Source organism: Lepus europaeus, chromosome 9, assembly GCF_033115175.1.
Source record: "Lepus europaeus isolate LE1 chromosome 9, mLepTim1.pri, whole genome shotgun sequence".
Taxonomy (NCBI): Eukaryota; Metazoa; Chordata; class Mammalia; order Lagomorpha; family Leporidae; genus Lepus; species Lepus europaeus.
In genome coordinates this window covers 21,161,753-21,302,164 of record NC_084835.1, presented here as the reverse complement: position 1 = coordinate 21,302,164, position 140,412 = coordinate 21,161,753, and the positions used below count along the sequence as shown (strand labels likewise).

Below are 140,412 nucleotides of genomic sequence, written 5' to 3'. Positions count from 1 at the left end.
TCTGGCCTTTGTGGCCACTTGGGGAGTAAACATTTCTCTCTGTCGCTCCTTCTTTCTGTGACTCTGCCTCTCAAATAAATAAATAAATCTTAAAAAAAAAAAAAAAGGGAGATATCTGTAGGCCCTCTGTCACTGGGTTGTTGTGAATGTTAAAGATATACAGAGTGCTTCCACGTGCATCAGCTCCTCTTCACAGTGCCCTGCCGTTCTCATGTGACCTTCCATGCCTTCCGCCGTGCTGGCTGCACCTGTTGTGTCTGTATGGGGAAGTGGCTGGAAGGTCGTGGGAAGTGATCAAACATCAGGCAGAACAGGAAAGGAAAGCTCAGCACAGGACAGGGGATAGCAGCAATTTCTGAATGAATAAACCGGAAGCGTGCTTTCTTCCTTGATGAATTCTCAGGCCAGGCCCCTGACGGGGACATCGGGATCTTCTTACTGAAGAAAAGCCCTGACCAGTAGAGCTCCCTCTGTCGTTTTCCTGTCCATTGTGCCCTGCCCAGAGTAGGCAGTCAATAAAGGAAGAGCAAGCTGAATTGACAAAACACTCTTAGTGTCTTGAAAAGAAACAGACTTAGTCCTTTTAATACAAAAAAAAAAGTCTTTGTGGGAGATCTAGATCGGATGAGTTGTAAAGAAATTTCTAGGGGCAGCCGTATGGCACAGTGGGTTAATCAGCTGCTTGAGATGCCGGCGTCTTATGTGAGCACCAGTTCAAGTCCCGGCTATTCCACTTCTGATGCAGCTCCCTGCTAATGCACCTGTGAAGGCAGTGAAAAACGGCCCAAGTGCTTGGGCCTCAGCACCCACATGGGAGACCTGGATGGAATTTCAGGCTCCTGACTCCATCCGGGCCCAGCCCCAGCCCTTGTGACCAAATGGGGAGTGAAATAGCAAGTGGAAGATATCTCTCCGTCTCTATCCCTGTAACTCTGACTTGCAAACAAATAAATAGATCTTTAAAAAAAAAAAAAAATGACATTTCGGCCGGCGCCGCGGCTCACTAGGCTAATCCTCCACCTTGCGGCGCCGGCACACCGGGTTCTAGTCCGGGTCGGGGTACCAATCCTGTTCTGGTTGCCCCTCTTCCAGGCCAGCTCTCTGCTGTGGCCAGGGAGTGCAGTGGAGGATGGCCCAAGTCCTTGGGCCCTGCACCCCAGGGAAGACCAGGATAGGCACCTGGCTCCTGCCATTGGATCAGCGCGGTGCGCCAGCCGCGGCGGCCATTGGAGGGTGAACCAACGGCAAAAGGAAGACCTTTATCTCTGTCTCTTGCTCACTGTCCACTCTGCCTGTCCAAAAGTAAAAAAAAAAAAAAAAGACATTTCTCCTCTGTCATTAAGCTTTATCCGAGTTACAAACCTCTGTCCAGTTGATCCCTTGAATCCAGCCTCATGCTGCCAGTGTGGGGAAGTGTCTCCCTTTACACTGGAAAAGGTGTCCTGGAGGAGTGACTACAATCCATCCCGTCAGCTGTAGTCCAGCCACGTGGCAGGAAAGCCAAGTTCTCGGCCCAGCAAGAAGAGCCCAGACACTAGCTGACCTAGTGAGAACCCTGGCGCTAACGATGGTTCCAACCCAAAACAGACAGAGCTTCCCAGAGGGTGGATATTTAGACTGGGATTCTCCAGGTCTGCCTCCTAGCGTGCAGAGGAGGCAAGAAACAGGATTGCGGGTCTCCCTCTTGCTTTGTAGATCACGATGCAGTTACAAGGTCCATTCACATCACAACTCCTCATTACAGGTATGGCTGGGTGGGATGGAGAAGGCCAGTTCTTAGTGCAGTTTAGACAACATCATGCCATCCATCACTTCCTTTGATGCTCATCCTCCAACTATTTTAGTTCTCCCTGAACTAGACTGTAGACGTATGAATGAAGGATCCTGTAGAACAACCCCAAACCAGCACCTGTCTTTCTTTTTTATATATATTTTTATATATTTTTTATTTTATATATATAAAGTTGGAGTTACACAGAGAGAGAAGGAGAGGCAGAGAGAGAAAGGTCTTCCATCCACTGATTCACTCCCCAATTGGCTGCAACAGCCAGAGCTGCGTCAATCAGGAGCCAGGAGCTTCTTCCAGGTCTCCCACGTGGGTGTAGGGGCCCCAGGACTTCGGCCATCTTCTGTTGCCTTCCCAGGCGATAGCAGAGAGCTAGATTGGAAGTAGAGCAGCTGGGACTCGAACTGGCGCCCACATGGGATGCCTGCACTGCAGGTGGCGGCTTTACCCGCTATGCCACAGCGCCATCCCCAGCAGCACCTGTCTTTCACAGCTGCCGGGCAGACCAAGAAAGAGCCACCTGGCTGAGCACTTCAACCCCAGATTGTTCCTACTTTAAGCCATTCTGGGGGTGGTTTGTCACACAGCAGCAACTAACCAGATTATACCTTATCCATGTATATAACAGGAGTTTGTTATTCCTAGAGAAGTCCTAATAGTATCGTGGAATAGGGAGTCCCTTGTCCATGTTTCTGGCTTGAGCTCCCTGTCCATGTTGCAGGCTGGAGTATTATTCCCACGGGGGCACTGATTCTGAGGGTAGATATGGATTCTGGAAGAGAGATGTTAAGGGGTTCTCGTCAAAGAATGACTATTTACAGCGTCAGGGAAACCACACTAAACAAATTCGAGCATTCAAATTCTTCCCTTTCACACTCTGTCCTGCTGTATGCCTGCCCTCTCGCTTGCCCTCTTGATGAGAAACCTTACAGTTTTAGAAATTGAAAGGAACCCAGAGAGTGTCAGGGCCAACCCTCTCATTTCACAGGTGAGGACCCTGAGGCTGGAGAGAGGCTCCCCCCAGCCCGAGGTTGTGTAAGTGAGAAGTAGATGATCACCATGGGACCAGAACGCAGGTGTCCAGGCCACAGGTCCATGTCCCTGTAACTCCCCTTTCTTGCTTCCTGCCCTGGACTGAAAGTGGACCATGCAGTTTTCATACCTAGAGCAGGGACCACCCGGAGGAAAAGCTGGATGCTCGCGGCTGACCCAGCAGGTGCCATTTCTGTCCACTTTTTACTATTGTAGGTCAACTCAAGATTCTGTTCAGGCTAACTCTGGTGGAAACAGAATGGGAGGCCGGTATTGTGACATAGTGGGTTAACCCACCCCCTCTGCAACGCTGTATCCCACATGGGCGCCAGTTTGAATCCTGGCTGCTTCACTTCTGATAAGCTCCCCGGTGAGGCTTCCAGGAAAGAAGAAGAAAATGGCCCAAGTGCTCCCCTGTGGGAGACCCGGATGGAGTTCCAGGCTCTTGGCTTTCGCCTGGCCCATTGCATCCATCTGAGGAGTGAATCAACAGGTAGACTAACTAACTAACTAACTCTCTCTCTCTCTCTCTCTCTCTCTCTCTCATTGCCTTTCAAGTAAAATAAATATATCTTTTAAGAAAAAAAAAAGAAAGAAAATAGGAAGCTCTCAAAACAAAGCAGGAGCAAACATCATACCATCCACTGCTTTGCAACATCGTACCCAAAGCGGAACTAGAGAATTCTTAGCATCATCATGTGGCTTGGCTTCTTTCGGAAACAGCCTGAGGGGAACCGGGGTGTGGCAGGAGGATGTGGACTAGAAACTGAGTGGACAGATTCTGCAAAGCGTTTCTTAAATCTGCAGTTTTAAGGAAGTAGATCGGGGAGGGCAGATTCTAGAGCAGACATCCGGGCCACCCCTGTGTCAAGGCTGGAGGCTCATTCACAGCAGGGTCAAGAAGGAAACCGGGGTGCAAGCTCCTCCCCGGGGAGAACACTGAGCAGCACGTTTCATGCCACCAGGGTCGTGGGATGCGCACCATAGCGTATCCGCTTTCACTCTGCGTATTCTCTCAGTTGCTATATCGCTGAGACTTGTCATAAACATCACTTTTAAGACCTGTATAGGATTTGTTGACTGGATTATGATTTATTGCCAAATATTTGCCCCAAATGTCTCAGTAATATTAATAATACATCAAGAAACAGCTTCGTGTTCCAACTATTCTTTGCAGAGTTATACTTCCCTCTTTCTCTCTTTTTAAAAGAGTTGGTTGAAAGACACAGTAACAGAGAAAGAGAGATCCTTCATCTGCTGCTTCATCCCCCAAATGGCCACAACAGCCTAAGCTGGGTCAGGCCAAAGCTAGGAGCCAGGAACTCTTACAGGGTCTCCCACGTGGGTAACAGGAACCCAGGAACTTGGGCCATCATCCTCTGCCTTCAGCATTAGCAGGAAGCTGGATGGAGAACAGAGCCACGGAGATTCCGGCCAGCACTCTGATTTGGGACGTGGGCGCTCCAAGCGGCAGCTTGGCCCTCAGTGCCACAATGCCCACCACTACACTTCTTTCTTAGAAACACTCGGAAATAACTGGGCGGATGTTGATGGGAGAGAGAATAACTCATGTTGTCATGAAAGTAGGAGTTAATGAGCTGGTGAAATAAAATGCATTATACTACATATTATGATATATTACATAAAGGATAGTACGATGTAATGTGCTGTAACAAAATGCGTAATATAGCAGAACATACTTTCTATGATGAGCAATGTTAATATATTAATAAAATCTAACTTTTGCCCACAAACTTGGAAATTGGGAGGATATATGGATTATTTATCTTCTAGATGATGATGAATATATGGATTTTTTTAAAAGATTTATTTATTTATTTGAAAAACAGGTTACAGAGAGGCAGAGAGAGAGAGAGACTGAGAGAGAGATCTTCTATCCACTGGTTCACTTCCCAGATGGTCACAACGGCTGGCACTATGCCAATCCAAAGCTAGGAGGCAGGAGCATCTTCCAGGTCTCCCACATGGGTGCAGGGGCCTAAGCACTTGGGCCATCTTCCACTGTTTTCCCAGGCCATAGCAGAGAGCTGGATCGGAAGTGGAGCAGCCGGGACCTGAACTGGTGCCCGTTTGGGATGCCGGCACTGCAGGTGGCAGCTTTACCCGCTAAGCCACAGCGCCGGACCCTGGATATTCTTTATGACCAAGAAAATAATCTTCACTTAAGAAAAAACATTTTTTCATTTTTAAATTTTTTTATTTATAGAAAGAAAACAAACGTACACATTTAATGTCTACAGTTTTAAAAGCATAATAATAGAAAAAGTTTTATTCAATACTAAATGTTAAAAAGACAAACAGCGATGTTCACAAGCCTCGGTTGGAAACTTGTTGAAATAATAGTAAAGACAAAGATGAAAAAATACATACAAATCACTACCTGTAGAGAAGGGGGCACCGGACAGATGGACAGACGCTAATGTGAACTTTGTACAGGTGAAGAGTGGTTATCAAATCTAACTACGAGGTGGGTGCTCAGAGCCTTGTGGGGGCTGCAAGTGGAGTGGCTGGTCTGATCAGGACAGGGGGTGACATTCCCATTGGAACCTCCCAAGTGGGCTAGTGTGCAGATGGAGACGGGCATGCAAGGAAGTGACTGACAGCGTGACGTTGCCTTCCCTGCCCCACCTCCCTCAGTCCTGGGAGCTGGAAGTGACAGCTTTTACTCCTGGTAGAGTTGGAGAAATTCTCTTTCTAAGAGATCAATGACAGCTGCCTGGGAGGTGCTGGGGCTCACAACGTAGGGGTACCATCCCCAGGCAGGGCCCCCCGGCGGAGGCTTGACTTGCTCCCACTCTCTCAGCAGAGTGAAAGCCGCCTGTCCACTGGCTGTGCCCTCCGCTCACCCTGCAGCCTCCCACTCAGAGAACATCTCCCCACCTGCCTCACTTCCACCACCCAGCCTAGCAGGCGTCCGCCAGAAGTCACCGTCCATAAAGAAAAGGAAAAGACTGAGATAAGTCAGCAGAACAAATGAACCTGCAAGGGGCAGAGCTAAGGTAAGAGAACTGATTTAAAACCCTTGGGTGAACTAAAAAATAAAAATAAGAATAAAGACCTTTGGGGCCAGCGCCGTGGCTCAACAGGCTAATCCTCTGCCTTGTGGCGCCGGCACACCGGGTTCTAGTCCCGGTTGGGGCACCGGATTCTATCCCGGTTGCCCCTCTTCCAGTCCAGTTCTCTGCTGTGGCCCGGGAAGGCAGTGGAGGATGGCCCAAGTGCTTGGGCCCTGCACCCGCATGGGAGACCAGGAGAAGCACCTGGCTCCTGGCTTTGGATCAGCACGAATTGCCGGCCGCAGCGGCCATTGGAGGGTGAACCAACGGCAAAAAGGAAGACCTTTCTCTCTGTCTCTCTCTCTCACTGTCCACTCTGCCTGTCAAAAAAAAAAAGACCTTTGGAGGCATTCGGTTCAGCTTGGGACACCTGCACACCTGCGTCCCAGATTCTTAGGAGAAGAGAAATTATTTTTACCATTAGTGGCTAGGAGTGGCAAACCAAGGTGATTGTCTGAAATATGTGGGATGTTCCACAAGGCCTGTGAAGGCTATGTTACCTGGGGAAGTCACTTAACCTCTCTGGACTCGTTTCCTCCTCTGGAGCAAAGACAGTGGCTTTAAGAGTTAGGCCCTTTTCAACCCCAGTAGCTTATCGATCTGAATTTCTGGCAAGGTTGAGCACGGCCATCGAGAGCATGGGATCCAGGCAATGGTGGGATTCTCCTCTCTGACATCACTGAGGGGCTGAACAAGAGTTTTGCTTGAAACCTGAAGCCGTGGGGAGCTGCATTCCCTGTGCTGCTCTGACAGCACCGTGTGCATTTGCCACAACAGAAAGTAAGGTCCTCGTAGAGTAATCTCGATGTTCACGCAGACAACGGCCAAAGCCCTCACACACGATGTGCCCTTGACTCGGCTTCAGCCTCGAAGAAACCTGCAGTTAAGTGGGCTGTGGCCTCCCGCGTGGGGATGGGAGGCAGCCTCTATTTCACAAGAAAAGCAGGAAGCATGTTGCAAGTCACAACCACGAGAAAAACTGCCGTATCAGACTGGCCAGGAGCCTCAAAGCACCGGCATGTCGCTGACGGCCGGGAGTTGGGATGGAATCAACCCAGCAGCCCACGGGGTTAAAGATCTGTCCACGTCTTGGCCAGCATACAGGTCTTTCATCCAAAAGGACGTTCCACATGTGGTAGGTTAGTAGCAGACAGAAACCTGAACCCTCACTGCTCCAAAGGGTGAAACACTTGGAGTGAGTAACAAGAGGCAATTCACTTGGTTTTCTAAATTATAGTGTCTGGAGCTATGAATCTAATTTTGAGGATGGGCAGTAAGAACTACGTACAAGTGGTTAGTAGGGAATCTGCCATCTCGCCATAGCAAGTGTGGTTCTCAGGGCCGGTGCTGTGGTGTGGTGGGTAGAGCTGTTTGTGGTGCTGGCATCCCACATGGGTGCTGGTCCGAGTGCCAGCTGCTCCACTTCCTATCCAGCTCCCTGCTAGTGCACCTGGGAAAGTGCTTGGGCCCCTGCATACACATGAGAGATGCAGATGGAACTTCACATCTGATCCAGCTCCCTGCTAATGCGCCTGGGAAAGCAGCTGAAGATGGCCCAAGGGATTGGGCTCCTGCACCCACGTGGCAGACCCAGAATAGCTCCTGGCTCCAGATCCACCCAGCTCCAGCTGTTGCGGCCATTGAGGAGTGAACCAGCGGATGGAAGAGTCTCCCACTCTTTCAAATAAATAAATAAGTCTTTAAAAAAGAGAGAAATTATGTTTCTCAGGGCAGACACTTCAGATAAGATGCAACTTGGGATGCTTGCACCCCATACTGGAGCGCTTGGGTTCAAGTCTTGACTGTATTTCCATTCTGTTAATGCACACCCTGGGCTCAAGTATCTGGGCCCCCTGTGGGAGCCCTGGAGTGAGTTGCAGGCTCTTGGCTTCTGCCTGTGCCAGCTACACCTGTCGTGGGCATTTGCGAAGTGAACCAGAGGGTGAGATCTCTTTCCCTCAGCCCCCTAGTGTGTGTTTGATGTGTGTCTGCCTTTCAAAGAAAAAAAAAAGAAGAAGAAAATCTAAGTGCTTTGCACACTGCAGATGGAATAAAGAAAAAAATAGCTAAGACAAAGCGTGGTTCTCCCAGCAGCAGCAGTAGCACAGGAAAATCTTGGCTGCACAGAATCTTGGACTTGGGCCAGACCTGCCTCTCACTGAGATCCCCAGTGGATACGAGTGGACATTGACACTTGAGAAGCGTTGGTATGCAAGTCCAGGGAAGTCTGCTCACCCACTCACATCAAACCCGGAGGGGTGGACCGCAGGGCTGAACCCACAACACCCTCCCAGGAAGGCTCCGTTGTTACTGACCCCGTGTGTGTGCAGATGGCGAAACCCAGAGAACTTCTGCAGGACTGGGCTTTCTTGGGGTTTGGTAGCAGAGCCTGCGGGCCTCCTAGGCAGTCAGGTCTGAGTCACAGAGGGGCCAAATGTGACAGCCAAGGCCAAGGCTTCCAGGAAGAATGATCTATTGCTTACTTCTTAAGGTTTCTAAATGACTGCAGAGTCCCCTCCCTGCCTTCTCTAAGTGTCAGCGTGTCCCCCCAGCACTCTGAGCTCTGGGGACGGAGGGGCTAAGGCAAAGGCAGCTGCCTCAACAGAAAGCTTTGTGGGAAATCTGGCCCCAAGGTTTAGCATCTCCAGTGACCTCCTGCAGGCCACCCACTGGACCCAGGGGGCTTGTCCTCAGAGTGAACTCAGTAGTGAGGGCTTACCTTGCTCAAGCACGAGAAGCCTGGATCTGACCTCCAGGATATATGGGAACCCATTGCAGTATCAGAACCTTGAACTCTGACCTTTCTGCTCCTCCATCTTCATCACTGACTTCCGTCCTTACGGTCACCAAGAAGTCTCCTGGCTGCAGCCCACCCGTCCATGCCCCCAGTCAGCAGGAAGAGGAAGTGGGAGAGGGAAAACCAGTGCTTCCGCCAGCCCAGCTGGTGCCCCTAGAAGAATCTTTTTGTAGCCTCACACCTTCTGCTCCATCATTTGACCACCACGAGCTGCAAGGAGACTAAAACATGTCAAGTTGGTTCTGGAAGCAATGTGCCCAGCTAAAAAAAAAAGTGATTCTTTTCCTGAGGAAGAAGGGAAGAAGGGGCAGTGGATGGGCAATCAGGACGCGGCCCCAGCTCCTTGTCTTGCTTCTTTGTGTCTGTTACACCTGCTACAGAGAGCAGGACACTGGCAGCTCCTTCTCTCTAGTGACTATCTGAGAAGGAAGAAGCTGGACCCCACAAGACATTGTCTGGGTGACCAGTGAGCTGTGGTTAGGAGTCATGAAGATAAATGCAAACATTCTGACAGCACGCAGAGGGAGAATGAGTCAAACAAAGTGCTTTGGCCTTTTAGGCTGGAGTCAGGCAGAGAAGTGGAAACACCATAGACAGAGTTCATGCTTTGCTTTCCAAAAACTGGGCTTAGTCTTGTGACTGAGACTCAAGATCTGTCTTATATTCTAAGGACTTGGCTTTTCCCCTAGGTCTGAGAGCCTCCTTTGGTTCCTCTGAAACATGACCCTTTTCTCCAATGTTCTAGCTAGACTCTTTCCATCCTCACCCCCAGGAACTGGGTGCTGCCTGGTGGGTTCCCGCTGAAGCTTGGGACCCCTCTGGGGCCATGCTCATCACCCACTGTGGGTCCCTTGCCTTTCTTTGCGTTGATTCTCCTGTGCTCAGTCTTGCCAGCATCACCTGTGGTGTGTGCTGCGAATTCCTCGTACGGATGCTTTAGGGATTTTCCTTCTTTGCCCAATGTCCCTTTTAGTGGAAACTGTGGCCTACAGGCCCCTACACACCAACCAAGGAAAGCTGTTCAAGAATGACCTTTGGGCAGGGGTGACCACTGATGGGACCAGTGGTGAACACCTAACAGAAGCTGTCAGCTGCTTATAACACAGCCCAATGCAAAGAGAAGTGCTAAGACCAAGATGGAAACATGAACCAAGCCAAGCAGTCTCCCATCAAGGAACTGGACAAGAAGTTATAGGGAAGCATCTACTTTTCAGTAACAGGACAGAAAGAGGCAGACTTGTACATTGCCTCTGAGTCAGGTTAACAGTGCCACAAGCAGCTTTAGGTCACAACCCCAAGCTCTTAGCCGCGCTGGACCTGTACTTCTGGATACTGGACCTGATGACTTCTCAATCCGCATGCCGTCTGGATTAGCAGGCAAGCACAGGAGACGTCTTTTCTATTTTTTTTTTCTTTTTCTTTTTTTTTTTTTTTTTTTTTTACTTTTTGACAGGCAGAGTGGACAGTGAGAAAGAGACAGAGAGAAAGGTCTTCCTTTTGCCGTTGGTTCACCCTCCAATGGCCGCCGCGGTAGCGCGCTGCGGCCAGCGCACCGCGCTGATCCGATGGCAGGAGCCAGGTGCTTCTCCTGGTCTCCCATGGGGTGCAGGGCCCAAGCACTTGGGCCATCCTCCACTGCACTCCCTGGCCACAGCAGAGAGCTGGACTGGAAGAGGGGCAACCGGGACAGGATCGGTGCCCCGACCGGGACTAGAACGCGGTGTGCCGGCGCCGCAAGGCGGAGGATTAGCCTAGTGAGCCGCGGCGCCGGCCGTCTTTTCTATTTACTTAGTGAAAATGACTTGTGGTATTTCATGGTGTCTGACTAGTGCCGTGCAAGTTCTTGTTTTGACACCTGCTGCGCCGACCTCTTCCTGGGAACAGTCACTAAACTGTTCTCTCTGAACAGTGGCCACTGATTGGGTGGACATCCACCCAAGGCTTCCCATCCATGGGATTTCCAGCTAGGGCTGCCGGCTTGAAGTCCACAAGGATTTTCCAAGTGTGACAGTGGCTCAGCTGCCAAGATCATACTCCAAACATGGCTAAAACAAATAGATGCTAACTTTTTTCCTTGTGGAAGTCTAAGCTGGTGCAATAACTCAGTTCTACAAAGGGGTCAGGGGCCAAGGCTCCTTTCAACTTGTGGTGCTCTACCAACTGTAGTATTGTCTTCAGCTGCCTCAGCAGGGTATCCATATTCCAGCAGGGTGAGAGGAAAATGGGCAGGCGTCTTCACTTTAAAGTCCTAACCAAGAAGTTGCTCAGGTAACTGTCATTCATATCCCACTGGCCGAAACTGGATCACATGGCCACCCCCAGCTACAGGGAGCTGGAAGATGGTAGTCTTTTTCTACGTAGCTGTGTGAGTAGCTAAAAATCAGAAGTGATATTACAAGAGAACTTTAAATAGTCTCCATGCAAATGAAATTAAAAGAAGTTTACTTAGGCACAAAACAGTTTGAAATCCAGACCTACAAGGGGTTTCCAAAAAGCTCGTGGAAAATGCACATTACAGAAAATGGTGCATGGATTTCAAAATGCTTTTGCACCAAAATAAGCTTATCTTCTAATCCTACTTTTCTACTGCCTGGTGGAGGAACCCTCCTATATAAGCCCCTCTCCAGCCTCTGCTGGTCAGACCAGCTCCCTCTGGGACCTGGGGCTGGAGAAGCCACAGAGGAGTGGAAGGGACGCACAGAAAAATCACGGCTGTGGACCGTGGGAGAAGGCAAGAACACCCACAGGCCCTGACACCATTCGCCACTTCTGCTACCGTTCTTACTGTTGTGTGTTCTGTCCGGAAACTCCCTTCTTTCAAGGGCTCAGGGCCACCCACAAGTCTCTCTTGGCTGTGTGAGACCCTCGGTCCTGTTGGACATGAAGGACGGGCAGTGTTTCCATAGTGGTTCCATGCTACAGATGGGAACGCTGAACTCCAAATGCTTCATCACCTGTCCTCAGTTCTCCAGACCTACTCAAAGACAAAAAAAGGATTGAAATGTGTTCTTGATGAGTGACCTGGAAACAGACCACTGGGACGTGATGCTGTCTGGCTTCCTCAGTGTGGAAAGTGCACAGAGATCCCAAGGGTCCTATTTACCCAGACCACAGGCTCCGGATGGGTCATCAAGAAAGAAGTGATGCTAGCTAGCACTGGGGCACGGCAGGTTAGGATGCTGCGTGCCACTCCAGCAACCCATTTTGGAGTGCAGGTTCAAGTTCTGGTTGCTACACTTGCAAATTCAGCTACCTGTTAATGTGCCTGGGAAAGCAGTGGTGCTTGGGCCCCTGCACCCATGTGGGAGACCTGGATGGAGTGCCTGGCTCCTGACTTAGGCCTGGCCCAGCCCTGGCTATTACAGCCATTTGGGGAGTGAACCAGCAGATTTAAGATTCTCTCTCTCTCTCTCTCTCTCTCTCTCTCTCTCTTTGTCTTTCCTACCCTCTCTATATATATAAATTTGCCTTGCTTTTTTTTAAAAAGAGTTATTCATTTCTTTGAAAGTCAGTGACACAAAGAGAGGAGAGGCAGAGAGAAAGAGAGAGGTCTTCCATCCGATGGTTCACTCCCCAATTGGCCACAACGGCTGGAGCTGAGCTGATCCAAAGCCAGGAGCCAGGAGCTTCTTCCGGGTCCCCCACATGGGCCAAGGGCCCAAGGACTTGGGCCATCTTCTACTGCTTTCCCAGGCCATAGCAGAGAGCTGGATCGGAAGTGGAGCAGTCGGGTCTTGAACTAGGGCCCATATGGGATGCCAGCGCTTCAGGCCAGGGCTTTAACCCACTGTGACACAGTGCCAGCCCCAAATCTAGCATTCAAATAGATAAAATAAATCTGGAAAAGGTGCTAAATGTTTGATGTGATTCATATGCTGATTTTGTCAAGTTGATCATTGAATACGGAATATACACTGCTGTCAAAATATCACATTGTACTCTGTGAATATGTACATTTATTGTGTGTCATTACATTTTTTAAAAAAAATATGCAGGTATTTTGAAAAGTTTGGGAAATTTGAAAAGTTGGGAATTAAAAGATAAGTTCATTTTGGTACTAAAAAACTTTGAAATCTAGGTATAGTTTTTCATAATACACATTTTCCATGACTTTTGGAAGACTGTATGCAACAATTTCAACATTTTTGGTACCAAAATAAATTTATTTTTAATTGCATTTTGCCCAATTAAAAATATGGTTTTTTGTTTACTTAAAAGGCAGAGTGACAGTAAAGGACAGACAGAGAGATATAGCTCTTACATCTGCTGATTTACTCCAAAAATGCCCACCATAGCTGGAGCTGGCCCAGGCCAAAGCCAGAAGCCTGAAACTCTAGCCAGATTTCCCATGTGGTTGGCAGGGACCCAAACACCTGGACCATCCTCTGCTGCCTCTGCTGATGGAGTAGCAGGAAACTGGATCAGAAGTGGAGAAGCTGGTACTGGAGTCCGCACTGGAATATGGGGTGCAGGGGTTCCAAGTTGCAGTTTTTTGTTTTTTCTCACAGGCAGAGTGGATAGTGAGAGAGAGAGACAGAGAGAAAGGTCTTCCTTTGCCGTTGGTTCACCCTCCAATGGCCGCTGCGGCTGGCGCACTGCAACCGGCGCACCGCGCTGATCCAATGGCAGGAGCCAGGTGCTTCTCCTGGTCTCCCATGGGGTGCAGGGCCCAAGCACTTGGGCCATCCTCCACTGCCTTCCCGGGCCACAGCAGAGAGCTGGCCTGGAAGAGGGGCAACCGGGACAGGATCCGGCACCCCGACCAGGACTAGAACCCGGTGTGCCGGCGCTGCAAGGCGGAGGATTAGCCTAGTGAGCCGCGGCGCCGGCCCCAAGTTGCAGTTTAACCAGCTGTGTCACAGAGCCTGCCCCATGTCCCCCAACTCACTGAAGTACCCTTGTGTATCCATAGATGACAGGCGAGGTGGGTGTCTAAATGGGTGCAGGGCAGGCACCCCGCCCTCACCAAGATGCCACGTGTGTGAGGCCGCTTGGACATCATAGTCCAGTTAGCACAGTGTGCACAGAGAGGCAGCCTGCAGACAGGCAGGGCAAGGGAGTGGAGCCAGGACCTGGGAGAGGGTAGGATCAGCTTCAGGCCCTGGCCAGGACGTGCTTCCCAGAAGATAGAAATGATTCTTGAAGAGCCTGGCCGGTGTGACGATTCTGATTGGCAACATATTCGGTTGTCCAAATCAAGGACACTTGAGAATTAAAAAAGAAGAAGTAACTTAGCAGACTTTGCTGATCTACAATAAACCCAAGCACCGCAGACAAGCCTGAGGTATAGACCTCCTGCTTAGCCTAGGGCTGAACACTTGCGGTGTGCTGGTCACGGTAGACAGCCCTGGGACCCTAAGGGTCGCCGTTTTGGCCTAGCTGGATTTGGACATGTGGAGCAGTGTCTGGAGAGCTCGGTGGGGAATTGTGGTCTTGGACAGCAGGCATGAGGGGTCCCCAGCAGCACAGGGCTTCAGCAAGGAGTGAAAGTTCATTTCTTTAAAGCAGCTACTGACCACTGATGGTGAATTTATCGGAAACCCAAGTCAAAGCAGCTTAAGCAGAAAAGAGAACCTGCGGGCTGCAGAAGCAAACCACACAGAGTGCAGAGGGGCAGCTGGACCCAGGGCCAAGCGGATTTAGAGGCTCAAAGATGGGCAGGACTTCCGCTCTCTGCTGTATCTCTGCTTGGGCTGCTGTGGTGTGTTCCCAGGACCCAGTACTTTGAACAACAGGCCTTTATTTCTCACGACACTAGACATGGAGAAGGCCAAGATCAAGAATGGGCAGGTGGGCCTGGCGCTGTGGCATAGCAGGTAAAGCCACTGTTTGCAGTGCTGTCACCCCATACGGGCGCCGGTTCAAATCCCAGATGCTCCACTTCCAATCCAGCTCTCTGCTATGGCCTGGGAAAGCAGTGGCAGATGGCCCAAGTCTTGGGCCCCTGCACCCACTTGTGAGACCTGGAAGAAGTTCCTGGCTCCTGGCTTTGGATCAGCCCAGCTCTGACCATTGTGGCCATTTGGGGAGTGAACCAGTGGGTGGAAGATTTTCTCTCTCTCTCTCTCTCTCTCTCTCTCTCTGCTGTGCCTCTCTGTAACTCTGCCTTTCAAATGGCTTGGTTCCTGAGGTGAGCCCTGTTTCTGGCTTATAGACAGCATCATCTTGCCAATGTGCTCTTAAAGCCACCTCTTGGCGTGCACACTCAGGGACCCCAGGTACCTCTTCCTCTTCTTATAATCCCATCATGCAGGTATCACCTAAGCCTAATTCCATCCCAAGGGCTCCTGCCCTCCAAGTACCTTCCCCTTGGAGATTAAACATGAGTTTAGGGTGGGCACATGCTCAGTCCATAAGTCCCCGTGTGTGTCTCTGGCTCTCTCTACAGATTGAATCCCTTCTCTCGATCCCCACAGAGCCAAAGCCACACCTGCAGGCAGCTCTGGACTTGAATGCCAGCAAGGACAGAGAGCACCTCACCCACTGTGGGTGAAACGTATCTCAGAGAAGGCCCCTCATCAGCTTTGCGGGCCCACTTTTCTGTCCCTGGCCTGTTGCTGTGGCCAGAGGGTTAAAGCTACTGAGACTGGCCCAGGTGGGTCAGTGCTCATCCCCATGACCATGGGATGGTTGGAGTGGGAAGAACCAACTTGCCCCCCAACATAGAGAATGCTGCTGTAGCCAGGCGAAACAACCAGCGCCCATCGTGAGGGGAGCTGGAAGTGGAAAGGGAAGAAACAGGGGCAGTGCTGGGCTACAGCTGAGTCCTGTGAGACGCACCAGGGTGCCGAGAAGTAATTCTGGGAACTCACCGGGCAAGGGGCTATAAACCATGGAATAACGTCAGCTAAGCCACAGCAGAGACGTTTATTACTAAGATAGTGTGGAATGCCCAAGTCCAATGACATGCAATTTGCTTTCAAACGTTTCAACACTGTCGAGGTTCGGGTGCCGCTCGGGACATCTGCGTTCCACACGGGAGTGCCTGGTTTGAAGTCTCGGCTCTCCTCCCAACCCCAGCCTCCTGGTCAGGTGCTCTCTGGAGGCAGCAGATGATGGCTCACGTTGTTGGGCTCCTGCCCCCCACGTGGGAGATACGCTGAAACATCAGAGCATGCGCCGCCTGGCTTTTACCAAGGACTAGCATCTTTTCAGCCTTCTGGTGATCAGCACATCCAACATCATTGCCAAGACCATGCAGGAAAAGGTCTGTGAGGAGAAAGGTTCTTTGAGACGTTCGCTTCCTTTTTTTTTTTTTTTAATTTTATTTATTTATTTATTTTTTTGACAGGCAGAGTGGACAGAGAGAGAGAGACAGAAAGAAAGGTCTTCCTTTTTGCCGTTGGTTCACCCTCCAATGGCTGCCACAGCTGGCGCACTGCACTGATCCAAAGGCAGGAGCCAGGTGCTTTTCCTGGTCTCCCATGGGGTGCAGGGCACAAGGACTTGGCCATCCTCCACTGCCTTCCTGGGCCACAGCAAAGAGCTGGCCTGGAAGAGGGGCAAGCGGGATAGAATCCGGCGCCCCGACCGGGACTAGAACCCGGTGTGCCGGCACCACTAGGCGGAGGATTAGCCTATTGAGCCGTGGCACCAGCCGAGACGTTTGCTTCTTAAAGGGTTGATGGAAACTTCCAGCCTGGAAGCTTTGAGTCGCTCCCCGATTTTCTGCAAGAGGAAGGAGCTGTTCTGTAGCCCAGAGGAAGGAAGAGAAGCAGGGCAGGGGAGAAGAGAGACCTTGCCACAGTCCAGACAGAGTTCGAGGGGTCTGCAGGACACACAGGTGAGTTTCCCTGGGTCTCCCTGCTGGCATCCCTCGCAAATAACCACTGCTCATTCCTGCACATGCACCTCCCACTGCCCAGGTTTTGGAACTGAGCTAAGCCCTTTTGGCATGTTCAACCCTATGGTTCCTTTTGGTGGCTATCAGCAGCCACCATTAGTTAAAGGACTTGGAATTCACCTACTCTCCTGTATTCCCACTCCAGGTTCCCCAAGAGCAAGTCTCAGAATAAATTCTTCCCCAAACACAGATATTTACCAGCAAAGCAGATAATGTTGTCAAGTGCAAGGATAGTGTTTGGAATCACAAAGAGGTGGTGAGGATGAAAACAGGTACCCTAAGCAAAGAGGAGCACAAATCTTGTGAGAGCTGCTATGAGTATTTATACACACCTCATTTAAAAAAAAAAAAAAAAAAAAAAAGGCCGGCGCCACAGCTCACTAGGCTAATCCTCCGCCTTGCGGCACTGGCACACCGGGTTCTAGTCCCGGTCGGGGCACCGATCCTGTCCCGGTTGCCCCTCTTCCAGGCCAGCTCTCTGCTGTGGCCCGGGAGTGCAGTGGAGGATGGCCCAGGTGCTTGGGCCCTGCACCCCATGGGAGGCCAGGAGAAGCACCTGGCTCCTGCCATCGGAACAGCGCGGTGCGCCGGCCGCAGCGCGCCTACCGCGGCGGCCATTGGAGGGTGAACCAACGGCAGAAAGGAAGACCTTTCTCTCTGTCTCTCTCTCACTGTCCACTCTGCCTGTCAAAAATAAAAAAAAAAAAAAAGATTTATTTATTTGACAGGCAGAGTTACAGAGAGAGGTAGAGACAGAGAGAGAGGTCTTCCATCCTCTGGTTCACTCTCCAGATGGCCGCAATGGCCAGAGCTGCGCCGATCCAAAGCCACGAGCCTTCTTCTAGGTCTCACACGCAGGTGCAAGGGCCCAAGCACTTGGGCCATCTTCTACTGCTTTCCCAGGCCATAGCAGAGAGCGGGATTGGAAGTGGAGCAGCCGGGACTAGAACCCAGCACCCATATGGGATGCCAGCGCTTCAGGCCAGGGCGTTAACCCACTGAGCCCCAGCGCCAGCCCCTAACACACCTCTTGCTCCATTCAGATGCTTTGTGGAGGCAGGGCCTGCTTGTTTGGCTTTCAGACTCCCCATGCAACCTCACGCCACAACAGCAGGAACTGGGTGCAGGCACAGGACCCTTGCGCAGGCACCTTGTGCACAGGGTGAACACCTGAACCCAGCCATCCATCTGTTAGAGGAGGGAAGGGAACGACGCCGGCAAGGTGACCACCAGGGGTCACTGGGGTCAGACAGAGCCCTGGAGTCTCAGTGTGTGGTGTCCCTGGACAGCCAGGGCAGCCAAGGCAGGCCACCCAATGTCCCCAGTGACTCCCAGGCGCTCCTCGCGGGGTTTCCTGTGCCGTGTCAGGGCGCAGCTCCAGTAGCCCCGGCTGTTTTCCGCAGCTGCACCTGCTGCTTGCCTGTTTCCCTTGCAGCGGGCATGCACACAAATGCTCCCAGTGGCCCTGTGAGATGGGCAGGGGAGACGTGCCAGCTCCATCATGGCAGCCAGCCTTCACCAGGGCCCATGGAGGTTTGCACCTCTGCATCTTGGAGCAGGGTTGATTGGATAACAAGTGGGCAGCGCTTGACTCGAGGGGCCAGGTTGTGAAAGGCGTTGTGGTTGCCAGGATTGGTCACTCTGGGGCAGGTGTCAAATGACACTCAGCAGGCCTGGGACGCTGAGGCCTGGGGAGCGAGCCAGCTTGGACACAGACCCCCGCCCTCCCCAGTCCCAGCCAAGCCCTCAGAGGAGCAGCCCCAATTTGGACTTCATCTCCTGAAAGACTCGGAGCCCAAACCACTCAGCTGAGTCACTCCCACATTCCTCACCCATGGCGGTCATCAGAGATAACACATGCTTGTTGTTCAGGCCTCTGAGTCTTCAGGTTTCCGTAGAGCAGTATAATGATTTGTGCGTTTTACAAAGGAGGAGCCCCAGAGACGCACTGCAGCTAGCCCAAAGCGGCACAGCCACAGCCGTGGCAGAACCCTCCTCTGTGCCCAGAGCTGCCCGTGGGTGCTGTTCTCCCATGGTCTCAGCACGTCTCTGACCTGACTGCAGGGGAGAGGGGGGTGAGGCTGCAGGCACAGTGCAGCGACTGCCCAGGCAGCCCTGGGCCAGCAAGGCCCCTCGGATCCAGACTCCAGGGTAGAAGAGGAGGCAGAGACCCTCTGCTGCGCTCTGCCCAGGGCCTCTGGGAAGCCGAGAAGCAAGCCAGGCTCAGGACTTCCGCCCACCCAGGAAGACTCACGTGTGCACTTGTGCCCCGGGCCTCTGCTCAAAGCACAAATGCAACTACTGCAGACCCTGCTGGGTTGTGGGGGAGGCTGGCGGTGTAGACATAAGCTTAGGATCCCTGCCTGTAACTCAGAGTCTGGCCGCGCTCCCCAGCCCCTCCCACTGCTGATTCATGGGGCCATGTTACGTGAGTTGCCCAGCACCGGGAAACTGTGAGAGCCCCGTGAGTCAGTGGCCATATGAGTTCCAGTCAGCTCTGCACAGGCAGGGCCGGGGCGTCGTGAGCCTCCTCAGCGTGAGGGTCATGGGGTCAGCAGGTGACTGGCTCAGGTGCTGTTTTCTTTTTTAAAAAGATTTATTTATTTATTTGAAAGAGTTACACAAGAGGAGAGGCAGAGAGAGATAGAGAGAGGTCTTCCATCCGATGGTTCACTTCCCAACTGGCTGCAACAGCCGGAGCTGCGCCAATCCGAAGCCAGGAGCCACGAGCTTCTTCCAGGTCTCCCATGCAGGTGCAGGGGCCCAAGGACTCGGGCCATCTTCTACTGCTTTCCCAGGCCATAGCAGAGAGCTGGATTGGAAATGGAGCAGCCAAGTCTGGAGCCAGCGCCCATATGGGACGCCGGCGCTTCAGGCCAGGGCGTTAACCCGCTGCACCACAGTGCCGGCCCCAAAGGGGCTGTTCTCTTATCCTTTGGCTTGGATGGGACTGAACCCAGCAAGGGCTACTGTGGTGCCCAGAGCAGGACTGGGACTGAGCAAGTCAGAAGGGGAATTTAAGGCAAGAAGGCGAGAAGGGCTGTGCGGTCGCTGCTTGTCATCAGGGTTGTGGTACCTGGAAGGCCAGAGATTCTAAAACTTCCTCAGAGAGCATCTGAAGGCCCAGCGTAGGGGCTTGTACAGCATGCAAAGACCTCCGGGGTAGAAGACAAGCAGTCTGTGGGACAGCTGGGTTCTCAGAGCTCCAGATTCCGTCCCCGGGATCAGCGTGGGCAAATGGTTGGCCAGCCTCACCCCAGCGTCCTCAGGGGTAAAGTCAAGTTCGTTTGTGGTTGTCAAATGAGGTCCTTGGAAGTGTAGAGCTTTTTCAGAGCCACCGTGGGGTTTGCCCTTGGGAGGGAGCCTGTCTACCTGTGATGTCTCTCTCTGTAACTCTTTCAAATAAATAAATCTTTTTTTTTTAAAGCCTATTAGAGCCTTTTTAAGAAGATTTTCTTTATCTGAGAGGTAGAGTTACAGACAGTGAGAGGAACAGAGAGAAAGGTCTTCCTTCCGTTGGTTCACTCCCCAAATGGCTGCAATGGCCAGAGCTGTGCCGATCTGAAACCAGGAGCTTCTTCCCAGTCTCCCATGCGGATGCAGGGGCCCAAGCACTTGGGCCATCCTCCACTGCCTTCCAGGGCCAAGCAGAGAGCTGGACTGGAAGAGGAGCAACCGGGACTAGAACCGGTGCCTGTATGGGATGCCTGTGCTGCAGGCAGAGGATTAGCCTGCGCCATGGCACTGGCCCCCCTGGGGTGCTCTTTAAGGAGCTGCTGGCATGCTGGCATACATGATATCTCCCGAGGGGGATGTCACCTTCCTGCCCACCCTGATGACAGAGCGGCCCAGCCAGCGTAGTGACAGGTCATGCATGTGCCTATGGGATGCCCGTACATGCACTTGAGGGCCTCCCCAGTGGGTCTCGGGGACATTGTCCTGGAGCCCAGGGCCAAAGGCAAGGGGACTCCAGGGATCCAGGCCCTTTGTGCCTCCCCTGGCCGCACAGTGGTCTCGGCAACCTCTGAGTTCAGACATCCTTGTCCTCTCCTGGTCCCAGGGTCCTGACGAAAACAAAGTTGTGTCATAACTGAAGTGCCTGAAGAGCCGAAGCTGGCTCAGCCCAGGCATTCTGGCCCGGGATCAGGAGATGGCCCCAAGTACCTGGGCCTTAGTCTGTCTGTGACAATCTTGGGATGGCCAGAAGGGACAGTGTGGCCTTGAGGGCCTGGGCATTCAGAGTTGGCCTGAAACCCCCCAGCTCAGACATCCCTGGGAGGGCAGGGTGCCTGCCCAGCCACGATTTGCCTCCTGTGTGTTCTCCCTGCCTCCAGGACACCAGGATCCTGTAGGGGCCATGAAATTCTCAAGAGTCACCATCTGGCCCGAGCTCCATGGTAGCCAGCAGTGGACGGAGCCAGGGATCTGCAATGGATGAGCTTCCCCCAGGCCTGGCCTGGCCTTGTGCCAGGGCAGGCCCTGCAGACCAGTCCAGAATGTCTTTCCCACAGGCCCCAGCCTGCCAGGGTCCTGGCCCTGGTGGGTGACCTCAGGTCTGGGTGGCCCTGTGCACATGGTGCTGGGGTTCAGGGTGGTGGGTGGTAGTTTCTGCTGTCCTTCCCCAGGGCCACGGAGAGAGCACCCCACCACACATCAGTTCAGGAGGCTGTGTGCCCCTCACAAGCCCTGTCTGGGTGGGTGGGGCCCGGGCTCATGCCCCTGTTCCCTGTCTATTACATCGCAGTTCCCTTGGGGGCATTTCACACTTTCTCACAACCACATTTTAAAAAAAACCTAAAAGTTGGGGTTAGCACTGTGGCATAGATTAAGCCTCTGCCTGAGGCACTGGCATCCCATATCGCCCTGGTTCAAGTCCTGGCTGTTCTACTTCCAATCTAACTGCCTGCTAATGACCTGGGGAAGCAGCAGAGGATGGCCCAAGTGCTTAGGCCCCTGCATCCATGTGGGAGACCTGGAAGAAGCTCCTGGCTCCTGGCTTTGGACAGGTCCAGCTCTGCTCATTGTGGTGTGAACCAGTAGATTAAAGACCTCTCTATCTCTCTCTCTCTCTCTCTCTCTCTCTCTCTCTCTGTAACTGCCTCTTAAATAAATAAATCTTTTTTAAAAAATCTAAAAGTAAATGGGTGGGTTTAATTTTAATAATGCCTTTCATTTCACCTCATATATCTAAACTATTATTTCAGCATATAATGTTTGCTGCACATAGCAATAAGACATCTTGCCTTCTCTTCACTGTACCAGGTCTTCAATGCCTGGTGGGTGATTTGTACACAAGCCCCTTGCACATTTCCAGAGCTCAGTGGCCGCAAGTCAGGGTTGAGTGCTTAACCTGTGTGGGGAAAGAAGAAATTGAGTTTTGAAGAAGACCTCCTCCTGCTGGCCAACACAGGAAAATACATTAGAGACCCAAGGATCAGGACAAGGCTTGGGAAGCCAGAGAAGCCACGTCGGGGTGCAAGTGGCTCAGCCCAGCCACAGAGTGAGGGGAGGAGAGAGTGTGAAAGCAGAGGGCGTGGGATCATTTGGTTGCTCCCACACCGTGTGTTTTTTGTGACATTTTCTCTGAAAATCAGCATTTCTGGATTGTGAACTATCACACAAAGGAGAAGTTCTGTCTCTGAAACTTTAAAAAAAGGTTTTAATTTAGTTGCAAGAGCGAGAGAGAGATCTTCCACCTGCAGTTTCACTCCCCAAATGCTGGACCAGGTCAAAACCAAGAGCTGGGAACTCATCCGGGTCTCCCCTGTGGGAGGCAGGCACCCTAGTACTTGAGCTATCCTTTGCTGCCTCCCAGGGTATACATTACAGGAAGCTGGAATCAGAAGCGGAACTGGGGCCAGCGCCGTGGCTCAATAGGCTAATCCTCTGCCTGCGGCGCCGGCACACCGGGTTCTAGTCCCGGTCGGGGCGCCGGATTCTGTCCTGGTTGCCCCTCTTCCAGGCCAGCTCTCTGCTGTGGCCCGGGAGTGCAGTGGAGGATGGCCAAGTCCTTGGGCCCTGCACCCCATGGGAGACCAGGAGAAGCACCTGGCTCCTGCCTTTGGATCAGCACGATGCGCCGGCCGCAGCGGCCACTGGGGGGGGGTGAACCAACGGACAAGGAAGACCTTTCTCTCTGTCTCTCTCTCTCACTGTCCACTCTGCCTGTCAAAAAAAAAAAAAAAGCAGAACTGGGACTCGAACTCAGGCACTCTGTTACGGGATTCAGGTGTCCCAAGTGGCATCTCCAATCATTGTGCCCCGAACCACCCTAAGTTCTGTCTGCAGAGCTGAAGCTGTGTATGGCCCAGAGGATGAGACAGAAGCGGAGCATCACATGGCAGCTTAACGCTCAGGCTGATGAGCCCCGGGGCCTGGGCTATAGCCACAGAGTTCGGCCACTTGTCTGAGGACGGGTGGAGAGCTCGGCCTCTGTCAGACAGGAACATCGCGGTATGGCCGTCAGCTGTTCCCACTCTGCTGCGCATGCCTGCTGTTCTTCCCACAAGATCCGGGGTCCCTTTCCCTTCCTGCTGAGTTGGGGATGCTGTCATCTGCTTGAGCCGGCGGCGTGTGGAGGAAACATTGCTACTGCAGCTCCAGGCTTGGCTTTGGCTTCTGTGACCTGTGGGAAGCTGCCTGGGTATTCTGAAGAATCTTGGACGGGGCAGCCGAGTAGAGGGGAAAGGTCCCCTGGGGCAGCCTGAGGCCCTAGACACGACTGACTCCTTCCTGTGCCTGCTTAGCTGAGCCCAGCCAGCAAAGTCCCAGCTGGCACTGCAAAAACAGAACTGGCAGGCAGAGCCCAGAGGCTCCTTGGAACTAATACGCTGCTATTGTTTCAATCCATTGAGTTTGGAGGGGTTCTTTAGATAGCGACCAATTGACACACTAAAGGAACATCCACAGAATCTCTCTTGTGGGCTGTGTGAAGAGCAGATGAGATACAGTGTGCAAAGCACAGTGCTCGTGGTAAAGTGAACTGTAAATATTATTGTGGTGGTAGCCATAGGGGTAGGGTTCACGGCAGCTGTGGTCATTTTCATAATAGATAATGCTTAAATAATACAAGCCAGACTCACCTACAGTCCTTTAACCATGACAAACGGCGTCTTTGAGCGACCGTAGCTAGAAGAATTGGAAGATCACAGGTGGAGGAATTGGTGCTGAAAACGGGCAGCACATCTGACCCTCTAGACAACGGGAGTTGACAAATTGCCTTTCAAACGAAGACAGACAATTTCAAAGTCTCCCAGAGGAGCTGAGAACTGCGGAGAACATAATCGCCGTTTGAGAAACGCCTCTGTGCGTGATAGGGAGGCACTGGGGGCTTAAGGCAGGGGCACAGCCTGAGACATTGCACACGCCAGACCAGCGATGGAGGATGGAGCAGTGAGGGTGGGGGGATGAGTAGTAGACAGGGAGAGACCCCAGTCAGCAGCCCCGTGCCCTGGTCCAGGCTATGGATGTGTAAAATCTAAAGTACGGGAGAAGAGAGGACAGAGGGGCTTAAGGAAGCACAGCGTCAGCCCTTTGTAGCTTGGAGGATGGAGATGGGCTGGTTACAGGGGGAAGATACTGGGTTCAGTTAGGGACAAGATGGAGGGAGTGAAACTCTCCTTGTATCCTAGGGTGGTTCGCGGAGAAGTAGAAATAGAAACCCAGGGAGATTCTTGTGAGAGGGAGGAACTGAGAAGGGGCTCCCAGGAGAACTTGGTAAGGTGTGAGGGAAGCAGGATAAGGCAGAGACGGACTGAGCAGGGGAGAAGTCAGCCCGCAGCTGCCCCACGCCCCACGCCCCACACCGGAGCAGGACGGCAGCCAGAGGCGGGCCTCGCTGGGGCAGGATGTCCCAGCTTTCACAGCCCAGCTGCAGGCAGGGCCGAGTCCCGAGCAGCCAGAGGGGTCTGCTGAAACCTGCAGGCCTCCCTGAGCGGGGCAGCACCCGCTGGATGTGGGAGTGAGCCCCAAGCCCATCTGTTTAAGGACTCTCTTAGCCTTCGGAAATAGTGATGCCCGAACTCACCCTCGGGGGCTGTGATTCACTTGGTTTGAGGTGCAGCACGGCTTTGGAGCTTTAAAAAGATTCCCCAGAGGATGGGAATACACAGACAGGCTTGGGCAGGGTCCACCGTCTGGAGAGGGAGGCAGGTGCGAGCGGTGAGCTGGCAGCGCTATTGGCACCTGAGACGTGGGCACACCAGCACGTAGAGGTGTGGGCAGGCACTACAGCATGCTCCAGCACAGGCCATGGCACTGTTCAAACTCAACTGCACATCAGGACCTTCTTGGGGTGGGGGGGCAGGGGGGAAGAGTCCCACTAAAATGCAGATTCCGATGCAGAGGGCCCAAGTTTGCACTTCTGTCTGCCTGTTCACTCCCGCAATGGCTGGGGCTGAAGCTGGGAGCCGGGAGCTCTGTCCAGGTCTCCCACATGGGGGGTAGGCATGCTGCTTTGCTAGGTGCATTAGTGGGGAACTATTGGAAGCAGAGCAGCCAGGACTCCAGCCACATCCTGATATGTGGAATAACCATGTTGCAGGCTGCAGGCTGGCTCACTGTGCCTGGACAGTGGCACCCGAGACTGCAGTTCCAAAGAGCTGCCAGGTGGTGGCGATGCACTAAAGACCACACTTTCTGTAAGGAGCCTTCACCAAGGTTGACAGTTATCTGGACTGAATGAATGAGTCTCAGAGGTGTGGCTTTGTACGTGGGCATGATGAGTGAGCTTTAGAAACGCGGCTCTCTGGGGAGCTCACAGAGGCAGATCAGAGAAGTATGTCAAGGCCAGACTTCAAGGTGAAGCTAGACTCTCTGCTAGGAACAGAGTGTGGACTTTTTGATGGGATGGTGCTATGACTCATGGGAGGAAAAACACTCGGGCAACAGTACAGGCTGCAGAAGAACGGGAATCAGAGACGTTCAGGAAGGCAGGCTCTGGAGCCGGCTCTGCCGCTCCCTGGCTGTGGGCCTCTGGGGATGCGACCTGGCTCACCCTGTGTGTCTGAGCTTCCTCGTCCACATGCAGAGACCATCATAGCACCTGCGTCTCGTGCCTGCAGCGTGATGGGTTGTGCTTGTGGTGAGGATTACGTCTTTGTTTCAAAGTCACATTGGTGAAGTGCTTGGAAAAGACAAAGGGAGCTCGGGGCGCGCTGGCTATGGTGGTAACAGGACTTCCTTAGGAGGTGCAGCACTGTGAGTGCTCACAAGGGGGCAGCCTTTCCCCCAGTGAGTTGAAGCTCCAAGTGTGATTATATTACAAGTCTAAGTGTTCTCAAACAACAGTAGCATTTCAATAGAGGGCAGTGGCCAAGAGCACGTTTCTCTAGCATCTTTAAGTCAACACTGCCAAGAGGGCCAACTTGGTGGGGACAGTCTGGGACCACTGAGCTCCAGTCCCTTGTTTTTACCGATGTAGAAACTTTGCTTCCCGGGGAAATATGTGAGCTGATCAGAACTCACAGTTCTCTCTGAATCTTGCTGATGAATGAATAGTTTCCAAATGTTTGCTGTTGTTTTAAAAATGATGGCTACCATTTGTTAATACTGCTAAGTACTGTCTTTTTTCTTCTTCTTCTTCTTTTTTTTTTATATATAGGAAAAAAGCACCCTTCCATCTGCTGGTTTGCGCCTTAATTGTCTGCAAAAGCTGGAGCTCAGTCAGGCCAAAGCCAGCAGCCAGGAACTCCATCTGGACGTCCACATGGGTGGCAGGGACCCAAGCCCTTGAAGCATCACCTGCTGCCTCCCAGGGTGAGCGTTAGCAGGATGCTGGAGCTGGGAGAAGAACCAGGACTTGAATCCAGGCGCTGATTTGCAGTGTGGGTATCTTACCTGATGGCTCCACGGCTGAGCTAAGCAGCCTGCTCCCAAGCTGCAGCCTGTGACCACCTGGGAGCCCTGTCTGGGTATCGTAGTGAGGGATTTTGATTGAACTGGCTTGGCGAGCTGGCCTGCACCACCTGAATGTTTTCAGATGCCACTCTGCTCCATTCGATCTGGCAAGATGAGCGTCTTCATGCTTTACAGCTGAGAGCGGAGGCTCCACGGTCCTCCAAATTGGCCCCAATTATCGAATCACCTGGAGCACTTACTCTCTATTCAGAATCCGAGCCCCTGGGCAGTAGTTCTCAATCTTGGCTGTAATGGAATCGCTTGGCGGGGTTACTTTTTAAAAATCCTGGCAGTTGAGGCCAGCACCCCAAGCCAAGTAAAGCAAAATCTCTGGCTGTGAGATCCAGACAGAGCTACATGGGCGATTCCATGCGTGAGCCCGATAGACCGGCGATTCTGCAGGTGCGAGTCATTAGCATCACTCCTGCAATGCTCCTGCCAGCCATGGTGCACAGAGTTGAAGTGAGGATTCCGATCGCGCCAGGCTGAGATCACCAGTCTCCTCCAAGCCCTTCCGTCTCCATCTTTAAATCCGTTACTCTCTTCCCTCATCACTGCCCCCCTCTGTTCCCTTGAGCACACCACTCCCTCCAAGGGATTGAACTCACTTTCACCTCTTATATGTTTGTGTGGAGCTTGTGTTTATACTTAGATACTTGTGTGTGGAAGAATCCAGTACACATGTGTGTTTGGTTTACATACAAGGTGCTGTGCTGGAAGTACCATGCTGAATACTTTATTCAGTGTGATTATTTTTTGTTTTTGAGCTGTAGCCATGTGTCTGTATTTTTTAAAGATGTATTTATTATTTGAAAGGCAGAGTTACAGAGAGAGAAAGATCTTCGATCTGCTGATTCGCTCCCCAAAATGGCCACAATGACCAGGCACAACCAGAGCTGAGCCAGGCTGAAGCCAGGATCCAGGAGCTTCATCCAGGTCTCCCAGGTGAGTGCTGGGACCTAAGCACTTGGGCCATATTGCACTGCTTTTTCCAGGTGCATTAGCAGGGAACTGGATTGGAAATGGAGCAGGCAGGACTTGAACCAGTGCTCGTGTGGTATGCGGCACTGCAGGTAGCAGCTTAATCCACTATGCCACTGCGCCAGCCCCAGTGAGTGTGTCTCTGACTGCTGTTTTGTCTCATCTTGTGTGCATGTACCAAGTGTTTTTTCTTTCTAATTGCTGATTGCCTGTGACACTTGTACATTTGCACCACGGCAAACACATGGACGAGGGGTAACCTGATCAAAGCAGGCAGTGCACTTTTCACTTCCTTGTCTTTATGTTGGGAGCCTACCAGCTGCTCTCTTCCGGCTCCTTAGACAACGCAGGATGTGTTACCGTGACCTCCAGCCACCCCCACGGTGCCGGGTTCTGCTGCCCATTAGGACGGTCATTTCCCTGGCGACAGACACCTAGACTGTCCCCCATCTTTGCTAAGCAGCAGCTCTGCTGTGCGTGTGTCTCACCTGTCTCCGTGTGGCCTGTGCTCTGGGTGAGGAGCCCAGGAGTGGAACTGCTGGGCGGAGGAGGATTTGTGACCTCAACCTCAGCTTGTCCTCCAGCTGCGACTCCAGCAATGCTCCCACCAGCCTTGCCTTGAGGGGCCTCGCTTTCCCCATTCTCAGCCAGTTGACTTTATCTGACTTTGAGAATGGTGCCGAATGCATGGGCACACTGGTGTCAGGATGCTTGCGTTTGCCTGTACCTGATTGCTAGTGAACCCTCCTCAGATTCCTAGAACCATGGCAGACTGGAGTTCAAATGGCTGTGCACCTGTCATAATTCCTGACAGGTGTGCAGCTCTTCCCCAGCTGCTTTCTGGTACCGGGGTTATCTGCCATTGCCCAAAGCCCTGGAAACACTCACGGCAGAGGAGGAACCTGGGAGTCAGCAGGTGCAGAGGCTGACCCTAGGCTCATCCTGCCAGTTCTTAGAGCAAGAACCAGGATGAGAATTCCGGGGTCCTGGCCCTCATCTTGGCCCCTCCTGCTCAATTATGTTGTGCATGAGCCCTGCAAAAAGAGACGGCCTTACCCCACATTGCGGGATTCGGATATTTGTGGGAGAGCTGTGGGGTTTGTTTCTGTTTTTTGTTTCTTGAATTAGCTTCACTGAGATATCCCCACGAGATAAAATGCACCCGTTTTAAACAGGCTTCTCTGTGAGTCTAGAACAATTTAACCATCCACCACCATCATCCAGACACAAACAGGTCCCTTGTCACCCATATCCTCTGATGGTCACCTGCCCGAGGCAGTTACTGATCTGCTTCCTGTTGAAGTAGGCATGTCTTTTCCAGATTTTCCATCGTTCAGAACATGTACCTTTTGTGTGGTTCAGCGTGTCCACGAGATTGCTCTGTTGCATGTATTGGTGGTTTGTTCCTGTTCATTGCTGAGTATTCCATTTTAGGACCATACTGCAGCTACAGCTCCGTTCTTTAGGGATGGACATTTAATTGTTTCCAGTCTTGGGGTGTCATGAACAAGGTTGCTCTGAATCATTGTGTACAAATCTGTGGGGACGTGGGGGGGGGGGAGGGCCAGCAAGGCAGCTAAGGTGCACAATTTAAGAAACCACTCCCTCTTGAGCTCCGCACTTAGATGAACCAGAGACCAAGTGCCTCCTTAAATGTCAGGTCCTCGAGTCCTAGTGGGCCTGGTCCTCGTCCCTGTGCCCTTGGAGCTGCAGAGCAAAGCTCCAGTCTGTGCTTCTTCCAGTCTGAAGACTGCTGCTGCTCCCTAATCGCCTGCTAAGCTTCTTCCCCACACAGACCTGGCGCTCCCGTACTCCTGCAGCTGAAGCTCGGGAGCAGGGTCCTGTGTCCGCCTGTTTAATAGACTGTCCACGATAATGAGGTGCAGGGGCGTGCCTCCACTCTGGGCAAGGGAGAACTGTTGCAGCTTTTGAGGGGAACAGTAGCAGGACCCTGGTCTCTTTGTTGAACTTTGAAATCATTGTAGAGTCACAGGAAGCTATGCAAAGAGAGCATAGCGACTATAAACCCCCAGTTTCCTCCACTGGTTACATTTTCCATAATGAGTACAATAGGCCCACCAGGAACGTAACATCATCACAGCGTGTGCGTGCGTGTGGTGTGATGTCATTCTTCCACCCACAACCACCGCCACAATCAAGATAAAGACCCATTCCTTCCAGTGCCTCCTTCGTAGCCATTCTGCCCCTGCCATCCCTGACCCCAACACACACTGATGTGTTTCCCATCTCTGCGATTTTTGTCATTTGGAGAATGCCACGTAAACGAAATGACACCGTATGTGACCTTTAGAGGTAGAATTTTGTTACTCATCATAAAACCCTTGAGATCCATCCAAATTGTTGCACATACCCAAAGCTCGCTCAGTCCTACTGCTGGGCAGTGCCCCGTTCGTCACTGGCCTACGGGGGACGTTCTGCTTGTCGGTGGCTTTAAGAGTAAACCTGCTGTAAACATTCATGTGGAAGTTGGTGTGTGAACCTGAGCTTTCGTTTCCCTGGGTGAACCCCCAAGAGCGCGATTGCCGTGGCATGTGGTGTGGTGGTGATTAGGGGGTGCCCAGACCCCAGGAAGGCATCGCTTCTGAGAATGGCCGTGAGGGTGTTCCCGGAAGACATCAGCCTTTGGCGCCGAGGACTAAGAAAGGAAGGTGTGCCCTCACCCTGATGTGGCTGGGCAGAGTCCACATGGCCGAAGGGCCGGACAGGACAGGAGGACCGAAGGTGAATACCCTCCCCTCCCCCTCCCCCTCTTCCCCTCTCCCCTCCCCCCTCCCCCCCTCCTCTTTCCTCCCCCTCCCCCCCTTCCTTTCCATCTCTTGGAGCTGGAAAGCCATCTTCTCCTGCTCTTGGCCATCACAAGTTCAGCTTCTGCAGCCTTCGGCCTCGGCCTGAGTTACATTCTTCTCTTTCCTGACTCTGGAGCCCCCGGATTCGGACTGAACCAACGAGACGTGTTCTCCTCCTTCGAAGTGTTTCAGCTGCTCAGGTTCCCTTGCCTGCCCATGTGAACTTCCAGATAAGCTCGTCTTTAACTATGAAAAATAGTGGAACATTCTGATAGGAATTGCATGATTTGTATATGTTATTTGGGGAAAAGGTGACCTGTTTTCTATGATGAGTCTTACCACAGAGGAACACACTGTGTAGATCCACTTACTTGTGTATATCTTCTTTGATTTATTTCAGCAACTTTTTTGTCGATCATCTATAGAAATACAGTTGACTTGGCTGAACTCAGCTGCTAGGCTAGGAGTTGGTTGGTGGTGTTGCTTCCCTTTGTCTTTGGAGCTTCGTGAGCATTTTCCATATAAACCATCATGGCGTCAGCACACGGCAACCGTGATACTCCTTCCTCGCCGATCCATACGCCCTTGATTTCCTTTCTTGCCCTGCTGTTCTGGCGAGGCCTTCCGGTGCTCGTCGAGTCAGTAGGGAGAGCAGCCGGCTTGTGCTCGCTCCCACTCCTGGGAAGGAACAGTCAGGCTTTCACGGTGTGGGTGATGCGCTGTGGGGTTTTGGTGAAGTCTCTCTACCTCTAGTTTTTCTGAAATGTGTATAATGGGTGTTTTGTCAAACGCCTTCTCTGTGCCAGTGAATAATATCAGATGGTTTTCTTCTTTAGCCTTTCCATACAGCTGATCACCTTGGCTCACCTTAAGGGTTGAACCAGACTTGCGTCTCTGGAATAAGCCCCACATTTAATATTTTGTGAAGAATTTTTCCACTATATTCATATTACCCTGCAGTTATTTACTTTTCTGTTATCTCTAGTTGTAAGTTTCAGTGTAATACAGGGATACTTCAAAAAGTTCATGGAAAATAGAGTTAAAAGATAAGCCTATTTTGGTGGGTGCAAAAATGTTTTGGAATCCACGCGTAGTTCTTCCATAATACATATTTTCCAAGAACTTTTTGAAGATGCCTAGTGTGCATGGGTTTCATAAATGTTTCATTTCTCCATTTTTTTATGTTTTATTGTTTTTAAGATTTATTTTTATTTATTTGGAAGAGTTTCAGAGATAGGTAGGGACAGAGAAAGAGAGAGGTCTTCCATCTGCTGGTTCACTCCCCAAATAGCTGCAATGACCAGAGCTGAGCCAATCTGGAGCCAGGAGCCAGGAGCTTCTTCCAGGTCTCCTACGCAGGTGAAGGGGCCCAAGGACTTGGGCCATCTTCTGCTGCTTTCCCAGGCCATAGCAGAGAGCTGGATGGGAAGTGGAGCAGCCAGGACTCGAACTGATGCTTTTAAGGGATGCTGGCACTGCAGGCGGCGGCTTTAACCCACTATGCCATAGCATCGCCCTCCCTGTTTTCAATTTTATTAATTCTACCCTTTTAATTTTTTCCTTTCTTCTACTTTCTTGGGGTTTATTTTACTCTTTCTGGGTTCTTAGAAGAAGACGTAAATCATGTGAACAGTTGGCCTTTCCTAACGTGGGCACACACTGCCGTGCGTTTCCCTGTAGCACTACGGTAACAAAGTCTGCTGTGTTGTATTTGCATTTTCACTCCAGTTTATTTTTCCCCCCTTTAGATATTGTTGGCCCTTGGATCACTTAAAGTCTGTTGTTTCCCACTAACTCCCTTGGAGCAGAACTTCTCCTTGTCAGCTGTTGATTTCCTAGTGTGAGTGCGCTGGAAGGAGAACCACGTCCTCACTATTAAAGGTCCCAGAATGTGCTCCGCCAGCTTGGGTGAACACAATAGATAGATGACACCATCCATGCACACACGCGTGACCTCACACACTGTGGTGTGCTTGTACCCACACCCACCCAGCAGAGCTCAAACTCGCGTTTCTAGACAATAAGGCTCAGGGTTGATACCAGGTAAACCAGCAACAGGAAACGGAAGCTGTCTGGGGAGAGACAACCATCAGGGCCAACTTCGCGTCTCAGAGAATGAGGCCAAACCAGAAACCCCCAGCGGAAGTGCCAGAGACCAGGTTCCAAGGTCCGGTGTGGTTGTGTTCAAGCTGCATTTATGGTAAATGGGCAGTGCTGGCTTCTCAGCTTCTCCCCACTTCCCACCAGCACGCCCCCTCTTAACAAGGCCCGCACACTAGCGTTGCCTTGAAAAGCTCACAGGAAGAAACAGACAAGAGCCTGCATGGCTACAGCAGTGGAACGGCAACCTGCAGAGCCGGCAGGAGGAAGACCGAAAGCCGCATCCTGCAAAGCCCCCCACATCTGGTCGGCACTCACTCTTCAGTCTCAAACCCCACCCTTCTGTCTCCTACACCGTGCACCTCACCCTCTCCTGACCACTTCAGGGCCCAGCATGCGTGCTAATGCCTCAGGGTTCCCCTACGTCTGGCACTCAACCCCCTTTTGGGGGATAGCCCTCCTCATCCTTCTGCTTGCCCTTTGACGACACCTCCTCCAGGAAGCCTGCCCTGCCTCTCCGAGGCTGGTGTGTTCAGAGCCTGCCTCTCACAGAGCACCTACCACACTGCACCTTAATCACCCAAAGCCACACCTGTGAGCATCTTAAAGGCAGAGGCCTTACTTATGCCGCTTGGAGTAACCCGACACCCAGAGGGAGGCCAGGCCAGGAACGTGAATGTCCGTGGCGTGGTTGTACCTGCGGTGTGACTGAATGTGGTGCTCCCTTGTCCTCCATTCAGCAAACCTGCACGGAGATCTGACTGTGCAGGGGGTCCACAGCTTCCTGCAGCTCACCTGCTGCCCTCATCCGGGTAGGGGGGTGGGGGTAGGGGTGGGGTTGCTACCTGCTGAGCGCTCACTGCCCTGCCTGAGATATTTAACTCCTGGTAATGACTGAATCCTCGCAGAATCGCAGAGGTTGGAGCTGTGATCGTGTGCAATGAAGAGAAGGAAACCAAAGCACAGGCATTGCATGGGTCCTGAATCCTGCTGGGTCTGGACCGCTGTGGCCTCACTCCGGAGCCCGTGGCCTTTACCTGGCTGCTTTCTGCTACCGAACCACCTGACATTGCTACAAACGCAGAGCCCTCCCCCCGCCCACCCAGCTACTGGTTCTCTAGGCCCGGGGTGGGGGGAGCTGGGAAATTGGGTTTGTCTTGAGCCCCGTAGTAAAGTCCACAGCAACTTCCTGCTAAGACATGGTCGCTGTGCCCAAGAGCATCAGGGAGTAGTCCCTGGTTGGCTGTGGCCTGACCCCACGTGCCTGTCTCCTGGCATCGCAGGCACACCCTGCACCTGCTCTTGCTCGCTGTCCCAGGAAGAGTGTCATGGCCACCACCCCCTGACTCCTGCCCAGCCCTGTGTGCTGGAGAGGCAGTGGCGTGAAGACAGCTCCTTCGCAGGATGAGCTGGTAATGACCCAGACCCCAGGGACATCCCCAGATGCTCTGATTCCCTGGAGCAGGCAAAGAGGCGTCAACATTTCCAAACACCTGTTTAGTCTCAGAAACATCCAGACGGCTCCACTCGGAACTCTGCACACTTTGAGAGCACACTCACCAGGACGCCGTCCTCTGCTCCGGTGTTCCCGGCAGACAAGTCCCAGTGACTCCAGCAAGGGCTTGCTGTGCTGCAGACAAGTTTGACCCAGAGCCCGGGGCCGCGGTGGAGCTGGGGCAGCCCCAGCAGCCGCCCGCACTTCCCAGGGCCCGGCTTGCCCGTCATCTAACCACGGTCTGCTGAGCAGAGCAAACTGCGCTGGGCCAGCTCTGCAGGGAAGGGCCTCTGCCCAGGAGTGGGGATTTTGCTGTGCAGACACTGAGGGGGGTGTGCTAGGGGGATCTGGCAGGTAGCCCAGAACAACTCAGCCATCAGAGCTGTGCTGGGGGGAGGGGCCAGGCCTGCTTGTGGGGGATTCCCTGGCAGTGCTGGGAGGGAAGCCAGGCTGAAGAAGGCCCTTCTCTCAAAGCCACAGCAACGGGGCATTGATGCAGAGTCAGCAGGAATCTCCGTGGGGACAGTCCTCAGAGGAACCTGCAAGTGTGGGGTGGGTGACGGGGAAACTGGAAAGCAGATGGGGCTTTCCCCAACCGAAATCACTTAGGACGGATGTGTGACAAAGCTCCCTGGCTTATAAGAAGATTCTTCGTTCTGATCGGGTGCCTAGGGAATTGGGCCACAGCTTGCCTGCATAGCTGTTTTGCATGGTACAAGTGCATGTCCCTTGGTGCTGTCGAGCTGGTAGATGGGCTGGTCCAAGTTTCCCTTATATATCTGGCCCTCCATTGAGCAGGCTGGAGAGCTGGACTCAGCTGGAGCCATCCCCCACCCATGCACATGGCCTCGCCAGCATGGTGGCCTGGTGGGGTTGGACTTTAGAAGCAGTAGTGCCGAGCCCCGAGCAAGGATTCTCCAGGACACCCAGGTGGAAGATGCCAGGCTTCTTATGACCTAGAGTTCCAGGAAGTCACTCTTGCCATGTCCTGTTGGTGAGACCAGGGCCAGTTCCAGAAGAGTGAAATTAGACTGTGTGTCTCCGTGGGAAGAGCAGCAAAGCATCTGCTGCCGTGTTCAGTCTCCCACAGTGTGAGAGCTCTGGGGAACACTTGCAAGGCTCAGCATGGGGGCTTTTATTGGGTGCACGTGTGTTGAGTTCCAGGCGTGTGCAGACACCGTTCTCAGCTCTGGAGAGAGAGAGCAGTGACAAACGTGGTCCCTGGCCTCGAGGAGATTGTAGTCTAGAACAGTCTAACAAATAATGACATGGTGCCTGGCCTGTGGTAAGCGCTCCCTGAGTGTTGGTCACTGGCTTGGGCTTTTTGCTCAGTGGTTAAGCCACCGGTGGGATACTAGGATCCCGTAGCAGAGCGCCTGGGGCCAAGCCCAGGCTGTGGTTTCTGCTCCAGCCTCCTGCTGATGCACACCCTGGGAGGCAGCAGATGATGGGTCAGGTAGTTGAGTCCCTGTCACACACATGGCAGACCTGGTCTTCAGTTCCAGGCCCTTGGCTTCAGCCTGGCCCAGCCTTGGTTGTTGTGGGTACTTGGGAAGTGAATTAGCGAATGCAGGAGATCTCTCTCTCTCTGTCCCCCCACCCCCCTACCATCTGTCTTTCAATTAACAAAGAGATTAACTTGTTTAGCAGCGTGCATTTTCAGCCAAGGATGAGCAGTAATGAACTGGGGAGGGGGGAGATTCAGGGTGGAGGGGACAGTGTGTACCACAGAGTGCTGTGGGCAAGGGGCAGCGTGCATCGAATGTGGCTGGGCAGGTGGGACAGGGACCGATTGCCCACGGCTCTGAGCTGAGTGCCTCACATTTGTCCCTCCAGGTCCACCTTCCACCTTGTGCACCTGCCTGGCTTCTGAGGGCCAGCCTGAAAGGACAGCACCAACAGTCTCCCTTGCCTCTTGGCTGATACCGGAAGATACCATCAGGAGTTTGGATGGGAAAGAGTCAAGGGAGGAAGAGGCGGGAGTATTTATTCCTCTGGTTTCCTCTAGAACTCTTAGCTCCAAAGGAAAGAATGCTGCATTCAGGAGACACAACACTGGCTAGTTAAGACCACCACTTGCCTAGCTGGGCTCCTCTTGCCTTGGAATCAAAAGGTGAGTAGCGGAGTTCTGGTACTCATTGGAGTGATTGACCTTGATCAGCAAAATGAAATTGTGCAGCTAGTATGAAGTGGAGCCATGGCAACATATATATTTTTAAAGATTTGTTTATTTATTGGAAAGGAAGAGTTACAGAGAGGCAGAGAGAGAGGGCTTCCATCTGCTGGTTCACTTCCCAGATGGCCGCAATGGCTGGAGCTGTGCCGATCCGAAGCCAGGAGCCTGGAGCTTCTTCCAGGTCTCCCACACGGGTGCAGGGACCCAAGGGCTTGGGCCATCTTATACTGCTTTCCCAGGTCGTAGCAGAGAGTTGGATGGGAAGAGGAGCAGCCAGGTCTCAAACCAGCGCCCATATGGGATGCCAGCACTTCAGGCCAGGGTGTTAACCCGCTGCGCCACAATGCCAGCCCCAGCAACATATATTTTGAATTAAGGAGACCTGTTAGGACACCTCTTAGTACTACTATGTTCTGTGATTAAAATCACTGGAAAACTAAAACCCAATATAGGCAGAACTGCCCATGTTCTAGGTGTTAGGACTGAGATTGGGATCATCCACTAAGCAAAGAACCTTGACCAGCTGAGGTGCTTGCCTAGGGCGAAGGGAATATGATATTGCTCGTGGAAGAAGGGAGCTACCTACACCATCTGTTGACCAGACGCACCAACGAGGACTGGAATCAGTGTGAACGTTGTGTCCTGGTTTTGTCAGGTGTTTATATAGATGGATATGTATCAAGCAAAGCATTCTGTCAGTTTCACCCTTTATGCCCTTGTCATCTAACCTAAGAAGCACTTATAGTAATTACCACTGCATGGTAGTATTTAAGTTATGGGGCATCAAATAAAAGTGACCATCATCACCCAAGAACTTTGCAACCTGCTCCAGGGAAAAGGGAAGCACAGTTTCGGTTGTATGCAGGGTAGCTGTGTCGTGTTAGACAGAAATATGGGTCTTTTATTGTAAAAAATAGATAGGGATACAGATATCCATCCAAACGGTTCTTCTAAAGCTGCAGCAAAAGGGAAAAAAAAAAAAAACCAACCTCGGTAGAGACATTGAGCATGAGTCTTCAATCCTCAGCAAGTGGAAGTGAAAAGTAGCTAGGCACCGTTTCCTCTTTTAGCTGGGAGAAGTGGGGAATGGAATTGCTCAAGCTGCATGAGCACAGCAGTGACAGTGAGCCCTTTACCTTGGTGTCCCTGGAATGGGGAACTAAGATTTTTCTTCCTAAAACCAACTACCAAATTTAATGGACAGTTGCTGAGATTTGTGGGACTGAACCCAGGGGCTATCTATAAATACCACGATGAAGAGTGTGGGCAACCATTTCTGTCTCCAAGCAAAATGAACCAGCAGGTGCAATGCTCAGAGCTCTGCCTCTTGGGAGTATTTCCCTTCACCACTGCCATTCAAGGATGACCAAGAAAGCTACAGCTGACAACTGTTGGGTGGTGCCTGTATATCACGCAGAACCATCTGTCCATCAGACACAAGTTCTTTTTCGCATTTAACTGGGCATAGGGAATTCCTATAGATACGGCTGGGAGAGAGAAGGCAGTGTAGCGAGTGTAGGATCCGTGGGTATGTGGGCTGCCTCCTGGTGAACTTACTTGAACCTCGGGGCTGTGGAGGCCTGGTTTCATATTTACCACTTCCATCTGATGCTGGGGTACCGATTGCGTGCCCAACCTTAGAAATTAGTGGGTCAGGTGGAGGTGAAGGTGCTACTTCTATTGACAAAGAAGGCTCAGCAGAATTCAAGGATTTAGTGACCCCAGTTTCTTTGGAACCTTCCCATGTATCCCCATTTCAGTTTTCAAGATTCCATTCCTGCCTCACTGATGCCACATTTTAACAGAAAATATCCTGAAAGTTGCAAATCCAAGTTGCATTATAATTCAGTCACTCGTAGGATGACACTCAGGGTTTGGTTTGCATGAATCCCAACCCTGTAGTTTTAGGGACAGAATTTCTTCAAGGATAGGCACAGAAGCTTTTGGGTCATTTATGTAGAGTTCAGGTAGACACCTGGAAGCCCTGAGTTCATCCTCCTCTGTTCCCACTTTGTCTATCAATGGAAATCAATGGAAAAACAACAAGCCAAGCTCAGTCCACACTATGTCCTAAAGAATCAAATCACCCAGAACCTTGATTTGATTAGAAGTAGCCAGCAGCAATATTTTCCCATGATGCTCTTTTTTTCCATGGGAAATAGTCACTAGCAGCTTTCAATCTAGTCGTATTAGAGAATCAATTCTGGAAAGCCCAAAACCAGTTCAGAAAGTTCATCCTGAAGATTCTGGTCTTCTAGAACCACTCTCATTAGTATAAGGCAGGCTTCCACCAGCGAAACAGAACAGGCAGGACGTGGGAGAAAGAAGACCCAAGTAGAGATGTTTATTGTCAAAGATTGGCTTATGCAACGGCAGGGGCTACCCAGGCAGGCTGAGCTCTGCAGGGCCAGCTGTCAGGAAGGGTGAGGTGAACCATCAGGCGGGCAGAAGCCAAATGGGCAGCACATGGGCGGAAGGTTTTCTTCCCCGGGAAAATTCTAGCTCTAGAGTCGGGTGTTAGCTGAGTGGACCAGGTCTGTTGGATCATCGAGGATAGTCTCCTTTCTGCAAAGGTAGCTGATTGCAGAGGCTGATCGCAGCTATGGCACCCACACTGGCGCATGTGATTGAAGAGCTGTAGGAGGTAGCCTAGCCAGGTTGACACATGAAACCAACCATCACCAGGCATAATTAAAATGCAATGAACCTCACATATTTAAAAGTGTGTCGTTTGGGGCCGGCACTGTGGTGTAGTAGGCTAAGCCTCTGCCTGAGTTGCCAGAATCCCATATGGACACTGGTTCAAATCCTGGCAGCTCCTCCTCTGATCCAGCTCTCTGCTATGGCCTGGGAAAGCAGTAGAAGATGGCCCAAGTGCGTGGGCCCCCGCACCTGCGTGGGAGACCCAGAGGAGACTCCTGGCTCCTGGCTTCATATTGGCTCAGCTCCAGCCATTGCAGCCATTTGGGGAGTGAACCAGTGGATGGAAGCCCTTTCTCTCTGTCTTTCCCTCTCTCTGTCTGGTACACTGCCTCTAGGAGCAGGAAGTCTGGGTCAGATAGGTGTCGATTTAATGCTTGAAGAAGCTCCAGGGGCCTTGGTTGTGGTGCAGTGGGTTAGCCTTCTGCCTGCGTCACCATCATCGCATGTGAGCACTGGTTTGAGGCCCAGGTACTCCACTTCTGATCCAGCCTCCTGCTAATGCACCTAGGAAAGCGGCAGAAGATGACCCAAGTGCTCCTTGGGTCCACCCACGTGAGGGATCCGGATGGAGTTCTGGGCTCCTGGCTTCAGCCTGGCTTGACCTTGGCTATTGCAGCCATTTGCGGAATGAACCAGCACATGGAAGAATCTCTCTCTCCCTCTCCCCTTATTACTCTCTCCCCTCCCTCTAAATATTTTTTTCAAAGGGGGTGGGCAGCTTTGTGGCTTACTGGGTTAAGCTACCACTTGCAATGCTGAATCCCATATGGGTGCCGGTTCAAGTCCCAGATGCTACACTTCATATCCAGCTCCCTGCTAGTGGCCTGGAAGATGGCCCTCACACTTGGGCCCCTGTCACTGAGGTGGGAGACCCAGAGGAAGTTCCTGGCTCCTGGCTTTATTCTGACACAGCCATTTGGGGAGTGAACTAGCCGATGGAAGCTCTCTCGCTTTCTCTCTCCGTCTCTGTCTCTCTCCCTCTCTGTGTAACTATGCCTTTCAAATAAATAGAAATAAATCTCTTTTTAAAGGACATTATAAACTGTGTTCCAAAATGGTTGTATCATCCCTCCAAGTTTCAAGTTTGTCACCTAATAGCCCTTGGTTTGTTATATGGGTCATAAATGTGGTGTACAAAGAAGTATTGAGATAGTCTTGTCATGCTGGCCTGACACGCACATATGAGGACAGCACCTACAGCAGGTGGTTATAGGGCAGTGGGAGGGAGAGTGGAGGAGTCAGGTTCTACCCAACATCCCCAATCCCAACCCCAAGTCCAGCCTTGGGAAGAAACCAGGCTATCAGAAATCTGGAGCCTGACAAACCAGACTGATTCCCACTCAGCCACCATTTTCTCGCCGGTTACCTGTGGGTGAGTGACCTCAACCTCTGGCTGAATGACCTCAACCTCTGGCCACCTCTGCTGGCCCATCTGCTCCCCCATTCCACCAAGCCAGTGCTTGGCGGAATAGCGGTGGCTCCCTAACTCCATGTTTCCACAGGGCCCCCCTGCTAGACAAGCAAGGACTCCAAGTGGGATCCCATAGGCACCTTGAAGTTACGGAATCAGGGTCTCCGAGGGGCCTGGGAGGCACCGTTCACCCCTCTCTGGCCTGAATTCCATACTTGGGAGGGCACCAAAGGACGCGACTTAACAGAGACCTTCTTCCTCCCACTCCAAGCTGCGACTGCCTTGTCTGTTAAGATTCCACCGTCGACAGATTTCTGGGGGCAGCTGTCTGTGCTCTTAAACTGACCATCTGCTCCCAAGTGGAGTTGACGCGTCATCCTTGCCAAGGGATCAGTTCTTTAAGCAAGAGCAGTGCTTCCCAGGACAAACTAGAAGACGGGTCGGCCATTCACCCTCCAGTGCTGGTGAGGACAAGATGTCTTCATGACTTGGCATTTGTTCTGGATGACTCGGCAGAAGGGGAAAAAAAATTCCTGCACATGATGCTAATAATAAAGACTTCTGAAGGAAAGATACAAAGGAAAGGCCCAAACCAAGACTTCATGCAAAAGTAATGTGAACATAAATACCTATTTTTTTTACATTTTTATTTTATTTTATTTTTTGTTTATTTGACAGAGTTAGACAGTGAGAGAGAGAGAGAGAGACAGAAAGAAAGGTCTTCCTTCCATTGGTTCACCTGCCAAATGGCCACCACAGCCAGAGCTGCACCGATCCGAAGCCAGGAGCCAGGTGCTTCCTCCTGGTCTCCCGTGCGGGTGCAGCAGTCCAAGCACCTGGACATCCTCCACTGCCTTCCCGGGCCACAGCAGAGAGCTGGCCTGGAAGAGGAACAACTGGGACTAGAACCTGGTGCCCATATGGGATGCCAATGCCACAGGCAGAGGATTAACCAAGTGCCGGCCCCGAGCATAAATGTCTGTTTGCTTTCATGTGCAAAAAGAAACTTTGGAGGTAAACACAGGAATTAAAGAAAGTGGTTTCTGGGGCGAAGAGGGGGTGGCACTGGAAGTAAAAGTCTGCACTGTATGCCTTGGATTCCTTGAGCTTTCAAACTGTCAGAGTTAAACTAGCAAAGAGAAGTCGTAGGAAGAACAGCAGGACGTGTGCTTGGTCTTTGCGGAGACTCACCTGTTGTCAGCATTGGTGCCCCTGGCTTCGTCAGAGGTACTCAGCCTCTCCCTTTGTCTTTCGCTCAGTTCCGTGAAAGTAAGCTGCACATTCATGGATCTATACCCCTAAATATTTCAGGGATGGGAACAGGAATATTCTCTTCCATGGCTCCTTAAAAGTCACTTGATGCTTTACTGCAGTCGTTATGAATCTGAGTAAGTTCAGTGTGGGTGTAACATTTTTGTCTGAGCTGCTACTGAGACTCCAGTCTGTGCAGCTGATCCAGGCACATTCTGTGCACCGTCTTCCCCCAGTGCAGGATCCTGTCTGGGGTCTGCATCGCATTCTTCGTCATGTCTCTTTACCTCCTTGATTCTAGAACTGTTCCTCTGCCTTTCTCCAGTTTTGTCTTGACATTGACATTTCTAAGGAATGGAGCCCTCCTCCACCCCTTTTGAACAGCATATTCCACATTCGGGGTTTGTGTGATGATCCACCATCCTGTGCATCATTGGCTGGAACATCACACGAGTGAAGTGGTGTCTTTGTTGGGACTTCTGCGGAGCCGCGTGTCAGCTGTCCCTTCATCTAGGGCACTAACAGGTCACTTACTAGCTTTTTCCTTGGGCATTAATAAGTGATTCGTGCAGAGACAACTTGAGATCATGCCAACACCCTCCTGCTCAGCAGAATTCCACCTGCTCCCTAAATGTAGCCTCCATTCATGGTGCTCACCTGAACCAGTCTCCACTATGCACTGTGCCATGATTCTCTGACTCACCCTCCATCATGTCCTAGCCCCTTGCATCTCCTATAAGCAGAGCTTCCCCTCTCGCCTGATTTTTACTTAGATATTGCCATGGGTTTCACTGTGTTTCCTTGATTTTTTTTTTCATCCTGACCCTTTCATTGTTAAAATTAAAAAATAAAACCTAAATGTAATGGTGAACGTATAGGGCAAAACAGAATCATAAACTTTAATATTGAATTAAGCAGTAAACTTAAGTTTGGGTCTCCAAATTGGCTTTGAACCCTCAATTGCTTAAGCATAGGTATGTTCATAGTTAACAGGAACTGCTTTAGAGGTAAGAGGATGGCCTTTAGCTGCAATTCACTATTGAGTCTGGCCAAGACTGTTGGTTCCCTAGCAACTGCCACCTGCAAAGGAGCACCAAGCTCATCCAGTGTCAGTCTGCCATCTTTATCACAGTCTGAGAGTTCCCAAATTTGAAAACTTCAGAAGTAGGAAGTTTTGATGTTAGAAGGAAAATTCTTTAGCTGCAGATCTTGGAATAAACCTGTTTAGAGCAGGCAGAATGGTCATAAACTGACCCACAGAATTCTGACTTTGTGTACGTGTTCTTTCCTAGGGATCCTCACAGCTACTAGACTGCCTACAAGTTTTCCTGGCAGTGTAGCTGATGCTATAGTTCATGCTGTTGTCTGGTCCTGGACAGAAACAGGATGGAAGGTTAAAAGAGCACGACTGCCTGGTGGAGAATCTTCAAGCTGGACCCAGTTTCCTTGTGATGAGGTAGGAGAACACTCAGACCCCACTGCAGCACTAACTGAAGAACCGGACTGTGCTGCACCGGAGAGAGACCAGAGAGGCCAGGCACTGCCAGTGTCTTTCTCTTCCCCTCTCTGGGATGGTGGCTGTGCTTGCTCTGTGGGTGTGGAGAAGCTGGTGGGAACTGCTGTACTGAGACAGCTGGGCAGACAGGTTCCTGTTGATCCGCAAATATACGAGGTTGAATCATACGGAGGCTTAGGGAGCCCTCTTTTATTTACCCTCTGCCAGGTGGTGGACAGGAGTGACACCAAACTAAGACCTTGATGGTAAGATTCCTGGTCATCCTTGAATCATCCTTGGCAGAGAGAGGTCCTACACTCTATTTATACGTTCCAGTCTTCATGGAACCCATGGGGTAATAGCCACGGGTTTCAAAGCAGTGCGAACGGACTTCTTCCAAGACAAGCAAGTCTCGTTGCACTACAAAGTTCCTTAACTGTTCTGGAGGTCCATGAGATAGGGTGGGTCCCACTGCTGTGGCACATGCGAGCCTGGAAGCAGAGAAATATTTTCAGTTTTTTTTTTTTTTTTTTTTTTTTTTTTTTTTTTTTTTTTGACAGGCAGAGTGGACAGGGAGAGAGAGAGACAGAGAGAAAGGTCTTCCTTTTGCCGTTGGTTCACCCTCCAATGGCCGCCGCGGTAGCGCGCTGCGGCCGGCGCACCGCGCTGATCCGATGGCAGGAGCCAGGTGCTTCTCCTAGTCTCCCATGGGGTGCAGGACCCAAGGACTTGGGCCATCCTCCACTGCACTCCCTAGCCACAGCAGAGAGCTGGCCTGGAAGAGGGGCAACCGGGACAGGATCGGTGCCCCAACCGGGACTAGAACCCGGTGTGCCGGCGCCGCAAGGCGGAGGATTAGCCTGTTGAGCCACGGCGCCGGCCTATTTTCAGTTTTGATCCATGATTCCCATTTACCCTTGTGGCTATACTACCTACTCAGCCACAATAATAAAGTTCTATTTAAAAAATAATTTAGAGGCACTGTTGGACAATAATATATGGTGACCCTGGTGTCCCTTCGTTCTGTAACTCTTTTTTTTTTTTAAGATTTATTTATTTATTTGGAAGGTAGAGCTACAGAGAGGCAGAGAGAGAGAAAGACAGATCTTCCATCCACTGGTTCACTTCCCAGATGGCCGCAATGGCCAGAGCTGGGCCTATCCGAAGCCAGGAGCCAGAAGCTTCTTCCAGGTCTCCCATGGGGGTGCAGGGGCCCAAGGACTTGGGGCATCACTGCTTTCCCAGGCCATAGCAGAGAGCTGGATCAGAAATGGAGCAGCCAAGACTCAAAACGGTGCCCATAAGGAAGCCAGCACTGCAGGCGGTAGCTCTACCTGTTACGCCACAGCGCCAGCCCCGGTTCTGCAACTCTTAAAGATAAGACTACTTCATTTCCTCCTGCAGAAGTATGCCTCGGACTCTTAAAACTGCAGGGACCTCCAGCTCACCAGCCTAACATTTGCAGTAAGATCACACTAACCTAGAAGTTCAGATGGCAGTGGCCCTAGCACACACACCCATGTCAGGACCCCTGCACGTGTCCTCCCCACCTCCCATCACTCAAAGCTTACTAAGGTTAATGATAAGATACCTGAATGGGCCTCATATGTCATCATCAGCAAGGCTGTGTTCTTCCCTTCTGGGTCCGCCATGGTATCCCGGGCCTACGTTTGCCCCTGTTGCTTGGATGAGTGCAGATACTTCCTGTGAATGCACTGCCAGCCAGGCACGGATGTCCCTCCCGAGACCTCTCAAAGCTGAAAGACCTTACATGTGACAGTATGCCTAGAGTTGGTCCCATGGGCGTGGGATGGGGCTCAGATAGCACCACACACCTTATTGGAGTTGGTCCAATTAGACCATGAGACCCCGGGAATCCAGAGCCAGCATTTCCCGTATTAACACCAATTAATTCCTGCCGAGGGCCAAGCTGGGATCCTGGTGCCAAAACCCTTTGAGGTCCAGTCTCTGCCCTGAATCTCACTTCCACAAAGAGGGGTCCAGATCCCTACTGTGGTATTGAGGTCCCTGTGCACATAGTGGTGTCCCCATGGCTGGACTTCCACTTCTGCCTGAAGCTGAAACAGAATCACATCTTATTCAAGCCTAACTGGAAGCTTAGAGCTTTTTGTTTAAGGCAAGAGTATGATGTTTTTCACACTGAAACCAAGCATGAGGAAATGTGAAAACCACAGTTACAAATCGTGACTTCTTATTTAGGGAATAAACATTTGTTGAGCACTTGCTATATGAGTCCTCCTAATAGTCACCGGCCTTGGCCAAGGGCAATTGTTGGCCACAAACACTCACACTCAATTGGCCAATAAATTTGTGAAGGCAATCCCCAGACTCACAATACCATTATAGGTCTAGTCTCCTTTCAGAATCATGAAAATTTCTCACGTTCACAGTACTAGTTTTCACCAGGTACATGGAAATTGGAACTCTTATGCCTCATTGTGGAAACATAAATAGATTGAACCATTTTAGGCTCAAGCTGGCAAAATCTACCAAAATGTAAAATTTGCCTATGTTATGACCCATAAACTTCCAGAAACAAATCTTATGGAAATATTTTTTGAGATTTATTTACTTGAAAGGTAGAGTTGCAAAGAGAGAGGGTGAGAGAGAGAGAGAGAGAGGGAGAGAGGGATCTTCCATCTGGTTCATTCCCCAAAAGACTGCAATGGCTGAGGCTGGGCCAGGCCCAAGCCAGGAACCAGGAACTTCCTCCTGGGTTCTGGGGGCCCAAGCACGTGGGCCATCTTCTGCTGCTTTCCCAGGCACATTAGTAGAGAGCTAGATTGGAAGTGGAACAGCTAGAACTTGAACTGGAGCCTATATGGTATGCCAGCACCACAGGTGGCGGTTTTACCCTCTGTGTCACAGTGCCAGCCCCTCCTATAGAAATATTAACACCAGTAGCACTATGGTGATTTTCTAATTGGAAGCAAACTCGATGTTCACAACAGAGAAACAGGGAAAGTATGTGCTATGGTTTGAATGTGGCTGTCCCCTTGAACTCACGTAGGAGTTTAATTCCCCAGACAACATGTTAATAATATTAAGAAGATGGAAACCCATTTAGAGATGGGTTTAGAGATGGGGTCTTTAGAAAATAACTAGAATTCAATCCGATCATTAGAGTGGCTTTACAAGAAGAGGGAAAGAGACCACACACAGACACATGTGTGTTCCTTGTCTTTGCTGTGGGCTGTCCTGCACTGCTGAGGGACATTGGCCATACGTGACCCCTCAACCTTGCACCTCCAGAACCAAGAGCCAGAACAAATTCTTTGTAAGTAGCCTGCCTTTGGTGTTTCGTTATAGTAGTGAAGACCATACCAGTGCAATATGACTTTTCCATGCAACTGAGTACTGTTTGGTTCTTAACAAGAATTTAGTTGGCTTGGAACAATGTCCATGCCACGTGAAGAACAGAGCAAAATCTTCTTGTGTCCAGCCAGGGAGGTGGGGGAAAGAACTATTTTGAAACACACCCTGAGCCTTCTCCCTAATGAATGCCTATGAAGCAAGAAAAAAAGACTCTACCAGAACCTTGCCCTGTATGAAGAAAGGGAAATAGCCAATGGAATCCTCTGTATCTTCCCTGTCTCAGCAGACTGGGGGAGGGAAAGGAGAGATGCTCATCTCACAGACACAAGCGCACCGAAGGACTGAGACCGGGGAATGGATTACAGTGGCCTTCCCTCGCCCCGTGCCCTGCCACCCCGTCAAGAGAGCTCCAGGATAGTAACCGTGGACTGCAGTTGAAAGAACTGCAGACTCAGACGCTATTTAAAAAGGCACTTCTGGGGAAATCCAAGGACGACAAGCAAGGACACTAAAGAACATCAGAGCCCACACCTGCAGCAAACGGTAGCGGTCAGCAGACCAGCACCTAACCGATGAAGCATAACTGGCCTGTCTGGTCCGGCTGATGATATATCGTGTCTAACTTTCAGCAAAAAATTAAAAGATACGATTAAAGGCAAGAAAAACAGTCTGAAGAGACAAGCTAAGTACTAGAAATGTTGGACTTACATGAGGAACTGACAGTAAGTGTGATTAGGAGTGGGCATTGAGCCTGGCCATGAAGATGTTCCAATCCCACATCTGAGAGCCCGGGATCAGCTCCTGGCTTCAACTACAAAGCCCCAGAAAGCTGGGAATGTATAGGAACTTCCTCAATTAGGTTTTTTTTTCCTTTTTTTAAAGATTTATTTATTTATTTGAAAGGCAGAGAGAGAGACAGAGACAGAGAGAGAATGAATCTTCCATCGCTGGTTTACTCCCCAGGAGCGTGGACCTCCATTCAGGTCGCCTACATGAGTGACAGGGACCTCAGTACTTGGACTATGTCCCACTGCCTTCCCAGGCAGATCAGAGGAGCTGGGTCGAAAGCAGAGTAGCTGGGACGACTCAGACTGGTGCTATGACATAGGACACTGTCATCTCAGGTGGCAGCTTAACCCACTACACCACACTGCTGGCTCCCAGTTAGTTTTTTGTTTTATTTTATTTTATTTTATTTATTTTTGACAGGCAGATTGGGCAGTGAGAGAGAGAGACAGAGAGAAAGGTCTTCCTTTGCTGTTGGTTCACCCTCCAATGGCCGCTGTGGCCGGCGCGCTGCACTGATCCGAAGCCGGGAGCCAGGTGCTTCTCCTGGTCTCCCATGGGGTGCAGGGCCCAAGCACTTGGGCCATCCTCCACTGCACTCCCGGGCCACAGCAGAGAGCTGGCCTGGAAGAGGGGCAACCGGGACAGAATCCGGCGCCCCAACTGGGACTAGAACCTGGTGTGCCGGCGCTGCAGGCGGAGGATTAGCCTATTGAGCTGCGGCGCCGGCCTTCCCAGTTAGTTTTTAAAACAATTAACAAAATACTTTCAGTAAGCATTATTCTTAGTGGTAAGAAACTAGATGTTCCCTAAGAAAGTTTCACTGTGAAGATGTCCCCTCTCAGCACTCCTGTTCAGCATTTTACTGAACATCCAGCTAATGCAGTGAGGCAAGGAAAGGAAACGAGGGGGCCGGTGCTGATGCTGGTGCCGGTTCGTGTCCCAGCTGCTCCTCTTCCGATCCAGCTTCTGTTAGGGCCTGGGAAAGCGGTGGAAGATGGCCCAAGTGCTTGGGTCCCTATACCCACATGGAAGGCCCAGAGGAAGCTCCTGACTCCTGGCTTTGGATTGGCTCAGCTCCGGTCATTGTTGCCATTTGGGGAGTGAACCAATGGATGGAAGCCCTTTCTCTCTGTCTTTCCCTGTCTCTGTCTGTAATTCTACCTCTCAAATAAATAAATAAATAAATATCTTTTAAAAAGGAAATAAGAAGTACAGATATGGGAAGAAGAAGTAAAAATGTCTTCATTTGAAGATGATATGATTCTCTCTGTACAAAATCTCGAAGAAGCATCATCAACGACAAAAAACTCCTGAAATGTATAAGTGATTAAAACAAGACTGGAGGATATACAATTAATATGCAAATTTCCATTGGTTTTATTTTTGAGTGATTATTTTCATCTATTAGAAAAGCAGAGTGAGAGAGACAGTCTTCCATCCATTGGCTCACTTTACTAGTGTCTGCATCAGCCAGGGCTGGACCTTGCTGAGGCCAGGAGCCCAGAATCCCACCTGGGTCCCTCGTATGGATGGCAAGAACCCAACTACTGGGCCGTCACCCACTTCTTCCTTGGATGTATGAGCAGGAAGCTGATTGGAAGCAGTGCAGCCAGGACTTGGGCTAGCACTACAGAATGTGACGGAGCATCCCAAGAAGTGGCTTAACCCACAACGCCCACCTCGTGACTTTTCTAAATACCAGCAATGAACTATTGGAATTTAGAAGTTAAAGCAGTACCATTTACATTAGGACCAAAAGGTGAAGTGTTTAAGTATAAATTCAACAAAATATGTACAAAAGAGCCAAAGTAATCTCGAACAAGAACAAAGGTTAGGACATTGCGACACCAGATTTCGAGGCCTGTTACACAGCTGTTATAATCCAAACAGAGTAGCGCTGGGCAGATCACTGGGACAGAAATAAACCCATGCATCGACAACCCACTTCCCTTTGACACGAGAAAGGACATAGTCAAAAGTTGGAGACAAGATTCCTACTTTTCACCCTATACAAAAATCAAATAAACATGGATCGAAGATCTAAATGAAAGACCTGAAACAGTGGAGTTACTAGAGGAAAACATCAGGGAAAAACTTTAAGACATAGAAAACAGAGGCAGCTTGGTTTTTTAATTATTATTTTTATGAAGACCCCAAAAGCACAGGCAATAAAAGCAAAAACAGACAAATGATATTTATTTTATCAAACTAAGACAATTCTACATAGCAAAGGTGACAGGAAAGTGAACAGCCAGCCAAAAGAATGGGAGAAAATACTTGCAAACTGTGCATCAGATAAAGAGTTAATATCCAGAAAATATGAGGAGCTTGCAAAGTTCAACACCAGCAAAACAAGCCATGCAGTTAAGAAATGGGAAAAGGACCTGAACATTTGTTCAGAAAGAGAAATACAAACGGCCAGCATGTAAAAATGCTCAGTATCACCAGCCATCAGTGAAATGCAAATAAAAACCTGACAAAGTATCCCCTTACTCCAGTTAGAAGGGTTATTATCAAAAAGAAAAAAAAATTCTTTCTCTCTTCTCTCTATGTAACTCTGCCTTTCAAATAAACAAATAAATCTTTTTTAAAAAGAAAAAAATTACAACCACTGGCAAGATTATGGGAATACAAATTAGCAAAGCCATTATAAGTAAAGGAATTTCTCAAAAAGCTAGAGGTAGATCTACCACATCACCTTGCTATCGCATGTCTGGGAATATATCTAAAAGAAATGAAATCAGCATATGAAAGAAATACTTGCATGTCTGTGTTTATTGCAGTTCTGTTCACAGTAGCACAGATATGGCATCAACCCACATGTCCATCAGTGGATGAATGGATAAAGAAATGTAGCACGTGGGGGGCCGGCACTGTGGCACAGTGGGTTAAGGCCCTGGCCTGAAGCACCAGCATCCCATATGGGCACCAGTTCTAGTCCTGGCTGCTCCTCCTCCAATCCAGCTCTCTGCTATGGTCTGGGAAAGCAGCAGACGATGGCCCAAGTCCTTGGGCCCCTGCACCCACGTGGAAGACCCAGAAGAAGCTCCTGGCTCCTGGCTCCTGGCTCCTGGCTTCAGATTGGCGCAGCTCCAGCCATTGCAACCATCTGAGGAGCGAACCAGCAGATGGAAAACCTCTCTCTCTGTCTCTACCTCTTTCTGTAACTCTTTCAAATAAATAAAATAAATCTTTAAAAAAAAAAAAGAAATATAGCACATATATGTATGTGTGTTTGAAATATTATTCAGCCATAAAAATAATTAAATCCTGATATTTGCAACAAGATATATGGAATTAGAGATCATTATGCTAATAATTATTTAATAAGCCACATAAAGACAAATACCACTTTTTCTCATATACTAAATTTAAAATATATATAAAAGTAAATGCATATTATTTAGACTATAGATATTTATAAATGCTGTCTTCCCTGAATTATACCCGTTACATAAAATATGCCTTTCTTCATTTTATGATCTTTGTTCTGAATCCCACATATGTGATATTAATATACCCACTCTTGCTCTCTTAATGTCTGTATTTCCCTGGTGACTATTTAATCTCAAACTTTCCAAATCTTTTTGTTTGGATGCATCTCTTAAACACAGAGTTGGGTTTGCTGTGTGACCCAGTATGAGAATCATTTTATCTTCATAAAGATTTACTTTTATTAAAATATACATATATACAGTTATAGCAATCAATATGGCACAATAAAACACAAGGTATTTATAAAATAATAGACAAATGGATTTGATGGAACAGAACAGCATGTCCAGAAATAGATCTACACTAATATCACCAATTGATCTTTTTTTTTTTTTTTTTTTGACAGGCAGAGTGGACAGTGAGAGAGAGAGACAGAGAGAAAGGTCTTCCTTTTGCCGTTGGTTCACCCTCCAATGGCCGCCGCGGTAGGCGCGCTGCGGCCGGCGCACCGCGCTGATCCGATGGCAGGAGCCAGGTGCCTATCCTGGTCTCCCATGGGGTGCAGGGCCCAAGCACTTGGGCCATCCTCCACTGCACTCCCTGGCCACAGCAGAGAGCTGGCCTGGAAGAGGGGCAACCGGGACAGGATCGGTGCCACAACCAGGACTAGAACCTGGTGTGCCGGCGCCGCAAGGTGCGGCGCCGGCCACCAATTGATCTTTGAAAAAGGGACAGAAAAAATCAAATGGATAAAGGAGGATAATCTATTCAACAAATAGTGCCAAAAATTGCAAATCTACAGGAAAAAATTAACCTAGACAGATACCTTACACCTTTGGCAGAATTAACTTAAAATAGATCATATAATATATATATATATTTATTTATTTATATGCAAAATACAAAAGTATAAAACTTCTAGGAGACAAAAGAGGAGAAAATCTAGATGACCTTGGATTCTCAATGGGTTTTTAGACACCACATCATGGAAGAAAAAATTAAGAAGTTGGACTTTATTCAAATCAAAAGCTCTAAAAATTAATGAATACACAAGCCACCTGCTGGGGGAAGATATGTGCCAAAAAAAAATCTGATAAAGGACTTGTATCCAAAATATACAAAGACCACTTAGAAGTCAACAGCAAGAAAATAATGGAAATTTTTCACATGGGCAAAAGATCTGAATGGACACTTCACTCCAGATGATATACAAATCACAAGCATGAGATATCCAGCGTTATAGTCATCCGAGGATTGCAATTCAAGCAACAGGGACATCTCTACACGCAGCTAATTTTCTTTTCAAGACTGACAATACCAAGTGCTGGTGAGGTTCCGGATGTGCAGCAGCAAGGGTCCTCATTCATGAGCGATAGAAGGCAGCGTTGCAGTTTGTTACAAAGCTAAGCAAAGTATATTCCATAATCCATCAACAGTGCTCCTAGTTACTCAGCCAGCTGAGCTCAAAATTTACGTTCACACAAAAACCTACACATACAGGGGTTTAGAATGTAGTGTGCAAAGCATCTTCCCTAAGTGCCAAGAAATGGGAGTAACCAAGATGTCCCTCCATGGGTGCAGGAATCAGACATCTGTAGCTGCCTCCACGCGGCAGAACTCAGGAGATGCTCAGAAGGGTGTCCAACAAAATCCAACGTCTTTTCCTGACCAACCTTCAGAAGAAAGGCAGGCCAAAAAACACTCAGCAGATTAGCCATAGAAAAGAGCTTCCTCAGTGAGACAAAGGGCAGCTAGCATGTCACTTAATGATGAAAAAGCTGAACGGTCTCCTGCGAGATGACCAACAAGACGAGAAAGTCCACTCTCACCACCCTGTTCACCATTGCACTGGTGGTTCCAGCCAGGCAATCAGATAAGACGATGAAATGCATCCAGACTGCAAAGGAAGAGAGAAAACTTTACATGGAAATATCAGGATTACATATATAATCTCATAATTATATCTCTATGAAATGTGTTCTGTATGTGAATACAGGGGAAAATTGTTCAACCTAATGAACAAGCTCGAAGTCCGTGACTACTCCCTGTGATTTTTCTCTCTCTCTTTAAGATCCTCACAGTAATCTTCCCCCACCTTCCTCTGGCCTTCTGGGCAGGGCAGGTGTTTCGATTTAAGTAGACTATGAAACAGAGAAGCACCATTCGTGCCTTGAGACGCGGAGAAGGCGGTGTGGGTTCAGGTGAGTTCCGTTAAACTTATGTTTTCCACTGATTTTAATAACTTCTGGGTGTTCTGAAATTTAGCAGGCATCAAAACTGCATGAAATGTTAGTGAGTATGCAGATTCCTGAGCCCACCTCTGGCAGGAGCGGGGAAAGCTGGCCAGCAGGCTGTCTGAGGCCCAGGAAATCATTTAGTCTGGCCCCAGCAAGGCAACAAAAGGCAGGACTCAACATTCAATACAGCTTTGTCAGTTGGTAATGCTGTGTGACCTAGGAATGGCATTATAGATGTCCACGTGGCCCGTGGCAGAAAGCTCGCTCCCCAGCCCAGCGAGACTCCGGTTCCTCCGTGCTGAGCATTCCCGAGACCTGGGTCCCTTTTGGAACAGCAGCTCTGTGGCCCATAGTTGGAGCAGAACTGGGAGAGCTACCATCATTCTTTGGCTCATGCTTAAGGAAGTAGGGGGGTTTCTTTGGCACCGGGTCTTTATGAAAAGCCTTGTTAGCATTGGCGGTTATATAATTTAGTTGTGTTTGTCATTGTAAATCGTATTTTTTTTTTTTTGACAGGCAGAGTTAGACAGTAAGAGAGAGAGAGAGAGAGAGAGATCTTCTTTCCATTGGTTCACCTCCCAAAATGGCTGCTATGGCCGGCACACCGCGCTGATCCGATGGCAGGAGCCAGGTGCTTCTCCTGGTCTCCCATGCGGGTGCAGGGCCCAAGCACTTGGGCCATCCTCCACTGCCCTCCCGGGCCACAGCAGAGAGCTGGACTGGAAGAGGAGCAACTGGGACAGAATCCGGTGCCCCAACTGGGACTAGAACACAAGGTGCTGGCACCGCAGGTGGAGAATTAGCCAAGTGAGCTGCGGCGCCGGCCTGTAAATTGTATTAAAGATGAGGAAACAGTCTACAGGCTGAGAGTTGAGGTGGGGAAGAGACAAGGCTGGGGGCAAAGCCCCAGCATGGTGCTTGGAGAGCTCTGGGGTGGCATCTTTGTCCTTTGTATCCACAAGAACCTCCAGGCCCAGAACAGAATTGCCACTGAAATTTTTGAGTAAATGAGCTAATGACCTACGGAAGAATAGAATCACTTTGAAGACATCCAGTAGCCCACTTAGTTGAACTCATAAAAGGAATGGGTGTTGAGTTTTGCTAAATATTTTTCTGTACTTATCAAAACCCATCATATGGTTCTTGCCTTTATTCTGTTAATATGGTGAGTTGAATTGATTAATATTCAAATATTAAAACAACCTCATACTTTGGGATAAACTCCACCTGCTCTTGTTGTATTCCCCTTGTAACATATCTTGCTGAATTCGGTTTGCTAATATTTTGTTCAGGATTTTTGTGTCTGTGTTCATAAGGAATATTGATCTGTACTTTTCTTGTAATTTTTGGTCTGATTTTTTAATCAGGTTAATGCTGGCCCTGTAAGACAAGGTGGAAACTATTCTAGCCTCTATTTCAGATGTTTGTGTAAGACTGGCATTATTTCTTCCTCAAATATTTGAAAAAGTTCACTAGGAAAATCATCTAGTTCTGAATTTTTCTTTCTTACAAGGTCTTTTTTATAATTAGGTATATTTCCATAACAAATATAGGGTTATTCAAATTTACTGTATCCTAGCAGGTCACTTTTGGTATGTTGAGTTTGTTAAAAATTTGTTTATTTCCTTGTTGAATTTCTTAACATACAATGAATCATACTATTTGTTATTCTTTTAAGGTCTGTAAGAGCTGTAGCAATAATTCTTTCACACCTGTTACATTTTCTATCTTTGTATTCTCAATATATTTTGATTAAGGTTTCATCAGTTTTTAAAATATTTTTTCAAACAACCATTTTTTATTTTATTCTGTTTTCTAATTTCTGCTTTTACTTTTATTTTTACCTTCCTCTTACTTAATCTGCTCTTTGTCTTCTTAAATCATTGAATTTTGCTATTTGATTTTTGGCCTGCCTTCTTTCCAATAAATGTTTAAATCTATAGATTTCTTTGTAGCTACTTTTTCAGTTGCATCCCATGATTTTTGACTTGTTGTGTTTTCATTATTCAGTGTAGAATATTTTATAACCTGTCTTTTAATTTCTTCTTTGATCATAAATTCTTTAGAAACCTATTGTTTTATCTCCAAATTATGGAAGCCTTCCTGATTATCTGTGCTTATTGATAGTTAACCCCTTGTGGGTCTTTTATATGACTTGTCTTTCTCTGCTGAGATGCCCTAACTTCCCATGCATCATGAATATCTTTTCCTTTAGCTCCTTGAGCACACTTAGCCTTGCATGTTGGTTCTTACCTGCATGTTCCAACACGGAGATCAGCTCAGAGTCGGTTTCTTGATTTTTCTTTCTCTAGAACATGGGTCGTGTTTTTCTATTTGTTCCCACGCACAGTACCTCTGGATTATAACCTGAACATTGTGAATGCTGTATTGTGTAGACTCCGGATTCTGTTTCGTTCTTCTGAAAATGTCGATTACTGATTCGTCGTTGATGTGTTTGAACTGGCGTTAACTTGGCAGGCTCAACTTCTGTCTCCATGGAAGTGGGCAGCAGTTCAAATCTCAGTTCAGTTCTCTGAGCTCTCATTGTGCACTCATGGTTCTGAGGGCCAAACATGTGAGCAGAACACGTGCACAGAGTTTGGGCCCCTCCCTCTCTAACCCTTTCCTCTCTGTGATTCCTCCCTTCATGTGACACTGGCTGTGGTTGTCTCAGACTTGGTCATGTGGTTCTTGAAGACATAGACCATTGTGAGCTTTCTGCTAGAGATGTAGCTGTCTTGCCCGTAGGCCAAGAGCATAAAAATGGGAACTTCTCCCAGTGCCATTTAGCTGCTCTCTTATTTCAAATGACCAGATCCCCTTCGGTATCTACCCTTAGGAATGCGTGGATTTTCTGTCTGTCTATTCTGATGCAGGGTTTGAGGCCTTGTGTGTGGAAAGGTGGGTCACCCAGGAGGTTACTCAGTCATTAGCCGAGGTGGAGCCCAGTTACGTTCTCTCTTACACAATAAATAATCCAGCAGTTGATGACTTGGCAGATGCGGACCAGTTCATTCAAGTGGCTTTACTCAGGACCACAGACCCAGAAAAGAAGAGTAAGGTAGGGAGAGACGGAGTTAACTGGGTCAGCCAGTGGTTCCTGGCTATCCCAGAGCAACCTGAGAATTTTAATTCTGCAGAGTTGAGAGGAAAGTATGTGGGCTCCACGGGAATGGAGACGAGCAGTCATTGCACCTTAGGGACAGCGGCAACACGGTGGTCACCCCCATGAGCCAGCTCATCTCTACTCTGAATTCCTGAAAGACACTCAAACGCCGCAAGTTTATAAAACTACTTGACTTTTAGTAAGTGAAGGAGGCAGGGGAAGGAAGCTCTCTTTTCTCAGGAGGAGCCATTTAATTTTGAGACGTTTTCAACCATGACGCTAGAGTGCCCACGCTAACAGGTGTCCACCTGCACCCTTCAGTGGGTCAAGACAAGGGTTGTTTAGTAGACGTGGGGCTCACCTCCAAGATGTGAAGGGTACTTAGAGGGTCTCCGTGCTAAAATACCTACTTGCAACCAAAGCACCATACAAAATCTCATATATATGTTTAATTGCTGATTTCTTTCCGCACTATAAAGTTCTCATTGGCAGAGACTATTATTTATGTTTATATCCTAGAATCCATAATATCTGCTATCAGTGATCACTAAGTGCTGTTGCATCAAGTCAGATATACCCATATTTAAAATATAAATACCTGTAATTTCTATATGTCAGACAAAACCAAAAGAGCATAGGCATAATTGAGAGGCTAAGAAGCACAACAAGTGGACAATACTAAGTAAAATGTTCTTTAAAATTCATAATAAAAACATCATCCCAAATGGAAAAAAAAAATCCCAACATCCACAAATCCTTTAAAAAAGAAAAGAAAGAAAAGAAACACCAGGGAAGGAAATAGAGAAGAAGAAAAAAATAAAAAAATAAGAAGCAGAAGTGGACAGTAAAAATAGAACAGTATGTGTATTGCTCTCTAGGAAGCAAAAAATACAAAATAAAATCACACAGAATATCTCAGCTATTTCATTGAGGTCTCTGGAGACACAAATTGACTTGGCTGTCTGCAGTAGCATAAATTTCAGAACCCGTTTCCTGTTCCTCTTATCCAACCCTGGATGAGTGAGAAACGTAGGTTATTTCTCCAATTCTCCCTCTCAGATTACAAGGCCGTCACGCCTGTGGTCCCATCTCTGCTGTCTTTATGCACTAATGATATTCAGAAGGTTGCGTCAACACACTGGGGCTCAGTTTCTTCTCTTGACTGATCCCTTCGAGTGGTGTGATGTCTTAGCTCAGTGCCCGCTCCCAAGTGGGTCATGAGAACTCTCTCTAACTGGCGCAGGCAACAACTTCTCTGAGCCTTCCATCCTGTTGCTCCCTTGCCCTCGTCCCGTGGCAATCCCACCTTTTCTGTTCACTCTCCCTCCCTTCTCTCCCCTGCCTTCTAGTGTGTCTGCTGCTAACGCCTCACTAAGAGACCGAGTGAGCTTGACTTGGCACCGCCCCCTTACAGATTCCCCTCTGATGGGTCACTGGGTTGTCTCCACTTGCTTGGTCTATGAGAGGCGCTGTAAACCCCATCCCCAAATGGCAAAGCTTCCTGCTCTGAGAGCTGACCCTCTGTGGTAACGCAGGTTCCCTCTCCCTGTGTCTCCATGTTCACGGGAGTCTTGGGATGAGTTGATTCTATCTGTATCCTCTCTTTTGGGGGCTGCTCCAGGAGACAGTGGGTTCCCTGATACAGTCCTGCATTGGGATTTCTGCATTTTGTGGGATGAAGGAGAGGGGGATAAGGGAGAGGGAAGGAAGGAAGGAAGGAAGGGGAAGGAGGGTTAGTGAATTGCACTAGATATTTGTTGCATAAATGAATGTGGGATCACTCGCCTTCTTTTGTGGGTAAGGAGCTAAGGTTCAGACAGGTGAGTTGACCCAAGAGCACAGTAATGGGCCCACATTTGATCTCGGGTTTTTAACTCCACTTCCACTGCAGTTTTCCCGACATCTACAGGGCACTGCTTCCTTTACCAGGGAAGTCCCACTGTGTGTGGGGGGGTGGGGGGGGGGATGTTAGCAAACTCAACACTATGCTTAGCGACTGTTGGTCTCGTGACAGCTCACCAGCCTGCAGGTGGTCCGTGGCCCCTACTGCTTGTAGCCTGAGCGCCGCCCCCCCCTTGCTGTAAACACCACCTGTCCTTGATTTTAGATGCCTTCACCTCCCCTGCCGTGCAAGCCAGATGGAGTCCTCGGGCACCCTCGAGTCCACCACGCCTTTTGAGTACGACATTGAGAGCCTCCTGTGTGAGAGCAAGACCTTCGTCTTTGCCACCTTCGCCACCACCATCCTGTACTGCCTGGTGTTCCTCCTCAGCCTGGTGGGCAACAGCCTGGTGCTGTGGGTGCTGGTGAAATTCGAGAACCTGGAGTCCCTCACCAACGTCTTCATCCTCAACCTGTGCCTGTCTGACCTGGTCTTCTCCTGCCTGCTGCCCGTGTGGGTCTCCACCTTCTACTGGGGCTGGGTGCTGGGAGACTTCCTGTGCAAGCTGCTCAGCATGGCCTTCTCCCTCAGCCTCTACAGCAGTATCTTCTTCCTGACCGTCATGACCGTCCACCGCTACCTGTCCGTGGTCAGCCCCCTCTCCAGCCTGCGCGTCCACACCCTGCGCTGCCGTGTGCTGGCGACCGTGGCCGTGTGGGCAGCCAGCCTCCTGTCCTCCGTGGGCGATGCCGTCTTCCACCAGGTGCTGTCGTCCAACTGTGCGTATTCAGAGCTCTGGGGGTTCCTGGCCTCGGTGTACCAGCACAACATCTTCTTCCTGCTGTCCATGGCCGTCATCCTATTCTGCTACGTGCAGATTCTCAGGACCCTGTTCCGCTCGCGGTCCAAACGCCGCCACCGGACGGTCAGGCTCATCTTCGCCATCGTGACCGCCTACTTCCTCAGCTGGGCTCCCTACAACATCATCCTGTTCCTGGAGACCCTGCTGAATACTGGGGTCATCCGGAGCTGCGAGGTCAGCCAGCGGCTGGGCTACGCCGTGCTCATCAGCCGGAACGTGGCCTTCTCGCACTGCTGCTTCAACCCCGTGCTCTACGTCTTCGTTGGGGTCAAGTTCCGCAGACACCTCAAAAGTCTCCTGCGGCGGTTCTGGCTGTGCCGGCAGCAGGTGCCCAGCCCGCCCCCGCTCCCCCAGTCCCCAGGTGCCTTCACCTACGAGGGGGCCTCCTTCTACTGAGGGGAGTGGGACGGGGAAGGTGGAGGTGGACAGCACGTTGGGAAAGAGGCATCTGTGGGGACCTGGCTTGGGGTTCGCATTCGCATGACTCGGGAGGTACGCTTTAAACATACTATGAAAATCTTTCCAAGGCACTTTGCCGAGAACCGTGGGCACCTGGGGTGGGAGGAACCACTTTTATCTGCCCCATTCCTACTTTGTTTATAACTGGTTCAACATTCTGCCTTTGATCTTTCCTAATAAAGACAAGATGGATTTTTAAAAAAATACTCTCACTTTTCAAAGTACCTGTTGTTTATTTCAAAATAGAGGAAACACAAATGTTGGTCTCATAGGAAATGATATCCGTTCTTCTGGCTAAGCCCTTAGCAAGGCACTTCCCTTCCTTTGGAGTTTACTTCCTCATTTTCATACAATTTTTTAAAGCTTTATTTTATTTATTTGAAAGGCAAACTGACAGAGAAAAAGAGAGGGCCAGAGAAAGAGATATTCCATCTGCTGATTCATTCTTGAAATGACCAAAACGGCTGGGGAAGCCAGAAGCCTGGAACTCCGTTCAGGCCTCCCACGTGGGTGCAGGGGCCCAACCACTTGAGCCGTCTTCTGCTGCTTTCTTAGGTGCGTTAGCAGGGAGCTGAACTGGAAGTGGAGCAGCTGGGACTTGAACCAGTGCTCCAACATGGGATGGCGGCGTCACAGGTGGCATTGTAGGCAGCAGCTGAACCTGCTGTACCGCTACACTGGCACGCTTCCTCATCTTAACTATAAAGGTCTGAACTCAGCCATCTCTGATCCCCCTGGGCTGGAAACAAAGTCTGTGGATCTATAATTCATAAGCTGCCTTGGTTGAGGACGTGTTCCAGATCGAACTGTGTCATCCTGTGCCCCAGTTCCTCTGCATACGACCAGATGTGGAAACAGAGTTGTTGAAGATGTGACTAGCTGAGATGAGATGATCCCGGGGTAACGTGAGCCCCTGACAATATGAGTGATGTCCTTACAATAAGGGGCAAGTGAACCCGGACACAGGCACAGGAGAGGCCCTGTGAAGGTTGGAGCTGTGTGGCCACAAGCCAGGAAACCCCAAAGGAAACCCCCAGCAGCCAGGAGAGAGGCACGGAGCAGAGTCTCCCCTTCCATCTCAGAGCTGACGCCCTGCCGAATCTTGACCCCACACTTCAGGTTTCCAGGATGTTGCAACGGTGATCTGTGTCGTTGGAGACTCCCAGTCGTGGAACTTTGCTATGGCACAGGACACACATTGCATTGAGTCGAAGGGTAATCCCAATGACCTGCAAACCTTCCATGAGGTTTCAGATCTGCCTCGTCTACACGGGAAGCTCCACCTAACCGAAGCCAGGCGTACAGGACCAGAAGCAAGACTCAGACTCAGGAAGTGCAGCCCAAGTGCGACTTTACTAGCAGTCAGGTGTCTGGTGGGCCAGAGCATCCGGCGGGGTTCACAGCCACTGATTGATTTCCTAGCACTCAGATCCCTCCCTGGTTCCTCATTGGCTGAGTACTACGGGGTTACAATCTTCCCGGCATGTGTCTCAGTTGTTTTGGCCACGCCCACCTTTCTAGGTGCATGTAACCTAGGAAGCTTTCTACACATGTATAAATCGTTGTGCTAGCTAGTTGTCTGCTCCCAGCTAAACACCTTACTTTGAAAATGAAAGAAATGTTTACTTCTCACAGAGAGGAAGCCCCCAAGCAAGGAAGAGGCCCAGCCACCAAATCAACACATGCCACCACATGTGTGAAAGAGGTTACAGAGATTGACTCCAGCTCATCCTTGTTGAGGGTCAGCCTACAAGCCAGAAGGTCCCAGGTGTGAGACCACTGTGCCCACCCAAAAATCTTTGAGGGAGTGCGGAGTTTCGAAATGATCAGCCGAGACACGGGAGCCTTCATCCAAGGAGCACCGCCGGGTAGCTCCAGCCAGCGCCTTTTATTATTTAGTCTTAGGTTTAACTAGAAACATAACAATTAGGAATGTACATTGCAAAAGGCTAACAAGCAGGCACAAGCAGGGGATGTATGCATCTCGTGAGATATTTATGGTGGGAAGCAAAAGTTCAGGTTGCTCCTGGTGGTCATATTGTTCTTGGCTCATTTTCTATGCCCTTGAAGTACGGTAAGGAGTTTTCCTTAAAGTAATACCTAATAATAACCCAACCCTTCTGCTTACTGCAGCCGCTTTCCATTTAGGAAGGTGTGCCATCTGCTTAGGCAGAAGCAGGACCACAGCCATGTCCAATATCCAGGAGGCTGTGGCCTCACTGTGAACACCTAGGAGGTGTCCGCTACAACCAAGGTCCTTTGACAGGTGGCACCAGCAGGCCCCCACCGGCGCTTCTCTCAGGAGCAGCACTGCTCCCTGCCACGGCCGACAGAGCTGCCCAATGGGGCAGTGAAGCTCTGGGGAAGTGGCCAGGTCGTGGACCTAATGGTTATCTTTTGGTGGGAAAGATAAGCGTTTCTCCAAGGTGTCTTTTCCAGTTTCTCCCCATGCCTTAGGTGTAGCTGATTTCCTTAATTCTGAGGGCCAAGAGCTAGTCTGGACAAAAAGGAGAACATTATTTGTCTACTCAGAATACAGGGAGACCTGGTTACACAATCTCGGGCAAGCAAATACTTGAATGCTTCCGAGGACGGTCTTGATGCCTCACTAACAAGAAGGCCACTGCATTAAGAGTCTGAGACCAGGATTCTAGTCCCAGCTCTGCAGCTCGCTGGCTGGGGGCCCCGCTGCAAATGGTGATGGTGATGAGGATGGTGGTGATGGTGGTGCTGATGACAATGTAGCCAGTAAAAATGCAGCACTAACTTCATGTCACCCCCGTGGTAGAGCATGTGTCTTATCTCGCTTAGTGCTCACAACACCATTTGAAATTGCTGCTATGGCTTCTGTTTCGTAGATGAAGAAGGTGAACTTAAAGCAAATTGCCCAAGGTCGCATAGCCAGGTTCAAGCCTCAGCCTTCCGCCAGTGCACTGGGCCTCCTTCCATAAGCCCAGGAACATTTCTAGGATCTTAGTTTTTTAACCTGTTATACAAGGGATTAAATCAGAGGTTTTGTCCACCCGCTCCCCTCCAGGGGTTGCATGATAGAAGCACTTGGGGAGGTACTTAAAAATATAGATGCACAGTCCCCATCCAGACCTCTACTCTCAGGTGCAGCTCCGCTTCTTCCCTGGCCCTATGCTCTATTCTCCCTACACACTGGCCTCCTTGCAGCTCCTCAGTCACCCAGGTGCATGTCTTGACCCCAAGCCTTTGCACCGGGTGCACTTTCTGCCTAAAGTTCTTTCAGCTGTCCACGAGGCTCACTCTATGGCCAGCTCACCATGTGGCTTCCCCGGGACGTGACTGCCTTCGGGTAGTCAGAATTCTTATCTGAGAGTGCTTGGGTCCCTGCAAACCCACACAGGAGATCTGGATGGACTTCCAGGTCCCTAGCTTCAGCCTGGCCCAGTCCCAGCTTTTGTGACCGTTTGGGGAGTAAACCAGTAGATGGAAGATCTCGCGCTCTCTCGCTTCTCTCTCTAACTCTGCCATTCAAATAAGTAAATTAAAAAAAAAAAAAAAACAGCATACAGTACCAAATCCCTCCCATCCTTAATGTCTCATAATATCTTCACATTGTGATTGGAGCCGTGTTTGTACTGGTTCCTTGGATGACTTTTCCTTTTGTCATCTCCCCCTCTCTCTCCTGTTTCGTGACAGTTTTCCTTCCTGCTAACAAAAATGAGAATCACTTGTATTCATGTCCTTCCTCCCAACTTCACTCCTCAACTGACAACTCTAACTCACTGTGCCATCCACTTTATATCTAATTTACAAAAGGTGGCTAATGAGATACCACAGCCTCAAGTCAGCTAAGAAATACACTTCCTTTCCTGTATTATTCTACCCAAACAACTCCCCATCTTGTGACCATGGCTCTCAAGGGGGTGCTACCAGCTCAGTGCTGGGACAGAGGGTGCTTCTGGCAGAGGGTAGGGGACGATGGTTCGCCAGTGCTAGGGAATGGGTCCAATCACCGGCTGAAGTTCCCGGTGTACACTTCCTCCTCGAATGTGCCCAATGGACACAGTTCATCAAATGCTTTCTGTCCTGTTGTATCCAGCTCTACAGCTCTGTGCACTGCACAACTTACAAAGAGAACTTAGGCTGGGAATGCGATGGAGCACTTTAACACACACCTTTTGAGCACTGATTTTAAGTGAGTCTCACTGTTAAGAAGTGAGGGGACAGAAATCTATGATAGCAGGCTCTGTGATATGTAATGCTTTTTATTTAGCTCAATACATATATTTAATCAAAATTATCCCACCACATAATCAACATACAAATATTAATGCGCTATTTTATGTTATTTGGAATAAGTATTCAGAATCCAGGTGTACGCGAGTACTTCAAAAAGTTCGTGGAAAATATAATTAGAAGATAATTTATGTGCATATTTTTTCCCATACGTATTTTCCACACAAGTTTTGACCTACCCTCGTATTTTACATTTACAAGGGCTCCACTATGCGGATCCCGAACAGGAATTGCGGTCACCCATGCCCCCGGAGATTGCAAGAGTTAACCTGGGGGTGGTTTGGCAGGCTGGAGGGCAGAGTAGGAGCTGTTGAAGCTGCAAATCTCTGCGCTGCGGAGCATGCCGGGAGTCGTAGTCCGCCACCACCTGCTCGTGGGGCCCGATGGGAGTTGTAGGCCCACGCCCCACGGAGCCTGCCGGGAGTTGTGGTTCGCGCGCGCCCGCCCGCCCGCGGCTGGGTGTACGCGTCATGGCGGCCGGTACAGCGCTCCAGTACTCTTCCGCTTGGTCCCAGAAAGTTTCGGTTCTGCCCCGCCGTGGACCCACGAGCGCGTAAGTGCCGCGGGGGACCGGCAGGACTCTGGGAGCACCGGGTTTGCCCTCCAGCCCGTATCAGACAGCTTCGCTCGGGTGCGGCTTGTCACCTGTTGCCCTTACCGGCCCCGCCCCTCGCGGCTCTCCCGCAGACCCGGCCGGGGTCCCGGCGCCTCAGAAGCGCTCCGGCCGGTGGAAACTGCCCCCTGGGAGCCGGGCTGCCCCCGGTGGTCGGTTGAGAAGACAGAGCCCGAGCCCCCGTTCCAAGACCCCGGCCGGCCGAGGGGTCGCGCAGGAGCCCACCGAGAGGGGCCTCCGAACAAGCCGCGGCTGGCGCTGTCCTCGGGCAGCCTCGTTTCTGGCCCAGACGGAGCAGCGGGCACCGCTCTGCCGAAGCGGGGGCCGTCCCCGTCCCGGGAGGGGGCTGCTCATTCCCTTCGGCCGTCGTTTTACCCACTGCCCCTCGTGCGCAGGGGCAGGGTGTCCGCATAGCCCTCAGGTGACCCTCCCGTAAAAACCTTTTGGGTGGCTTGTGCATGGTCTCTCTCTGGTGTGGCTGCGCTGGGTGCAGAGGGCGAAACTTCATTTTTCCTAAGCAAAGCAGCACGTACGGTTGACATGTTATCCACGCGGCCCCCCGTGCATTCAACGTGTGTCCACCCTGTGCCCCTTGTCACTGCCCGCCGCTCCCATTGGCTGTCCGCTCTAGACAAAAAAACAGAAACAAGAGCGCTGGTGGACACGGCCCGGGTTGGCGGGTTGGGAGCCCCTGTGTCCCCAGCTTGTGTTAGCACAGCAGTTTCCTTTCCCAACAGAGAAATGGGTCAGGGGCCTTTGAGCCGCAGAGGATCAGGGCTTAATCTGCTCACTGCCCTCCTGTGGCCGCTGGCCTGGTGGCCTCCGGCAGCGCGTTTAATCCCCTGCCATCTGCCTGGGGCTGCCGAGGGGTGCAGGGGCCCCAAGCTCCCACCTTTTGAAGTGGACTTCGAGTAGGCTCCCCTTGACCCTCCCTTGTGTGACAACCACTATTTATTTATTTGAAAGTCAGAATGACAGAGAGAGGGAGAGAGATCTTCCATCTGCTGGTTCACTCCCCAGATGGCCACGATGGCCAGGGCTGGGCCAGGCTGAAGCCAGCGAGCCTGGAACTCCATCTGGGTCTCCCACGTGAGTGATAGGGACCCAAACACTTAGGCCATCTTCTGCTGCTTTTCCCAGGCCACTAGCAGAGAGCTGGTTCAGAAGTGGAGTAGCCAGGACTTGAACCAGCACCCATATGGGATGTCGGTGTGTTGCGGCAGCTTTACCCGCAGCCCCACAATGCCAGCCCCAAGAACCACTATTCCTAAAGTGTTGAATGCCCCCTACTAGTTGTGGGCCATGGTTATTGTCACGGTGATGTCTGCCAGCCTCCTGATTAAAGAAATATGAAGGGAAACAGGGTTTATCTGCTCTTGGGAAAAGTCTGCCTCTTTGCGTAGCCTTCATTTGTTAAACACTATTTTCAGTCACTGATTAGAAAAATAGTGAAACATCCAGAATCACTGGAAGACTTGTATAGGGACCATGCATATATTTAAGGCAGTAGTTGACCTTGATTTTGATTTTACGCTTCCTTTAGGGATTGGTAACAGCCTCAGGCAGGGGTCCTCCAGCTGCCCCTGGATTAATCTTTGCCCCCTGGGCTGAGTTTAGGGCAGTGGCGTGGGTTCAGGAGCCGGATCTGTAGCCTGGCCCACTTTGGGTGGGATATTTGTGTTGAGCAGACCCACTTCTAACAGAGTAAGATCTGAGCCACAGGTGGCTTTGATCCAGGTTGATCACCAAGGCTGTGGGTGCTGCTTCCAGATCACAGAATAGATATTCAAAAAATAACAGCTCCTCCCACCACCCCACCACCCCACCACCCCTATCCTGGCGTTTGGCTGCTGGGTAACCTGTGTTTTCTAGAGATTCCAGACACAACTTTGGTGACTCAAAACCAGAATCTTACCACAGGAGGCAGGGAAGCCTGTGTCTAGCTGTGGGCTCTTGGCAGACTCCGCTGGTAGAGACGGGAACCAGTCACTGCGAGCGGGCTCAGGCGCTGGTGCTGGTGGCCACAGAGAAGTCATTTGTGTCCCTGGCTCACCTAGTGGCTGCTGTATTCCTTTCTTGCTCAGGAGTTTCAATTTGTGATCTTAGTGCCCGTTCCTTGCAGATAGCAGCTCTTGGCTGGCCCAGGAGCCTCTGTTTGAATAAGTAAACCAGCAGGGTAGGGATTGGAGTGTTGCTGCCCATCTACCAATGGAAATTTTGTCTACCTGGTTATTTTCCAAATGCTTTAAATTTATTTCTCATCTTTGAAAGGCAAACACACACACACACACATGCATACAGGTTGGTTATCCGTCTGCTGATTCACTCCCCAAATACCCACAACAGCCAGGTAGGCATAGGCCAGGTGAAAGCCAGGAGCCCAGCCAGGTCTCCCAGGTGGGTGGCAAGGACCCAAGTGCTGAGCCGTCACCTGCTGCTTCCCAGAGTACACATCAGCAGGAAGCTGGATTGCAAGAAGAGGAGCTAGGACTCGAAGCCGGCGCTGATGTGGGATACAGTCATCTAAAGCTGTCTCTTACCCACTGTGCCAGATGCCTGCCCTAGCTCCCCGCTGTTTTTGATGTGCCGCTAAGCCTGGCTGAAGTAGCTGCACCATCCCCGTCACCAGACCTTAAGCCTTGGAACACACGGGTCCCGTGGCTTTGAGAAGCCGGGATGGCAGAAGCCGTGCTTGCTTGGGCAGGAGGAGTTTTTTCCTTTGGCACACGTTGGAACCAGTCGGCCTGATGGTTGGTGACTGCCCACAGCTATTCCTGTTCACAGGGTCTCTGTGGCGTTTGAAGGGCACCAGGGGCCCGTTTCTGGCCGGCCAGATCCAGTTTGCAGGGATGAGGATGTGAGCATCAGTGTGGTTCTGAAGCCAGCAAAAGGAGAATCTGTGGTTTGAACGCTGTCATCCAGTGGCTGGTTTGGGGGCCCAAAGGCTGGTTGGCCAACCGCCCCAGGGGCCTGGAGTACTGCACCCTTGGCCAAAGGCAGCAAATCAAATCACGGGAGCCTTTGGCATCCAAGAAAAGCTCACACCCTCAAAAAAAACCCCCCAAAAACCCGTTTCACACAAGCCCTGAACAGAGGGGGCTGGGCCAGAGCAGAGAGTCCCTACGAGAAGCCCAGCACGGGGCTGATCCTGCAGGCCGATGCCTTTTGTAGCTGCAGAGAGCAGAGAGGGGCACTCGGAAGCTTAGCCAGGGCCAGCCGTGGAGGATGTCTGCTTTTTCCCTCTCGCACCCCCGCCCCGGGCACCAGTTCTGAATCACTCCCTGCACAGTGCGCCTTGCAAGGCAAGAAGAGGTCAGACAACTTCTTCCAGAGAGGCAGATCGCTGGGAAGTAGTGTGGTGAGCTAAATAGACTCTGAACCTTGACTTCATCTTCCCACGTTGGCGTTGTTTGTTACGTAATAGGTAGCGAAAAGTTCACATAACAAGCCTGCTTCCAGAATCTGAATAGGGTCCAGATTGACGAAACTTGGCTGCTGCTGGAGAGAGGGCCGACTCCGGCTTCAGAGCCGGCCTGGGCCTCCGGCCCCGCCCCTGCTGCTCTGGCCCGGGGTCCCTTGGCTTCCGGCCAGGCTGCTATCCTGCCGCTCTTAACTACACAATACCACACACTGAGTGGCTCGAGCAACACAAATGTGTTTTCTCATAGCTCTGGAGGCTGGAAGTCGAGCATCAAGATAATGGCAGGTTTAGCTTCTCCTGAGGGCTTTCTCTCTGGCTGGCAGACAGCCGCCGTGTCCTCCTGTGGCCTTCCTCTCTGCGGGTGTCCTGTGTGTCCAGATTTCTTGTTTTCTAAAGGACACCAGTCTGATTGCATTAGGATCCACCCTCACAACCTCATTTCATCTCAGTGATCTCTTTGTTCTGCGACACGGGAGTTAGGGCTTCAGCCTGTGCGTGTAGGCATTGCAGGGGTGGGGACTGCGACAGTGGGGTTGGCAGTGGCGGCAGCCGTGGTATCGTCCTGGCTGGGGTGAGCGAGGCTCCTGGGCACGGCCTCCTCCGGTGGTGTTCACTCTCCTGTCCATGCAGAAGCCGGCAGACCAGAGGAGTTGGCCACTCGTAGGTGTGGGCAGAGACCAGTCTTGCTTAGCGGAGGGAACAGAGCTTCCAAACCCCAACAGGGAGGCCAGGACACAGCCAGGCAGAAGAACGGGCAAGAGGAGAGGCCTCTGAGCCTGAGGATGGAGGCCTGGAAGGCCAGGCTGGGAGAGTCCCACACCTGTCTGGCGGTGTTTACCAGGACAGTGTCTCAGAACATTGCGCTCTTGGTAAAGGCAGGTGAGGTGGGGAGAGTAGAGCAGACACGCTGCGTCCGTCCCTGAATTATATTATCCCACTCGCTCTTCGAATAATAATCCCGTGTTGTTTTCACAATAGTGGCAATATAGTGTCCACAGTTACAACCTGATTTTTGCAATGCACTGTTTTAGTCAATATAAGAATAATTTATGTTCAGCAAAGGAAAATTTAAAACAGAATTTTTTAAAAATGTACCCATGTTCTGAGCATTGAAAGATAGTCATTATTATTTCTGTTTGGGGCACATTTCTATGCCTCAAGGTTTAGTTTGCTTAATGGAGCAGGGATCTCCGGGTGTTTTTCATTCACTCACTCACTCATTCATTCAGCAAGGAGTTGATGAAGGGCTCTCCATGTGCTAGAAGTGTGCTAGGTGCTAGGGAAGCGGTGAACAGCAGTGGAGTTACAGACAAGTGGGAAGAACGGAGATTAAACCCGAAAGTCTCCAGGCGGTGAATGGCGCCGAGGGCCGTGGGCCGTGGGAGAACGCGAGACTCCTCAGTGGGGCCTTGGGGGCAGGAGCAGAACATGGTGAGGTTCTTCCTGGGGCCAGCATTGTCCTCCTCGGAGCCCTCATCAGGCCCCCTCATCAGGTCGTGAGTGGTCTTTGTTTCTGGTTTGTAAGCATGTTGGGGGGTGGGTTGCCCGTTTCTGCCCCTGGGCATGGGCTCCTTAAAGGCCAGGGCTCCACCCACGCTCTGATTGACAGCTGTAGCCCCAGCCCTGGGTCAGGCCTGGCCGTTCATAGTGATGCCCACAAAACCCCTCTAGCCTGGCCGGCAGTGTGTGAGCACTGGAGGTTATGCGCAGCTTCCTCCTAGCCATGTCCAGTAGCTTTGTCATATTCTGTCACATTCGGTTCTGATTCATCCGTGGCCAGCCTGGCCCTCTTGACATGGCCAGGAGTGTGCCCAGATTTTCACCCCTGCCATTGTCACTTCCCGGATGCTTCCTCCAGGCTTTCCAGTGGTGGGACCTCAGCCCCCCGCCCTGAGCACAGACAGGTGGCTCCTGTCCTGGAGCAGCTACACACCTTCCTAAAAAAAAAAAAGACAGCTGCTCCCAGGCCCAGAGCTACCCCTCACACACACATGGCCCTCTCGCTGCCCTCCTGGCTCCCAGGAATCCAGGCTAGTTTTGTGTGTGTTCTAGGGGAGTCACTGAGGAACGTGCTGTTTGGGGTGGGAAGGGGGCCAAGAAAGAGTTTGAGAAGTGATGGCAAAGTCCCAAGGCCTCATTCCCTCTAAGAAAGAGAAGAGGTCACCAGCAAAAAGGCGTGTTTGGGAAGGATGACCCAGGCACGCAGTGGGTGGACACTTTAATGACAGGTCCACGGGGCTGAGTCACCTACCGCGCCGTGCTCACGTGCCAGCCTGTGAGCTGGCTTCTGGTAAACTCCTGAGCACTGTCCTGGCCACCCCGGTGATGCCCCGGTGAGGGCATTCTGCCTGCCCACCAGCCCCGTCGGCACCGGTGCCCACGCCAGCGCCAGCGCCAGCAGGACTTCCGGCCCTCAGAGAGCAGGTACCGCAGGTGGTAACTAGACGGGTGGCGGTGTCTGTGTGAAGCCAGGCTGAGGGAGTGGACGTAATTGCCCTTGTTGTTGACAGGCTGTCTTGGCCAGGGTAGAATTTACGACAGGTGTGTTCCACCTGGTTGAGACTGGGGAGGAGTCCCGCTGGAGGATGGCCTCTCTGGTCAGTTCTTAGCTGTCGTGTGGCAGCAGCTTTGAAGGCATGGCAAGACTGACTTCGTGGCGCCAACCTCTTGTGCTCCTTCTGATCCTTCTTTCCCTCTCCAGCTGTGTAGACGCTGTAGTGCCCCTGCCTGAGCCAGTCTCTGGGCCACATTATGGACATTAGTCAGTTGCACCATAGTGTAAATGAGTTCTCTTGGGTCAGTGGGTGCCTTTGTATTTAGGGCTACCCGGCTGTCTCTGTTGCTAGGGCATTGAAGGCCTCTGGGCAGGTGTGGGAGGAGTCTGCAGTCAGGGAGGGTCCTTTGACCCTAAAGTAATACCCAGGCTGTGAGACTCCCGGCTCTGGTCCCGGGTAATAAATGAGAATTTCACAAACTGTGTTCAGTCTCTTTACATCTTTGTCAGGAGAATGGATGTTTTGAGACATTTTGGGTAGCCTTAAACATAATCTTGAGTTGGTGGCAAGAAAATCGAATGTTCCTAAGGATTCCGTGCGGTGAACGAGCTGATATTTAAAAGAGCTTGCCAGGGACAGCGGGGAGGCTTTGGCAGCTCGTTGATGGGACCCTGCGTTCCTGGAGGTGGAGTGCGCCTTGGGGGCCTGGCGAGGGGTGGGGTCGTGGGGTCCTTCTGCAGTGCTAGAGCAGCAGCGCCCTGTGTCAGGAGAGCAGGCTGCTGCTGGGTTGTAGTATCCGGGTCGGGCTGGTTCTTGCCGCAAGTCTGTGATGTTTCAACTGAAAGTCAACCTTATCTAGAGACGCAGGAAAGTTGACCGCCGCCTGGAGTGAGATAGTGCCCCGTTCTGTGCCTTTCCTAGGCTAGTAATGCCCGCGGCTCTAGGGGAGGAGGGAGGGCAGGTGGCTGAGAATCCATGAAGATAGCAACCCCAAGGTGACTGTGTGAGTCCCTGTGAAGTGGTGACCCAGAACTTGGCGGGGAGCAGGCCATAGCTGCAGGTCTAGCTGTCATTCTTTAGGGCTCATGGCCTTGGTGGTGACACAGGCACTCAGGAAAATCAGCTTGTGTAATCAGTGGCCCGGAAAAGCTCACATCATGACCTGTGAACTTGACCCCAGCTAATCACACTGCGAAGGTCACAGCAAGAAGGCTGCAACAGGGGCGGTGCCACCAAAGCCCCCGAGTCTTAAAGGAGCCCGCTTCTGCCTCTGCTCAGGCTCATGGCGCCGGCAGAGTACTTGGGCTGTGCACGTGTCTTCCCTCGTGCCAGACTCCAGACAGCCTGGCTTCCAGGAATCCGGCTGCTGTGTAGTTCATGCGTTGTCTGGCCGCAGCCTGGGCGAGCTGCTCAGAATCTTTCCTTCTGCTGCTCCCTTCCCCAGCCCCGCCCTCTCCTGCATGTGTGTCTCACGCCCTCGGCTGAGGCCCCAGCGGCTTCCAGTGATGACTTGTTAGTCCAGGCATCTTCCTGCAAGATGGCTTCTCCCAGAAGCACCAGCAGCCCTGGGACGGGAGCGTGGGGAGAGCAGCACCCTTCACCGACCTGTGCCCTCACCCTCTTGGACGCTGCGGTGCCCTGCCGAATTGTCCCTTCCTACTGCATTTTATTAAAAAAAATCATCCAGGGGCTTTTTTTTTTTTTTTTTTTGAGGTATAATTTACTGTGATGTGAAGTGTTTTTTTTTTTTTTTTTTTTTTTTTTTGACAGGCAGAGTGGACAGTGAGAGAGAGAGACAGAGAGAAAGGTCTTCCTTTTTGCCATTGGTTCACCCTCCAATGGCCGCCGTGGTAGGCGCGCTGCGGCCAGCGCACCGCGCTGTTCCGATGGCAGGAGCCAGGTGCTTATCCTAGTCTCCCATGGGGTGCAGGGCCCAAGAACTTGGCCATCCTCCACTGCACTCCCTGGCCACAGCAGAGAGCTGGCCTGGAAGAGGGGCAACCGGGACAGGATCGGTGCCCCGACCGGGACTAGAACCCGGTGTGCCAGCGCAGTGATGTGAAGTTTTTGACAAATCTCCATTAACTCTGTCATCAGATATCCATCAGCATAGTCAAGACACTGAACAGAGGCCCCTCCCCGACCCAGTTTCCCCTGCCCCTCTGTTGTCACAGCTTCCCTTCTCCCCCACCCCCTGGCAAACACCAGCCTCATTTTTCTCCCCTGCTTTGCCTTCGTGAGGGCATCACGTGGCTGGGAGGTAGGCATGCAGCCTTTTGATTGGCTGCTTTCATGGCATAGCGTGAGGTTCCTCCCTGCATGTATTTGTATCCGTGATCCATTTCTCTCCATTGCCAAATACCTGGGAATTCGTGCCTGTATCCCTACAGGGACCTCTTGCTGTGTGTCTGGATATTGTTCCATGTGTCTGCCCGTGGACAGCTGAGCTGTGCCAGGGCTGGCCTGTGCCTTGCGAGCCTCTGTGCCCCCAGCCTGCACGTAGCGGGCACCTGACAAAATATGGTGCTGGGCCAGCCTGATGTTCATCCTCCCCACCTTGCCAGGAGGGCTGAAGGGCAGTGCAGACTGCTCACAGAGCCTGGGCTCTGGCTTGCTCTGGGCCCTGGCTGCTCCCTGCCGAGTCTTTGTTCAGCAGGTGACCTGGAGGGACAACCAGGGATTGGCAGGCAGACTTCCTGTAAACCACTCCCGCCCCCAGTCTGGTGTCCTCAAGAGGCAGGTGCCAGTGTGTGTTCAGGGGCTTTGAGAGGTTCTCTGTGGATCCCATATCGCCGCTCCTGGGAATCAGTGTCACGAATTGCCAGACCTGTGGCTCTGGTATGTGCCTGGCCGTGTCTTCCCTCCCAGGCAGCAGCAGCTGCTTTGGGCCCTGTTTTCACTGAGTCACAGCGACACTGGTGTGCTGGTTAAAAATAGGCGCTTGGCATCCACGCCATGACAGGCCCTCTGCGCCTGCTGCAGACGCTGGAATGCCCGTGTCAGCATCTGGGGAGCTTGCGGGCGGGACAGTTTCCATGCCAGCGTCGCCCTGCCCTGACTCCTGGTGCAGGAAGAGGAAGAAGGCAGTGGGAGAGCGAGAGGTGGACGCTCTCAGCGTGGCTCTGGTGTTCAGGGTGGTTCCTGAGAGCCAGTGGGAGTGGTTGGTCATTCACTGTAGTGATGACAGCTCGGCCCGAAAGGTCAACTGGATGAGCTGGGAAAGCCGCCAGGTTTGAAATGAGGCTGTCCAGGGTCGAAGCTGCAGTTTTCTGCTCCTGGCCCGTGGCCTTAGGCACCTTAGGTGACTCCTCTGAACGTCATGTTCTCTTCTGTATCCGGGGATGATGTTGTCCACCCCAGTGCATGAGTGTGGCAGTAGCGCTTAGCGGGCCTGGCGCACGGCAGGTCCTGTTTTGCTCTTCCTGCAGCCGTCCCATCTGGCCACCTGCTTTCTCCAGCAGCCACCACAGCCTGGCAGTGGGTGGCTAAGGGAGGAAGCAGAGGTCCCGGGAGGACAAGGAGTTGGACAAGTGCAGGCCCAGACCCCTTCCCCCGGTGCTCACAGCTCCTCACCTCTATTGGTCTTTAGCCATCTCTGTGTCCTTAAATCATGCCAGCAGCTGCCCAAGGGTCTGGTAACTTGGGACTTGCCAGCGGGAGTGAATTGTAACTGAGCTTAAAATAGATGCTTGTCCCTTGATTGGTATGAGGGTGGCACAGGCCCCTGGGTGGCAGGCCAGGAGGCGTCTGTACCCTCAGGCTGAGGCAGACTCTGAGCAGCTAAAAACCAGGGGCTGCTCCCTCTGCCAGCAAGCCCGGCTGAACTTGGTTTAGAAGCCCTGAGGGTATGTGTCCTTGGCTTTTGGCCCTGCAGCACTGCTGGCCCAGAGGTCACTGGGGAAGCTGGGCGGGAGGGTCGTGTGGGCAAGATGGGGTCTGGTGGGAGACTCGCATCTGGCAGGCTAGGTCTAGTGTGAGGGGCAGAAGGAGCCACGGGAGGTTTTTCTAAGGATGGAAAGTGAGGCAGCCCCGTCAGGGCAGCGGAACAGGAGGGGGCTGCGGCAGAACCGGCTGTGCTTTCAGGCTGATCTTGTCTCGTGAAGCCCCAAGCCAGGCTAGAGTTCTGGGTGTGAGTGTGTGATTGGAGTGTGAGTATGTGTGTCTGTGTGCATTTGTAACGAGGCAGATGGAGAGTGCCCGCAGGGGAAGGCCCGCACAGAAAGATCAAGGGAAGACACCCAGGCGGGCTCCCTTGTGCCCAGCGCACAGTTCCAGCACCGACTAAACTGTGTCTTTGCTGGGCCTCCCTGGCCTCTTCTCCCATGCAGGTGCCACTATGGAGTCTGACCGCTGCTGACCACACAGCCACAGAGGACCGAAGTTCCAGGCGTTTCTCTGAACCCAGACAGGAGGGAGGCACAGCGCAGAGGAGGGCGGACTCGCCATGGCTTCCTCCAGCGCAGAGAGCCAGCTCCAGAGGATCATCCGCGACCTGCAAGGTGCGGGAGGCGGCTGGGCGGTTCTCCCGGTGGCCGTGCTCCTGCTGGCATCAGCCGACGTGCGGCCCTTCTGTCTTTGCTCACCCGGGGAGTAATTGGAGCCCTCGGGACGCAGCACATGAAATATTTGGGGCTCAGATATCCACCTGGTGTGGGGCTGGGTGAGCACGGCTGCTTCTTGTGTCAGAGTGCAGTCAAGCCATTTGTAAACAGAATCAAATATGCGTCTCTGGACTGGATCAGATTTCAGCCTGTGTGTGCATGTGCACGTGTGTGGGTGAGTGTATGCCTGTTGGTGAGGTGTGCACGTGTGTGGGTGAGTGTATGCCTGTTGGTGAGGTGTGCACATGTGTGGGTGAGTATATGCCTGTTGGTGAGGTGTGCACGTGTGTGGGTGAGTGTATGCCTGTTGGTGAGGTGTGCACATGTGTGGGTGAGTATATGCCTGTTGGTGAGGTGTGCACATGTGTGGGTGAGTATATGCCTGTTGGTGAGGTGTGCACGTGTGTGGGTGAGTGTATGCCTGTTGGTGAGGTGTGCATGTGTGTGTGTTGGTGAGTGTGTGCATGTGCATGCCTATGGGTGAGTGTGTGCATGGATGAAGTGTGTGTGCATGTGTGTGGGTGAGTGTGTATGTGTGCAATTGCGTGGGTGAGTGTGTGTGTGTGCAATTGTGTGGGTGAGTGCGTGTGCATGTGTGTGGGTGAGTGTATATGTGTGCATGTGTGTGGGTGAGTGTATATGTGTGCATGCATGTGGGTGAGGTGTGCGTGTGCATGTGTGTGGTGAGTGTTTTCAAGCTGCCTCTTAAGTGTCTGGCTCAGTCACAGGCCTCTGGGCCCTGATAAAGGTGGCTTCTGTGGGCCAGTAGTTTCTGTCCCTCGGAGCAGGAAGGCCATGTCCTCGTCTGCCTTGTTTTGCTTCCACTTGGCCCTGGATGGCGGATGGCCCATTGCCCATGATGCACTCCAGTTCTGGGCCTGCCACCTCTCCAAGTTCTCTGAGCATGACGTTGCCCAGTGGGAGAGGCGGGGACTTGGGCCTCTGTCCTGGGGGAGAAAGACCAGACAGCAGAAGAGGCAGATGGAGTGTGACAGACTCGGGGTGGGGTGCCTTCCCTGCTGGCTGCTAATCCCAAGTTTCATGACCTTCCACAGTCAGAATTTTGGCATGTTTCCCACCCCATCCATCACCAGGGCTGGTCTTGTCAGCCTCTTTGGGACTCCAAGACCCTGGCCACACACAACACGATCCAAAGCTGCTTACTTCCTCCTTGCCACAAAGTCCAGGTGACCCTTTCCTGAGGGCCCAGAGGCTCTGGTTCCTAACTGCTCGGCCTGCACACAGCGAGCAGTGCTCGTCCCTCGTGCAGCCACAGTGCAGCCCCCAGTCCTCATTGTGAAGGTCCGCAGTGGACAGGCCACAGGTCACCTCGGCAGGCATGCTGGTCATGTGCTGGTCTGCATTTGCTAATGATGACCTGGCATTTCGTGTGCACCAGGCACTGTCCTACCCATGTCGTACCGGTAGTAACTCATTGAGTCCTCACGTTTGGTCCTGTGAGATAGGTGCCACTATTGTTCCCACTTTGCACAGAGAGGTTAAGTAACTTACCTAAGATTGCACAGCCAGGCAGGAGCAGAACCCCGGTTTGCGTACCAGTGGCCTGGTGCTGGTGTGCTTTCAGCTAAGATGTTGATGCTTTTTTCTTTTAATGAGAGAAGCAGAGAGAGGAAAATGATGGTTCCTGCGAATGGGAGTTTTTCTGTGTTTCTGTCTTTGGTGCTCAAGGATAACGTTGGGATCCGGAGTCCTTCCTGGGAGGGAGGAGAGAGAAAGAGGATGTTCAGGTGGAGCACGTGGTCCAGACCACTGCCGACGCCATGTCCTCTGTGAGTCAGGTCATCCCCAGCATCTTGTGTGGGTCTCAGCATCCTGCGCAGCCCGCAGAGCACTTTGGTGGGGCTTCTTAAAGGGTGCCGCTCTCTCAGGGTCCCACCTGTGTCTGTCGGTAAATGTCTTAGCATTTACAAATGCGGAGCGTGTGTCCTGCACCTCGGCGGGGCAGCCCACTTCCTCTGGTGATGATGGTTACAAGGGCTTTGAAGTCAAGCGGCTGTGGGCTCAGCTCCTGGCTCCACTTTTAACCCGGAAAACAATTGGACAATCCCTCCACTTCTGCTTCTTAAGATTTATGTGTGTATTTGAAAGACAGTGGCAGTGAGAGAGGGAGACAGAGAGAGAGAAAACTTCCGTCCATTAGTTCACTACCCAAATGCCCACAACATCCAGGTCTGGGCCAGACTGAAGCCAGACCCTGTTATCCAGGTCTCCCATATGGGTGGCAGGGGTGCAACCCCCTGGGCCATCCTGCACTGCCTTCCTAGCTGCCTTCGCAGGAAGCTAGATCACAGGCAGACCCACACCCCGATGGGGAATGTGGGTATTGCAAGCAGCAGCTTAACCCTCTGCACAACGCCGGCCCCGAGTCCCTTCACTTTTCCAGTGCACTGTGTCTTCCTTCTTGTGCCGGGTGGGCTTGATGATGGCACCCGGTTCTCAGGATTGTCGAGAATCAAATTGTAATCCTGATACAACTCAAAGTCATGCATCTGTGTCGTCCTAGAGCTGAAAGTTTCCTGGCGCACAACCAGGTCAGGTGCGGAGGAGGGGTCCCTGGCTCCCGGCTCAGTGCCAGCCCCAGCAGCTGCACGCATGGGCACATCAAGTAGCAGTTCGTCCCACAAGCCTGTCTTTGCCATTGGCTGATGTTGCCTGAGGGGTCTGTGCTGAGTTCAGCCAGCGCAGGCTCAGTGTGAGCAGGTCTGTTTCAAACCAAGCTGGGAGCAGAGGCCTGGGGCTCCTTTTCTCTCCAGAACTGTCAAGGAAGAAGACGCTTGTGTGCAGTGTATCCCAGCCCTCTCAGCTGGGCAAGTGCTTCCCAGGATCCAAACCCAGTCCAGCATCTAAGACGCGGCAGAGGCAGGGGTGGCCGTCCCAGGGGCTCTGTCCCTCTTTGTGCAGGTGAATTATCCCAGGCGATAAGAGGAGGCTCTGGAGTGAGAAATCCCTCGAGAAAACCAAGGTTCTTGTGCCAGCTCTGCTCTTTGCCAACCCCGGTCTTTGCCCGAGTGCCTGGATCCCCGTACCTTCCTCATCTGTAAAATGGGGACAACGATGCCAGGCTTCATGGATTCTAAGTTGCACTCGCTTATTTCACATTTGAACAGCTCAGGCCCTGATGTTGGGGTACATCTTTCCATCAGTCACATCTTAGATGTGTTGAAATAAGGCAGTCCCGCCTCTGGTGCTGTGTCCACTGAGAAGTGCGATGCATTCCTGGCTCTGCATGAGCACTCGATGGACAGAAGCACGTTCTGTTGACACTGCTGGCCTCTTTGTTATCATCGCTGTCCTTTGCACACAGTTCATGAAGCCTGCAGTTGCCTGGACTAAGCCGTGGGGCTATCGTGAAGGCTGTGATCTGGCTGTGCTCTGTCCCCCAGACATCCTTGTGCTGCAAGCGTGGTCTCCATGGTAACCATACTGAAAGGGATTGGGAGCTTTAAGCAGTGGAGCTTCTTGGAAGATGATTGGGTCACGACCACCCTGACAAGGAATTGATGCTGCTCCCACAGAGCATGTTGGGTCTCACCGGAGAAGATTAGCCCCGGAGAGAGCACTTTGTTATAAAACAGTGAGCCTGGGGTGGGCGTTTGGCACAGCAGTTAAGACCTAACTTGGGACACCTAGATCATGTATCAGAGTGCCTGGGTTCAAGTCCTAGCTCCTCTGCTTCTGATCCAGCTTCCTGCCCTTGCACGCCCTGGGAGGCGGCAGGTGATGGCTCAGATAGTTGGGTCCCTGCCACTCATGTGGGGACCCCAGATGGAGCTCTGGGCACCTGGTTTGGCCTGACCCAGCCCAAGCTGTTGGCAGGCTTTCGGAAAGTGGACCTGTGAGCAGAAGATCTCTCTCTGTCTCTTGCTGCATCTCTCTGCCTTTCTAATAAAGTGAAAATTAATTAATTAGTTTTTTTGAAAAAACAGGGCTGGCCCCTTCTGCCGTGCTATAAAGCAGCCTAGAAGGCCCTTACCAGAGCCCAACTAGATGGAACCGCCCAGTGTTGGACTTTCAGCCTCCCAAACTGTGACCCAAATCAACCTCTTTATTTTGTAAAGTACGTAGCCTCAGGCCTTTTGTTACAGCAACACATAGTGGAAGGCAACAGTTGAGGAATACGAAACGCTGCCCAGATAAAGGATACGGTTTTCTGGATGTCAGCGTTAAGGGGCTGAGTGATCCGTCCACACAGCAAGCATTTGCTGACCAGCTGCTACATGCACACGGTTCGTGCCGTATGGTGATGGGCAGGCAGGGAGGAAGAAGACACACCTGTCAGCAGGCCTGTGGTCAGGTGTCTGTGTGGTCTCAGGGTGCTCTGACATGCTCCAGCTTAGACTGGAACCCCACGGATGCCCACGTGACCATACGTTTCTGTCACTCCTTCCTCCTGCTTCCTGGGACTGGCCTCTGCCTGGACATGTGTTCCTGTATGTTGTCTTGCAGATGCTGTGACAGAGCTAAGCAGCGAATTTAAGGAAGCAGGGGAGCCTATCACCGATGACAGCAGCAGCTTGCACAAGTTCTCCTATAAACTCGAGTATCTCCTGCAAGTAAGTGATGCCCGTCACGGCCACTTTGTGCACTGTTGGCTCTTGTTTTCCCCTTGGGTGACTCATCAGCCGCCAGGATATGGTTCAGAAAGCCTGTCGGAGCTGTTAGGCTGTTGTGGTTAGACTGAAGGTCAGGCAGGCCCCAGCACGGACCTCGGTCCTCCAAGTGTGACCCTCTGGGGAGTCAGGGGGTTGCCCCCTGGGATGGAGGTAGAAGCTGAGAGAATGTTCTCAGTGGAGAGTTCGGTCACTGGAAAGCAGGGGTCCTAATTTTGTGCAGTTACACAGCCCTCTGTGAGTTGCGTGAGAGCTGTGGCATCTCTCCCCAAGCAGACCTGCTCCCGTGGACTCGCCCGCTCCTGCATTTTGGCAGGTGAGAGTGTACGCGCCCTCTGAAGGCTGCCCAAAGGCACCTGAGGTAGAGCCCTGCTGCTCACAGTGTGTCCGCAGACCAGCAGCGCCAGCATCACAGGGAGAGAAGTCTCCGTCTGTTCCTTGCTCCCTCCTTGGCCTGTGGAGTCAGGGTCTCCGGGCCAGCCCGGGCAAGGAGCTCTTAGCATACTCGTGGTGTGACTCTTAGGCCTGCTTAGTTCAGCAGGCACTGGTCTAGAGGACTCTTCAGATGTGGAAAAACACAGACAGCTGAGATGGGCAGGAAGGAAATGGACCGAAAGCTATTTTAGGCTGGTGGTATTAGGCATTGCATTTGTTTTCTTCCCCCTCCCTTTCTCTTCTGATGAAGCATTTCTAGCAGTGTGTGTAGATTTTGCTTCGATAACCAGGAAAAGGTGCCGTGGAATGTTGCAGTAGACGTGTGTGCACCAGTATCCCTGTGTCGTCTTGAACGCTGTTTTACACATCCCATCGCAGTGCACGGGAGGAGAGCCTGCCACAGGAAAGCATGGTGGAGGGCGTGACTTCCTGTGCCTCCCAGCTGATTCTTTAACGTTGCAGGAATGTTTATAAACCTTTGTGGGTTTTTTCCAGTTACTCCCATTTTGGTTTTGGATTTGATATGAGTCAGTGTTGACATGTATTTGAATTTGTTGTATGCGCCCTAGGACAGTAGTAAAACAGGAGTTGAGTAACTGGTGGGCAGGCACTGTCCTTCCGAGCTTCCTGCTGGGGCACACCCGGGGAGGCAACAATGGCTCAAGTACTTAGGTCCTTGGCACTCAGGTGGGAGATCTGGGTTGCATTCCTGGCTCCTGGCTTTGGCCTGGCCCAGCCCTGGCTATTATAGACACTTGGAGAGTGAACCAACAGATAGAATTCTTTCTCTGTCCCCCTCTGTCTCGCTGACTTTCAAATAAATAAAAATAAATTGATTTTTTTTTGACAGGCAGAGTGGACAGAGAGAGAGAGAGACAGAGAGAAAGGTCTTCCTTTACCGTTGATTCACCCTCCAATGGCCGCTGCGGCCAGCGCACTGCGGCCAGCACCGCGCTGATCCGAAGCCAGGAGCCAGGTGCTTCTCCTGGTCTCCCATGGGGTGCAGGGCCCAAGGACTTGGGCCATCCTCCACTGATCTCCCGGGCCACAGCAGAGAGCTAGACTGAAAGAGGGGCAACTGGGACAGAATCCGGCGCCCCGACCGGGACTAGAGCCTGGTGTGCCGGCGCCGCAGGCAGAGGATTAGCCTGTTGAGCCGTGGCGCCAGCCAATAAATTGATTTTTTAAAAGGAGTTACTTAACAGGGATGAAGTGTCACGGCCTCATTCCCTGAGTTGGGGCGTAGGTAACGTTCTTCGTGTTGCCCCTAAGACTCTTCTTCCCTTGTGTTCTTTCATCATGCGTTGGTAGCAACTTCAGTGGTCTTCCGCTTCTACCCAGCTCCGTGCAGAGTCCCTTCAAGGGGAAAGCTTTTTGGGCAGCTGTTGTTCCCGAACCTCACTACTTTTACCCTTGAGCCAGTTACTTAACCTCTGCTAGCCTGCTTCCTCATTCATAAATTGGGAATTAAAACAGTCTCATTTGGAGATGAACATACCTTGATTTGACCATAAATATAAACGCCAGTAGTTTTAGCCTCACTCAGTGCTAGCGCCTAAGAAGCTGTTGATAACGCTTATCATTTAAGGGGTGGAATTAAAGGCAGTGGGCTTGCAGCTCCCCTCTCTGTCCCTTTCTGCTCCCAGTTTGATCAGAAAGAGAAGGCCACCCTCCTGGGCAGCAAGAAGGACTACTGGGACTACTTCTGCGCCTGCCTGGCCAAGGTGAAAGGAGCCAATGACGGGATCCGATTCGTCAAGTCCATCTCGGAGGTGAGTGGCAGGGAGGGAGCCGCCAGGGCCCTCGTGTTCTCCTCCGCCTGCCTGCAGTGGCTGCAGCAGAGACCCTGGTGCAGGTAGCAGTGAGGAAGTGGGTGCTTTAGATGGTAGAGAAAGATCCAGGCCGTGCGTGCTTGGCACCTGCTGTTGCTGCGGCTCTAACTCAGTGGCGCCGCCTGGGTGTTTAGCAGGCTGAGGAACTCCTGGTCTGGAGCAGACGTTACAGCCGGGCCCTCGCGCCACCTCCCAGGGGGGCCACTCACGCTGGAGTCTGTGCTCGCGGCGCCCCTTGCGGCTGTATAGGACAGGACACCTCTTTTTTAATAACCCATTTTCTTAGATGAAATTCTTAAGTGTTTGCTAGTCTACAGTCCCGATGATTTGCCCAGGAAACTTGGAAATGAAAGGCAGCGTGGGTTCTCTAGGGACATTTCTTCAAATGTCAGTGTGCTTAAAAAAAAAAAAAAAGATGCTGTGGCCTCACTGGTGTACAAAACAGCAGTTACACGGGCACGTGCACGTGCAAACACACACTGTCTCTTCTTCCCGCGGCCCCAGTAAGTCTCTGTCTCCTCCACATAGTCCCTCCAGGAGCGAAGGACTTGGCACACTCAGGGGCACCTCAGCCTGCTGACGCAGGGCGGGGCCTCCAAAGGGCTTGTGGGCTTCGTCTGTCTTTGCAGTGTCTCTTCAGTAGTGTGAGGTCACTTTGAAATGGACATGCTTGCTCCTTGGCTGGCCTCACACAAAGGCTGTGGCATCAGATGTTCTGGGAAGAGCCCCTCCCCAGCCATGCCAACGGGAGCCCGTGTGTCTCTCCTTATGGACTATGACAGTTTGAAATTTACTGACATCAAGCACGGGGCCTTTTCCATGAGCTACACCCTCCAGGTTCTGAGAAAACTGGGAGAGACCACGCTTCTGCAGTTTCTTCCATATTGGAGACTCACGTCTTGTGAGCGGGCCCCGTGTGGTCTGGCCTGGTGGGATGCTCAGGTGTGGAGCGGTGTTCGATGAATCCGTGCCCTGGATAGGCTGTCACTGCCACCCCTCCCCGTAGGTCTGGACGGCGTGACCCTCGACCCTCTATGTCTTTCACTCCTCAGCCTTGGCATCTGACAACTCAAACCTTGGACTTTGTGACTCGGGGCAGCTGGAAGTCTGGAGATGAGTTCCCTGGGGTTGTGAATGCTTGCTGAAACACATCTGCTTATTGGCTGGCTCCCCCTCTTTCTACTGCAGTCAGGCCTTTGGACAGTTCAAGGCCATGGAGGCGGGAAGCACCCTTGCTTGAGCAGACACTGGTTCTGTGGGGTCCATGCTTCTGGCTCTGTTGCAGACTCAGCCCCCTGGGGTGCCATTGTTTAGAGAGGTTTGGGACATCGCTGGGCTGCTGGATCCAGGTTAGTGTCAGTAATCTAGCGTCTCCAACGTCCTCATGTTGGAGGGGAAAGTCAATGGATAGGAAGCATTTTTGGACTCTGCAGGCTCCATTAGGGTGGGAGGCAGCCATTCGGGCTGAAGTAGGCAAAGGGTCTAATCAGACATTTCCAGAGGTTCAGCATGGACTCTGCTTCAGCATGACAAATAGGGGTTAGCTGGGACGAGGTGTGTGGCTCAGAGGCCTGGCTTCCTGTCCTTTGCTGTCATAGTATTACTTCTCAGTCTCATGTACTTGAGTTCTAAGTAGGTACTAAAAGCATTAAGGAATTAGGTAATGAAAGCAGACCCAAATCCAAGGGCTGTGCAGTGTTTTCATTTGCAGCATAAAGGAAATGTTCCCTTGACAGACGTTTAAAAATATCTTTTAAAGTAAATAGCTCCCTTTATTTATAATCTGTTCCATTAATAGATATGATTAAAAATAAAGCCTCTAATGTTTACCATTAAAAAATGTTAATGTTCTCAAGACTGTTACAATGGCCAGTTTGCTAAGAATAGGGGGCTCCTGCTTAGGGAACTTACAGACGTGGCCAGAGATGTGAAGGTCTCATTGAATGTGGCAGAGCCCGTTTGTGTGTGTGTGTGTGTGTGTGTATGATGGGCACACCTCCCTTCACCATGCCTTGCTGATGAATTCCCTGGTTATCACCACTGAGCACCTTCTCACCTCACTCTCAGTGGAAAAATATCTGGACATAGGGCTGTCACCAAACTTCTCCCCGTGGGTTTTGGCCAAGATCAAAACCCACAAAAGTCACAGGAAGAAATGTCTTATATATTCTGTGGCCCACGAGGTTTTACACCTTTTTGTTTTTCAAAACCACTTCATATTATGGTAGCATTTCCTTGAGTCAGCAGTAAGAAGGCCTGTTGCCCTGGGCCACAGGTGCTGTATGCTGGGGGGTTTATGTCCTCACTGAGGTGCCGATGCTTGAGCCTGTGCCATAGGTTTCCTGTGTTAATCTAGTGCCATAATTGGAATCGTTAAAAATTTTTATTTATTCAAAGGGCAGAATTAGAGAGGGAAAGACAGAGATCTTCCATTTGCTGGTTCACTCCCCAAATAGCCACAACAGCTGGGGCTGGACCAGGCAAAAGCCAGGAGCCAGAAGCTTCTTCCTGGTCTCCCACATGGGTACAGTAGCCCAAGGGCTTGGGCCACCTTCCACTGCTTTCCTAGACCATTAGCAGGAAGCTGGATCGGAAGTGGAGCAGCCAGGAATTGAACTGGTGCCCATATCAGATGCCGGCATCACAGGCCGCAGCTTAATCAGTTACGCCACAATGCCAGCCCTCATAATTGGAATCTTAACAGTATGGGGATTTAAGCCTATCTATGGGTCAAAAGGCTGTCACCCCTTCCCCTGCTGCATAAGCATGTATTAGCCATTTCTGGCCCTTGAGAGAGTGGGAAGGGAGTTAGTTGTGGCTCACCCCACTCAGAGCCGCCGCCTGATAGAACAGGTGCATGTGGGTCTCTTCTGGGCTGTCCCTTTTGGTTCTTCCACTTTGGCCACCAGATGCCCCCAGCTGGCTGAGCTCTGCTCTGGGAGGTAAACAACAGAGTCTCTGACCAGCTTGCCCCATCTCCATCACAGCAAGCTTCCAGGAGTCTCCCTTCAAACCACTCGCTCCTGTGAGTGTTGAATTGAAGCCTTTAGACAGCTCCAGTCACACCTCCTTCCTCTGAATTGGGAGAGATTTGCAAGACAGGAGTGAACCTGTGCCCTCCACCCCAGACTTCTCAAGCAGACCCATTTCCATCTTAGCACTACTCCAGCATGACTGGGCCGCCGGAGGACGCTCCTGCTCTCACTCCCCAGATGCCTTGTGACTAATGCAGTCAGTTGGCGTAGCTGAAGAGAAACCAGCCCAATCAGGAAGGCCAGGAGTTTCCTGGTGGTTTTGTGGGGACACAGAGGAGGCCCTTACACATCCAGCAAAACTTACACTTGTAGCAAAACCACCCCGGCCTCTTCCTCTATCCTGCAACACCATAAAGACAAGCCCAGCACTGGCCAAGCACCAGCTGCTGCTCAGCTCTGGTGTGAGAAGCCCTTCCCTTCCCTCCACCGAGGAGTCGCAGACCTGATGCCGCAGGAGCAGAACAGGGAGAACGGCACCCAGCAGCCCCCGGGATGTCTGCGAGCCTCTCTGTAGTGTACCTGCCTTACCCCCTCTGCGGGGCCTGCAGCTTACCCTTGGGTGGGGCAGTCCCCCACCCCTCACTCTGGCCACACTCTGGAGTGGCGTTAGTCAGGTGCCTTGCGTCCCTGGGGTGACACGAGTGAAGCCGATGTCACCCCAGGTAGAGCAGGGTGACACGTTCTGCCTTGCAGCTGTTCTCTGCAGGCCGCCACCAGGCAGGGTCTGCTTGTGCACTTGGCTGACAGCGCTTCATCTCTGTGTCATTTGCTCTTTCCAGCTCCGAACCTCTCTGGGGAAGGGAAGAGCATTTATTCGCTATTCCTTGGTGCACCAGAGGTTGGCGGACACCTTACAACAGTGCTTCATGAACACCAAAGTGACCAGGTAAATACAGGACTGTGCCAGGGTGGAGCCCTGGGCCACCAGGCAGCCACCTGACATCCCTCCTCAACAGCGATAGTCACAGTAGCAGTGCCTGTACCTCTTGCCACAGCCCCTGACGTGGGGCAGGCAGCACGGAGGCTCACAGGGCCCACCTGCCTTTCTGCAGGCCCCGCTCATGGTGAAAGGGAAGCTGGTGCTCGGAGCCAGCTCTCCAGCTCCTGATGACGGGCAGTTGTCCCTGGTGGATGGCGTGTCCTTGGTGCAGTGCTCAGGGCACATGGGTTGCAGCCCTGGCCTCTCAGCAGAATCGCCTGTAGGGTCTTTTTTTTTTTTTTTTTAATATTTATTTATTTGAAAGTCAGAGTTACTCAGAGAGAGAAGGAGAGGCAGAGAGAGAGAGAGAGAGAGGTCTTCCATCCGCTGGTTCACTCCCCAAGCTTCTTCCAGATCTCCCATGCAGATGCAGGGGCCCAAGGACTTGGGCCATCTTCTACTGCTTTCCCAGGTCATAGCAGAGCACTGGATCGGAAGTGGAGCAGCTGGGACTTGAACCGGCGCCCATGAGGGATGCCGGCACTGCAGGCAGTGGCTTTACCTGCCACGCCACAGCACCAGGCCCACCTATAGGGTCTTTAACAGCACTGAACCTGGGTCTGAGCCTGACACAGCCGAGCCATCCTCTGCCGGGTGTCTGGGCTCCTGTAATGTGATGGGCTGCCAGGATGAAGCAGGTGCCGCTGCACAGTCAGGGTTGTCCACCCAGTCCACCTTTGCGCTGTTGGTGCTGAGGTGTTGGCAGGGTTTGAGAGTGTAAAGGGAGAATGGGTATCAGATAAGGAGCTGCACACCAGGTACCCGGCCGTTGGACCCTTTGGGTTGGGTAGTTCCTTTAACCTGGTTTGCCTCCCTGCCTTGCTAGGGAATGCTGTCAGGTTGGTGGGCAACCTTTTGGCTACCAAGGGCCATTTGGATATTTGTAACATCATTTGTGACCAACTTAAAAATTAGCCTGCTGTAGGTTTACTGATTCCGGGTCCCACCAGTGTTGCCTTGGCAGGGCCAGACCATCTGATTTCACAGTCCCCATCCCACAAGTCTAATCTAAGAAGACACCTCTGAATTAAAAAAAAGCAGACTGTGTTGTTTGGGCCCGTGACAGGCCTTGGGAACTGGTGTGAGCTGCTGTTTGTGTAGCTCGTGTGAAGATGCTTCTGCTGTAGGCACAGCTGACTTCACCCCAGCTCACGGCCGTCAGCCCAGTGGCTGTTTCAGTTCATCACTGCTACCTCTAAGTTCTTGTTGCTGCACGCGGAATAGAACGACTGCTCCCTCACAGTGCAGGAAGTGTTGCTGCACAGGTAGCGTGGTCCTTGGTTTTTAAATTAGCATCTGGATGGAAATTAGCAGCGAGGCCAGTGTCCCATACTGAGTTCAGGAAAAGGAACACAAGATGAGTTTATGTTTCAAAAAGGAAGATTGCTTTCCCCTGCTCTTGCCCATTCTTGGCAAGTGAAGGATATTTACGATTTCTTACAATCTTCGTGGGAAATAAATATGACATAAATGAATAAGCACCCAGATCATTGCATTAATGTCTTTGGAAAAGAGCAAGCTTATTTGAGAGTTAAGTGCTCCTACAGTGAAAATGAAATCAGTTTGCCTGTGTGTGGGTGTGTTTGTCTTTAATTAACTTAGCAACTGAATGATTAGATTCATTCTTTATTACTTTTGTGGTTGACACATTTTATGTTTTTCTGCAGTGACTGGTACTATGCAAGAAGCCCCTTTCTGAAGCCAAAGCTGAGCTCGGACATTGTGGGCCAACTCTATGAGCTGACCGAGGTTCAGTTTGACCTAGCATCGAGAGGCTATGACTTGGATGCTGCGTGGCCGACATTTGCCAGGTACTTTAGAGAATCACTTCAATATGAAGGTCAGAGAGAGAAAGGTTTGACATTTTTGCTTGCTCAGTTACATAAAGCTGTGCAGCTCATGCCTGTGAATTTTGCAGATTTTGAATCTTGACTAAGATAACATCTGAGGGCTCCAATCTAAACCAAACAATTGGTTGAAGGTATGCATCAGTGGGAGAATATGTTGCAAGACCCAAGGTTTAAAAACGTTGTAAGAGACTTGTTGGTCCTTGTGGGTGTAGGGGAGGGGCTGTTTGTGGTTCCTCCAAAGTTATCCTGGTGGCCTTCTAGGCAGTGTAGCAGGGAATGAACACTACAGCTTACCCCATGAGGACTGCTGGGAAGGTTGCTGTATTTTTGTTTGTTTTTTCCTGTTTTGAGACTGTCCAGCCAACCAAGGTTGCCTTACCACCAGCGTGGCCTCCCGTACCATCACAGCACTCCCAACTCCAGGAGGGCGGGGCTCAGTGAGCAGGCTCAGAGACCAGAGGGTCTTGCCCATGCTCACACAGCTGTTGGGCTGCAGACCTGGGCTAAACTCAAGGCCAGTGTTCTTTTGGGAAAAAAAGTGTTTTGCTTATTTGTTTTCATATATTTGAAAAGCAGAGAGAGGAAGAGCCAGAGCCAGATAGAGGTCTTCCATCTGCTGGTTCATGTACCAAATTCCTATACCAGCTGAGGCTGGGCCAGGCCAAAGCAGAGAGCCCAGAACTCAGTCTCGGTCTCCCACATGGTTGGCAGGGGCCTGAGCACTTGAGCCATCACTGCTGCCTCCCAAGGTACACGTTAGTAGGAAGCTGTGTCCGAAGTAGAGCTGGGACTCAAACCTAGGCACTCCAACATGGGATGCAGTACCCCAAATGGTATCTTAGCTGCTGCACCAGACACCCAAGTCTGGCATTCTTTGTGTTGTTTTGTTTTCTGCTAATAAGGACTTTTAATTTCAATTTTTTTAAATTCAGAAGTACTTTGAATGATAGAAAAAAAAAGTCCAGAATACATATGATTGGCATATGCCAACCACAGCATATGTAGGGTTCAATAGCTATCATTTTGTCATGTTCAGATGTCCCTTTTCAAAACTTTTAAATTTTGAAATCATTTAAGAATAAGCAAAAAGTTGCGAATAGAAGTACAGTGCACACGTCCTGCCTTCACCTTGATTCCCCAGTCACCAGTATTCTGCCACGGGTGTCTTGTTGTTCTGTCTCCTGATGCTTTCTTGCCTAAGCCGTTTGAGTTTGTGCAGACTTGATTCGCCTTTATTGTGTGTTTCCTGAAACCAGAAACATCCTCCTAGATAACCCAGTACGGTTATTAGCATCAGATTAACACTGACGCAGTACTGCTATCTGATCAGCAGCCCTCGTTCAGGTTTCACAAGTTATCTGAATAATGTCTTTTATAATCTAAAATCTAATCCAGAATTAGACACTGTGATTAAATTTTGACATATCTCAAGTCCCCTTGAATTTAGAACAGTATTTTAGTCTTTCTCTTTCATGATGTTAACTTTTTAAAAAAAAGATTGTTTATTTATTTGAAAGATAGACTTACCGAGAGAAGGGGGGCGGGGAGAGAGAGAGAGAGAGAGAGAGAGAGAGAGAATCTTCCATCTACTGGTTCACTGCCCAAATGGCTGCAGCCACCAGAGCTGGGCCAGAGCAAGGGCCCAAGCACTTGGGCCATCGTTTGTTGCATTTCCAGGCACATTAGTAGAGAGGTAGATCAGAAGTGGACCAGCCAGGATATGAACCAGCACCCTTATGGGATGCCAGTGTCACAGGCCCTGATACTGGCATTTTAAAAAAAGATTATCTGAAGGCTGGCGCTGCGGCTCACTGGGCTAATCCTCCACCTGCAGCGCTGGCACCCTGGGTTCTAGTCCCAGTTGGGGCACCGGATTCTGTCCCGGCTGCTCCTCTTCCAGTCCAGCTCTCTACTGTGGCCCGGGAGTGCAGTGGAGGATGGCCCAGGTCCTTGGGCCCTGCACCCGCGTGGGAAACCAGGAGGAAGCACCTGGCTCCTGGCTTCAGATTGGCGCAGCGCGCTGGCCGCAACACACCGGCCGTAGCGGCCACTTGGGGGGTGAACCAACGGAAAAAGGAAGACCTTTCTCTCTCCTGTCTAACTCTGCCTATTAAAAAAAAAGAAAAAAAAAAAGATTATTTGATGGGGCTGGTGCTGTAGCACAGCGGGTTAACGCCCTGGCTTGAAGCACCAGCATCCCATATGGGTGCCGGTTCAAGACCCAGCTACTCCACTTCCGATCCAGCTCTCTGCTATGGCCTGGGAAAGCAGTAGATGACCCAAGTCCTTGGGCCCCTGCACCCACGTAGGAGACCCAGAAGAAGCTTCTGGCTCCTGGCTTCAGACTGGCACAGCTCCAGCTGTTGTGGCCAATTGGGGAGTGAACCATCGGATGGAAGACCTCTCTCTCTCTCTCTCTCTCTCTCTCTCTCTGCCTCTTCTCTCTGTGTAACTCTGACTTTCAAATAAATAAATAAATCTTAAAAAAAAGAGAGAGATTATTTGAAAGGCAAAGATGGAGAGAGATGCCTTCCAATATCTTCCATCCACTGGTTCTCTCCCCAAATGCCCAATAACCATCCAGAGATTCCATCCAAGTCTCCCACATGAGTGGCAGGAACCCTACTTGCAGCATCATTTGCTGCCTCCCAAGCTGGATCAGAAGCACAGAGGAGCCGGGACTCCAACCTGGCTGTCTGATATGGAGTGTGGGCGTTCCAAGCAGTGGCTTAACCCCCTCCACCATAACACCCACCCTGGCACTGATGTCTTGAAGAATATAGACCAGGTGTTTTATAACTCGTTGGTTCCTCACCGTCACTTTCACCTTGAGCATTTTTGGCAGCAATACCTCAGGTGCTGTGTCCTCAGCTGCACTGGATCTGGAGCATGCTGGTTTGTTCAATTGCCGGTGGGTTTCCCATGATCACTTGGTTTAAGGGTTCGCCAAGGATCGCCTAAAGTTACCGTTTCTCACTTTGTAATTAATATGTATTTTATGGGACGATACTTTGAGCTATGTCACTGTTCTCTTTCTCATAAACCTCATGCCTGTTAGTTGAGTGCCCATTAATAACTCCTGCCTGAGTCGGTCACCAGCATGGGTATCAGCGTGGTTCCCTAATGTCATTAGTGCTTCTGCGTTAGCAGTTGGCCTTCTCCCGTAAAGATCTGTGCTGCTGCTCCTTTCGTGTATTCGCCCGTAGCAGTACTCACTCACGGATTCTGACTGTATTCAGTGGGCTGTACTCTTTCACTGTCATTTATTTTGAACTTTAGTTACCTCATTTTGGCCAGTAACAGCCCCTGTAAGCTAGTTCTTATGGAAGTTTTTCTATGTCTGAAAGTGTTACAGTATTTATTTTATTTATTGATTTTATTTTTAAAGAGAGAGGGATAGACATACACCTTTAATCCACTGGTTTACTCCCCAAATGCTTGCAACAACCAGGGCTGGGCCAGGCCACAGCCAGGAACCCGGAACTCAGTCTTAGGGTCTCCCACATCAGTGGCAGGAACCTCAGCTATCTGAGCCACCAGCACTGCCTCGCAGGGTCTGCATTAGCAGGAGGCAGGAGGCAGACCCAGACACTCTGATGTGCGATGTGGGCATCTTAACTTCTAGGCCAGATGCTTGCCCCTGATATTTTTTTAAGGAGAAACAAGATAGTACAGGTCCAGCTAAAGCCCACCCACTGCCATCCTGCACCCTGCGCTGCTTAGAGAAGCAATCACAGCCCTAGAGTTGATGCACACCATCCCCAGATGTCTTTGTTTTTACTGCGCACATTCTATCCATATGTGATAGTTTTATCTTGCATTTATTTTTCAAATGTACGTGCTTTGACTCGTGTGCTCGCTATCCTTTTGCAATTTGCTTTTTTCACTCTGCAGTGTGTGTTGAGATTTCTGTCTGAGTTTGCACATGGAGGTCTGTCTGTGTGTACAGTTGGGGTGTGTCGACCACTGCCCTCAGACTGTATGGAACACAGCCTCACCTGTTTGTTTATGTGGTGTCCACAGCTGCTGTCATGCCATGTGGCAGACACCACATAGCCCACAAGCCCCAAACGTTTACTCCCTGGTTCTTTAAAAACAAAGAATGCCGGCCCCTGGTGGAGAGTATTCTGTTGTGTCCATAAACCACACTTTGTTTCCCTAGGGATAGTTAGGCTCCTTCCATTATTTTCATGCTTACAGTGTTGCCAGAGGCACCCACCTGGTGTCTCTTTACGCATGTACACAGCTGTCTTTAGGGTAGGTGCTGAGAAGGCAGGTGTTGGGTTGTGGAGATGGTGAGTTTGAGCACACTGTAATGGCCGTCCCAGGCCATCCTGTGAACTAGAGGCAGGTCTGTAGCCGTGTCACACGTGTGTGACACAGAGAGGTGGCTGTAGCCCTGAAGTGCAGTCTGATTGGATTTATTCTTCATTGCCAGACAACCTCTGGCAGGCACCAAAAACTCAAGGGAGATTGAGTCCAAAAGTTGGGAGATATACGTGTACTTGATGGGTTTTTTTGGCTGTGCAGGGAAGACCTTGATGTCTTAACTGGAGCAGGGGTGTCCATCTGTCACAGAGCAGCATGGATGTGGGCCTGGAAGGAGACTGTTGGGTGTTTGACCTCTTTACTGTGCTCCCTACCTGGACCTTGTTGTGGAGAGACCACTAGGGCCTCTGTGTGTGTGTGTGTGTGCGCGCGTTTCCTACTCTGAGTACAGTGTGTCTGTTCTGTGGCCCACAGGAGGACGCTGGCCGCTGGCTCTTCTGCATTCATGTGGAGACCCCCCAGCCGAAGCTCCAGCATGAGCAGCTTAGTGAGCAACTACCTGCAGGTAACCCCAGGGAGGCAGCCACTCCCTTGCTGGGACTCCCTTGTCCACCAGGAGATGGCCTTGCCCCCCTGCCACTCAAGACACCTGCTGTTCGGGCCAGGGAAGTCTGGTTCAGCCATGGGTTTTGGGGGTCTTAAGTTTTTACCACCAGATAGAATATAGGCCTTTTTGAAATTCAGCTCTTTTCAAAGATTTTCTTTCTTTGAAAGAAGTAGCTTAGCACTTTGGTTAAAAGTAACAGAGCCAAATCCTGACTCTGTCACCTACCCTGTGTGACAAGTTACCTAACCTGTGGGAGCCTCAGCCCTTGCTGCATGGTGGGGTTAATAAAACGCCTGCTAGCTCCTCGCTGCGGGCCCCCGTGCACAGTGCTTAGGGGCTTGTCCTAGGCGATGGGGCTCAGCAGAGAGAGAGAGAGGCAGCTTGTTTATTTGTTTAGAAATGTGAGTGTATGCTTTTGTGACAGTTGATCAGCAATGGGAGAAGTCAGGAGCAGTAAAAGTAAGAAAGGGAGTAATCCTTTGCCCTGCTGTGTGGTTCAGTCGTGCTAGGCCCGTGGGTCTGTACCGTGGGTGAACACTAGTTTAAGCAGAACTGAATCTGTCTTTAAGGGCCCACATCCAGTCGGTGGGCAGGGCTGATGGAGGCCTGATGGGAAGTGCGCCCGCATCTCAGTGGGGCTCACACTGGGGCCTCAGCTCGGGCATGTGACGCTCTGAGCAGAAGTGTTCCAGTCCATTGAATAGCTCTTTAGACTCACCTTAGCTCACGTAATTATTGTGTTCACACTCCTGTTCCTCCTCAACTCCAAAGCTTTTCCAAGTAGCCACACAGCTTTGTGCCAAACCCATTGTCGTTTGTGCCCCTCCCCAGACTCAGGAGATGGCCTCCAGCTTTGATCTGAACAGCACCATAAACAGCGAGGCCCAGGAGGGCTTTGATGAGATGCGGCTGGAGCTGGACCAGCTGGAGGTGCGGGAGAAGCGGCTGCAGGAGCGCGTGCAGCAGCTGGACAGGGAGAACCAGGAGCTGCGGGCAGCCGTCAGCGTGCAGGGGGAGCAGCTGCACATGGAGCAGGAGAAGGGGCGCTCTGCAGCGGAGGACAACGCCCACCTCGCGGGCCTGGTGGCCGAGCTCCGGAAGCAGTGGGAGGCCACCCAGGCCACCCAGAGCACAGTGAAGGAGCTGCAGACATGCCTGCAGGCGCTGGAGCTGAGCACGGCCTCGAAGGAGGAGGACTACCGCTCGGCCCTGCAGCGGCTGGAGGCCACGCTGCAGCCCTTGGCGCAGGAGCTCGAGGCTGCACGGAACTCCCTGAGCCGGAGGAGCCAGCTGCTAGCCAACATCCCAGCCTGGCTGGCCTCGGCCGAGCAGAGAGCGAGTACCGCAGAGGACACAAAGCAACAGCAAGAGCCCATTCCCAGCAGCTCAGCCCTGGCAGTCCAAGAGCTGGAGGAGAAGCTCCGCGCCCTAGAAGGTGAGAGTGCCAAGGTCCAGGAACTCAACAGGCAGCAGAGTACCCAGCTAGCACAGCTCGCCCAGGAGCTGCAGCTGAAGGAGGAGGCCCGGGCTGAGCTGGAGCGCTTGCTGAAAGAGGCGGCCCCGCTCCGGGAGGAGCTGTCTGCGAAGGGGCAGGAGGCAGCCCAGCTCCAGCAACGGCTGCAGGAGTCTCAGGCCCACGTGAGCTCCCTGGAGAAGGAGCTCGCAGAGGTGAGGCTGGAGGATCGGCGGTGCCAGGAGGAGAAGGAGCTGCTGGGGCAGGAGGCCAGGTCTCTGGCCTGGCAGCTGCAGCTGCTGGAGACCAGGCTGAGCCAGGTGAGCCAGCACGTGGGTGACCTGGAGGAACAGAGGAAGCAGCTCATCCAGGACAAGGACCACCTCCTCCAGAAGGTGGGGACGCTGGAGCGGCACCCAGGGCAGTCGGGCCCAGAGCCGCCCTCCGCCAGGGAGGAGAGCGAGAGCGAGGCGTCAGCCTCCCTGGCCTCCACCCTGCCCCAGGCCTGTGAGACGCCAGGGGAAGAGCAGCAGAGCCCGCAGGAGGAGCTGCTGGACAGTGCCGAGGTGCAAAGGGGCGGCCGGGAGGAGGAGCTGCAGCAGGCCAACCGCAGGCTGGAGGAGGAGCTGCAGGCCATGCTTGGGCGCAACCAGCTCCTGGAGGGCAAGCTGCAGGCGCTGCAGGCTGATTACCAGGCGCTGCAGCAGCGGGAGGCGGCCATCCGTGGCTCCCTGGCCTCCCTGGAGGCCGAGCAGGCCAGCATCCGGCACATGGGTGACCAGATGGAGGCGAGCCTGCTGGCTGTCAGGAAAGCCAAGGAGGCCATGAAGGCCCAGGTGGCAGAGAAGGAGGTCGCCTTGCAGAGCAAGGAGGCTGAGTGCCAGCAGCTGCAAGAGAAGGTGGAGCAGTGCCGGCAGCAGGCAGAGGCCCAGGCAGGGCAGCTCAGGGCTCTCGAGAGCCAGTGCCACCAGCAGACCCAGCTGATCGAGGCCCTCAAGGCGGAGAAAGGCCAGCAGGGGCTTGGCCCTCCCCAGGACGACGCAGCCCGTGAACTAGCAGCCCAGCTGGCCCTGTGTCAGACGCAGCTGGAAGTCCATCAGGGGGAGGCCCAGCGGCTGCGGGCCGAGGTGGTGGACCTCCAGGCCAAGGTCCGGGCAGCCCTGGATGACCGGGACAAGGTGCAGAGCCAGCTGGGTGTGGCCGAGGCCATCCTGACGGAGCACAAGAGCCTGGTGCAGCAGCTGAAGGAGCAGAACGAAGCCCTCAACAGAGCCCACGTGCAGGAGCTGCTGCAGTGTGCGGAGCAGCAGGGGATGCTGCAGAAGGAGCGGGCCGACACGGCCCAGCAGAGGGAGGAGCTGGCCCAGGCGAAACGCAGCTCCGAGGAAGCCCAGCTGCAGCGCGCCGAGTTGCAGGAGCAGCTGCACCGCGCCAACACGGACACGGCCGAGCTCGGCATCCAGGTGTGTGCGCTGACCGCAGAGAAGGAGCGCATGGAGGGGGCGCTGGCCCGCGTCGCCCAGGAGCTCCGGGACTCCAAAGAGGCGGCCTCAAGGGAGCGAGAGGGCCTGCAGCGCCAAGTGGCGGGGCTGCAGCAGGAGAAGGGGAGCTTGCAGGAGAGGCTGAAGGCGGCCGAGGGGGCGGCCGACTCACTGTCCGGCCTGCAGGCCCAGCTGGCCCAGGCTGAGCAGCGGGCCCAGAGCTTCCAGGAGGCTGCACAGCAGGAGCGCGACACCCTCAAGTTCCAGCTGAGCGCCGAGATCATGGACTACCAGAACAGACTGAAGGTAAGCCCAGCTCCCACCTTCTGGCCTCCTCTCTCCCTGGGTGGGCCTGGTGGGTCCAGGAGAGGAAGCCCTGCAGCCCTGAGACAGGTGAGGGTCTGGGGGTGTGCAGGGGGATGCTGGCATGGCGCCCAGGAGCACCTTTCTGAGGAAGGCAGTGAGGCCCAACCCTGGGGAGTGACGCCTTAGTCTAGAAGTCTCCACTCTAAGGGCCGTGGTGGAATGTTTAGCCCACGTGGGAGTGTATTAAGTTAGTTACCAGCATTTAAAGAGCAGGATGCTCACAAATTCAGTTTTGAGGTTTCATTTGCAATCTCGGAAGATCTGAAAGCCTGTGTCTGCATCCCCACACAACAGCAGACAGCGAGGGCCTGGGAGTGGGGCCACTGGGAAGGAGGCATGTCCTGGCCTGTGCCTCGGGGCACGTGAGTGTCAGAGCCCCGCCTCAGCCACTAGAGCCTGCTGTGGTGAGCCAGTTGCCCATGGGTGCCCAGGTCCTGACCCCTGGGTTCCTGGTGAATCCCTAGACTTCAGGGCTGCCTGATGGTAGACACAGGTGTTTTTACAAAGCCCCTGCAACACCAAGTTTGCGAGATCAGCGGATAGCACGTGTGGGGCAGATGGGCCTAGGGTTTGGATTCCAGTGCTGAGTCCGTACTCCCTCAGGCCACTCCTGGCCCTCCACCCTCAGGCGATGCTGCGGGGCCTTCCCCACCTCTGCCAAAAAAAACAAACAAGTGAACAAATGAAAAAATAAATAAATAAATAAAAGCTTCTTGTAGCTCATGGGCCACATTTTCCCTACAGAAATGAAGTTCTAAGTTTGGGGAGTGAGCTTAAAAGTGTTTTGTGACCAGTAAAGCTCAAAGCCTGTTGAGGAGTCGCATAGGAGAAAGAGAGGGGCTGACAGGGTCGCAGAACAAGGTTCCCCCTTGGCTGACCCCTTTCTTGTCCTCTGTAGACAGCCAGCGAGGAGTGCAGAATCCTCAAGGAGCAGCTTGAAGAGCGAGGCCAGAAGCTGCAGGCCGCCGAGGAAGCCGTGGGCAAGCTGAAGGTAGGCCTCGCCCTGTGTGGCCCTGAAGGAGGGCCTGCTGGCTGTCCCCAGTCACTCATAAGGATGCTCAGAGAGGCATCCTGATCCCAGGCCAAAGTGGTCTTTGGTTCACCTTTGCTGACGCTCAAGTTTGTATCCTGAGCCCTTCTATTCCCCGGACCCTTAGCTGGAGCAACCCAGTGCAGGAGGAAATGGGTGACCTGTCTCGGTTGTGCCATGTGCCTTCCTTAGTGATGTCACCTGAGTGTGTGGCAAAAGTGAGCCCTGCTCCCCGCCACCTCTCCCTGCAGTGCCGCCCCACCCCAGCCACCACCACCAGTCCTGATTGATGCCCAGACACGTGGCACATACCCCAGATATCAAGCAGAGTGTCTCAGTCTCTTGAACATGAACAAGCCCTCCCTTGGAAAGTGCCCTGGCCCGTGAAGAGGGTGGCACACCATCAGTTGACGGAATCGTGGGTGGGCTGCCACACGCTGAGAGTCTGCTCCCAACGTTCCATTCCAGGCCTCTCAAGCAGACCTGGGAGAGAGGCTGAGCCAAACCAGCGCCCGCCTGGCAGAGTGCCAGGCCGCCATGCTGAAGAAGGACAAGGAGGAGGCCACCCTGCGTGAAAACCTGGAGAGGTGAGCCACTCACGGCCCTGCTCGGCCCTCGTGCTCGCCCGGGGAAGGCCGGCTGGTGCAGGCGTTTGGAAAGCCAGTCGCTCTGTGAGGGCGAGGAGGTCCCTGTGGGAGCAAAGCCCTGTGGACTCGGAAAGAGTGCCAGGTTGGATGGGACCAGAGCACCTTTCTCTCAGCTCGGCTTTCTCAGCTCTGTTCAGGAAATAAAAGTGAGGGTGCAGTGATGCTGATGGGAGTAGCAACAGCAAGCGTCTAGGGGGTGCTCTGTCCTCTGTTTACCCTTTAATCCTCCAGCACTCCCATGGCACGTGACCATGTGCCCTGGTGTCAGAGGAGCACAGGGAGTGTGCCAAGGCCCAGGGTCAGCCCATCTTCACAGCCCCCTGGGGCTGTAGCTGGGGCTGTGCGTGGCAGACTGCTGCCACCCCTTGCACCATGTTTTTTGTCTTTGACCTCCCGGTATGAGTCCCACCATGCCGGCCTGTGCCGTCCGTAAGGGCTCCTTCCTCCAGGCTTTATGGGCCATAAGGATTGTGAGCCAAGCGCGGTGTCTGGTGCTCCAGAGTGGGTTTGGTGTTCCGTCGTCTGAATGTGCGTGTGCCCTCATCTGACCTTCTCAGTGCTCAGAATGAGAAGGGTCCTGGCTCATCAGCTCACGCGGTGACTAAGCAGAGACAACCTCCTGGCCTGGCGGCATTTTAAAACCACTAACCAGCACGTCGTAGGGACATCTAGCATTCGTTTTGACTGCTCAGAGCTGCAAAGCCCGTCTGCCCAGGATTGGATTTTGTGTGATTTATTCCGTGAGTGTGGACCTGTGGGCTCATTTTGGTGGGCAGTGTCTGGTTTACCCTGCCGACACCTGCCTACTGGACGTAAGAAAGCCCTCTGTGTAATGGCACTGTGGCAGGTATCTTGCTGGGCCTGGCTTTATAGAGCATCCTTGGAAACCACTGCCTTAGGGAGCTGAGCTGCACTGCCTGGTGTATAGAGTCCCAAAGACACCCAGAGCCAGCCCTGTGGCTGTATCCTGGACGCTCTGCCGCTGTCCATTCCCATCACCAGACCAAGAGCTTCCCCTGGCAGGCTCTCCCCACAAGCTCAGTCCCTGGCTTGGGACCAGCCGTGCAGTCTGACTCACTCAGAGTCACCTGCCCTCTCAGAATGCCCCTGGCTATTCAGGGTGCATGACGGGAATCTCCAAGGTGAGGGGCATGCATCACCTGTGAGCGGTAGTGCCACGGTCTCCCCAGCCGGGGAGGAGGAGAGCCTGGGAGGGCAGCGGCTGCCTCATTAGTGGCCGGGGTAAGCCAGAGGCATGGGGAAGCTAGAGGTCATGGCTAATCATGAAAACCTGCCCCTGCTCCCCAGGACCCAGAGGGAACTTGAAAAAGCCACCACGAAGTTCCAAGAGTATTACAGCAGACTGTGCCAGGAGGTGACAAACCGGGAGAGAAACGACCAGAAGATGCTTGCTGACCTGGACGACCTGAACAGGACCAAGAAGTACCTCGAGGAGCGGCTGATCGAGCTGCTCCGGTGAGGGTCCGCCCACGTGGTGTCTCAGGGCGCCCCCTAGGCTTGGTGTTTCTTTGCAGCTGTTGTGGAAAGGGTGCTCCAAGGGCGTCCCCCCAACCCTGCACTTGTTCCATCGTTCAGGGCTTGCACTCATCTGCGGGGGCTGCTAGGCCATGGCAACCATAGAAGGACGGGGCCCTGTCTCCTCCCGGGCCAGTCTGGATTTGGATTTCATATTATTACATGGTTGTTTTCACACTCTGTGCTCAGCCACAGTGCGACAATATGTGATGTTTAGCAGCTCCTGTCTCATAGGCTTTTTATTGCTTCTCTATCCCTCTCCCCAGTGTCAGGCACCCCGATCTCCAGTGTCCACAGGGAGCAGACTGCTCCTTTAACTGATATGGGGTTGGAGGGCCTGAAATCCTGGGGCCCACAGTGTGCTCAGCCCCGCCCAGTGCACACTCTGCCTGAGCCAGAGCCACCAGACCATCCTGCTTCTCAGAAGAAGGCGGGAGTCTGGGTTTGGGGGCAAAACATCTTGAGTTTTAAATGGTGGCAAGTCATTCAAAACTTAAATTGTTTTCTTATGGGGATTTTGAAACATAAAAAATAAAAAGAGGACTCTGATGCACCCCAGGTACCCAGCACCCAGCGTCAGCAGTGTTCAGCTCATGCCAATCTTGTTTCACTGATTGACCCACCTGTCCCGCACCTCCCAGGTCATTTTGAAGCAACTCCCAGCTATAGTGTCCCGCCGTCCATAAGTATTTCAGTTTGTGCCTGGCTAGGATAAGAGCTCTCCATTTCATCATTGCCACCCTTTAAAAAACTAACTCTGCAGTGCCTTAGTGCCATCAAATATCTAGTCAGTTTCAAATATTTTTTAATAATTTTTTCAGAATTTGTTCTGCAGTTGGTGGTGTGTTAGTCCTTTAGTCTCCCCCCGTCTCTCTTACTGCTTGCTTTGCCATTTGCTATTGAAAAAGCCACAGCCTGAATTGCGCTGATTGCATCCCCATGGTGTCATTTAGTGTGTTCATCCACTCCTTGTGTCTCCTGTCAGTTGATAGCTGGGATCGGCAGCAGTTCTCAACCTTGGCTGCCCCTTAGAATCCACAGGGGGATGGAAAAAAAGCCCCTGTCCAGGCCCTACCTAGAGTGCCTGCATCCAGGTTTCTGGAAGTGAGATCCAGGCCCCAGTGAGCCGGAGTTGGGAACCCTTGCTCTGCCGGGGGCTTGCTCACACTCGGAGTCCAAGTTTGGACAAGAATGCCTGCAGGACCAGTTTGTAGTTTGGGTCTTTCCTTCACACAGTGCACAGATGTGGTTGGCCTTGTCTCTGTGGTGTCAGCAGCCATGGGAAGGCGGTGCCTACCTCTGCTAATTCTTTAGGGCTGCAAGGTGGCCATTTTAAAATTATACCTAATTTGGAAGTTTAAAAACTCTGCTCACATGTCGTCGGGTTTCAGACGTAGAACCCAGGGCCCTCTGAGCATGACGTCTTTGCGAGAGGTGTGATGGAGAAGCCTGGTCCTTACAGCACCTCCTGCACTCCTAGGAGGTGGGGATCTGGCCTCCCCGTTGCCAGGGATCAGTTGGGAGAACAAGGCCAGTCCAGAAAAATGGGTCTTCCTGCCATCCGACTATTTCACACACCTTTGAGAAGCCGATCAAGGCCATGTGCAGACATTTTTATCCAAGGAAAAGGCCTGCAGTTGATTTGGCGGTGCTGTTAGGGCAGGGTGCTGACCCGGGCTTCGTATGGGAACAAACTAGCCTCTGACACAAACCAGAAGCCCCCAAGAGGAAGTCACTGTCCACATCGCCCTGGGGGCATCCTGGGCTTTAGGGCTCTGACAGCCACCAGTCTGGCTTCCTGGACGGACCCCCTTCTCTCAGATCAGAGAAGTTAGCATCTGACCTGATACCAAGCCAGGAAATCCTTGATTTTCTTAATGATGTTTTCTTATTGGAGCACACCCTAAACTGATGAAGAGACGTTTGTTCAGGAACACTGTAAGGTCCGGGGAGGGAGGGCGTTCATGGTCCTCGGACCTGACGGCCCTCAGGCGGACCATGCACAGGCTGTCAGCACAGTGGCACTTGCTGGCCTCAGGCCTCGGTGGCCCCCTGCACTTGGCTCACGTGCCCGAGTGGCCCCCGTCTGTGCCCGCAGCTCTCTGCCGTTGATAGACCCTTCCTCCTGGGCGCTGTCTCACACATGCTGTCGCTGTGCTGGGACTCCGAGGAGACCTCGTGGGGAGCAGGGGACACCCCCAGAGCAAAAATCAATTTTCCCCGTGTGACTTGGGAAATTGGGCATCAGCCTTTTGAAATCAAGCTGGGTTATTGTGGCCTTTTCATAACTTCTCTCCTTGCTTGGGGTGTGCCTTTGCCCAGGGACAAGGATGCCCTCTGGCAGAAGTCAGACGCCCTGGAGTTCCAGCAGAAGCTCAGTGCCGAGGAGCGGTGGCTCGGGGACACGGAGGCCAACCACTGCCTCGACTGCAAGCGAGAGTTCAGCTGGATGGTGCGGCGGCACCACTGCAGGTCAGCAGGCGGCGCAGCCCCCAGCAGAGGGCGGGCGCTGCTGCTCGAAGGGACGCAGGCAGGGAGGACATACCAGTTGGGGTCCTGGTGGACACCAGGGCCCCCCGAAAGGAGAGAGAGTTGAATTCAGTGGTGTTGTCTGGGCCCAGGGATCCCACAGGGATGCAGTATCACAAGATAGCAGCAGCACTGTGGCCATCCCTCGGCCCCAAGGACATCCCGGGAGCACCCCGGGAGCCAGGCCTGGGGCTCACTAGAGGACGGAGGATGTGCGGAGCGGCACATGCCCTCTCAGGCCCCCGTTGGGACAGGAGCCAGTGATGCTCAGCTTGGGGTGGGGCAGAAGGAGAGGAGGCTGGGCAGGCATGTGTGGGTCCCTGGTCTCTGAACCTCAGCTTCTAAGTACATTTTGTGTCAGTCACGCACTCTCCCTCCAGACGTTAAGAGAAAGAACATTCTCCCACTAAGCTTCCCAGGTTGACGTGTTGAAACCTCACAAGAAGGGCTGATGTGGTCGCATGCTACACGGGGGGGGCAGAGCTGGGTCTCACAAGAGCCATGCAGGTGGCATACGGAGCCCAGTTCTGGTGCTAAGCCAGTGACATGAGCCCCGCCAGGCGTCACCATCAGAGCCCATGCTTGTTTTGTCCCCAGGGTATGTGGCCGCGTCTTCTGTTACTACTGCTGCAACAACTACGTCCTGACCAAGTCCAGTGGCAAGAAGGAGCGCTGCTGCCGCGCCTGTTACCGGAAGCTCAGTGAAGGCCCCGGCTCCCCAGATAGCACTGGCTCCGGCACCAGCCAAGGCGAGCCCAGCCCTGCACTGTCACCAGCCCACACTGGGCCACAGGCCACAGGAGGCCAAGGTCAGAGTCCTGTGACTGCCCACTGAGTCCACAAGGTGCCACCCTGTCCAGAGCGTCCAGTTAGCTCTGACAAGTTTAATTCAGTGTCTTCCAATCTTAGATGTTAACAAGGTGCTAAAAACATTATCCTCACCCTGGGACTTCCCTTCTGAAGTCTGTAGGACTGAAAGAGAATTGAAAAAAGGAGTGACTCACTCCTGATAGGTTTCAGTGTGACTTAATGTGAAGCCTGTGTACCTCTGCACCCATGTGTCACCAACACAGGACACCCCACACTTTGGAAACTGCTGTCAGGCACAACCTGAGCCCTGCACTCTCCCTCTCTCCCAGTGTAACCCCAGGCCGGGAGTTGTATCTGAAGCCATCCACTGTCCCCTTGAAGCTCTTACTCTTTTAATGGCCATGGAGGACATGTTCCCCATGTGTCTCCCCACTACTCAATCAATAAAAGGAAGTGGGGGTTGATTCCCACCAGGCCAGCTCAGACTGCCCTCAGGAAACTAGACTTTTGTGTGTGGCACAGAGGCAGGCAGAGCTGAGCTGGCAGGGGCGAGGCAGACACGAGGTTCACCTGCTGCTAGCATACCCCACTGCCCTCTGCTCCTTGTCTCTGGGACTCAGCCTGGACGCTGGCTGGCCTCTAGAGACCTCGTCAGTTCTGCTCTTGTTGACGTGGATCATCAGGGAAACTGGCAGGCCCCATTATTTTGTTGGCTACAAAGAACTGTGCGGGGGAAGGGGTATCTGTATCTTCACCACATCATTTGCCCACTTAAAATCTTTTTCATTATTGAATTTTGAGAGTCCTCTATATGTTCCAAATACAAGTTCTTTGTCAGATATGAATTTTATAACCACTTCTTCCAATCTATAGCTATAGCTTGTCTTTTTATTTTCTTTGGAAGAGCAGAAGTGTCTTTCAAAGAACAGAAGTTTACTACTTTGATGAAATTCAATATACCAACTATTTTTCTTTTCTTTTAGTGTCATCTATTTTGCTTAACCCAAGGACTCAAAGATCTCCTGATTTCTCCTAGAAGTTTTATAGTTTTAGGTTATACATTTAGGTCAGTGATCCTTTTCTTTTTTATGCATAGTTGTGGCTCCATTTGCAAGTCTATTCTTTTTCCATCAAATTGCCTTCACACCTTTGTTGAAAATCAGTTGACCTTATATGTGTGAGTCTGTATCTGGACTTTCTGTTGCATTCAATTTATCTGTGTGTGTGCCTTGACCAAGGCCATACTATTATGGTTATCATTGTTTTATAAAGCATCTTAAAATCAGGAAGAACGATTTTATCTTCTATAAAAGTATTGGCTACTCTAAGTTTTTTGCTTTCCCATGTAAATCTTAGAATCAGTTTGTAAGTTTCTACCAAAAAAAAAAAAATGCATGTGAGCTTTTCAGTGGGATTGCACTGATACTCTAGACCAGTTTGAGGGGGAATTCACATCTTAATAAAATTGACTCTTCCCATCGATGAACATGGTATAGCTTTCCACTTAGGATTTCTTTGATTTCTCTCAGTGGACATCATTTTGCATCCTTGTCACCCACTTTCCTGTACCCCTGCCAGCCTCAGAAAGCAGGTTCAGGGATGTGGCTAGGCCTGTATGAATAAACCATTCCATGATCCCCTTTTCAGTCAAGGCTCAAGCCTTCCAGTGTACAGGCAGGAGACAAGAGGAAGAACATTCCCTGTAGAGCAGAGCCTGTCCCAGTAATTGTGCGGTAAGGCAGCTGGGGACACGCAGCTCACGAGAACCATTCTTCCTGCGTGCCAGCCCAGGAGCTTTCCTTGGTGTGTGTTGTGTTGCAGTGACAACAGAGACTGGCACCGTGCCAGTGTGCTGAGATCACTTGGTTTTATCTGACATTGCCTGTCTGCTAATTGGTTTCTTTCTTTCGTATTGTTTTGTTTTGTTTTGTTTTGCCTCAGCTCTGCCCTCAACATTTTCCATGACCTATGCTAGAGACTGTGCGTGGGTGGCTGGCACAGCAGCATCCCTACAGTGGCCTTCCTGGCAAGAAGCTGTGAGGTCAAACACAGGGGCCCTGGCTGGCAGCCCAGGGCCTGCTGCAGCCTTGACAGAGGGAGAGCAGCAGTGGATTGAGGAAAGCAGTGCAGACTCTTGCCCCCAGAGGCCGTCAGCACTGGCTGTGACTCGGTGGCACAGAAGGGGGTTTTCACTGTTGTTAACGTCTTTCCCCGAAATGGCTTGGTAGGTTTTTTCCTTCTGAGTAGGAGACTTGAGACAACCTATATGAGGTCAGCCTTTCTAAGCCCCTGACTTGGAAATGTCTGTTAGGTTGCACGTTCAATTTCATCTGTGGTCCCTGCTCTGCTTTTCTGGAATGTCCCAACAGCCATTTCTCTCATGTCTGGACAGAACAGCTGTCAGTTGAGTGACCACCGAGCTTGTCCTGCACACGGCACCCCCACACCTGACGTCAGGCCCACCCCTGCTGTGCCTAGCAGTGTGTGTATCTCCTCTCTGACCCGCCTCTGCCCCCCAGGAGCAAGCACCGACTGCAGGCCACCAGATGATGCTGTGTTCGACATCATCACGGACGAGGAGCTGTGCCAGATACAGGAGTCCGGCTCTTCTTTGCCTGAAACACCCACTGAAACAGATTCTCTTGACCCAAATGTGGCCGAACAGTGAGTAGATATCACTCCTATTTCCCACGTGCCCGCTGCATGGCCGACTCGGTGCTTCCTCACCAGAGGACTGGCAAAGTGAGAGCTCAAAGTGGGATTGGCCGTCTTGCTAGAGGGAGGGAGGGTGCCCTGGGGCAGTGCTCGGCTTGGCCCCGGGTGTGGGGCAGGGTCAGTGCTACGCCGTGTCGGAGGGCCTCCCTGGTTTCAGCAGTCTCCGTGAAGACCTGTTTCTTGGCTTGAGTGATGGTGTTCGTTTACTTGATTGCACCGACTGGGTGGTTAAACCACAGAGATTGTGTCCTCGGGGTTGTGGAGCCTGGGGAGCCAGGGTCAGGGTGCTGGCAGGGCTGGTTTGCTCTCTGCTTGCTCTGCACATGGCCGTCCCTGGGTGTGCCCCCAAGTGCCTCGCTGCATCTCCAAATCCCTTCTTGTAAGGCCACGGTCAGGTTCCCGCATGGCCTCATTTTAACTGCCTCACTTCTTTAAAGGCCTCATCTCCCAGTACAGGCCCGGTGTGCGTCCTGGGAGCCGGGGCTTGAACATGTGAGCTGGGGGAGAGGACACAACTCACTGAGCACCCTTGCTGTGCTGCCTGTGGCGTTTGCTCAGAGCGTCGTGCTGCCCTTGCAGAATCTGCTCCTGGGCCCCCAGGCTCCTGGCCCTGCGTTCCGCACCGCCGACCTCCCTGGCTTGCCAGGGGAGGGAGACTGAGTGCTCATGGAGCAGAACGTGCCATGGACACCCTGAGCCAGGCTGCTAGGGCCTGGGGGAGCTGCAGAGGGGCAGCTGCAGGAAGGACAGGAAATGCCCTAAGTCAAGAGGTGTCTGTTAGTAGGTGCGAGTGCAGTTCCTATTTTGGAAACACTGGTCAGGCGTGGTAACGATGCTATGGGCAGGGCAGTTGTCTTGGGTGGTAACGTTTGCTCCAGAGGCCTTGAGCTCCAGGTGCGCCCTGCCAAAGCCCCACAGCTCCAACAGAAGTAAATGCAAAGATGAGACTGGTACCCTACACCCTGAGGAGCCCGAGGGACTTTCTGCTCCCCAGCCTGCCCTGTGCCTTACGCTGCTCATCACCAGTGGCCTGGGCCTGGCTGCGGAGAGAAGGCTGCAGTCCCCTGTCGGGGCAGGCTCTGAGGGACAGGAACACCAGCCGCGTGGGTGTCCCTCAGTACCTGCCCTCCCTTGGCCCTCTGTTCTCCTGTAGCATCTGCAAGGAGAGCTGTGTCAAAACCACTACCTTTTGTTTATTTGTTTTATTTAATTTTACTTACTTGAAAGACAGAAAGAGAGAGAGCTTCCATCTACTGGTTCACTCTGCAAATGCCTGCAACAGGAGCTGGGCCTGGAACTCCATCCAGGTCTCCCGTGTGGGTGGCAGGAATCCAAGTACTTGAACAGCGTGAGCTGCTGCCTGCCATGGTGCTCATTAGCAGGAAGCTGGATTGGAAGCAGGCCTGGCACTCTGATATGGAATTCGGGCCCCTTAACTGTGGTGCTACAACATCCCCACTAAGGGCCAGTTCTTAAAAACCTGAAAGAAACAAAGTGCTACCATATTAAAGCGTTAGACATTTATGCCCTGGGACCCGCAGGAAAACAAGAAAAGGTGTTTCTCTCCCTGGTGGCTTGGGTGCAGTTCTGTAGCACTGACTGCTCCCCAGGCCCAGCTTTCCCTCCAGCTAGGGGCGTGTGTGGTGCTCCTGCCAACTCACGGTGATGTCTCCCTTCCTGTCCTCCTGCCCAGAGTCCCAGGGAGGGCTGGGGCTGACCTGTCACACTGACCCAGGATTTCTGCCTCCACTCTTCCTGGGTGGTGAGAGAGGAGGTTTCGGTTAAACCTTCTGTCGCCTGATGAGGGACTGAACTCGCTTGTGGCCGCACGGGTGAAGCCAACTTGCTCGCTGAGTCCACGGCAGCCTCTACGCACTGTGACTCTTGACTTGGCCTTTCCTACCTTCCTGGTGCTCTTCCCTCTGCAGCCTTCCCTGTCTCCTTGAGCCTAGTGTATTCTCCCCAACCCCCTGCCCCGGGTGCCCAGGCCTGCTCCATTCTGTTCGCATAGGCTGCATTCTACCTTCCTCACCTGGCAAGCGTGGTGGGCAGGTGGCAAGGAGGGCAGGACCAGGATCCCAAGGATCTGGGAGGTCATCTTTGACTTGAAGGTGCCTTGCCACCTCTTGTGGCCTGCTTGGGAAGGTAGCTCCCTTTCACCCCTCCCCTTCCCCTTTCCCAATAGGAACAAAAACAGAAGACTTTCTGACCACTGACAAATGCACGTGTTTGGGTCTTGGGAAATCAGGAACTGCTCCAGGGAATGAAACTGGCCTCGGCCTCCAGGGCGGATCTGGGGCTGCCTGATGGGAACTTGGGTCACTGCACTGGAGGCGCCAGCCCTCCAAGGCGGTCAGACGCCTCTTTGTTCTTTGTCAGTTAGCTCGAGACAAACTCAGGCACGTCTAGTAGCTTTCTCTTGTGATCCTTTTCTTCGTAAGTCTAAGACCCAACCAAAAACTCCAGAGTTTGGGGAAGCAGAGTAGGGGGTGAGGGTGGGGGATACAGAGGCCTGGATTTGAGACAGGAAAGAGACAGAAATAAGCACACGCACAGAAGTGACCCAGGAGGGAGCAGTGCCAGAGCACCTGTCCTGTCCAGGGGCCCTTCCCTGTGACCTCACACAGGCCCGCACAGCCCTTCCAGGAGGACGGGTTCCCAGCCATTTCACAGGTCAAGAAGCAGAAGGAAGGCCTGTGTGGGCGCCGGCCCCCGGGTGTAGGGCGCCGGGGAGAGGGGCCAGCGCCTCAGTGTGCGGTGGGCTTGGGCCGTTGGAGCATGCAGAGGAAGGAACAAGTTGAGAAGGAAGGTAATTTCATTTTGGGACTTGTTGAATTTGAGTTGCTTGTGCACATCCAGGTGAAATTCAACAAGAAATTGGATACACAAGGCAGGTGCTGAGGGAAAAGGTATGGACACATCAACCTTTGGAGATGTGACTGCAGGAATCTAAAAAAACATCAATCAAATGCCACTAGGTGAAGCTGGGGAAGTGGATGAAATTGCCCAAGGGAAAATACACAAACTGAAGTGAAAGAGACAATTCTTGCCCGTGGAGTGCAAGAAGACACAAAGAAAAAGTAACAAGAGAAATAAAAGGAAAAATGGTAATATGGATGCCAAGAAGGGAAAGGATTTTCAAACAGGAAAAAATCATTGTCATGAAAGAGCCAAGGAAATAGTGATTGGAGGGGCCAGCATTGTGGCACAGCAGGTTAAGCCGCCATCTGCAATGTCAGCATCCTATGTGAGCGCCAGTTCAAGTCCCAGCTGTCCTATCTCCAATCCAGCTCCCTGCTAGCGCAGAGAAAGATGGCCCAATTACTCTGGGTCTCCTATGAGACCCAGACGGCGTTCCAGGCTCCTGGCGTCAATCTGGCCAGTCCCAACTGTTGCATCCAGTTGGGGAGTGAAATAGCAGATGGAAGGTCTTTCTGTCTGTCTCTCCCTCTCTCTCTCTGTAACTCTTCCTTTCAAATAAATAAATTCTAAAAAGAAGAAGAAGAAGCAGAAGTCTGGTAGTACTGTTATGAGGGTCAGGACCAGGCTTTGGACCCAGAGGCCTCCCTCCAGCCCAGGGAAGGGCTCCACTGCCTTCTCTGGGCCCCATTCTCCCATTGCCCCGTCGCCTAGAACCTGTAGTCGCTAAGGCCCCGCCTCTGCACACAGCACGTGCTTAGGGCTGAATAAGTTGTTTGCCTGCTCCCTCCTGGCAGTGCTGAGACAGGAGAGGGTCCCTGATTCCAGCCTCATAGGGGCATGGCAGGGCACTGTGGCCTCCCTGAGCGACCTCCCAGGGCCCCAGCTCGGCTCGAATGGTGCTGTTTCCAGGGCTGAGCTGGCAGGCAGTCAGCTGGTGAATGAGGCTGGGATATGGGACAAGGGCTGGCAAGGACCTGAGGCTTTGACTGCCACGGCCACTGCACAGCCTTCACCCTGTCATGGCTGCTTCTAGGCCAGGTGCACAGGTTGTGTGCAGTGAGGAGCTCTCCCAGGTGAGACACCCCTGGTCAGGTTGCTGGCCTGCAGGCACCATGCTCCGGGCTCAGCCCCCTGCACTCAGTCCCTTCACTGGGGCTCAGCTCCAGCAGCGGGGCTGGGAGGCAGCTGAGGTGGGGGCTGGGGATGCAAGTACAGGGGACGTGTGTTGTTTGCGGGATGTGTGACACTGAGCGGTGAGGCCAGGCTGTGCCGGGCCTGGCTTCTGCTATACCCTGTGGCCTCATCGCCTTTTCTAGATGACGCTAAGTGAGCTCGCCGAACCCACCCACATAGTAAATGGCCAGCAGATGCTCCCGGATGGGCGCTTGCTTCCGGTGTCTGCTGGATTCCTCACCAAGCAGGAGAGCCAGTACCTGGCATCTCAAAAACGAAACGAGAACAGGATATGGTGATCATGGTTAAGGCTAGAAAGCCACCTTGTTGTTGGGCTAACCCACAGTCTCCGCCTTCAGATGAATTCAGAGCTGGCGGGTGCCCTGCGGCCTGTCACTCGCATGAAACCATGTGGGGGCAGAGAAAGATGCGGTTTCGCGGGCAAGGAGCCCTGGCCCTGCTGCGTGAGCTCTGGCAGGTTTTAATCTCTGGGCTGGCTTTCTCTGAAAGATGGTGGTGCCAGGCTCCTACAAAACAGCACACAATTCCCTTGGGCCGGGAAGGCCAGAGCACCTGGAATGGGGTGCTGCTTTGGGCCCCTTGGAGTCAAAGATCGGAGCAGCCACCCTGACCACTCCCAGCCCCCAGCTCTCTGCTCTGTCCCCACCTCTCACTGGCAGTGGCTTTAACCTTTCCTCCTCTCTGGCCTCTGGCTCCATCTCCCATCTCCCATCTCCAGAGTGCCCCTGGAGAACACCTGGACTCCCAAGGCGCCCCTGGCTCCGTGCAGTCAGGCAGCACACTCCCCTGCAGCTTCTGCCATGTCTCTGACCACGGCGGGAGCCCTTCAGCACAACCACTGCCCCAGGAGTAGGGACCCTGTGGGGGAGTCTGCACCCTGCGCACTCTGGCCTCAGGCAGGGTGCACACTCAGCCTGACCCCGTCGCCCAGCCCTCCTGGAGCTGCAGATCTTTGAGGCCCTGTGCTGCTGTGCATGAGCAGAAGGGAGAGCCGAGGGCAGGGAGGGGGAGGGGGAGGTGGGGGAGGAGGGGAGCCAGTTTGAGCTTGGGCTGGCTCGGCCCCAGATGTGACCTCACTCTCCTCCTCTGTGGCATGGAACCGTAACAGCAGTGTCACCTGCTTCCTGGGCTGTGGTGTGGAGGGAACGAGGTCCAGACATGTAGGCCCTCGGCAGCCTGCACGTGCAGTGCCAGTGTTGATGCAAATGCAGGAAGGAGTTGGAAAAATGATCCCTGCACCCAGGTGCAGCAGGGAAGGCCCAGAGAGTGTGGGAGCAGGGGGTGCCTGGGGGGGCTTCCGCCGCTGGGCTCTTCCTGGGGACAGGTGGCCAGTGGTCCCAGCAGCTGTCCTCTGAGAATGCCGTGGCCAGGAAGGCCCCAAGTATAGCCCATGGAGTGTACTGTTCTCGCCTCCCAAGCACCTGAAAGGGAGGGCTGTCCTCAGCCCGTGGTGTGGGTGGGGCCCTGGGGCCCTGGGGAGGCTGTGACACTTGCCCAGAGGTGCACAGGGGCAGGGCGGGGGCATCTCCAAGCTCAGTGCGAGTGTTCTGAGCCCTGCCTCCCAGTCCCTCATGCTTCTTCCTGTGCAGAGCCCGCAGCCGTGACTGCTTCTCCCTTCCCACAAGGACCTCTGCGTCCAGGGCTGGGACACTGTCAGGGAAGCCAGGGACCAGCGGCCCCTCTGTATGCGGGGCTTCACATTAAGGTGGATGTGCAAAGGCAGGAGGACAGAAGCCCTCTTGAAAGCCAGGGAGAGGAAGGTCTGTCCTGTCAGCCCTCTCACCCTGCAGTGGGCAGGCGCCGTTGTTTGAGGAAGCACTTGGTGGCCCCTGTGGCCTGAGCCCAGTGAGGAGAGGTCCCAGTGGCGGCATATCAGTGACCTCTGGGGCGGTGCCCCAGATCTGGAGGGCCCTGCAGGGCCTGGCCTGTGCTCGGCTGGCCCAGGGTACACTGGCCTGCCATGCCCCTCGGGAAGGCACTCAGCAGACCCTCCCTCACCTGCTGACCTGCAGGGCTGGCCTAGAGGGCTTACCTTTTTCCAGATCTTGTAAGAATGAACAACTGCTGCCATTTTGGAAGCCCCTTACCCAGGGTACAAACTGTGCCGGGGGCTTTGTATGCACCCCTGAGGTCCCCTGCACACCAGCCGTGAGAGGTGGGTTCCGCTATGATCCAGATGATGCCAAAGAGAAAGGAAACAGCTGATCAGAGGTTCAGCGACTGGCTCAGGGCTTCCCACCCAGGGGGCGGCAGGGATTCCACCTGGGTCTCTTGCCCACCCAAGCCCCCAAACCACACAGTTAAGCCCGATGGGGCCTGCCTCCCTGGGCATTCTGCTTAGCTGTTGCCCGTTGTTTCTCCATAGTGGAGGAATGATTTGGGGATGCATGAACCTACAGAGCATCTTCAAGCTTGTTAAACAGAAGTCTGCCATTTCAAACAACCCCTCATCCCGTGGCCCTGTTACAGAAGTCAGGCAAGGGTGGCCCCTGTGGTGGGCCTGGGGCTGGAAACCACAGTGAACGAGCGGGGCGGTGATCTTCACTTACTTCCTCCCAGCCCAGAAGTGGCTTGTTGCTAGATTCCAGACATGTCACCCTGGAGGAAAATGCACACAAGGGACAAGCAGTGTAGAGACTCGTAAAAAGTGTTTATTTTTTGGTCATGAAACGTATGCTGTTTGGCGTGGGGGGTGAGGGGGCAGGCACTGAAAAGTTCATCTTTAAGGGAGCAGAGCCACCCAAGAAGCCAGTCCGAAAGGGCTGCCTGGATGCATTGGCCTCGATCTGAGTTTCTCACGTTTTTCTAGCATGCCGTGGCCCTCTGGATTTGTTTAGGCAGTCCGATTTGTTTAGCCTGTGTATAGTCCCTGGTGCTGGTCCTTCCAACGTCAGTCAGAGGGAACACATCTTGCATCGCCCTGTGCGAAAGTCAGACCCCCAGTGAGCAGAGCCTGATCTCCTTTCTGCAAGGTGCCTGGTGAGGGAGGTGGGAGCCGTGAGGACGCGCCCTTCTCATCTCCACTGCCTGCCCAGGAGACAGACAGGTCCTCATCTCCCCTGACCCTCAACAGCTTTGTCGACTCTGTTCCTATCTTTGACCTTCAGTCCCACTCAAGGAGTACCTGAGACCATAGACTTGTCACACGGCATCCCCTTGTTGTCACCATTCTTGGGGTGGAGGAAGGAAAGCCCTTAAAAATTTTAGAGCCCCTTGGGGGTTCAAGGAGAGAACAGAGTATGCTGGCATCTGAGAAGCCGCCTTCTAAGCTAGCCGGTGTTTGGTTTCTTCCCTGTGGGGATGCACAAGCTGTAAACAAAGCCTTCTTCGTCGCGTCCAGGAAGCACAGCTGTGCTCAGGAAGTGCCGGAGGTGCGTCTCCAAGGCCTACAGCTGGAACATGCTGGTGGCCTCCGCGTGGTGGGACGCAGAGCACGTCTTGGAATTGTCCTCAGAAGACTTCGATTGACTTGTGGCCCCCAGGTAAGGGAGGCAGCCAGCGTCCTTCACAAGTTTCAGGCAGTTCTTGCGGAACTTGAGGCCGACAAAGGCGTAGAGCACAGGGTTCAGGCAGGCCCTCAGGTACGCGACGGCCTCCGTCACCACGACAACGTAACTGAAGCTGGTCATGGCGTGGTACTCCCAGCTCGTGCTCCGGATGAGCTTCACCAGGTTGAACGGCGTCTGGGTCAGCAAGAACACGGCCACTACCAGGAAGATGATCTTGAGAGACTTGTGCTTCCGGAAGCCGCGAGCCCGAAGCAGGGTCCTGACAATGACCGAGTAGCAGACAATCATGGCGAGCAGTGGCAGGAAGAAGCCCAGAGCCATCTGGGTGGCAAGAATCACGGTGGAAATCTCCTCGCCGTGGTAGTCGCAGACGTGCTTGTCGAGGTGCAGGACACTGCCGTAGATGATCTGTGGCAGAGAAACCAGGAGGGAGGCCACCCAGATGAGCGTGCAGATGGCCTTGCCCCAGCTTCTGCGCGCGGCCTGCTGGTTGTAGGCCTTGGTGGCCTGAACCACTGCAATGAAGCGATCCACGGTGATGCAGGTGAGGGTGAGCATGGACGTGTAGAAGTTTATGGCGTAGATGCCCAGCAGGGTCCTGCACATGAGCTCGCCAAAGACCCACTCGTGGAGGCCTGCATAGGCCCAGAAGGGCAGAGTGCAGACGAAGACCAGGTCAGCCAAGGGCAGGTTCATCAGGAACACGTCTGTCAGGCTCTTCAGCTTCTGGTAGAAGATGTAGATGACCAGCACCAGGGAGTTGCCTATCAGGCCGCAGGTGAACACCGCCAGGTACACGCAGGGCACGAAGACCTTCCTGAAGCGTAAGAAGCACTCGTGCTCCTGGCTGCTTTCTGTGGAGTTGATGAAGAACCCGGGGTCGAGGTACTCGTCCTCCATTGTGGTGACTCCTCCGATGAACACCTGTGAGCCAAAGCCCAGCAGTCAGGCTTGGGGCAGAGGGAGGCACCCCCTTCCCACCGAGAGCCCAGCCACTGCTGCGCTCAGTACCAGCACTGCAGAGTCCCCTGGAGACAGCCGTGCCTTGGGAAATGACTGCGGCTGGTTGAGGGACTCTTTTTGCCTTAAAATTCTCAGGGTCTCACCCTTCCTGGAGAGAGCTCACAGGAGACCCCCAGGCACATTCTATTGAACCCTGTGCTCATTTTTCAAAGCAGAAGCCACCACGCTGGCCAGTGGGCTCACCTGTCTTCACCTTCCCACGCCTCACAGCAGATGCCCACTCAGCTCTGGCCCTCTTCTGTTAAACTCTGAAGGCCAAGGCAGTGCCCCTTCCAGGACCCACCCCCCTGTCGAAGGTCCCTGGGGAGCGGGGGTGTGTGGGGGTGACCAGGACTCCTGGGCCTGGGGGTGGGGAGTCCTTCTTGCCTCTTCTTCCTCCTGGTTGCCTCGAATTACGAAGGCCACTCACTGATGGGGAAACAAGTGCCAGCAGAGCCCAGGCTGCCCAGCAGGTGACTGACGACTGTCATGGCCAGGGAAGGGGCCGTTCTCTTCTCGTCCCAGCCCGTACTTTGCCCTTTATCATCTGTCACCATTACCACATTCTCCCATCAGAGCCTCGTATCCTGAAGACTCTTTGATCTCCAGGAATCTCTTACAAGGTAGATTTCCCAGGAAGGGAATATTGCCTTAGCTTTTGTGATGAGCAGGCTAGGCGTTAGGGGTCTCTTAACAATGGAGAACCCCAGTGAAGCAGGACATCAGATGGGTGGGCTATACTTGACCTTAGCCAAAAGGCCACGAAGCCACGAGCTGGGCTTGCAGCAGAGACCCAGTGGCTGGCTGTCTTGGCCAGGGCTCCGGCCCCGCGAGACTCTCGCTCCCCTCCGACCACACAGGACACAGGGTGATGTAACCTGTGACGGAGGTGCAGGCGCAGCTGTGGCCATCTTGCCCCTGACCTGCAGATACTCAGCACCCAAAGCTCATTTCCAGGGACCCAGGGCCCTGTCTCATCAGCACCTCAGAGAACTGTTTGAAGAACAGCAGGAGTTTGGACGGTACCTCTGCGAAGTCCAGCAGAGTCGGAATACTGACTGCCCAGACGAGAGTGAGCTTGTCTGGCCTTTCTCGTCCTCTCAGAGAACCTGTGTAGTTGAGAACAGTGGCGGCGCTGCTGCTGCTGCCTGCCTCCGTCTCTGCTGAGGACCTGCCCTTTGGGGCACCGCTCGTCACTGAGCGCGAGGTGCTAGATCTGCCAGGGTGATAGGGCAGCCGGCAGGCATGGCCCATAGCTGTCTGAGGCATGGAGTAAGTAGGGCAGACGATGCGGTGGGTGTGTTATTATTCACACAAGAACAAAAACATCTTGTTATCGTTTAAAATCTGAAACCGGTAGCTTTGCGTTTCTCGAGAGGCATGTCCAGCCGTCCATTATTGCCGAACTCACTCTGACCTTTCTTTGTAGCATCCTGTTCCACCTATAGCTGGGCCCTCACCCCCGCACTGCGCGTTCAGCACAAAAAGCCCATGCAGATTCCTTTGTGGTAATTGATCAGCTTACATTAACAGATTGAGACTGGACAGTTCTAGGCAGATAAAGTATTAAAAGTCACTTTCCCTTACAGAAAAGATTAAAATAATGTATTTTTTTCTATAATCAAAATCCTATGTTGATTTCTGAAAATAAAATAATAACCTACAACTTTGGAAGTGGCATAAAAGTTATAATAAATAAGCAATGAAGCAAATTATAATTCAGACATAAAATAGAATATGACTGAAACATTTAGGATCTGCTTTTAACTTGAAAAATGTAGTACATTTAAATTGTGCAAGACAATGAAACACGAAGTAAATGTGCAAAATAAGTATTACCTGTTACTATTTTAGATAATGGATGGTTTTGAACTCTTTCAGTCATAAACCTCTAAGATTCTCAGTGAGAATCTCATAAAACATTCAGACCTTCCCTCAGAAATACGACCCGGATCCAGAGAAAACGTGCATTTTCCATGATCTTTTCCAGTGTCCCCATGAAGTCTGTACACAAACGCCCATGGTCCCAGGGGCTCCTGAGAACCCTGGACTCCCTCTGCTGTGCATTCTGGGACCCTGGTTCCAGAATGCATGATAAACTATTAGAATTTTGACTCTTTTCAAAAGCATAGAAGATGACCAGATGTCATCCACAGACGGCCTATGGCTGGTGGAATTATGGCCAACTTATTTCCTCCCCTCCATGCTATTTTTCTGTAGTTTCCAAAGTTTCTCCAGCAGTCTGTTACTTTATATTGTTTAGAAAAAGTGAACAGTCAGCTGTGCTCACAGCTTGTCTTCCAAAGTGGAAAAGAAAGGAAAACGGAGCTTATTCAGTGAGCAGATCTCGGTAGTGACTCCCGACTCCCTGGGCGGCTCTGCTGGCCCCGTTGCCGTCAGCGCCATCAGCTTTCCCACCAGTGGCAGGGATGGATTTTGAACCGAGAGCAGCTGAGCGCCATAGCCTGCCCGTTTTATCCTGTGCTTTGCTGCAGGCGCGAGGCTGGGAACCCTGGCCGTGCCTGGGGTCAGTCCTCTGTCTTCTTTTCAGCACGAGGGGGAAGAGAAATGACTCACCGGCAGAGCCGCCTTGGCCGTGGGTTCTAGAGATGAGCTTGCTCACGAGGCCAGGGCCACCTCCACTCCTGTGATGTGGGCCGGGTTTCCGCCAAGTGTTTAAGAGCCCTCGGCTGGTTGCTCTGCGAGACCCACGCCACCCGCATCCTGTAGCTCAGAATCCACATGACCAGCCTGCAGCTGCGTACTCTGGGGTTCAGAGATCCCCGACAGTCCTCTCTCTCCTCGTTTGGAGCTTATTCTCTAGGGCCCTGAGAGGGTTTTGTTTGTAAACCAGGGAGGAGCAGTGAGTAGGGTTGGCTCTGGCAGTCCCCTGACGACAGGGGTATTTGTCTCTTAAGATTATTTCATTTGCTAGCCATGCGTCTCTTTGGAACTGTTTGGGGCTGGGCCAGTGCAAGGTGCACACTGTGGGCTGGGGTCTGTGTGTGCACACAGCTCCCACATACCTGGTCCTCTGACCTGCAGAGTGAGAATACTGAGGACCATAGCTAAAATTACAGCCTCATGTGATAGCCAACTGGCAATTGGAAGATAGAAATTCAGGGCTCCATCAGGGCCAGACCAAAGGACCAGGGGCGTCTGGGTGACAGGTGTGCCATAGGGCCTGGGCAGCCCCACCTACCAGAGGTAGGAAACATGTTTCTGCCAGGGGCCATTTGGAACATGGATTCATGGGCCATACAACATTATCACCCTAAAAATTATCCTGCTCTAGATTTACTGAATGTCCAGGCCCTCCTGCAGTTGGGTTGGTAGGCCCAGACCAAATGATCTCACAGGGCTTCCATGGCCCGTGGCTGGATGCTCCCCACCCCCATGACCTAAACCCGCACCTCTCAGGCGCCTTAGCAGGCAGGGACCCTCCCACCCTGGAGGGAATCGTCCAGATGCCTGGGGTGCTTTCTCCACCCTGGGAGTCCCCCAGATAGTAAGCATGTGATCTCACTATAACTCTAGTGATTCGTCTCCGTGAGCCAACATAGTAACTCACCAGCAGGGCAAGAATCAGAGCGATGTCTGCCTGAGCCACCTTCCCCACCCGCTCCTGGGGGAGAGGGTGCTGGGTAGAGGTGTGGACTCTGTGTCCGCCAGAAGCAGCTGCCCGCCTGCCCACGTGTCGGACCTCCCTCCCCTGCCTGGCACTCCTCATCAGATGCTTCCCCCAGTGCTGCCACTCTGCCCACCTGCTGGGCACACCTTGGGTGCGGCTCTTCCTCAGGGCAGGAGTCAGGGACTGGGACTGGGGGCAGGAGCAGCCCCAGGACCTAGAAACTGACACTGGTTTTACCACGAGCCTGGCCCTGGGCTGGGTTGCTCCCTCGAGTAAGCAGGAGGTCCGATGGAAGAGCTCGCCCGGTGGGGGCCACACGGGGTCTGTGTTGACTGCAAAGCCAGGGGACAGAGCTGCCCAGGGGCCCTGGTAAACGATCTAAAGCCCTCTGGTGGGTTTCAGGCCTTTGTTGAGTGAACTCGTGCAGGTGATCTTTTACTACAAACTCGTATGAATGGGTGGAGCGTTCGTTAAGAGCAGGAGCCACGAGGCCGCTGGAACACTTCTCAGTGGACAGGTGGCCACAGGAAGGTTGGGTGATGGACTTGAGAGGACGGAGTGGACCAAGGCACCCAGCCTTCTGAAAGAGACCTTAGAGCAAGCCTGCCTGACGAGTCGGGATCTTTAAGCTCTGGAGGAGGCTATTGCAAGGAGAAGCCAACCGTGAAGTTCAGGCCAAACCTATTGTGTTGTAGAGTGGCCTGAGGCTTATCAGACACTCAGCCATGCTCCTTGGCAGTTCCTCGTGTGCCACGGGGGGACAGAGACGCGTGCCTGCTGCTTGCCCTGGCTGCAGGATGTGAGGGAATGTGTGTGTCTGAGAACCTGGCATCCTAGCACAGAAGACTTGGCAGCAGAGCTCAGCGGACTGAGCCGCTCAGTTGGTTTGGGGGCCAGAGTTCTGTGTCAGCACTTCAAGTGTGGCTAGGGCAGCCAAAGAGCTACCTCTCCAGTTGCATTTGCTTCTGAAGAATTGAAGTGTTAACCAGTCACGTGTGGCTCGTGGTGACTGCGTTGTGGAGTGCAGCTGAAGGCTTGTCCAGTTGGCCAGAGATGAGTCGGAGGGAGGCTGAGCTGGGGGCCCGGAGGCGCCCTGGGAGCCAGGTGCAGCCACACCTGTCCCTGTGCTGGGTTGGCGAGGACAGGTAGATGGAGCCCTTGGGAAGGACTCTCAGTGAGATGGTGGGGAACTTCCCGGGGGCCTCTCTGTTCTCAGCCACAGTCCAGACAGGCTGGGCACCTGCCCCCAGGCCCTCTGCAGGCCCGGAGTTGTACAGTGATGAAATGAAAAACAAGTGACAGGGAGGTACTAGGCTTTCCAGCGCCCGCCATGAGCCCTCACCCAGAGAGGCGTGGATTGCTGGACTGCAGACCCTGGGCGTCATGCTGTTTGTTTGCCCTTATTAACCTCACGGTTCTCAAGTGGAGCCTCGGTTATGTCCTCCTTGGGGGGCATCTGAGACAAAGACAACCCCTTCCTGTGAGGCACATAACAGACAGCTATAGAGCAGCAAGTGTGTGCACGGCAGGGTGCCTGGGAGCACCTGGAGACCTCCCCCAGGGGATGAGCAGTCGCTGGACCTGCGTGTGTGCTCAAGAGACAGCGACTCAGCAGGAAAAGGTGGCCTGCATCAGCCGTCCGAGGCCACCAGCAGCTGGCGGCAGGTCCCATGGCAGAGCAGGAGCGGGCAGGAGGTCACTTGTTGATCTACCATTCTTCTGAGAAAACTGACTTAAGTGCAGGCGGAGGAAATGGCTGTAGCGGGAGCCAGGGTGCCCTCTAGTGGCTGTGCTTTTGATGCCCATCATTATTTTTTTTTTAATCCCTTGACGTTCTCTAACAATTGTTGAAACATTTTCTACTGCGTCCTGCAGTAAGAGATGCACTCCACCTGACCACCTAGGTGTGCATGTGTGTGCACATGATTTAGAAAGCTTCATAAAATCATATTTATCCTTGCAGCTTGCAATGTGTTATCGCATTGACGTTTTCTGTTCTGTCCCTCTCACTGTTGGTCATAACCTACTCAGTTGCTTCACAGCGCACCGAATGGGCAGTGACCCACAACTTTTCATCCATTGGGAGGACCGCCCTGTCCCTAATCATCACTTCTGAGACCACATCACCTACCCATCCACCCAGGGCCTGGGGAGGCTACCCTGGTTACCCAGAGGAAGGCAGGGCTGGTCTGTCACTGTGAGGCCAGAGGAGGGGGAGGAAGAGGAAGAGGGAACTACAGACCAGGGGCACCGTTTATCCTAAATAGGGGAAATGGGGAGAAGCAACTGCAGTTTTCCGTGTTCCCTGTCCTGCCCTGTGTCGTGTCTCGTTTATGGTGTATGCACTTGAGACAAGGATGAAAGCAAGTGAGATGAGGCCGCCCTGCATGGCAGCGAGAGTTGGCTGCAGCCCCTGCTTCCAAGGAGCTTGTGGCCAAGGGGGATGTAAGACCCAGAGGCAGGGGCTGACCTGCAGTACTGGGGTCCCATATGGGCACCGCTTCAAGTCCCAGCTGCCCCACTTGTGATCCAGTTCCCTGCTAATGTGCCTGGGAAAGCAGCAGAAGATGACCCAAGTGCTGGAGCCCCTATACCCATGAGGGAGACCCAGGAGAAGCTTCTGGCTTCTGGCTTTGGCCTGGCCCAGCTTGGCTGCTGTGGCCATTTGGGAGTGAACAAACCAGCAGATGGATGATCTCTCTCTCTCTCTCTCTCTCTCTCTCTCTCTGTAACTCTGCCTTTCAAATACATAAAACACATCTTTAAAATAAAAAAAAAGACCCAGAGGCAGATGAGTAAGGCCACTGTGACCAGGGCTGCAACATAGGTGTGCACAGGGTGACGGGAAGGAGTGTGGGCTGGGGGCTTGGAGGGTGGGAACAGGCTGCAGATGCTCCTTGTCATCTCAGAGCCTCAGCCACCAGTCACCTTCCACGGGCCCTCGGTGTGGTGCTGTTGCTGCAGGTGCACCGGGTGTTGCACAGATGTTCCTGGGTGCCCCGAATGGGACCTCTGGGGATCCTGCTGAATGAGCAAGGAGCCTCAGCTCCCAGACCCAGCACATGGACGCCCTGCGCTGTGGTGTGAGCACTCCCCCCTGTGGCAGGATGGAGCATCTCAGCCCACATCTGTGCACCTGGCATGAAATGCCAGCAGCAGTGCCTGCAGGGTCACTCCCCAGCAGAAGCTCCGCAAGCGTTGAGGTGGCTCCCTTGCCCTCCCCTTTGCATTCCTGACCTCGCACAGATGTGCAGGTCCCGGACTCACATGGGCTCTGGGCTCTGTGATCTGGCAGTTCACTAAGGAAGCCGTGGAACCCTTCCCCAGCACGGCCATCCCAGGTCAGCCACCCTCACAGTGCACCCGCTTCCCAGCATGAGTCATGGCTGCACTCCGGACGGAGCCTCGCGCGGTACCTGAGTGGCTGTGAAGGAGGAGGGCCGTCTCGGCTCGTGCCCAGGGCGCTTGCCGCTGGCCGGCTGCCCTGCCTGTGCTGCTGCACCTGGTGTGCCCTGGTCTGCCTCGGTGGTGGGCGGGGCCCTTCCTCTGTCTGGTGCTGTGCCCAAACCAGCACGGGCACGCGTTCATATCTCAGGGAGCTCTCCACAGCTGGGGGCAGGTCAGGAGTGAGTTCCCATGGTGCCCAGGGGCTGTAGAGGGCAGGTGAGGCTGGAGTAAACATACTTGAGGCCAGGCTGGCAAGAGCCCAGGGATTGGCTGGGCAAGAAGAACACAGAGGACCCAGGAGGAACTGGGTGGGGCACAGTCGGGGGGGCACATTGTATCCTGCCTTCGGGACACTTGGGGAGAGCTCTCCGGGGCTGTTGAGAAAGGGGCTGTTCCCATTTTGGGAAGAGGCTTTGCTGGTTGGGAGGTTGTCTTCATTAAGCCCTTCATGTGGGCAAGCCAGTTTTCCTTGCTGGACCGAAGCGTCCTCTTCGGCAGATAGGGAGAGGAGCTGGCTGGGCTCTGAGGTCCTTGAAATTGCATGAGCCACTGGCCGAGCTCCCTGGGGGCCTGCCTGGCAGGGAGAGCCCGAGCCACAGTCAGAGCCTCCACTTCCGGCTCCAGCCCTGTGTCCAAGAACCTCCTGGGCCCCTGGGCCTCCTCAGTAAGGATTAGTGACTCGGCAGGTGCTGAGATGTTCCAGAGGCAAATAAATACAGGAACACGCAAGGTAGAATTTCATAGGCTCCTGACTGCGGTGTGTGGTGGAGCCCTAGTCTGCCGCGCGGGGCACAGTGTAGGGGACTCGCCTCCCCGGCACCGATGTCCCTGGAGCACAGCTGGGGCCCTGTGGCATGGCCGTACAGTAGTGCCCCTCCCCCGTTCACTTACCTGCCTTCAGCAGGGTCCACAAACACTACGTGACCACACTAGAAGGGAACTTGGAACTGTGAAATCACACGCCATTCTGGGTGAAGGTGGAGAGCTCAGTCCTCTCGGTGGTTTCGGGCACCATGAGGCCTTGGAACGTGTCCCCGTTGACAGGGGGCCGCTGTGCTGCCATGCTAGCTGCTGCTGCTGTCTTTGTGCTCATCAGATACGGCTGAGAGGGAAGGAGGAGACAGACCTTAGCTCTGCCCTCACCGCCCTTTTGACTCTAACCACTGCCTGCCCCCTCAGCCCTGGGCACCTGTTTCCTGTTCCTGTGCCGACGCAGAGCAGGGCAGGCATCTCCGTCATGGGCTGACGCTGGTAACCTGGCCTGTGGCAGTAGCTCAGCCGGCACTTCTGCTCATGCCGTCCCCTGCCCCCAGGGAAGACATCGGAGCAGTTGCTGCAGCAGCCCCTGTGCCTCCCGCCTCCTGTGGAGTCTGCTGTGGCCTCGGGCATGGTCTCCATGGTGTGAGGATCCCGCGTGCGTTCTGAGAGGGGCTGCGGGACACCAAGGTGTGGGTGTCAGGTACGGAAGCTGGTGCGCTGGGGGGCTGACAGCTGTGTTCTCTTTTACAACATTTCAGGGACACCACGTCCAACTCGCTCACCCCCGAGGACATGGAGGACGCGCCCGTGGGGCAGGACGCGGAGATCTGCCTGCTCAAGTCCGGCGAGCTCATGTAAGTGGCAGCCGCCCTTCCCGGCCGAGGCCGGAACGTGGCACCCACAGCACTTCCATCCGGGCTTGGTTTTTCCTCAGGTAGAATTCCTATTGTTAAGATCCACCGTCCCTAGCATACCGTGCCTGGATGTTGACAGGTCACCACCACACTTAAGATGCAGACCAGTTCTACCGCCCTGAAAAGTTCCCTGGGCCCTGGGTAGCCATCGCTGTCCTACTACAGGCGACGCTGGTTTTCCTGTTGTGAGAACAGTGCATTTGCATTGTAGCAGGCAGGGCACAGGGACATGAGCAGACCAGGCTGTGGCCCTCCAGGCTTCTCTGCACATAGATTTGTCCCTCGGGATCCTCTGGGAATTGGTTCCAGGACTCTCCACGGGTGCCAAAACCTGCAGACGTTCAAGTCCCTTGTAAAAGATAGTGCAGCGTTTGCACATACACTGTTCACATTGTGCTGCGTGCCTTGAGTCATCTCTCGCTGACTTACAACACCTAGTACAGTGTAAATGCCATGTAAATAGTCTTCATCCTGTATAGCTCAGGGCATACTGATAGAGAACAAGTCTGTACCTGTTCAGTACAGTGCAGTGTTTCTAAGTTACTTATTCAAGAAGCAGGGAGCTAGAGACAACAAAAGACCCTCATTCGCTGCTGATTCCCTCCCAAAGCCAGCAGCTCAGAACTCCATCCTGCGGTCTCCCACCTGGGAGCCATCACTGCTGCCTCCCAGGGCGCACATTAGCAGGGAGCTGGAACAGGGAGGAGAGCTGGGACTCAAACCCGGGCACTCCAGCATGGGGCGTGGGCATCCCAAGCGGAGCCTGAACTGTACTCCAAATGCTTACCCCCGATTCAGTTTTGTAAAGAATAATTCTGGCCCGCCCGTAGTTGACTGAGGCCACAGAGGTGGAGGCTAGACCGTATCTACACATAATTTCTTTTTTTAAAGAGATTTATTTATTTATTTGAAAGGCAGAGTTACAGAGATGCAGAGGCAGAGAGACAGAGATCTTCCATCCCCTGGTTCACTCCCCAGTTAGCTACAATGGCCAGAGCTGTGCCAATCCGAAGCCAGGAGCCAGGAGCTTCTTCCCAGTCTCCCATGTGGATGCAGAGGCCCAAGGACTTAGGCCATATTCCACTGCTTTCCTAGGCCACAGCAGAGAGCTGGATCAGAAGAGGAGCAGCTGGGACTCGAACCAGCGCCCATAAGGGATGCTGGCATTGCAGGCGGTGGCTTTACCCACTACACCACAGCTCCAGCCCCATCATAATTTCTTGATGTGGACAGCTACTGTACATCTGAATCTGCAGTCTGTACCATGGCTGTAGCGTGTGTGTGTGTTCCTGTGTCATGGGTCTCTCCAGTGTCGTGTGCAGCGGCCGCACACGAGTCATCAGATGGATTCGCTCACAGGTGTTTCTTCACCCTACTGCGCGCCAAGCCCTGCCTTGGGTGTTCAGAGCACATCGTGAACCAAACAGATAAAAGCAGGGGTGATGGACTGACCATCAGCACAAGCAGACATGTAGCATGTACTTTGTTTCAGGTGGTGCTTCCTAAGGCAGAGACTGGACAAAGAGTGGGATAAGAGGAGAGGCGTTTGCAGTTTTACATAGGGTGTCACTGAGGACAGGAGGTTTGAAAGAGAAGGAGTTGCCAGCCAGTGTCTGAAGGGAGAGCATCCCAGGCAGACAGCCAGCCAGTGCAAAGGCCCTGAGGTAAGACAGAAGCTGGCACAATGAAGGCCACAGCAGAGACCGAGGGAGGCATAGTCGGAGAGGGAACACAGAGCCCTGTTTTCCGCTGTGAGGGCTTTGGCTTTTAGTCTGAGGGGATGGGGAGCCCAAAAACCAGGTTTGGAGCAGAACAGTGACTTGGTGTGATCTCTATGTGGACAGGGAGCACCATGGTTGTCCTGTGGGCAGAGGCGGTGCAGGGGCAGCGGTGGGGAGAGCGGTTCGGAGGGGTTGAAGCACCCCTGCTTCCTCCAACCAGACGACGGCCAAGAGAGTGCAGGGGTGAGGTCAGACGTTGGGAAGGTGGCACCGCAGCATTTCCTGCAGGATCAAGTAGATGTGGTGTGAGCCAATTCTCCCGTGATCCCTGGGCCCTGCTTGTCAGACCCCATGCTGAATTATAGGTCAGTCCACGCAGGAGGAATTGAACTGCGTACCCGCCCACTAGCTGAGGGTGTGAGGGAACATGGGGTGTCATTCACTCTTTCTGGGGAGCAGCTTGGCTGCAGGAGGCACCGGAAGTGCACGCGCTCTGCCTTCCCTTCAGCCCCGTGGACTTGTGCTGCAGAGTGCGCGCTCGGGAAATAGTGATGGACGCGCGCAGGCAGGGGGGCGTGCTTGGGAAATAGTGATGGGTGCACGCAGGCAGAGGAGTGCACGCCCTGGAAATAGTGATGGGGCACGCAGGCAGAGGGGCGCGCTTGGGAAATGGTGATGATGGACGCGCGCAGGCAGAGGAGAGGCTCTCAGGAGATGGTGACTGGACGCACACAGAGTGCCCAGGGCGTTCTCCGGCGCTGCTCACAGCCGCAGCAGTTAGCGGCCGTCAAAGCGAACGTGGCCCACCGCGAAACGGTGTTGAATACCATCCATGTGTTCCTGTGGGGGCTCCCAGGCTCCCATTCCTTAGCCTGTGGGTGCGGGGGGTCCACTGCTGAAAGCAGCCCCCCTCACTCTGCTCTGGGATTCTCGTCTCACCGCTGGGTTCAGCAAAATAGCTGAGGAACATTTTGCCAGAGACAGAATTCACAGTGGCTGTTCTTTCCTTTCCAAAAATGGGTGCCTTCCTGTGGCCTGCGTGTGTCAGGTGGGCAGTACGCCGACACTCAGATGAGCGCTCCTTTGTAGGTAACGCGTCGTTGCTCTCAGGCGCCTCCGGGACTTTTTTCTTTGTCTTCTGTTTGCAAAGGTGTAATTCTTTTTCTCTTTTCAAGATTTATTTTGTTTATTTGAGAGGTAGAGTTACAGAGAGATGGAAAGACAAAGAGAGAGGTCTTCCATCCGCTGGTTCACTCCCCAAATGGCCACAACAACCGTAGCGAAGCTGATCCGAAGCCAGGAGCCAGGAGCCTCCCCTGGGTCTCCCACATGGGGGCCCAGGCACTTGGACCATCTTCCACTGCTTTCCCAGGCCCCAGCAAAGAGCTGGATCGGAAATGGAGCAGCTGGGACCAAACCAGCACCTGTGTGGGATGCTGGCGCCGCAAGCAGAGGCCTCGCCCACTGAGCCACGGCGCCGGCCCCAGAGGTGGACTTCCGATGGTCCTGGCATGAGTTTCTGTATGCTCTTCCTGGTTGGGGCACGCTCAGTGCTGGGATCTGTAGGTTTGTGCCCTTTACCAAATTTGAGAAGTTTTTAGCCATCATTTCATTGAATATATTTTCAGATTGAAACCTTCTTTCCTCCGCCTTTGGGAGCGGAAATGTTAGAAACGGGAGAGACAGTTGTTAGAGCCTGGTTGTCATGCAGCTCCCCAAGACTCTGCTTTTCCCCATTTCCTTCCTTCCCCTGTGTTGACCAGCTGAGTCATTTCTTCAGGTTGGGCAGTTACATTCCTTCTGCTGTTGCGCCCATCCTTGAATCGTCTGGTTTGATTATTGTATTTTTTTTTTAGTTCTAAAAGCTCCACTTGCCTCTTATGTATATCTTCTGTTTCTGTGGTATGAGTTTGTTTTACATTGTTTCAAAAATATTTGAAACACAGCCGGTAAAGCGTTTTTCTGCTGGCTGCTCTAACAGCCTTGTCGCATCACTCCAGCACCTAATGGAGGTCGGTGTTGGCCTCCGCCAATTGCGTGTTCCCTCTTAGCTCTGATTGTCCTGGTTTTTAGCGTGACGCGTGGTTTTGGATTAAATGAGGGAGGGGACCCGAGGGGGCAGTTTTCCTGGTGTGATTTTCCTCAAGTCCTGGGTCCCTAAGAAGCTCACCTTCGCTTTCCTACATTGCGATTGCTGAATTGTTTTACTCTTGGCACTTAGTGCAGAAGAGCAGGGAAATGTTTGAAGTTGTTCATAATAAAACTTTCAAAAAGTTTACCGTCTACAGAGGGATGTGAAAAAAAGTCCTGAAGTTAAGAAATAACCCAAACACACAGAATCCAAGCAGCCCTTGCAGAGTGGCATAAGACGAACGTGTAGGAAAGGTCAGCTGAGCAGGGGCCTCGTGCAGGAGTGACAGTGCCTCGGCACTGTTTGCCTGCCCCTTTCCAAGAGATGCACAACAAACTGGGGTTTAGCAAGCGCAGTTCCAGAACCTCTGACAACACGTGAGAGGTTGCAATTAGCTCAGGACCTGGAAAACTGGTTGGTGCCCCTGAGCTCACCCGGACTGGAATCTCTGGATCACGTGGTAGGGTTTGCGTGCAGACAGCGGGCTTGAGTTCCAGTTAGCTTTGTGCATAGGTGGCAGCCGCCTGATTGGTTTGATGAGCGTGTCCTTTGGGGAGACTGAGTAAGGTCCTCACCGAACGGATGGTGCGTAGGAAAGTAACGGAGACCCGCGGCACAAGCAGGTGTTTGGTGACAGCGTCGATGGGGCGTCTGCCCGCCCGCTGCGTGCCCTGTGGTCGGAATCTCCCTGCCTGTGCTCGGAGGTCTGAAGATTGTAGCAAGGGCTTCTAGTTAGAAATAAAGCTGAAGTTCACACATGGAGAAGTGTTGAATGGAATTACATTCTCACGGAAGTGAGTAGATTGCTCTTCGAGCTCTGTGGAGTGTTGAATGACTGCTCTTAGCAGAGCTTTGCGGGGTATTTCCGTCAGCCTTCACAGCTTTGGAGACAAAGAACTCGCTGTGTCATTGCTTACTTGCTGTGCAGCCTTAAGCACGTAAAGTAACTTCTCTGAGCTTTGTTTTCCCTCTCTGTGTTAAAGGGGACAGTAATAGATTTTCTCCATGAGAAGCAGTTTGGTGCAATAGAAAGGTGACAACTTTTGGGGCCGGCACTGTGGCACAGCGGGTAAAGCCACCGCCTGCAACACCGGGATCCATGTGAGCACTGGTTCATGTCCTGGCTGCTCAACTTTTTTTTTTTTTTTAAGAAACTATATATAGGGACCGGAGCTGTGGGCGCAGTGGGTTAAATCCTTGGCCTGAAGCGCTGGCATCCCATATGGGCGCCGGTTCTAGTCCTGGCTGCTGCTCTTCCAATCCAGCTCTCTGCTATGGCCTGGGAAAGCAGTGGAAGATGACCCAAGTCCTTGGGCCCCTGCATCCATGTGGGAGACCCAGAAGAAGCTCCTGGATCCTGGCTTCAGATCGGCACAGCTCCGGTCGTTGCAGCCATCTGTAGAGTGAACCAGCAGATGGAAGACCTCTCTCTCTGTCTCTACCTCTTTCTGTAACTCTGTCATTCAAATAAATAAAATAAATCTTTAAAAAAGGAAACTATATATACATATATATATATATATATATATATATGTAGGGTTTTTTAAAAAATGTTTTTTAAGATTTTCCTTATTTATTTGAGATGTTGAATTACAGACAGAGGGAGAGATGGAGAACCATTCACAGGTTCACTCCATAAATGGCCACAAGGGCCGGAGCTGGGCCAATCTAAAGCCAGAAACCAGGAGCTTCTTCCAGGTCTCCCACGCAGGTGCAGGGGCCCAAGCACTTGGACCATCTTCCACTACTTTCCCAGGCCATAGCAGAGAGCTGGATCAGAAGAGGACTGGCTGCTCCATTTTCAATCCAGCGCCCTTCTAAGGGCCTGGGAAAGCAGTGGAAGTCTGGCCCAGTCCTGGCTATTGTGACCATTTGGAGAGTAAACCAGTGGATGAAATATCTCTTCTGTCTCTCCCTATCTCTCTGTAACTGTGCCTTTCAAAGAAATAAATACATCTCTTAAAGAAAAAAAAAAAAAGGTGATGGCTTTGAATCAGACCTGTAAAAACCAGAACTGAGTTTCCCAATCTTTGTGAATCTTGAGTTTCCTGCTTTGTGAATGGCAGCAGTCATGCTCTCCTCATGTAGCCATTGTGGTGGCACACAGAGTCTTGGGCAGAGGGCCTAGCCCACCCTGATCGCCACGCTCCCATTTCTTAGTTGAAGAAATGAGGCCCCGTGGGAGTGACTTGCCCCAGGCCACACTACTCCCAAGGCGCAGCCCTACAAGGGAGATCCTGTCCCCAAGATCTTGAGCCAGCCTTGCTGCCTCTGGGGTTGCCCTGTGCAAGAGGGGGCGCTATTGAGCCGAGCCGTGGCTCAGGGCAGGAGCATCAGATGTCCTGGTCACCTCCAGTTCGTGAGCGAAGGCACTGTGCACCTGGGTCCTGAGGCAGGCGTGCTTGTTTCTGTTTTGCAGACAAAGAACTGGGACGCACAAGGAGCTAAGCCCTTGGCAGACAAGTGAGGCCGGTGCCCCGGAAGCAGAGGTGTCACTGCCAGGGACTGTAAACTTCGGGAAGAGGCTTGTACCCACCTAGTGGGAGCTAGATCCCTGGTGGCTGGCGCTGTGGCACAGCAGGTTCAGCCTGCAGTGCTCCCATCCCATATGGCTACCAGTTTGAGCCCTGGCTGCTCCACTTCCAATTCAGCCCCTGGCTGATGCAGCTGGGAAGACAGTAGAAAATGGCCCAAGTGCTTGGTCCCTGCCGTGGGAGAACCATAAGAAGCTTCTGGCTCCCGGCTTCCACCTGGTCCAGCCCCAGTCATTGTGGCCATTTGGGAAGTGAGCCAGCAGATGGAACATTCTCTCTCTCTCTCTCTCTTTAACTCTGCCTTTCAAATAAGTAAGTAAATCTTTTAAAAAAAAAAAAAAAAAAAAAGATCCCCAAGGAGCTTCTCTCCCCAAACCACCCAAGCACCCATGTGCCCAGCATGAGGCTATAAGAAGAGGTCGGTGCCTGCGTGGAGCCCCACCACGGGGCCCACAGTTCCCGAAGGATGGGGTGGGGACAGGTTAGGTGAAAGGCAGATAGAACGCAGAAATCGGGCAGCAGGGCAGGCTTGGCACTCACTTCCTGTCCACAGGGGGTGCAGGCAGGCAGCTCCCCTCCTCATTCCCATCTGTGCTGGTCCTTGGGGCTGGGACTGTGCCAGGCACACACTGAGCGCCCAGGAAACACCTGTTAGAGTGAACCCCGCATCTGTGGTGAGGCATCGTGGTCAGCTTTGTCTGAGGCTGTCCTCCAGGAGCCTCCGAAGGCTGCAGCCACCGCCAAGTCCCCAGCAACCTGGTCAGCGACTGCCAGCCGCTCAGATCCCTCTGCTTCCGTTTCAGGATCAAACTGCCTCTCAGCATGGAGGAGCTCGCCAGCTTCGGGGAGGGCCCCCGGGAGCTGTTCGTGAGATCCAGCACCTACAGCCTGATCTGCATCACCACAGCCGAGGCAGGCCTCACCATCAGCTGGGTGTTCTCCTCCGACCCCAAGAGCATCTCCTTCTGCGTGGTCTTCCGGGAGGCCGAGGACACACCGCTGGATCAGTGCAAGGTAAGCCGGCCCCTGCTGTGGGCCCCGGCCACACAGGGCAGGATGCCTGGGCAGGGCTTGTCTGCCGTGTTGCAGACTGCGTCGTCCTGCAGGGCAGGCAGCGCACCTGTGGCCGATCCAGCCCGGGGAAGGGAAGCCCCCGAGGCTCAGATGTGCTGTTTGAACGTGTGGAGGTCGCTCCCTGACTGAGCTTGCGGGAGATCCGGACGTGGAACCCAGCAGAGTACAGATGACGCAGCCTAAGGGTCATTTCTAACAGAGCTGGGCGCGGCAGGAATGGCCACCTCGGGAGGTGGGGCCCTGTCTGCCTCTGGTTGTTAGCTCAGGCTGCTCGGCATTCCTGCAAGGCCATCAGCAGAGACAACCGCAGTGTCTCTTGGGATGTTGGGCAGAGAGCAGTTCATAAACCAAAAAGTGCTGCCAGGCGTGGAATGTCCACAGGGCCTGGACTGCGGTCCTTGACCTTGACTGTGCATTAGGAACCCCTAGAGAGCTTTGAAGACCCCACGCCAGGCCCTCCAATCAGAGCTCCCAGAGTGGAATGCAGGCGTCCCCCCGTGGTTCCGGTAAGCAGCCCAGGTTGATAACCGCAGATGTAGTTCGAGGGGCTGGGAGCCAGAGCAGGAGGTGGCTGACTCAGTACGGGGGGAGGGGAGGGAGACCCTGCCTGGGTCTGAAGTCCACGCGTGCGTCTCTGCGACAGGCGTGCTGGAAGGAGAGCCGGCTCGGGTGGAAGCAGAAGTTGCATTTGAATCATTCCGGGTGCACAGGCTGGCCAGGGCAGTCACCGTGCAGGCTTGCAGCTGGATGTGGCTCCTGGGCTGGTCGTGTGGTTGCAGAAGTCTCGGTGTTGCAAGGCTGGCGAGGATGGAGACAGGGAAGAGTGATGGGGAGGCCTGTGCAGCCAGAGCCCTGTGAGCCTTCGCAGTAACGTCTGTCAGTCCCTGTGTGCTTGGTCCACCGAGTGCCCTTGGGGCTCAGGGCTGAGACACCAGAAAGGTGCAGGACAAGAGAGCCAGGCTGAGGGCACCCGGCAGGAGGGCAGGGCAGGGCAACACACAGCACAGAGGGCTGTGGGACTGTTTGCATCCTACTGTCCCTCTCCTTAGAACCTTCTGACTGTAGAGCTCACTTTGTTACTCCCATCCTCTGCAAACTCACTCTGGGAGCTAACTCCACCTTGTCTTGTTGGCCCGGGGTCTTATGTCTTTTTTTTTTTTAAGATTTTATTTACCTATTTGAAAGGCAGAGTGACGGAGTAGAGGAGAAAGGAGAAAGAGAGAGAGAGAATCTTCCATCCACTGTTTCACTTCCCAAATACACGCAACAGCCAGGACAAAGCCAGGAGCCAGGAGCTTCTTCCAGGCCTCCCACATGGGTGCAGGACCCAAGGTCTTGGGCCATCTTCCACTACTTTCGCAGGCCACAGCAGAGAGCTGGATCAGAATTGGAGCAGACGGGACTCGAACCGGCACCCATATGGGATGCTGGCACTGCAGGCAATGACTTTAGCCGCTACGCCACAGCACCAGCCCCCTCGTGTCCTGCGTGTGTAAAGTCTCTGCCCCTCTTTTCCTGTGGAGACCCACAGCCAGCACCACGCACCCGGCTTTGGAGCCCAGTCTGAGCAGTTCTGCACCCTCACCCAGGGGGCAGGCGCTGGTGCCTGTGGGCCAAGGCTCCTCCTCGGGCCCCCCGAGTGGAGTTGTCAGCACATCTGACATGGCACAGGAAGGCTCTTTCTCACTCTGTGAGGCTGGGCTCAGTCCCAGATCACAGCCGAGATGGAAAATAACGGCCGGGGCCGGGCAGGTCAGCGGCAGTGTGGCCAGGTGCCTGTCAGGGGTGCTCAGAGGAGCAGCACGCTGTGTAGACCTTCCCAGACGCACCTTCACTGCACACCTGCATGTCCTCCAGGCCCACCCAGCACTGGGCCCAGCCAGACGCTGGTGAGTATGGGGAGGGAAGGAAATGAAACCAGGCAGCGCGGCCCCGGCCAGCCCTCCTCTCCACGCAGGGCTGGGCCATGGCCTCTGCCCTTGCTCAGTCCCTCACCCACGGAATCCTCACAGCCCTGGCAAACCCGTGTGCTTCCGCCGGGCATCAGGACCTGCTTGGGACCTGGCTGAGGTTATGGTGACCCTGTCCTTCCCCGCGGTGGACACCAGGGGGCAGACGAGGACCTTTATAGGTCATCTGCCTTCACAACCCCACAGTCACCAGCGAGCCTGGGGGCAGCTGCTATGTCTGCCTGAAGTCCCCGAGCGGAGCTTTTCCAGGCACATGTCAGTGTCTGTCCCAGGGACTCCCGTGTGCCCCCCGCCTGTCTGAGCCTTATAGGAAATGACAAATGCTCTGCAGATTGTGGCCCTCGGGTCTCAGGATTGCAGCAGGTGGATGGTGCGTACTTGCCACCACTGACAGCCACTTACTGGGCTCTGCCGCATGCTAGGCTCTATAGGCCCCCTGGGAGTGGAGAGAGAAAGGGACAGCATGGATCCGGGCTTGAAGAGTTCACAGTGACATTGGAACAGGACCCCAACAAATAGACACCTGTGGTTCCAGGGGTGAGTGTCACGATGGGGGACACAGGCACCGTGGGTACACCTGGGAAGGGTGCCGAGCCCACCTGGGGCACAGTAATCGGGGCGCAGGCCCCTCGGCTGCTAGGGAAGACCATGTTAACAGGAAGGGACGAGGAGCAGCAGGTGAGGTGAGGCAAGGGGACATGGGTCAGAGGGGGAGCGCACAGGAGGACAGAGCAGCACAGCACGAGGCCAGCCTCCCCACCAGTGGCACCTGCAGACACTCCCCACACTGGGCCACCCTATCCCCGAGCGGCCATGGCCTTAACACTGAGACCAGAGATGGTGAACCTGGGGGAGGCACCTGATGAAGTAGACAGTGAACCATGGACGCAAAGCTCCCCACATAGGCTGCTGGCCTGACAGGGCCAGATGCTGCCCAGGGACCCACTGTGTCCAGAGAAGCTCGACGCCAGCTGGGGGCCTCAGAGGAGCAACCAAGACTGAGAGCAAGGACCCCAGACTTCCCAAAAGGAATAGCGTTGTTGAGATACCACTCACCCAGCAGTACTTCCTGCATCTAAAATGTATCTCTGGTGGTTGCTGGCATAGTCACAGAGCTGTGCGGGCATAGTCACAGAGATGTGCAGGCGTAGTCACAGAGATGTGCGGCCATTGCCACTGGCTCACTCAGATCATTTCGCCCTCTCACAGGAACCCCGTGCATGCCATTAGCAGCCGCCCGCAAGCCTCTTTGCCTACCTTGTAGCTGGCTTCTCTCACTTGGCACAGAACCCTTGCTCTGGCCAGGGCCCCAGGGCCCCAGAACCCGTCGGGAGATGAGCGAACCTGGGCTGGGGCTGCTTCGCAGACACAGCGGGACATCACCTGCCCAGGCGTGGGGGCAGCTGGGGGGCACCAAGGGAAGCCCACCCTGACACCAGAGCCTTTGTTCATCACTGCTAGACTTCATGTTTTGATTCAGGAAAAACAATGAGGAAATCTTGCATTTTGACCATCCTTGATAGGGAAACAGCAGCTGGAATGAACCAGTCTTTAAGATGGACTCTAATGTTAGTTTAAAGAACACACAGTAATGTATTTTGCAAATGTCCTCCTCATTGCACCTGCCCCAGTGAGCTCCTGCTGTCGCTCCATAAGCAAGGTAGTGAGCGTGGAGGTGTGCAGGGTGGGCGCACAGCTGCCCCTGCTAACAGCAAGCGGTCAGTTGCTGTGTGGAGTATCGGCCAGGCTCGGGACCCCAGAGACAAACCCACCCCTCAGGCTCCCAGGATTCTGCCTCCTGCGTGGACCTGGCATATTACAGGTTAGAACTAAACGAGGTTCCATGGACGAGAGGCTGCCACACCCTGCTCGGAGCAGGTGCTTGGCACAGGTTGTCCTGTTCCCTGCAGCTGCACACGCTCTGGGTGCAGGCGTGCTGTTCCCTGCTCGCGGGCCCTGGGCCTGTCCTGTGCCCCCTCCGCACCAGTTCTGTTGTGTGTCACCAGCACAGTGGCACTGGGTGGCCGCACCCTCCCTCCTGTGCCTTGCGGTTTCTCTTTGACCCATGGGTTTAAGTGTGTTGTTTTCATTTCCAAATATTTGGGAATGTTCCAGAGATCTGCTGATGATTTCTAGTTGAATTCTATTGTGGTGAGAGGACATGTTATATCACTTAAGTCCTTTTAAATCTGGAGTCTTGTTGTCGTGGTTTTGATGGCCTGGAGTGGTCTGCGCAGGTCAATGTTCGGTGTACTTGAAGGAGGGCAGTGTCCTGCCGCTGCTGGGCAGAGTGTTCTGTGCCTGCCTGTGGGCCAGGTGAGCAGACAGCACTGCCCACGTCCACTTGCCCGTCAGTCACCGGCAGAGGAGCGTGGCAGACCCCGCCCTCAGTGGTGAATTTGGCTGTTTCTCCTCGCAGTCCTACCACTGGTTGTTTCCTGGTTTTCTTTTCTTCTTTTTGTTTTTAAATTTATTTATTTATTTGAAAGACAGAGATACATAGAGATAAGGGGAAAGAGAGAGAGCAAGAGCGAGAAAGATCTCATCCACTGGTTCACTCCCCAAATAGCCACAATGACCAGAGCTGGGCCAATCCAAAGCCAGGAGCCAAGAGCTTCATCTGGGTCTCTCATGGAGGTGCAGGGGCCCAAGGACTTGGACTATTTTCTACTTCTTTCCCAGGCGCATTAGCAGGGAACTGGATCGGAAGTAGAGCAGCCAGGACTCGAACCAGCGCCCATATGGAATGCTGGCACTGCAGGCAGAGGCTTCACCTTCTACACCACAGCGCTGGCCAGTTTCCTGGTTACAAGTTCTGTCATTTCAGGTGTAAATGTTTAGAATTATTTGTCCTGTTGATGAACCCACATCTTTGTCCTTATGAAATTGTCCCTGACAATATTTTTTGCCATAAAATCTACTTTATCTGATACTAATAACAGCATTTCAGCATTCTTTTGTCTGATGTGCTAGCATGGTACACGTTTTTACATCACTTACTTCTAACCTGTTTGTATCTTCATATTTAAATTGCATTTCTAGTCGGGTGGGGTTGCTGATACCCAGTCTGGTGACCTTGGCCGTGGCTGTGAAGGCTGTCCACCCTGAGTGTGATCGTGTTGAGGCTAGGTTTGAGGTTGCCATCTTGCTTTTGCCTTCTGTTTGTCTCTGTTTTTTGTTCCCTTTTCCTGTGCAAGCAGAAAGCTAGGGGAGGGCAGGTACTGTGATGTATCAGGTTAAGCTTGAGATGCCCACATCCCATGTGGGCGCCAATCTGAGTCCTGGCTGCTGCATTTCCAATCCTGTGTGGGAGATCTGGAAGAAGTTCTTGGCTCCTGGCTTCAGCCTGGCCCAGCTCCAGCCATTGCAACCATTTGGTGTGAACCAGCAGGTGGACGGCCTCTCTCTTTCCTTCTTTATCTGTAACTCTGCCTTTCAAATATCTTTTTATAAATATATGTATACAAAAAGAATAAACGTGCCTGCTTGGGGCAGTTTCCCACCTTAGGCACTCAGAGTTGCTAAGATGTGGGTGTGGTCCCTCACATGCGGCCAGCGCCGTGTCGGGGCTCAGGACCTGGGTAGACCTGCTCGACATCTGTTGCTTCTTTAAAACAGGAAAAGAAAGATAAACTCAGTTAAGTTTTGATCCACTCTTACTGCTTCAATATTAACATGGGGCCTGTGTCTGAGCTGGTCAGCGGGTGGACACCCCGTGCCTGGGGAAGAGGCTGGCCACCCCGAGACCTGGCCGGCCCTGGCCAGCACACACCGTCCTCCAGACACAGTGTTTCCTGGCCGGAGTTTCTCGTTCCCACAGAAGGCAGGGGGTGACCAGGGGGCTGAGGCTGAGGCTCGGGGAGAGGAAAGGGTCCTGGGGCCCTGCCAGGAGAGGGCACGCAGCCGCGGGCAGAGTGAGCCCTCCAGCTTCCCACGGGGCCTGGGAGGTTCTGGAAGGGGCAGCGCTGGCATCATCTGGAAGCAGCCGGCAGACGCACTTTACCTCCAGCAGCCCCAGCTTCCTGGGGCCGGGGTGGGGCTCCTCCTCCACTGTGGCCGAGGGAGGCTGGCGGACCCTCCGGGAGGGCCTGACCACCATGGTTCTGGGTGAAAGTCGTACCGCAGCCTCCCCCATTCACGTTGTTGCAAAAGACTCAGGCTGTGCGGTGACCCCCCACCCCACTCCCGTACTGCCAGGGGTGGCCTCAGAGGGCGCTAGCCTCCTCCCCGAAGTCAAGAGTCTGCCCGGAGGCCCAGAGGCCCCTCTCGGCCCCTCCCAGCTCTGTGACGCGTTCTCGTCCCTGCCCTCCTCCCAGGTGCTGATCCCCACGACGCGCTGCAACTCGCACAAGGAGAACATCCAGGGCCAGCTGAAGGTCCGCGCGCCGGGCATCTACATGCTCATCTTCGACAACACCTTCTCCAGGTAGGCCCCGCAGCCCCGGGCCTCGCCGCCACCTGTTAGGAGCACAAGCGGCCACTAAGAACCCGCTGTTGGCTCGCCACGAGCTGCTCGTGAGCAGGCCGCTCCCGCACAGACGCTTGCCGTGGGCATTAGGGCCTTCCCGCTCACTGAGTGCGTTCCGGGCACGCTCCATGCCGCAGAGACCGCCTCGTGCCACACACTCCCAAGCCACACGGCTGCAACGGAGCCAGGTTGGAAGCAGGAGGCAAAGACCCAGAGCCTGACCTTTGACCCGTGTGCCCTCTGCCCCTCTCTGGTCAGCCTCACGGCCCAGCCCCAAGAAGGGGCTCAGAAACACAGCGGAAGGGCTGCGTGGATGACGGAGGGAGGAAGTGGGCCGTGAACCCAGGGTGAAGCCCCGGAGCAGCAGGCCTGAGATGGCAAGGCAGAGCCCCTGGCCGGGCTGTGGCAACAGCCTCTGAGGAAGCTTCTGGATTGAAGGGCGAGGAGAAGACCGGTCAGGAAGGTGGGGCAGGCATGGGGCCCTGAGAGAGGACCCACCCTGACCACGCATCTGCCACGAGCACGAGACAAGGCCCGTGTCCTGGCTTCAGCGTAGCCCCCTAGTTACAGCTGCCTCTTTAAAGAGACCTGTCTGCTCTGTGCCCAGCCACACCCTCTCTAAGCATTCGCTCTGCCATTGGCCACCTCCCCTGCATGGCACTCGGCTCTTAGCACAGTAACTGGACAGGACCCGCTAGGGAAAAGCTGTGCCACCCCTCACTGCCTGCAGGCCTTCAACTCCCTGGGCTGGGGCGGGGCGTCCATCCCGGGAGAGGCGGGGGGATGAGCCTCCCCTGCATTCCCCTAGGGGAATGCCTGGTGTTGGCAAGACTGTGGTGCAGGCCTGGCCCGTCGAGAGGGCTGCCTGTGAGCACTGCCCCAGCCCGCTGTCCTGCAGACGGGGGCCCAAAACCCAGAGCTTCCTGGCCAGCCGGACGGGCCGGTGGTTAGGAGAGGGGGCTGGGCACAGCGAGGCATGGGTTCTGCGTAGTCGAGCCCCAGTTTCTTCCTCTGAGCAGCAGAGTGAGTATTGTCAAAGCCTCACGGGGCCTTGCTGTGGCTGGGCAGAAGCCAGGAGAGTGATGAGGGCCAGGGCACCATCCCAGACCCCAGGCAGGCTCCCTGTGATCACTCTGACCTTGGCCCCTGGGGGTCATCTCTGGGGCCCTCTGAGCTGCACACAGCCTAGGAGGCCAAACTGGCATGAATGCTGATTTGTCTTGAAACCCACACCAGCCTCCAGCACATGCTTCCTCCCAGGGCCCCGTCCGCCTGCTGCCCTGCGTGGTCCCAGCTTCGGAGCAGCCATGTGTGTAGGGAAGGGCGGGGGGTTCCCAGCCTGTGCCCCAAAGGGCGGTTCTGCACCCAGACCCGGAGGTCTGTGCGGATGTCCTGCCCCCGCCCCACCCCTACCCCCAGCCCCGCTGTGCAGGGAGAGCACCTGCTGAGGGACAGGAAGGGGCCCACAGAGGCCCAGGCACCCTGGAGTGGGTCAGGATCCCCCTGGGGCCTCTGGCACCTGCGCCCGGTCACAAAACCTGTAGGGGCCCGTGGCAGCCGCCACCCCTGGTCCCTCAGCCCTCAGGGTGACGCCCCCCCTTTCCGCTTCTGTTTCCTCAGGTTCGTCTCCAAAAAAGTCTTTTATCACTTGACAGTTGACCGGCCTGTGATCTATGATGGAAGCGACTTCCCGTAGCCGGCACGGCGCTCGCTTCCTGCACAGGAAACTGCTGGCTCTCACCTGTCACACTGCACTCAGAAAGGGGAGGGGAAGAAAGAACCCAGGAAGACCGTGCGCCCGAGCTCCGCCCTCAGCTCCGGCTCTCGGGGGGCTTCTGGCGCGTCTCCACCTGTGGGGTGTAGGGACGCTACCGGCCCTCCTGGGGAGGGTTGTGCCACCGCAGCTGAGCCCGCCAGGATCGGGCGTCCCAGTGAGTAGGAGCCAGACGCCGTGGCTGCCCCGTTGTGTCCTTGGGCTGTGGAGTCAGGCTGCCTGGCGGGGGTGGGGAGACCACTCCAGAGACCCCAGCCGGCCTCCTGCAGCAGCATTGGGGCGCCTGGGCCGCACGCTCCTGCTGGCCCTGCTGTCAGGCGACTCTGCCCTCCTACAAAGCCCTTCCCTCAGCCAGGCTGTCCGGCCGCACGGGAGCACCGCTCCCTGCAGACGTGTGTGCCCACACCCAAAACCGGGCTTCGCGCTGAGGCTCCCAAGTGACAGCAAACAGAAGCATAATTTATTCGTGGTCCCCACTCCCTCCTGCCCAATTCCCCACGCCCCGTCTGCCCAGCGCCTGCTGCTCAGCCTGTACCTGACACCCGGAGAGCAGTGGGCCCTGGCTTTCCCTCTCCTTGACGACAGTGTGGTCACCTTCCTGCTCCCTGCTCCTCTTCCTTTCCCCTCCCCCCACCTCCTCCCCTCGGCCGCAGAGGCCCAGGTGCTCCCACAGTGAGCAGAGCAACCCACTCTGGCCGGGGGGAGGGGAGGACCCGAGCACTTGGCCCCACTGTCCTCCCAGGCGGCCTGTGACTCCTCCCCCAGCTTCACTCCATCGTCCAGAGCGAGGTTCAAGGGAATGGTGAAGAGACCCCCTCAGATGGCCCGGCTCAGAGGACGGCTGTGCCTCGGAGCAGCCTCCGATGGAAAGCCCCGGAGCCACTGTCCCTGCTGGCCAAGGCCTGGCCCGCTCAGCCCCAGGACAAGATGCCAGGCCCCAAGAGACTCGCCGCCACAGCCGGGCTGGCCTTGAAGCAGACTCCTCGCTCGGACTCCATCCGCCCTCGGGCTGGGGAAATCCCAGGCGGCCTGGGCCACAGGAGGAGGACACTGACGGAACACGGCGCTGTCTAGAGGCCTGTCTGGGTGCCTGGCTTTCCCGGGATACCTTGGGTCCTCTGGGCACGCCCGTGCTGACGTCACCACCATCTGCAGCCAGAGTAGCTGAGGCCTGGGAAGGGCCCAGGGCCTCTGAGCCCCGTCATGGACATCAGCTGCTCCTCACAGCCTAAAGGACACGGGGCTCCAGCAAAGCCAGCCCAGCCCGCGCCTCCAGCAGACCCGCACCCCCGGGGTTGAGCGTCCTGTGTGGAGCAAGCCCTTGCCGCTGCCCTGAGGGGACTGCCCGGGGGCCCCACGGGCACCGACCCTGCCTGACCCTGTGCTTTCGTGAGCGTATTTACTTCTCGTGCTGGATGCCCGCGTGTACCTCCCCCAGTCTGCTGTTCAGGTCCAAGTTGGCCGTGCACCTTGCAGCTAGAGAATGTGCCGGCCAGTCCAAGCGCGGCTTGCATGACGAGCATTCCTGTTATTAAACAGGCTCCCAACTTCACTGTAGTCTGGGGGCTGAGATAACTTTAAAAAAAAAAAAAATGCGGATGACACAAGAACTACCGCGCTGGACTGAGTGACACCGGGAGCCCCGGGGGAGCGGCCCCTCCCTGCCCCGTGACGGTGCAGCTCCCCCAACACCAGCCCCATCCCAGTGCTGCCTCCGGCTGCCCGGAGCTCCCCGCCTTGTGACGCAAGCCCGCTGGAGCGAGGGCAGGAACCTGGAGCGCAGACCCCCGGGCTTTGGGAAGCAGAAACAAGCCACAGGAAGAAGTGAGAAGTGCAGGCCACGTTGTTCCCGAGCGCTTGCCGCGGTCGCCCAAGGAGGCGGAGCCACTTCTGGCCCCGATGAGAAATCCGCTTGTGGGGTGAAGTCGCAGGCCGGCTTTGGTGGTCCTGTTACATGTGCATTGCTAGCAATTTTAGGGGCGTCCCACCTCAGTCACTCCACTCGTGGGAACTCTTGCGGCCACGAGACCATCCTCGGCTCAGAGATGCCGGGAGCGAAAGCAGAGGGAAGCCACTCGGCGCTGAGGGCCGAGTGTGGTCCTGTGCGCAGCCCCACTGAGCCAGCTGTGCGGCCTTAGGGGACTCAAAAAGCCCTCGTCAGCAGGACCTCGGGCGAGTGCCTCGCACCTCACTAATTCTTCCAAGGAACCAGGGAAACGATTCTCCCTTTGAAGCACTTTTGTAAAATCACAGTCTGTGGTTAAATTTCAGGGGCATCTGGTCCAAGGGCTCCCTCAGAACCACGTGACGTGTGTCACCCGGAGATCCTTGCTCGCCGGGGACACCGGCCTCAGCTGTGAGGCTTCGCAGTCCAATTGCACTTTAGCTGATCAGTGCTCCATTCTCGAGGCCTTAGGAGAAGGCGGGCCGGGAACCCGTCTCCTCCTTACCTGCCAAAGAATTACCCAGAAGCACATGGAATACCAGCACCCCAGCCACACACCGGGGGAGAAACTTGTACCCCGTAGTGTCTGCCACACTATTGAGAAATATTTGTGAACCTCAGGATTTAAATAAACACTATGACACTCAAAGTGCCGTTGTCTTTGACTCCTCTGGACAGGAAGAATCGGAGGATGCGTGACGGGGTTTCCCAGACCTGGGTCCGAGTGGAGTTGGGGGAATAGGGCGTCCCTGACAGTTGCGTTTCAAAAGGACTTGAGCCAGCAGACACTCTGAGCAGCTGCCACGTACATGGCTGGCGTCCGGCTCCTTCCTGTCCAGTCTGAGGGTGGCGTCCTCCC

At 53.1% G+C, this 140,412-nt stretch overlaps 3 protein-coding genes across 3 annotated transcripts; 2 read left to right on the top strand and 1 right to left on the bottom strand.

Moving 5' to 3' along the window:
- Positions 1–57,892: 57,892 nt before the first annotated feature.
- Positions 57,893–58,894, top strand: XCR1 (X-C motif chemokine receptor 1). Its single transcript, XM_062200139.1, has one exon. It carries the CDS (start codon positions 57,893–57,895, stop codon positions 58,892–58,894), a length of 1,002 nt encoding a protein of 333 aa, XP_062056123.1.
- A 4,766-nt stretch (positions 58,895–63,660) lies between these two features.
- Positions 63,661–140,191, top strand: FYCO1 (FYVE and coiled-coil domain autophagy adaptor 1). The gene is made up of 18 exons (XM_062200705.1): positions 63,661–63,776; positions 74,081–74,251; positions 78,821–78,927; positions 81,066–81,191; positions 85,066–85,172; positions 86,933–87,076; positions 91,859–91,949; positions 92,823–95,231; positions 96,190–96,282; positions 96,790–96,908; positions 98,277–98,444; positions 100,827–100,976; positions 101,631–101,842; positions 104,363–104,507; positions 121,781–121,876; positions 129,126–129,336; positions 135,683–135,792; positions 137,455–140,191. The coding sequence occupies exons 2-18, from the start codon at positions 74,197–74,199 to the stop codon at positions 137,528–137,530; spliced, it is 4,419 nt and encodes a 1,472-aa protein (XP_062056689.1). The 5' UTR covers positions 63,661–63,776; positions 74,081–74,196; the 3' UTR covers positions 137,531–140,191.
- On the bottom strand, positions 112,061–115,816 carry CXCR6 (C-X-C motif chemokine receptor 6). The gene is made up of 2 exons (XM_062200138.1): positions 115,763–115,816; positions 112,061–113,107 (listed from the first exon to the last, which is right to left on the bottom strand). Exon 2 carries the CDS (start codon positions 113,081–113,083, stop codon positions 112,061–112,063), a length of 1,023 nt encoding a protein of 340 aa, XP_062056122.1. The 5' UTR covers positions 113,084–113,107; positions 115,763–115,816.
- Positions 140,192–140,412: the final 221 nt, after the last annotated feature.

What these genes read in the sequence shown, in the direction of transcription:
- CXCR6 (XM_062200138.1), bottom strand. Translation starts at nt 113,083, where the DNA reads ATGGAGGACGAGTACCTCGACCCCGGGTTCTTCATCAACTCCACAGAA.
- FYCO1 (XM_062200705.1), top strand. Translation starts at nt 74,197, where the DNA reads ATGGCTTCCTCCAGCGCAGAGAGCCAGCTCCAGAGGATCATCCGCGAC. An exon ending in GATCATCCGCGACCTGCAAG is followed by an intron (nt 74,252 to 78,820) that starts GTGCGGGAGGCG and finishes GTTGTCTTGCAG; the next exon opens with ATGCTGTGACAGAGCTAAGC. An exon ending in CGGCTGATCGAGCTGCTCCG is followed by an intron (nt 98,445 to 100,826) that starts GTGAGGGTCCGC and finishes GCCTTTGCCCAG; the next exon opens with GGACAAGGATGCCCTCTGGC.
- XCR1 (XM_062200139.1), top strand. Translation starts at nt 57,893, where the DNA reads ATGGAGTCCTCGGGCACCCTCGAGTCCACCACGCCTTTTGAGTACGAC.